Source organism: Mustela lutreola, chromosome 2 (assembly GCF_030435805.1).
Source record: "Mustela lutreola isolate mMusLut2 chromosome 2, mMusLut2.pri, whole genome shotgun sequence".
Classification (NCBI taxonomy): domain Eukaryota; kingdom Metazoa; phylum Chordata; class Mammalia; order Carnivora; family Mustelidae; genus Mustela; species Mustela lutreola.
The window spans coordinates 4,337,070-4,447,386 of NC_081291.1; the positions used below are offsets into that span (position 1 = coordinate 4,337,070).

At 53.9% G+C, this 110,317-nt stretch overlaps 3 protein-coding genes across 4 annotated transcripts; all 3 read right to left on the bottom strand.

The window, feature by feature from the left end:
* Positions 1 to 2,126: 2,126 nt before the first annotated feature.
* Positions 2,127 to 4,173, bottom strand: LOC131823072 (uncharacterized; the record flags this gene model as incomplete). Its single annotated transcript, XM_059159061.1, is given in 3 exon segments — positions 2,127 to 2,706; positions 2,795 to 3,658; positions 3,661 to 4,173. Coding segments are annotated over 2 exon segments (1,086 nt in total), but the record flags the coding sequence as incomplete, so codon positions are not given.
* MLLT1 (MLLT1 super elongation complex subunit) lies at positions 4,164 to 66,715 on the bottom strand. 2 transcript variants are annotated; one of them, XM_059159652.1, is made up of 12 exons: positions 66,504 to 66,715; positions 57,006 to 57,186; positions 49,926 to 50,008; positions 22,260 to 22,403; positions 18,518 to 18,643; positions 13,988 to 14,542; positions 9,829 to 9,916; positions 7,852 to 7,960; positions 5,665 to 5,764; positions 5,293 to 5,364; positions 5,017 to 5,088; positions 4,164 to 4,826 (listed from the first exon to the last, which is right to left on the bottom strand). In XM_059159652.1, exons 1-12 carry the CDS (start codon positions 66,513 to 66,515, stop codon positions 4,698 to 4,700), a joined length of 1,671 nt encoding a protein of 556 aa, XP_059015635.1. In that variant the 5' UTR covers positions 66,516 to 66,715; the 3' UTR covers positions 4,164 to 4,697. The 2 variants fall into 2 exon arrangements, with proteins under 2 accessions (XP_059015635.1, XP_059015636.1); XM_059159653.1 differs by lacking the exon at positions 18,518 to 18,643.
* An 8,242-nt stretch (positions 66,716 to 74,957) lies between these two features.
* On the bottom strand, positions 74,958 to 92,645 carry ACER1 (alkaline ceramidase 1). The gene is made up of 6 exons (XM_059165119.1): positions 92,553 to 92,645; positions 80,506 to 80,620; positions 80,280 to 80,421; positions 79,350 to 79,487; positions 76,585 to 76,722; positions 74,958 to 76,306 (listed from the first exon to the last, which is right to left on the bottom strand). Exons 1-6 carry the CDS (start codon positions 92,643 to 92,645, stop codon positions 76,141 to 76,143), a joined length of 792 nt encoding a protein of 263 aa, XP_059021102.1. The 3' UTR covers positions 74,958 to 76,140.
* Positions 92,646 to 110,317: the final 17,672 nt, after the last annotated feature.

Genomic DNA, 110,317 nt, shown 5'->3' on the forward strand with positions numbered 1-110,317 from the left:
CCTCGTGTAGCTACTGCGGAGAAAGAGCTGGGGCCCTGCCTCCTGGCTGATGCTCTCCAGATGGAGCAAACGGAGCGGTGAGAGCGAAGGCAAGGGAGGGAAGAAAAGGAAGGAGCAAGCATTGAATTGGTGGAAGGAGCCTGGAGAGCACTCGTAAACCTTGTCTCATGCTTGACCGGGAATAAGCACCCGGCGGTGCAGGGAGAAGCGGGACCAGGACGTCAGGATTCCGCGTGTTGAGGGCCGCGGGCCGCGCACAGGACGGAAAGGCAAGTGGGGAACTCTGGGCCGCGCAAGAGCCACATCTCCTGTTGAGAAGAACACGCGCCGGGGCACAAGCAGGCTGCCTGCCGCCCACGAGCCCCCTAGGAAGAGGGGCGGGTGAGGCCCGCGCTGGTGTCCCCCTACCTCTACCCGCCACCCCCCGAGACCCAGTCGCGCCCCTGCCCACATGCATCTGTGCGCAGCCACGGAAGAGGAGCAGGGGGAAACCCGTCCGGAGCCCGCCCGCAGGGCTAGTGGTGCGGGTTAAGGTGCACCGGCACCGTGTAAGGACGGAGCTCGCAGATGCGTTCAGGAAGAGGTGTGCCGCGGCCGCTGTGTGGGAGGGAGCGCCGTCCTGGCCGGGAGCGGACCGCGGCTCCCGAGGGACGCACGAGAAAGTGGATGCGGAAAAGCAGCAGGAATGAAGGTCACGTGCCTGTGGAATCGGCAGACTCGTCTGGAGTCATCAAAATAGACATTTACGACGTAAGATTTGGAAATATTCAAGGCAAAAGCATTGAAAGGGGACAGAGACAGCCTATGGATGAAAGAAACAAATCACCAAAACGTTGTGCTACTGTTTCCAACTGAAAGACGAAAAGGAAACTTTAAAGGCACCAGAGACCAAAGCCTCAAAGGGGCGAGAGGCTGGAGGACTGACTTCGCAGCCGATCCGGCGGGAGGCAGACGGCCCCAGAGCAGCCGCAGAGCCACGGCAGAGTGCGGGAGAAGAGCGCGCGGCCGCCCACCTAAGAGCTCCGCACCCCGTGGAGACACCTTTACGCACCAAGGATGACACAGACTTTTTTCTTTTTTTAAGGAACGGAATTCCCTGCCGCTAATGAGAATTCCTCAGGGCGCCCCCACCCCGCCCCAGGGCCAACACGTGTGTGCAGCGGCGGGAGCACGTGCCTGGGCTCAAGACTCAGAATGGGCCTACGTGCGGCGCCGCAGGCTGGCGGCTCTCCCGGACCGCTCCGTCCGCCCCGCGGGGACTCCGGCGGCAGCTCCCGCGCCACCAAAGCTCGGGAAGAGGCCGTGTGACGGTTCTCCGCCCTGCTGCATTCTTGGCCCCGGGCAGTCATCCCTTCAGTGTGTGGTGGGGCTCCCCGTACCCTGGGAACCCCTGGGACCCTCTCTCGCTCTCTGCCTCCTGCAGGAGCTCCGAGCAGAAACTGCTCCAGGGGACTTGCACAATCTTTCTGTCGTGGTAAAGACAGGGCGGGGGAGCCCTGATGTTGGAAGCAGAGTTCTGGCCAGACCGAGAAGGCAGGTTCCCGGGGACCCCGCGGGGGCCCGCCACCTCCCTCGCAGCTGCCGTGGGCAGAGTGGCCGGGTGCCAGCCTGCCGCGCGGGGCACTCAGGGACGGAGCTCTCGCAGGGCGGACGGGGCTGCGTACGTGGGGCCTGTGAGAACTCGGGCTGCCGCGGAGTCCAGAGCAAAGGCCGCCACCGACAGACCAGCAGGCAGGCCCCCCAGCTCGCAGCAAAGGAAGCTTCTCCACCCTTTTCCCGCCTCTCTTGCCCTTTGTGGTCCTCCCACCCCAACCCATCCCCCCCCACCCCCCTACACACCCATTCTCCCATATTGTGAAGTCGGGCTTGGTTTTCAATCCCAACCTTGCTGCCGGCTTCCAAGGAAAGAACACACCACCCAAAACAGGACCCAGGACCAAATTCTCCACCACCATCCCTCTCCTGGACTTCTAGCGGCGCCGGCTGCATTCCTCCAGGAGGCCAACCATGCGCAGCGCACACTCCCCCATCCCCGCGCCCCCTGCCCTGGCTTGACGCCCACCCTCTCCCCCTCCTGGCTGTTCCAGGTGGAACCACACGGACGCACGAGGCTCTCCATACAGATCTGCTTTCCCATCTGACTTTATTTCACTTTTTTTTTCTATAAAACTCCTCCATAATTTCACAATTTAACAAAAAGTTTAAAATCCAGGACAGAAACAATCCTGTAACTTATTACAAACACGATTCTCCTTTATTCCTTTTATCCGGGAGTTGGTCTCGGGCTGATGAGTGTCCTAGTTCCTAGTGAGACACATTCTTTGTAAAAACCCTTATGGGTAAAAAAGGTATTCGATACCTTTTGCTTTCAGGTGTCGGTTTACATTTTGTTCAGGAGATAGCAAAACACAGGGATTTGCACTGGGGGCAGGGGGCTGAACACTAAACCCGAGGCAATCACGAAGTGCCAGCCCCTTCCTATGGAAGCGTCCCCAGACCCTTGTAGGCCCAGCTGCCGGGCAGCTGGGGGGGGGGGGGGAGCAGCTGGGAATGCTGCGGTCAGGGTCAGGGCCCTGGGTGCCTGGCACGTCCATCGGTGGTCATGGGGCCAGCACTGGGGCCTTCTGGCCAGAGGAGGTAACTGAGAAGTGGGTTGGTGCTTCTGAAAGCCCCAGAAACAGCAGGAGGGGCCAGACACTGCTGCTCCTGAGGGCAGGTCGAATCCTGGCCTTCCTCCAGCGGCTTCCTGGGCACGGCCCGGCTCCAGAGCTGAGCGCCGCCCAAGCTGCCACACGGAGCTCGGGAGGGCCTATGGCCCTTCCCAGCAGATGCTCCCAAAGGGGAAAGACCAGCTCAGGCTCCTGGCTGTGGCCCCCAGCAGCCTCCGCACACAGAGGGCTGGGCAGCGGCTGCCTTCCGTGTAGCCCACGTCAGGCCGGTTCCTTCAGTCCAATGTCTTAGAGTTTCCAGAGAAGAAAGGTGCCCCACTTTGGAGTATTGTCGGCCTGCCTGGGGAAGGGGGCGGTGACGGCACAGGGCCCGCCACACAGGCCTGCCCTCTTCCTAATACCTCAAGGCAGTGGGGTCAGGAGAGAATCAGAGCAGACGGCGAGGAGTCATGGCGGTTTCCTCTGCAAAGCTCCCGGGCCTTCCCAGCGAGTTCTGGGGACTTCACCAGGGAGGCTGAAGTCTGGGGGAGTCTTGGAGGCAGGGCTCCCCCAGGAGTGCTTAGGGTCTGCCTCACAGACGAAGCCACAGGGAAGGGGAGGCTGGCACTCCCCGCATCGGAGCTCAGAACTCGGGGGAGGGGGGAGCCCACCTCTGGGCCCCACCCCAGTCCCTTGCCCCTGGTCTCCTTCACGGCAAAAGTCGGGGGCGGGGGGTCGGGGGAGCCTTGAGTCGCAGTCTGGGGGAATAGAGGCTGAGCACACAGGGCCCCTGCCCCGAGGAGCTCCATCCTGGGGGCGGGGGGGGCTGACGCCGCAAGGGCATCCTGGCTGGGAGCGAGGGGCCGACGCGGCCCTTGGAGAGTCTCAGGCATGCGAGGAGCTGGGTCTCTGGACCGGCGTGACTCGCGGGGAGTGGGAGGGCCGAGCTCAAGCCAGAGCCGTGTGTGCCCAGAAGGGCCTGCCACTGGCTGGGCCCGGCCACGAGGGGCTGGCTCTGAGTCCTGACACTCCTCAAAAAACTCCACAAACTATCCCGTCTTATTTGGCAAAAGCTCATTTTTTCAAAGTTCGAAGACTCCGACAGCAGAAGGAAAAGGGTCCTATGGAAGGAGGAAGAGTACGAGCCGTGGGGGAGGGGGCGGCCGGGCAGGGCCTGCGGCCGGCGGAGCCCAGGTCGGCGCCTGGAGGCGGCGGCCGGTCTGACCAGGCACCAAGTGCGCCCAGGCCCCTGGGTGCCCGCGGACCTGCTGGCTCGTCGTAGTGTTCGCTGGCCCCGCGCAGGGCCCTCCGCGCCCCGGGAGGACGACTCATCCCCTCGCCTGGAGAGGGCCCGTGCTGCTCCAGCTCGGCCTCCGGCCCAACGACCAGACCAGTGGAAACGTCTTAACCTAAAAGTCCCGCCGAACTCACCCCCCACCCCCCACGTGCAGCGCTGCCACGGACACGCACACCCGGAAGCCGCTCTGGTACCTACAGTGCAGACACACACGCACACTAGAGAGAACTATACAGAGAGTCCCAGCACAGTGAGAGCCCGCGGGGGGCTGCGGCCCTCTGCGCTCCTGGGGCGCGGGGGGGGGGGGGGGGCACTGGGGGGGGTGTGAACCGTTCGGGGAGGCTGGAGGCAGTGCCCTGGCTGCTCAGAGAGGCCCGGGAAGTGAGACCAGGCCACGCGCCCCTCCTTGGAGCGAGGGCCCCACCACCGGCCACCTTTCCTCCCCTTCTGAAGCGAGGCCGGTGCTGCCTTCAACACCCGCTGCTTTCCGAGTGGGGCGCAGGGGACGGCCCCTGCGTGTTGGGGAGCAGCGGCGCTGGCCGGCCCCCGCTCAGCCTCAGGGCTCCCGCTAAGGTGGTGGGGACGGTGGGCCGGGAGCCGACGAGGAAAGTGCAGCTGGCCGTGTGGGCCGAGGACAGGGCGGTCACTAAGGCAGTGCTGCGGGTGGGGGAGTCGAGAGCGGAGGAGGAAGGCGGGGCCCAGATGCAGCCGCCCAGGGCCCCAGCCAACAGGGCCCGGCACCCGGCCCGGGGTCATGTGGCCACGGCCTCCAGGTAGCTCTGCAGCTTACGCACGGTGGTCTCATCCAGGGAGAAGAGATCGAAGTCGAAGGTGGTGTTGGTGACGTTGAAGTGGCCGGTCTCCTCAATCAGGTTGACGATCTAGAAGGTGGTGGCAGGGTGGCGTCAGGAACAGGGGGCGGGTGTGGGGTGCCCCCCCCCCCAGGCTCTGAGAGGGGAGAGGAGTGGGGGAGGAGGAGGGCTCCCTGGGGAGGCACGCTTGGGCAACCCCCCCCCCCCCCCCCCCCCGCCCCTAGGCCTCCCAACCCGTGGTGGGGGCGGGGCACCGAACCTGCTGCAGCACGTTGCGCTCCCGCAGGGCCATCAGCCTCCGGTGTAGCTCCACCAGCTCGTCCGTGTAGGCCTGGGGGGGTGGCGGAGGGGCGCTCAGCCCGCAGCCGCGCCAGCCCCTGCCGACAGCTCAGCCCATCCTGCCCATGAGCCCACCCATCTTGGCGCAGGGCCCAGGGGAAGAGGAAGGCCAGACAGGGTACCCGGTGGGAGAAGCGCATCAAGCTCTGGGGTCCTGGGGTTCCCCCCCCACACCTGCCCAGTCCCAGCCCGCCACCTTGTCATAGGTGCCCCTCTTGAGGATCTTCTCGGGCTTGCTGCAGGACTCCGGGCTCCTCCGGCCTGATGCCTGCGGGACAAACCCGCGTCTGCTCAGAGCTCCCGCCTTCCTCCCCTCCTTCCTCCCTCCCTTCGGTCCAGGGCCAGCCCATCCTGGCCAGCAGAAATCTCTCTGGGGTCTGGGGGGCAGGGGTGGGGAATCAAGCCTCAGCCTCCAAGTCTTGGAGAACCACAGCCCAGGAGCAGGCCACAGGCCGTCCCTCGGCCCTACATCCAGGGTGTGCGGGCTGAAGCAGAGACCTGATCACCCAAGAGACCCCCTTCTCCTCCTCCTGACTGGGCCACCCGGGGCTGCCCCCCACCCTCTTACCTTGTTGTTGGGTGGGGGTGGTTTCTTGGAGGGAGGGGGCTCTCGGCTGGGCAGGCAGGAGTCGGCGCTGTTGTCACTCTCACTGTCACTGAAGCTCAACCTGAACACAGGACATGGCTCCGTGTCAGGCCTCTGCCACCCACTGTTCCGGGACCTGGGCTGCCGCCCCGCGGGCCTGGCGTCCACCCCATATTCTCGTTTCCGCGCTCCCCTAAATCGACTTCACTCAGTTCTAGGCAGCTACTGCCAATAGGAAGCAGCTCTGCTTTCCAAGCACAGAGCCCCAAGAGCAGCGGGCCGGCACCCTGAGAGGCTCGGCGGGGGGCGGGGGGGCGCAGGGCTCCTGGGTCGGAACCCAACCCGAGGGTGCTCTGCTGATCTCGCTCCTGGGCTGGGTTCTGCTGCTGGTGGCCGAGCACGTGGAGCTGCGGCGCTCTGGACAGCAGGCCTCCCCTGTCAGGGGCACGGGGCAGCCTGTCCTGGGGATGAGCGGTCAGGCTGTCTCAGAGAGGAGGGCGTGATGACTCAGGGCTCAGAATCCCCCACACGCACGAGACTAGAGCTACGTCTTTCTCACTCCGTGTCTGCACTAAACGTGCCGGCCGCTGTCTTTAGCATTCCCCAATCTCCGGAAGCCCAGGACGCACTCCTCTACCGCACCGCTGGTCCGCAGCTGCTTACTCCCGCTGCCTGACACAGGCCTCCCCAGGGAGCAGTGCGAGAAGCAGCGGGACCCACAGAGGCCAGAACCTCAGCCCCGGGGGCTCTGTTCTCACTGCCCTGGGGTCAGGGCTGTCCCGTCCTTGGGAGGGTGGCTGGGCTCCTCCCACAAGCAGCACCCAGCCCCCGGCCCCCAGGGCCCTGCTCTCTTCAGGGCCCAGAGGCTGCTCTCTCCCCAACTCCCGCAGCTGCGGGTCCTCAGGAGCGAGGCAGGCGGGCGGGCCTTTTTGTTGCCCGGGCAGCACACAGCGTCAGCCAGGCCCAGGCACAGCCCCGGTGCCCCATGCACCCTTCAGTTCCCCTGCATCTGTGGGCTCCCCCCACAGCAACTCCCCACAAGGCAGACAGGACAAGGTGGGGTTCTGTCAGCTCATCCCAAGCAGCCACAGGGCCAATGTGGCCCCTTTCCCAGCGCTCCAGAAGGCCCGACCTTCCACGTTCGCCCCTAGAAAAGGTACTTATGCATATCTGGTCCCTGTGCGGCTCGGGGACCTTCTCAGGAACAGGGCCACGTGTGTGAGCGCTCACCGCCCCCCCCCCAGTGCCCCCCACACCCTGCACCACACCGGGCAGGGCAGGAAACACTGCATTCGGTTCCTTCTGGCCTGGATGGTCCTGACCCACCCTGGCCCAGCCCCATCAGCCCCATCCACCCTGCCCCGAGCCTGCCCACCAGAGCACAAGCCCCTTTCCAGCCTCCCTCGGCCGCAGCTCTCAGGACGGCAAGGTAGCCACTGCGACCGGCACAGCACCACTCGCGCCCCCCGTCAGGCTTCCCTGACCCTCGGGGGTGCAGACTCAACGCCCAGCCTCTCCGAGACACGGGCTGCTGACTCCCGGGTCCAGCCGATCTGCTGGCCCGGCGCCGAGGCCGACACCTGCCCTGGGCTGGAGACTGACAGCACACAGCCATCCTGGAAGCGGGCTCGCTCCAGGGGTCTGCGGGTACCCAGTGGAGGAGCCTGGCTCACCCTGCTCCGAAGAAAGGACAGACGTCACCTTCCCCAGACCAGCGGGCAGCCACAGCATCTCCCCGTGCTGGGGTGTCCGCAGCTCCCAGGAGAGTTTTCAGTCTGTCCTCACCCTGTGCCACCCATGTGGGTGGGGTGGGGGGGAGGTGCCCTCCTGGCCCCAAAGCAGAGGAACAAGCCCCCCTCCCCCCGAACCAATGTGTAGCCTGGACCAGGACTGGCCCCGGGCTGCCGGGCACTGCCTCACTCCCTTCTCTGGTGGTGCCTGCGCGTCGTGCCCTCAGCACCCCTGCCCTTCCGGCCAGCCGGCCGTCTAGAGAGCCTCAGCCTCATGGAACCGAGCACGCAGCCCCCAGGCAGGCTGCGGGGGGGGGCTCCACGGACACTGCCCTCTTGGCCCTACCTCCCCAAAGCCCCCCAACTGCAGCAGAGGCAGGTCGAGCCACCCCGGGTCGCCCTCACGCCCACCCGGCTCGCTCCCCGCTGGCCCGGGCACCTGGAATCCCTCCCTGCGTTCGTCTTGCCAGAGGCCTCCTCGCCTGACGAAGAGTCGTCCTCGTCGGACTCCTCGGATTGCAGGTCCTCCACCATGGAGCGCAGGGGGCCTGGGGAGCGCGGCGAGGGAGAGAGAGGAGGGCGCAGAAGGAAGATCAGGGCTCTGCCCGGACCCTGCAGGCTCCCCTGCACACTCAAAGGCCACATGGAGCTTCCTGAAACCATGACCCCAAAGCACAGCCATGCAAGCCTGCCTGGGAGGTCCCTCCCGCCAGAGTGAGGTCTGCCACCCACCCTTAAGAAAGGCCCCCGTGGCCACCCTCTTCCTGAAGGACCCCGTGGCTCCTCTGCCCCCTACCTTCCTGGCCCTGCTCGCAGGACTCCAGCCCCTGGCCCTGAGCACAGGCCTCTGGCCCCTGGCTTTGCTCGCAGGCCTCTGGCCCCTGGTCCTGCGCACAGGTCTCCGGCCCCTGGCCTGCAGCAGGATTGCAGGGCCCCTCCATCACCCAGGCCGATGGGGCAGCCCTCCTCTGCTCTGGGTGCAGGGAGCACAGCCTCTGCCTAGAGCCCCAGCAAGCCAGCCCCGGCCAGGGAGGGCGAGGCAGCCAGACCTGGGGGCTACAGCACCCTCCCGGGCTGCCTGCGCCCCTATTTGGGCCTGCCCAGCCCTTCGGCAACCCCCTCCGCTGCTCTGGGCCAACCGTCCTCTCCTCTCTCCAGAGGCTCACAGTTCCAGTCCCCTACAGACGGCATCTTGGTTTATATTCCTGTTACCAAGGCAACAGAGGGACACAAAGCCCTCAATTACCTTGGTCACATGATCCTGCCTGGGCAGGTTCCCCCTCCCTTCCCCGTAGATAAGAACCCTTGGAGAGAGTGTGGGCTTTGAGCATCCCAACCCCCACTCCCCTCAGCGACTGCCGTCTGAATTCCAGCCCAGACCCTCCCCCCACCCCAACCCCCCCAACCCCCTGCACATGCTCCAGTCCCCAGCTCTCCCCAACCCTTGAAAAAAGATTCGAGACTGTGGGGGCAGGAAAACCTTGGCCCCATCCGCCAGAAGTAATGTTTCCGGTTTGAGGGTGAGCCCCTGGCTGCCTTCTCACCTCAGCACCCTGCAGGCCAGGGGCCCCCAGGCCCACTCTGCACCCGAGGGCAGCCAAGTGGGACTTTGGGCTTCTCCCCCTCCAGCCTTCCCAAAAGGGACGCAGGGAAAAGGCAGAAACGCAGACTGCTGGGGTCTGAGCCTGACTGTCTCCCCCCCTGCCACAAGAGAGCCATGCTAAGGTGGCCGTAGGGATGGGTGTGGGGGCCGGAGGGGAAGGGGGTGGGGGAGGGGTGAGCACGGGGTGGGTGAAGATGGGGCAGGGGTGAGGTGCGGACGGGGTGGGGGGTGGGCAGAGGAAACGCAGCCTCTATCTGCTGGGGGCAGGGGCACTGGCTAGGAGGGGTGTCTGCTCAGGGGTGGGGCCCAAACGAGGAACGGGCCCCTCTCCAGAGACCCAAGGCCGTAGGCAGGCAAAGCTGAGGCCCCCCTTGGAGACAAACACCAAGGAGCCGGGAAGAGCCCCACTTCTCACGCCCGGCCCCCGGTCGGGGGGCGGGGGGCTGCTTCTGTGTCGCTCTTTAATCTGGACACCCTGAGCCTCCACAAACCTACGGACACGCGTCTGGGGGCCTGGTCTGGGAACATCCAGGGCCGGGCTCCCCCACTCTTCCTGTCACCCGGGGCCTTCCCTATCACCCGCCCCACGTGCGCGCCCGCGAGCGATTCTGGCGTTCAGACTCGGGGTGCGCGGACGCTCAGGTGGGGAGCGAACCCCCATGCAAGTCAACGGTGCGGAGAAGACAGTCGTGACGTCCTCTGGAGCCCAGTCCCCTGAGCCTCACTGGCTCCAGGCGGCCAGGGCCTGCCCGTGCACAAGAATACTCCGCGGGCGCCGAGACCCGTCCCCCGCCCGCCCTCCACACCACGCACCTTGACTGTGGTTCTGGGAAGGCTCGAAGTCCGAGTCCGAGCTCGAGTCGGAGCTGGAGCTGGAGTTGGATGGGCTCGACTGCACAGACTTCAGCCCGGGGCAGTGGGGATGGGCAGGGCAGAGGGAGAGAAAACAAGAAAATCTTTCAGTCCCGAGGGAACGATTGGGCAGCACATGCCCTCTGGATGCCGGAGCGCCTGGCCAGTCTCCACCCAGACCCTGAGGCAAAGGGTCACCAAGGCGCCAGAGCCCAGCACCCTTGGCCTAAGGCTCACACAAGCTCTGGGTCCCCCTTCGTCCCAGGACACCAGTTTGCATTCAAAATACAACGAAGGGACTTGAAATTCCTAGCAGTTCCAGGACAAGCTGCAGGCCACACGTCCAGTCTGTCCATCCCCCGGGGCAGGAGGACAGAGAACTAGTTAAGCTCTTAATGCTGTGCAAGGGTTGGCGGTGGGGGGCGGGGGGGTCGGGAGCGACAGCGCGTCTGTGGTGGCTCATCTCTTTGTGGGCCCTGCCCTCCTCCGGCGGCGGCCGCGCTGGCTGGTGTGGGCCATGGTCCTGCGGGGATCAGCGGAAGGGAAAGGTGGGTACAAAACCCATCTTCTCTCTCTCCCCCGGTTTCCTCACAACCCGTCCCAAGGCTGAGGCATGACCCAAAGCGGTCTTCCCGCCACGTGCTACCACCCACCGTGTGCCTGAGCGCGCGATGAGGCTGTGTGCACGTGACAGGCGGGTGAGGCCGCGGTGGACCTGAGCTGGACCCATCATGCTACAGGCGGTCACAGCCCCTCCTTTCTCTTCCCGGGGCCAGTTGCCCCCAAGCCCAGCCACCAGGGGGCAGTAAACGCCAAAGTAGGACACCAGACCTTAGGATTGGTTGGTGGGGGGGCGTTGGTTAAGATACTTGTAAGCTGCACCTGCCCTGGGGAACACAAGCAGGGGACAGGAGCCTCTGGCAGAACGGAGGCTGCATTTGTTCCCGGGCCCTTGGTTTCTGCCAACAAGCTACTCCAAAGGGGCAGCCCAGGAGGCCGTGGGCCAGGGGCACGGGTTCCAAAGGGCAGAAGAGCAGAGCCTGCAGCTCAGGAGGTCAGCCTTGGCCCAGAGCACCCCAGCGTGCAGGGGCCCCAGCAGGTCTGTCCTTGGGACAGGGCCTGTCCAGCCCTCTCTAGCCTCTGGGGACCCTCTGAAGGGAGACAGCTTCAGCACCAGGGACCAGGCGCCCCCCCCCCACCCCCCAACACACACACCATCACAAGGAGGGAAGAGGGGGCCGGGAGACAGGTGTAGGCAGCCCGCAGTGCCTGTTCAGTCCCAGCTGGCGCCGCATGAGAGCCCCTGGCCTGCTGCAGAACAGGACAGCCCCTCAAGATGACCCGTGGAGTCAGGGCAGCCCCCAGCCCGAGGAAGGGGCCCTGGGAGGGCCCAACTCCTCCCTCACCCCACAGACCCACAGAGTGATGCTGGCTGCCCAGGCATAGGACACTTCTCACCTGACGAGTTAAAGAAGTTTTTTTCTCTACAGGTTAGCACAGCCCACCGGAAGCCACTCTAGGCCTTCGCGATGTGTGTAGCCCTGCGTACCCCTCCTCACCCCCCTTCCCACCAACCAGTGATGTTCCCTGGGGAGCCCTCGCTGAGAAATCCAGCCTAGACAGCCATCAAACACAGACCAGTGAAGACGTGCGACACACACCAGCATGACCCCCAAACCCCAACAGGCCTAGAGCCAAGTGGCCCCACAGGCACGCAGACCCTGGAGCTCTTACCCTGGTGCAGGCGTGCCGGGTTCAGACCCTAGCTTTCTCATCAGCACCTCTGCTTTTCAGCCTCAGTTTACCTATCTATGAAAGAGCGACTTTGCTGGTCTTTGCTAAAATGTGTGTCTGTACTAGATGTTAGCACACCGAGCTCGAGGTCAACTGTGCCACTGACCTCTGAGGACACAGGATTTGGACAGGACTGGGCCAGGGGCGTGGGCAGGAAGGGCCGAGCACTAGACCGGGGTTTGGCAGTGCCTGGTTGGGTGACTCAGGTCAGCAGACTCTGAATGTGGGGAGCCCCCAGGAACCGGCCTGGGCCCCGTGTCAGATAGGCGAGCACTGGTGTTGTCCCTGCCAAGCAGCGAGACGCCGTTCTCAGGAGAACTTGTCCCTCTTCCTTCCACGCCAACCCCAAGAGCAGGGGAAGGGAACCGAGAAACGGTTTCAGCGGAAAGAACCTAAAGAAGATGCAGGTCAGAAAGCGCACGGCAGCTCACTGTGAGCACTGCCCAAGTGTCCCGGCCCTCAGGCCACGTGGAGTGTCCAGAAGGAGGGTGGAGGGCCTTCTAGGGCATGACTGGATGGGGGTCACTGGCTCAGGAACCCCGGGGGCCAAAGTGACTAGAGAAAAGCCACCGGAGCGACGGGGGAGCTGGGCCCAGGGCCACCGACAAGGAGCTACCCGGCCACCTCTGAGGGCTATGGGGAACGGCAACTCGGGGTCCTCACACGGTCAGAACTTTTGGGTGCTGGTGCCTCACACAGCCCCCAGGGTCAAGGGCTGGGGAGGCCTGTGTCTGGAAGGCTAGCCCGCCTCCTCTATCAGACACCTGCACCTCACTGCGGTCCCAGGGTTGGCAAAAGCTCGCGAGTCACACCGTCTGGCGTCCTGTGGGTGGTTTGAATCTCACACATGCAGGGACCTCTAGCAGCAGAGCCTTGTCATTCAGAGGTCTCTTGGGACATGGGAAGCTCTTCTTTAGCCAGGATAACCCCCAGGCTTCCTCAAGCAACTCTTGGGACACAGTGCCCAAGGCCACAGACCCCGGATGTCCAGCCAGCCCATACAGGGCAGCCACCCCCAGGGGCAAGAAGTGCCCCACATAGCCTGCCCACATGACCACACCGGGAAGGCGGCCTGAGCACCAGCAGCAGGTCGCCGTGTGCCGATCAGGGGCGGGGGCCCCACCTCTCCCCCACCGTGCAGGTGCGCCAGCCGTGCGCCCGGAAAGGCCTGGCCTGAAAGCAGCTGAGGTGAGGAGGGAAGGGCACCGGCCCCCAGCTGCAGGTGCCGGGCAGACGGAGGAGGTGGCAGCCGGAACAGCTGCTACCAGCAGCCAAGGAAGCTCCAGCCGCCAAGTGACCTCCCGCTGTGGCCCGGGACTGCTGGGGGCTTCCAGAGAACAGGCCCCGTCCCGGGGGGCTCCAAGGTCACTGGCAGATGGAGGAATATGGGGCACACGTCACTGACAGCTCTGTGTGTACCCCTAAGCCAGCGGGGCGCATGGTTACCCACAGGCCAAACCGTCGCCCCAAGCCCACACCATCGTCTCCAACAGTCTGCCCCCGGGAGCCACTCTCCAAGTCCCAGCAGAGCTCTGAGCGGCAACACCAGAGGCAAGGCTTCTGCCTCCCAGACTGAGTGAGGATTTGGAAACACAAAAAGGCAGTGGGGGCAGGGACGGGTGACACGAGTTGGGGGTCACTCAGTCACTCCTCTAGCCAAGCACCTGTCCTCTGACCCCCAGATGCCACACAGCAGCGGGGAGAGGGGGGCCGCCCCGGAGGCCCCTGGGAGGTCTGGCTCCCCAGGCAGCCATCTGGCTACTGGCTGCCCCACGGCTCAGCCGTCTCTAACGGCAACCTTCAGCACTGCCTAGAAAAGCTGCTGCGGCAGGAGCTGCAAACTGCGCGCACGAGAGCAGGTGGTCAGAGGGGAGGGCAGGCGGGGAGGCCCAGCGGCCAGCTGCAGTTCGCAGACCAGAAGAGCAGAGGAAGACGCTCAGGGATGCCCCAGGAGCAGGGGGAGCGAGTCTCCAGACGGAATGACCCTGCGGTGGCCAGGGAATTCACCGCGGTGACCCATGATCGGTCCCCGAGACCCTGGCCCGTGCAGGGAGCTGTCCACAGAAGAGGGCTCTGAACCAAGCACCAAAACCCTTCTTCCCTAAGCACTGTCTCTAGCTTGCCTGACCGGAGGGGAAACTGAGGCTTGGAGAGGTGTGGAGGTTTGCCCAAAGCTACAAAGAGCAAGTGGGGACCCTGGCCCCCAGCCTCCTCATGTGACCTTCGGGCCAACAGGCTTCAAGCAGCTCAGGTTGAGGAGAGAGAGGGCGGGGTGGGGGGGCGGTGGGGGGGGGAGGAGGGGAGGGCGGGGAAGGCGCCACCTCACCTCTGTCTTGAAGGAGGCTTCGTCCTCCGAGTTGGACTCCTCCACCTCTGGGGGCTTTTTGATCTCCCTGGGCTCGCTCTCGGTCTTGACCTTCTCCCCTTTGGCGCTGCCTTTGTCCTTGGCTGGCTTTTTGTCCGAGAAGGAGGAAGATGAGGTGCGGGGCGAGGTGCTGGGGGCGCTCCTGGACCCCTTGGAGCTGCTCTTCTTCTGCTTTTTGGCGCTGGGCTTGGGGGAGTCGGTGGCGGCTGGCCGCTTGCTGGAAGACTTCGGGGGGGGCGGGGGCGGGGGCCCGCCCTTGGGGGACATGCTCTCCAGTTTGGTCTCCTTCAGGGCCATCTTGGGCTCCTTGAATGCGGCCTTGGCCGGTGGGGCCTTCTCTTCCTTGGGCGGCCGGCCTTCGCCCAGCTTCCGCGCGGCGTCCTTGGCGCTCCTGGCCTGCTCGCGCTCCGGCTCCTTGCACGGGGCCTTGCCCTCGGAGTCCTTGCGCGGCCGCTCCCGGTGCTCCTTGGCGGTCTTGTGGGTCTTGCAGGCCTTGCTGCTCTCCCTGCTGGCGTCCTGAAATGCCGGGCAGGAGGGGAAAGACACGGTCAGATGGCATCTCGGGGCCGCCCTGCTCCGCCTCCCCCGACCCCTACAAAGTATAATCCACCTGATTCAGACTCAGCTAGAGAAAATCTTCCATAAAGCGAAAAAGTAAGGCAGCAGGTGAGAGTTTTAAATGGAGCTGTCCCTTTAAACTACTAGGAAGTGTCAGCAGGTCCCGGGCGACTGCAGGCTAAGATTCCCCTCTGAATTGAACTGACATTCCCTGAGGGATTCAAGAAGAGCACACGGTGAGTCAGATATGAGACAGGCAAGCCACATCGACCCGCTCCCACGCCGGCACTTCGCAGCTTCCCCGTGGCCCAGGCGAGTGGAGACTGCGCGTGGTGTTGGGGAGGGGCTGGGGGGGCACCAGCAGGCAGGCACCCCCTCTTCTGTCCCCACACAGAGCCTGCGCGCCTCCTGCCCGGTCACCCCCACCCCAGCCCCTATGCAGACCCAGCACAGCTGTTCTTTGACCCCCATGGCCAGCATTTACTGAGCACCTGCTGGATTCCCAGGCCCTGTGCGGAACAGCTCCTAAACCTCTCGGAATCAAAGCCACCTGGGCAGTGTCTCTAAAACACGTCCGACTCTTGAGTGTCCACCTTGAAAATTCAGAGGGTTGAGGGTGGAGCCCAGACTCTAGCATTGGTCCACCAGGTCACGGAGCTCCCTCTGGGGATGGACGCAGAGAGGGGCCCTGAGCCGGGCTGCTGAGAAGGCTGGGCTGGGGTCTCCAACCCTGCACACCTAGGCTTCCTCTGAACGAGGGCAGGTCCACCTACCTCACTGGGCAATGGCGCAGGGCCCAGCAGGCAGCAAGCACTCAACCGAGAGGGGGCTGTGGTCACTGCCACCAACCCCCCGCCGCCCTGAGCAGCTGGCGCAGTCTGCAGGCAGGAGCCCCATGGGACACCTTGTTCGGGCTTCCTTCCTATCAAAACCCCCCCATCACTCTCTATATCTGGGTATGCCAGACAGGAGCCCCCTGTGGTCAGCTGCTAAGGGCTCCGGCCCACTCAGGCAGCCAGGTGCATAGCGGAGCCCCAAGGCTGCAGAACGAAGGACACCAGGAAACCAATAGAGCCAGACCAGAGGGTGACGTGCACCACACAGGCAGCCACATTTCACCGGTTCACCCCCAGTGCCAAGGGGACAGCCTGGAGCACGCAGGAGAGGGCAGGAAAATCCCCAGCAGTGAGGCCCCTGCTGCTCCCACAGGCTGCCACGGGACCCTCCCAGCAGAGAGCCACAGGGACAGAAGGCGCAGCCTTGATCACCTCTGATCCACTCGGGTCGCCGTCTTCTTGCAAATCGGTTACCCACATCAGTGCCAGAGGGTTCGGGGACAGCCCCACATGGCCGTGAGTCGCTGTCACCTCCCTGGAGAAACACTGCCCAGGGGGCTGTGGCCCCAGCTCTTATGTCACCAGGGCCGGGGGAAGGAATGCTCACAGCACGAGCCCCCGCAGCCCGTCTAATGGGGCAGCCCCCCTGGGCCTGGCTTGCATAACGGGGCTCCCCACCCCACAAGGTGGTCCCCCAAGGAGGGAGGCAGGAAGCAAACTCCACACGCCACTCCAGCCTCTTCCTGCAGGGCCCATGTGCCTGCTGGGGCTGCACGAACCCATCCGAGTGCCAAGAGGCGGGGCAAAGCAGAGCCAACAGGCACGTTGGCCAACACCTCCAATGTAGTTTCCGTCATGCCACCTCCCAGCTCCCCAGCCCCGAGCCCTGGGGTCCACCCCACCTCCACAGCCACCCTTTGCAGCAGCAGCTCTTCACCCAGGGCGGGGAGGCTGCACATGGACCCCCAGATCACGGGCTCTGTGAAATCACACACTAACTCAAGCATAATGTAGATATTCCCAGGCGTAAGCACTCATCACAGTCCTATTCTCAAAGCTGTTAGTGACCCCCAAAATGACTAAGAACCAAGCTTTAGAGAGAGGTCAGTTGGGCCAAGTGGCTGCCATCAGACCAAGGGGCAGGTGCCCATGAAGCCCCACGTGTGTGGTCCAGGGGAGCTGCCGGGCGGGGGCCGGAGGGCACCACCCCTATGGGAGTGTGAGCCTCCCAGGGTCCCATCCCGCTCCCAGGAGGCTCCGATCCCTGCCTGGCAGGGCGCCCTCTACGGACAGAACCGCCAGGGAACGATCTGCAGAGGGCTGCGACAGCCCGACTCTCCAGCAGTCCCCAGGCCAGTGGCCAAGGTTGTACAAGGACCCAAACCTTCCCCCCAAGCCCCCTCTGCCCAGAGTATGTGGCCTGGCCGATCGGACCTTTTGGCTCCAGGCTGCAGAGAAGCAATCTGGGGGAGAACAGCCAGTGCCCAAAGGAAGGTCCTCAGCCGGACAGAGGCTAGCGCAAAGGCTGTGCCGTCCGGGGAGGGGAGAGGGAGATGGCCGGCTCAGAAGCAGAAGGCTGCAGAGCCACCAGCAGAGAAGAACCTGCCTTTGGCTGCCTAAGAAACCCCCATGCAGGTGCCTCCTCAGTCACAGTGCCTGAGGGGAGAAAGAGCCTGAGGCAGGGATGGGGGGGGGGGCGGGTTGCGCAGTGAACACTGCCCCCCGCCCCAGACACGCACTTCTGGCCTGGGGGCTCCTGGGGATCTCAAAGACCCTGGCGAGAGAGGCTGCGAGCAGCCCTCGCCGATGCAGCCCTGTCAGCCCCAGCGGTGTCCTGGCCACTCAGGAGGGCATTCCCTCGTGGTGTCCGGGTGGCTTGCAAGTGACACATACAGAAGAAATGTCAGTTCCTACTACTCCTATTCCCCAGAGCCCCAAATAACTGTGGATGGCTGAGAGAGAAGCCACCAGATCTTCTGCAAGAGTTTCTCTTCCTTTTCCCCTCCACACGCGTCAGGGAAGGACAGGCCCGGGGGGCCAGCAGGGGAGAAAACCCCCGAGCTGCAGCCGTGCCTGGACTCCAGCCACACACGTCTGGACCGCGTAAGTCAGACAAATCCAGGATGTCAGAAACCCACTGGCCTTGTGGAAAGTGCCAGAAAGACCCCGCCTGGGGGATGCAGCTCTCCTCCCGGGCTGCTGACAAGGAGAGCTGTAAGACAGGCCGAGAGCTCCGCCCAGGCCACCTGGGGCGCCCCAAGCCCACAGCACCCAACAAGTGAGTGAAGCAAGAGAAACACAAAGACGCAAAGTGGATAAACCCGTGCGGTCGGTGTGGGAGGACAGGCAGGTGCCGCGAGCGCCCGAGGAGCTTGACCTCTGGGACACAGAGCCCCGTAGGCAGCTACAGGAGAACAGGACGCACTCCTGAGCTTGTATACACATCGGGACCCTATCCGAAGGGCTCCAGTGACCACTCCTTAACAGTTCAGAGAGAGGTCTTGGGGAGGCACAGTGCCGCCTGCCCAACAGGACTGAGACAAGAGACAAAAATGCTTCTTCTTGGGGGAAATGAGCCTCCTTACCACACTGTCCCACCTGGCCCTTCCCCTAAATAAGCAGTCTGCACCGAGAGCTGCTCCCAAAGAAAGAGGCCAAGCCTGGAACAGTCCGGGGAGGAGGTACCCAGCCCCGGCAGATGGGGCATTCTGGCCACGCTCAGGAGGCCTGGGAGCTGGACGGCCGTCGCGCACACGCTCTGTCCGTGGCCCCCAACCACGTGAGACTCTCGGGGTCCTGGCTGAGGGGTCCTAAGGCCCACGGACACAGTGGGAGCAGCGAGGACGGGGCGGGCTCTCTGGCCTTAAGAGGAAGAGGGCGAAGAGCCTGCAGTCCCGCAGCTATCCGTGCTCCCGCAGGCGCTGACCCTCCGCAACGGCAGGCAGCTGCCCGGTGGAGCCGAGCGCTCCAAGAGGAAGAAGCCAAGGGAGCGAGTCTGGGAACGGAAGGTCCAGCTCTGCAGAGGGGGCGCCCTGAGCCCAGGACCCACCACTGGGCCCCAGCGCTCCCACGTGACTGGGCCTTCCGCCTCACTAACCTTGGAGCCGTGGGACGGTTTGGTCTTCTTGGGGTCAGAGAAGGCAGAGAGTGGAATTGTGGGTAACATGGGGTAGTCGGGGCTGGGCCTGGACACCGTTTCTGCTCCTTCGGGCATTACCATCACCTAGTGATAAAGAAGAGACAGACGTTATCAGTGAGCAAGGAGGCAGGCTGGATTTCTGACCGGCAAGAGGAAGTCAGCCTTCAGGAGCCTGGCCGGAGGCTGTGGGAGCGCCTTCTGGCGGACGAGCAAGGGAGGGCCGGAGGCCACTTTTCCCAAAGAATCAGAGCCTTGTCCTCCACGAGGGGCTGGGGGGCTGAGTGCTTGGAGCGAAGCGGGCTCGAGGCGTAGAGCGAAGAGAAGCCAGGGTCCCAGGATGGCTGGGCCCTGGTGTGGCCGCATGGCCTCTAGAAGGAGAGCCCGGAGCACGGCAGACAGGAGGGCCAGGCCACGAAGACTGGCGGAGAGTGCCGAGAAGCACGAGAAGGCAGCTGTGGCCCAAGCTGACCTGCACGCTGCGGTTTAGAAGGACCAGAAGCACGGCTTGGAAAGGCAAGAGGCCAGCCAGACACCCACACTGGGCAGCCGTGCGGCAGAGCGAGCAACTGTGGATGGCCGGGTCCCCCATCTCCGGGGGCTGGGGGGGTTGCGCCCTCCTCCGTGGTCCAGCAGGCGGAGGTGACCGAACCGGCAGCATGGGAGGCAGAGGCAGGAGGGAACTGCACAGGGGTGGGAGCAGCTCTCTGCAAAAGCCGCAGCACGAGCCTGCGGGGGAGAGCGGCGGGCGCCCGGCTCGGTCAGCCGACTGTTGCCAGGAGGAAGGGCCTGGGATCCTGCCGGGAGGTGCTCCCAGGAAACACTGGCCGAGTCCAGTGCGGCTCCCAGGCTCCTGCCGCACCTGCTGAAGGAGAGAAGGCTTGGGGCAGGTCATCCGAATACTGACACTACACGTTAACATGACCAGCGGCCAGCCACTCAGAGGGAACCTTCCAGCGAGCGACGAGACAGAACAGAAGAATAGAGCGCACAGTGAAAAAAAAAAAAAAAAAAAAAAAGGAAAAAGGGGGGAAAAGCATTTAAACTCCATAGAAAAAGCATCATTAATAAACTTGAGCACCTGGGGTTCCTTGACCAGCCAAACCCTTCCTCTGAGGAGGCTGGCGTCAGGGGCCACGGGGTTGAAAGCAGCACAGCGAAGCCCCTCGTGCCCCTGCCCCGTGGCCCCCGGCTCCCCGGTGGCTCCCCACAGCCTGTCCGAGCACAACACTCTGGCCATGGCACCCGGAGCCCAGCAGAGCAGCCTGGGCCGCGGGCAGAGCCCCACGTTCTCAGGCTTGCAAGGACTCGCTGGACACAGAGAAGCAACTACAACCCGACCCAGGGGCACAGACAGGTCCCAACGCTCCTGCACTCGCATTTCCCGCCACGCTCACCTTCAGGCCTCTTCTTCCCCTTCTAATGACTGTCCCGGCCGGACGCGGCTCCCGGACAATGTAGCGATCACCTCTCCTGTCCCTCTCCCCCATGACAGCCACCTCTGAGAGAGGTCAAGTGAGCCAAGAGTACGCCTTCCACCTCCGCCGCCGCACCTTGTGAGGACCCGCCGCACCCGACGGAAATACAGACCCTCGGTCGCAGAAGGAGCTTCTATTCCGTGCGGCTCAGCTGCCGATGGGGCAAGCTGAGGGGTCGGACCTCTGACCACCCAGCAAGGAGCACAGCTCGTCTGGCCACGGCTGAGCAGGTGCCCGCAGCTTGGGCGAGGGTCACGGGGCTCCGGGAGATCGCCGGCAGAGGGGCGACCAGCAAGGCAGAGCTCACCAACCTATGGGTCGGCTCGCGACTTTGGTTTTCTCGGCACCGACATCAGCTCAGGCAGGTCTGAGGTCACCTGCCACAGGACGGCAAATGCCAGCCCCAAAGGGGATGCTCTGCTCAGAACAGCACAGGAGGACCACGACTCATGTGCCGGGAGCTACTATCCTATCCATGGTTCCAGCTGCCCTAAGACCGGAGAGCCCTGCTTTGCTATCAGCCCAGGGCAAGCCCCAGAGGCCTACAGCCCCGAAGGGTGAGAAAGTTCCTGACCAACCATTCAGTTCTCCAGGTGGCCCTCCCTGGAGTGAGGAGCACCGGGCAGAGACCACCGCGCCAGGCTCTGCCTCCTCCTTCCACGACTGGCCCTTCCCAACGGCTCGCCAGACCTGCACTCCCAACTTCTCCCCGTCGCCGCCTCCGCCCTCCAGTTTTATATGTTTTGATGATGCACATCGAGCCTTCATCTCTTCTTAGCAAAGAAAACCTCCTTACGCAGGGGGCAGCGGGGGACAGTCACTCCGGGGTCCCAGAGCTCTGGGAGGCCAGGAATGCTAAGCACCGTGTGCCTCCCAAAGCCAGGCTGACTACGCAGCCTCTGGGAGACATGCTCTGGGAGCGTCCGGCTACAGAAAGTAGGTGGTGAAGCCAAGCTGGGGAGCAGCCCGGACCCCGGCAGCCCCACCCACTTCCTCGGCTCTTCCGGGACGCCCAGGCAAACTTCAGGACACACGCCTCTGTGAACGGGTTCCAGCACCTCCCTGTTTGTTCCCGTCAGCCATCACGTGCTCGATGATAATCACACACTCATTTTTTATAAGGAACCCGGCAGCACATAATCAAATTCTCTACAATGAATAAGTGAGTTCCTTTATTAAAAAAGAAAAACAGGGGCGCCTGGGTGGCTCAGTGGGTTAAGCCTCTGCCTTCGGCTCAGGTCATGATCTCAGGGTCCTGGGATCGCGACCCGCATCAGGCTCTCTGCTCAGCAGGGAGCCTGCTTCCCCCTCTCTCTTTGCCTGTCTGACTACTTGTGATCTCTGTCAAATAAATAAAGTCTTCAAAAAAAAAAAAAAGAAAAAGAAAAAGTGTAAAAGCCCCAGCTGAGTCGGAAAGAACTGTTCTGGAGGCCTACAGAAGCCCAACCAGACTCCTGTGCTCGGGGGGGCGCAGCCGGGCCCACCATGCGCACCCGCGCCCTCCTGGCTGGCGGCTGGGCAAATGCCCAGCGATGCTGGGGTGCCAACGGGGGCTCTGGGATGCCCCTCGTCCTCAGCCTGGCCCTCCCTCGGCACACATGGTCCAGCCTCTCCCAAGGCACCCCTCCTCCTCCATACCCAAGCATCCCATCCACGCCCAGCGCCCCTCCTCCAGTTCTCAACCGTGCTCCCAGCACGGGGCCACCACACACGGAAGCCCAGCCTAGAGGCCTGGGCTCTGAGAGCTGACGCCTCTGTTGGCCTCCCTCGGACAAAGCCGCCAGGCGACGCGCATCACCAGGGAACCCCACAGGGAGCCTCCGCTGTTTCCCCAGATGACGCAGTCCCAGCCCGGCCTTGCCGATCTGGTTCAAAGCCGCCTCCTGCGCCTCGCCACGCTCACAGCCTGGCCCCACGCCCGTTCCTCCCACCCCTCCTTCCCATGGAGAAAGATGCTAATTAACCACAGTCAACCAGGAAACTCTGTGGGTAACTAGTCACTAGTCGTTCACAGTGGACAACGCCCCGGCACCGACTCGGGACACCCGGATCCGACGCAGGGCGGCCGCCCCTCCAGGTCTCGGGCACCCAACAACGCGGAAGAGACGGGCCTGGGAGACCCACAAGCACCCCAGCACCGAGCCTGCTGCACACCAGCAGCCGCGCCGCAGCCACGCTGGAGCGGCCGGCGCCCCCGGCGCCCATCTGAGCAGGGGCTCACTCACCCCGCCAGCCATCAGCAGCTTGTACCGGAACTCGATGGTGGGGTTGTTGAAGGTGAGCTTCTCACAGCGCAGGTGGTTCACGGGCGGGTTGCCCTCCAGGTTCAGGAACAGGTCATAGGTGAAGCAAACCTTCCGGGGCTCCTCCTTCAACAAAGAAGACAAGGAAGTCACCTCAGAGGGGCGGGCAGGAGGCCAGGGGGACAGCCACAGGACACACGCCCCGCCGGTGGCCTCTACCCACTCCTGTGCCAGGGCTCCCCGTCTCTCCCCCTCAAGCCCTTATCTGCTTCTCTCGTGCGCCTCCTTCTCTATTCCGTTATCCAAAATAACTTAACTTACTATGTGCACTGCACCCAGCAAACCAGGCTCCACGAGAGAAACACAGACCATGAAGAATGATGTTCTCAGACAGTTACAGGAAACACTCCTGCTGGTGGAGAAGCCCCTCTCCTTCGACCCTCATGGCACCCATCAACAAACGGAGAGACCGAGGCTCCGAGACTCGGCTGATGAGTGGCAGTACAGGGTCCTGAGTCCAGGCTCCGAGGCCTGCGATTCCAGTCTCCACCCCGTGCTCCCTTCCTGGTGGAGTGGGGGGCAGCTCCAAAGACGTCCAAATGGCCGACAGGTGCACGAGAAGATGCTCGGCGTCACTGATGATCGGGGACAGGCCTATCCGAACCCCGAGATCACACCTCCCAGCCCCCAGCACGGGCCACTCTACGAAGTGGGAAATCTCAAGTGGTGGTGAGGACGTGGGGCACGGGCGCCCCATACATGCCACTGGAGCACGCCGTCCCTGCCCCGTGCCCACGGCCGTCACTCCCAAGGGCTGTCGGGGGGCCCCTCCCCACGTTTGCTTCAGAGTAACCGCCCCATACGCCTCTCCTGATACACAGCCAAGAGAAATGAAAACACGTTCACACAAACACTAGTACGTCCGTGTCCACAGCACAGCCAGATTCACCACAGTCCAAAGTGGATGCAACCCCAGTGTCACGACGGATGAAAGTAACATGTCCCTCCACACACGGGTGTGTCTCTCAGCCACGAACAGGAGATGCCAACAGGCGCTGCCCGGGGGGACAGACCCGGAGCCCACGACGCTCAGACGCAGAAGGCCACACAGGGTGTAAGTCCGCGTGTGTGACACGTCTAGAACAGGCCCCTCCATAGACGGGAGGGGAACTTGTAGTTGTCAGGAACCGGGGCCCTAGGGATGAGGAGTGACTGCTGGTGGGGATGAGGCTGTTTTCTGGGGTGATGGAATGTTCTAGAATATACTACAAAACCATGGACTTTGGACACTTTAAAAGGGAATTTTCTGATACGTGAATTGTAGGCAATTTTTAAAAATGCTCTCCAGCAAGAGAGAAAACCTAGGAGCCGGGGTGCTGGTGAAGGGGCTCCCACTTCAGGATGGGGCAAGCAGGGCTAAGGTAGAGAAGCATGGAGCCCCCCACACAGGCATGCCCACGCTCTTTTTCCCACCCTTCCCTCTACCCGGACCGGCAGGGTCACAGTCCTGGGGGGAAAAGGGAGCAGAGGCCGGGCCGAGTCTCATTCCTGCCACTCTGCCTGCAGCCAGGGGCTCGGGCCGCCTCACACCCTCCCCCTCCTCCTTGGTCTCCGTGGCCAGCGGTCGCACAGTTTATGTGAGCCATGCTGGGATTTTTGAGCTCTGATGGGTGGGCGACACCTGGGCGTGGGAAGCCGGCCTGCCCTGTGCCCGTGTCTGAATAAAGGGGACAGAAGTGGGGTCCTGCAGTTGTGTGTGGACAACTCACCCCCCCCCCCCCCATTTAGGCCACAAGGAGAAGGTGCACCTGTTGAATGAAAGAGACACAGACTCTGCCTTCTGGGACCTCAAGCCTGTCCAGAGAAGACGCGTAAAGAGGCCTTCCCAAGGCAGTGCCAACCAGAGAGGTAACTCAGGCCTTGTCGTCCCCCCAGCAGCCCTCAGGGTCAGCAGGAATGGTTTCCACCGCCCGCCCATCTAAAGCAGACTTGGAAACTGTTCCCCGGGCCTGGGGTGGACATGTGGCCTGGTCTAAGAGATGAGGGGTGAGGAGGCCGGCCTAGGGAGCGCTGGCCTTCCCAAGTCAAACACTCAGTGTAGAGAGGAGGCTCGGCATCATTCTTCCTCCTGCCTACGTGCAGGGTTGGCAATCCCGGGAAGAGTGTGCAGGTGAGCCATGGGGATCTCTGCTCCAGGGCCACTGGCCAGCAGCTTTCCAACTGCTCGCTACGGAAGAGAAAGAAGCCCCCATATCAAACTCTACCGGACCCCTGAATGCAGCTCACACCCCCCTCCCCATGCCTGCACGGTTCCTGCCGACCTCGCGGAGGTGCTCGTCGCAGCGGGGTGGTGTCCCCACCAACCTGGGAACCCCTTGGAGGCAGGGGTGTGGGGACCCATTCTGCACTCAGGACATTTTTGTCCAAGGAATGAGGCGTTAAGATAGGCAAGAGCAGAGCACGACCCAACAGTGGGGGTGGACAGGGGGCCACCTTGAAGGGTTAGGGTTAGGGTTAGAGAGGGGCCATGAGTCAGTCAAGAAGGGGTTGAGGGAAGCTGCACAGACCTTCCTAGAGCCCCAACAGTCCAGATGGCTACAGCTGGAGAGGGAGGGATGACTGCACTGGCAACAGGTGACCTGGCGAGATGGGCCGTGGCCACATCCTGGGGGCAAAGGTGTCTACAGGGGGATCTGGACTCAGAAGGAACAAGCCCAGGGACGCCTGGGTAGCTTGGTTGTTTGGGCGTCTGCCTTTGGCTCGGGTCATGATCTCAGGGTTCTGGGATTGAGCCCCACGTTGGGCTCTCTGCTCAGCGGGAGCCTGTTTCTCCCTCTCCCTGCCAATCCCCCTGCTTGTACACTCTCTCTTTCAAAAAAATAAAATCTTTAAAAAAACAACAGCAACCCTTAAAAAAAAGAAGAAAGAAAGAAAGAAAGAAAGAACAAGGCCAGATCTGTGTCCCAGGAAGCCAACACCCTCTGGCTTGTCGGATGCCGCTACAGGGGGCAGGGTCCGGACCTGGCAAATAAAGGGAGGAAAAAAAACCAAACACACACACACACACACACACACACACACCACATCAAGCATTTGTCCTGCCTTTCCACGAGGTAAAAACACAGAAGATCCGAGAGGCAGCCTGCACAGGGTCTCCGGCTACTGCGTGCGGCAGGAACTTGAGCACCGCCGTTCTGTCCTCCTAATGGGTCAGGGATTGGGGGCGCTGTGCACCCGCTGCGGCCAACAGCATGAACACCGGCCACAGACAAGGCCATCGTACCGCCTCCCAGGGAGGATTCAGCTCCACATTCAAGTTCACGTTGACTGGGAACACACGAATCAGAGGACGGTGCTGGATGACAGACAGCGCGCGCACAGAAGCAACAGAGAGCCGGTGACACCGAACTACCCAGGATACATGGGCCAGTTTCTTCACATGTAAACTGCCAAGAGAAGCAGTGGTAGAGGGAGACCCTTCCCTTCTTTTACACCTTCTCACGGGGCCTACTCACGAATCACAGCACGTTGGTCTTACCTGTAGATCCTGATTCAAACAGGAAAAAAACCTTTCCACACTGCGTATTAAGGAATTGCTCATTTGTAGGTGTGATACCGGTATTACTATTTTATTATTGAAAAGCAGTCGTTGTCTCTTAGAGACATGTTCTGAGACAGGGATAGGTGAAATCACGACGTCTGGGGCTTGCTCCAAAATGACACGGGCTGGAGAGACTGCCCACCGAGCGCAGCCACGTGCCGTAAGTGCAGGAGCCAGGGGATGGCGGGGCGGAGGGTGGGGGAGGCTTGCTAATGCCCTCCTCCTCCTCCACAGATGTTTCACTATTTCCCTGGAAATTCCATGAGGGGACTCAGTGCAAAGGCAGCTAATGGCCTCAGCTTGGTGCCGTGGAGCACCAAGAAAGAGCTTTTACCAGAAAGAGCTCTAGGCTGTAGGAGGTCACCTGGGAGACCCTCCAGGCGGACAGTGACTGAAGCCACAGGATCTGCCAGCAGGAAAACAGGAGCTCACGGGGCCACCGAAGGGCTTCTCTGTGGCTCTAGCTGCCGCACACAGGGGTGGAGCAGAAGGCCTGGGGCCGAGCCCGCCGTGCCCGGCATCTGCCGGCATCTACCACGGCCAGGCACTTTTCTAAGCACTTAACACATGCGACTGCTTCACAGTCCAGAAGACAGATGCTCTCAGTGGCCCCGTTTCGCAGGTGAAGAAACTGCACAGGTGGATGAGCTGCCTGGAGCCCCACGGGCAGCCCACGCTTGCTGGAAGCCCTGGCCCCCGGAGCCAAGCAGGAGGGGCACTTTAGGGCTCTCCAGAGCTGGGCACACAGCACGTGGGCCGGGTGGAGGCCTTCCCCAAGTGCCCACCGTGTGTCCGGCTGCTGGCAGCCGAGGTGTGCATCACAGCACACTGAGAAGGGCTGACCAGAGCTCCCTCTGGGTGGAGACCTCTACCCGGCCTGTGACACCCCCGACCCGGGAAACCAGCCGGCTTCTCGGGAGACGCAGGCAGCACGGCAACACCTCCAAGAGCAGCACCCAGAGCTTCAGGGTGTGCTGGGCCCAGAGTCCCGAAAGCAACATCCTTGTCCGTTCAGCCAGACCCTACGGGTGCCCCACTCTCAGCAAAGGCAGCCGAAGCTGGCCTCCAACGTTCTTGGCGCGGGCCGCAGGCAGCCACCCACTGTCCAGGATGCTGGCCCCGGGCCAGCGTGTCTCTCCAGACCCAGCAGACTAGGACGCAGAGGAACCAGACAAACTGGTGCCAGCGCCCAAGCTGACGGCGCGTGGACTCATCCACCACGTTCGGGCAGTCTAGGCCACGGGAGCCCCGGCCATGGCCCACGGTCCACCGCCCGCCGCCGTGGGGTGGCTGACCACACCTAGGGTTTCAGCTGCTGCCTCTCCACCACCTCGGGCCATCCTCTTCTGCAGCAAGGTGGGCTGGCCCTGGAGGACCCCCAGGCTGTCTGCCCCACCCCGTGTGCCCCTCAGAACACACCAGCTCGGGGCAAAGTCCGGGCCATCTGGGCCCTGCCCGTACTTCTGTCTGCCATCCCTGTTAGAAGGCCTCAGGGTTCAAAAAAATAGTTAACCGTGAACCTGATCGTGGCCCGGTATCTACCTGCCAGCTTACAGGGCTGTAGTCAGTAACCGCCCCACGGGACAACCATACAGCTTCTTAAAGGCTTTGCAAGGGGGAATGAGAGAGCTGCAGAGACAAGCGAGATTTACAGAAGCTTCAGAAATGCAGCAGCCAGCAACCAGGCGTCGACCTTCTCTGAATCCTGATCTGAACAAATTATTAAAATATATATATACATGAAAATAAAATAAAACTGACATCGGACATTTGATATTAGGAACTGTTAATCTGCTCATTCCCAGCTACGATGACGCTATAATTAAATACTTTAAAAGAGTCTTACTGTTTACAGACACAGACTGAAACATTTACAGATTACAAGACAGGCTGTCCTGCACTTGCTTCAGAATAATGCGGGACCAGCGGTGAGCAGCGCCCTGTGGCCCCGTGTGCAGCTGCCGGGCCGCGCCGCGGTCTGCTCTGCCCCTCTCTCCACTTCCGTAGGGATCTTTAAGTTTTCTACATTAAAAGGCTCTCAAGGCACAGGCTTTGCTCCAGCCAGCCCTGCTCACAGCTCTGCCCTGGGCATCTGTGGACCAGATAGATGGACTCTCTCCTGGTTCTGGGAACCAGGGCGCAGACAGGGCCCTTCCAGGAGCCCAGAGGAGCCCAACAAAACCCTCCAGCCCTGGGTCCACTTAGTGGACACTTCGCCCTCTGCTTCAAGCGGCCATGCTGCCACCAGCCCCATTCAGGGAGCCGTCCCTGGGGCCAGGTGTCACGCCACGGGCTTCACGCAGCCCCTCACTTCCCGCTCACAAATGCTCTGGGACTTAGTCACTGCTCTCACCACATGTCACGAGAGGAAACTGAGGTTTGGTGGCATTTAATCATTTGTCAAGGCCACATTGAACCAACAAAGGTCAGGCACTCGAGTCCACGGGCCACGGCCTCTGGCGTCTTCCTGTGGACACAGCCCTGCCACGCCGGGGCCCCCGGCTCCCACGGTGTGCCCGCAGGGGACAGCAGGGGCGCCCGGGAAAGAGCAAGGGCAGCTCCATGCACAGCCGCCGCCACCAAACCTGAAATTCCACTTCTAGGACTCCGAGGTTCGAGGAGGGTCACTGAGGCACGCCCGAAGTGAGAGGCCTCGAGGTGCCCAGTGTCCCTCCACAGGAGCCGTCAGGGACACTCAGCCCATCGAAGCTGGAGGGAGCGCTGCGCAGCCGTCGTGAACAATGGGGCAGAGCTTGAGGCGCCGATGTGGGGGGTCCACAGAGACTTGCTTTAAAATGCATCTCCCTCCCTCTCTGTCTGTCTGTCTGTCTGTCTCTCACATACACAAGCCCCACAGAAAAATCTGTTTCTGGAAGGAGGTCACTAACTGCTTCCAGCGGTGACTTCAAGGAGGCAGGCTGGAGAGAGGACCAGTTCTCGCTGCCCACACACATCGCCTCTGTCGCTGCGGGCAGAAAACAACTTTAAAAGGCTTAAGGAAAACAGAGCAATGTGGGCTGAAAACCGTGGGCTCTGGGATCCAAGACCTTCTGGATGCCAGAGCAGCCTTGCCACCAACTGACTGAGACCCTGGACAAGCCACGCCACCGCTCTGAGCCTCAGCGAGGGGAGGAAACAAAACCACAGGCTTCAGGGCGCACAAGGCGGGAGCGAGAAGAGACCGCGCCTCTGGCCGGGAAGGGCGCCCGTCAGGCCCGCCTCTGCCCGCCACACAGCCGCTCGGCCCTGATCAACAGTCAGACCGAGGCCGCGGGAGCCCAGAGCTGGGCCCTGAGTGAGCCCGGGGTGGCCCAATGTTGACAGTCCGGCCTGCCCGACCCCTCCCTCACTCTGGGGGGTGACCGTGCAAATGACTCAGTTACGTGATTCCCACCTTCACAGGAAGTGCGGTAAGCAGTCAGGAAAGACTTGGGGAAGCGGACTCCAGGCCGACTCTTCATCCCCTTCTCAAGGAGCCCAGGAGAAGGCACTGGTTAGAGAGCCGAGCCGGAGGGTGGACTGTCCCTCCCCGCGTGCCGGGGTCAGGCTAAGCCTCTGCTCACGCACATGTGCTCTTACGAGGTGCTTCTCTGCACCGCTCCAGACACTGCCCTCTAGGAAACAGAGGTGCTTTTGCGGTCCCCCCACAGAGGAACGGCAGGACGCTGCGGGGAAAGGCCATCGGAGCCACACAGCGGGCTGGCACTTACGTGGCCTGTCACAACTCGGCAGCCCCCCCGACCTTTCCCTGGGTCTCCGGCACAAAGTCCCTGCTGTCCCGGCTCCTCAGCGCTCCCCCCAGTGAGGCTGGGCCCCCCGGGCTGCCAGAACCAGCCAACAGTCCCTGTGCAGAGGGCTGCCTGCCTCCGGAGTTCCGCGGAGCCCCCAAAAGCTGACGCCCATGTGGGCACAGGGCCGAGCTAGTGGTGACCCCAGAAGTGTGGGCAGGGTGGGAGGGAGAACGTGAGCTCTCCACCCAATCCTTCAAGACCGGCTCTCACATACCTAGTCTCAATTTAAGTGGAAGGCCCGTGGGAAAAGCCCTGCCCGGCCCAAAAGAGAGGGTCTTTGCAGGCTGATGCGGGGGACGGACGTAGGGGGATGGAAAAGTGCAGGATTCGGTGGCCCTGGGACCCCCGCCAGCTCGTCGCCAACCCTACCACATGGTTCACGTGGCTATTTCCCCAGATCATAAGTCAGCCAGGATGCGCCCAAGCCTCTGAGAGCTCATGGCTCAGAAGCCGGCAAGTGCTGTTTTAATTCACTTTAAAACAAAACCAAAAACCCTTTCAAATAAAACTATGCAAACTTCCCAATAAAATGTACCAAAATGCCCTTCCTGTGCCCTCAGATGCCCCTGAGAGTTAGTGACGGTTGGGGCTCAGTGTCCAGTAATAACTCATTACAGGGGTGGGGGCGGAGGGCAGGAGGAGAGCTAATCTTAGCAGCTTATAACCAAAATGAACTTGTTTACACTTGACCACTTCTGAAAACGGGGGCTATCTCTCCAAGTCCGCGTGCACACCTGATAGGAGTCCCCTCCCAGAGTGTGTCATTACACTGATGGTGCATCTCACCACGGAACAGCTGGCCAAAGTGAGCCCAGGCCAGCGCCCGCTCCCTGACAAACACCTGTAGGTGCAGGAGGGGCCGCGGGCTGAGCAGGGATGGGGAGGTGCGGGGGTAGGAGAGGTGGGCGGTGCAGCAGGGGAATTAAGAACAGTCGCCCCGAGTGTAAAAAACCTCTCCTTCCCATTTCACAACTGATTTCCGATCTCCTCTCGGTGTTGCCAACCATTCCGAGCCAGAAACTCGGGACTAAGAGGAACCCGCTTGACTCTGAAAAAGAGAAAATCAGATCTAAGAGGATTCCCAAGGAAAATGAAATCACATCAAATGATGCCTTAGATCTAGAATGGCCGAGTCCTGCCACCGGCCTCAGCTAATGACTCAAAACCAAACCAAAACAGCAACTCCAAGCCAAGGTCACTGGGCCATGAACACGAGCAGGTAAATCACGGGGTCACCAACTGGGGGGGGTGAAGGTAAGGCACAGGTCACGTCCTCAGGGCCCACACACTCAGGGAGGGGCAGCGGCCCTCCAGCTCCGTCCCCCACACCCGCGCACCATGCCCTAGACCAAACCCTGGCGCCTCCCTCCCATGTGGACACCAAAGCGCCCCAGCTCCCCAGCCCCACCCACCCACCCCCTTCTGCGACACACAAGTACTTCCTGTTTGGCAGCCACTGAATTAGTTCCCGGAAACGTGGACGCAGGTATGCTCTATACTGTGACCGTGGCACCACAGCACAATCTGGGACGGACATGAGACGGGCACTTTGCTGGGCATTCTGGAGCCCTGACCAGAGGCAGACGAACCCAGAAGCAGCGGAGGGACGGTCTAACAGCACATCCCCTGCCCACACACGGGCCCGAGAGGCTCTTTACACAGCAAGTGGCGCCCCCCACGCCCAGCCAGCGCACTCCAGTGGCTTGCCAGTGCGCCTGCGGTGGGGTGCCCTGCCGAACCCCCAGCCTCCCTTCGGAATCCAAGGGCCCCTGAGTCTCTGCGTCCACAGCGCTGCTGCTGTTGATGCCGGATGGCTGGAAGGTGGGCAGCCAGGGACAAGGGCCACCCTCCCAGGAGAAAGCCACCCTGAGTAGGATGCCTACACCACCATGGAAGGAGTCCCCTACCTGTTCCCATACCGTAGATGGGTGACAAAAATCCGACTGGGTGACAGGGGCAAGGAGCGTTCATCAGATTAAACCAGCGCGCTGACAAGCCCACCTAAACCCCTAGACTCAGAAACTCCAGAGGCTACCCCTTCGGGTCCCCTCCCTCGTTGGGAGCTTTGTACTGTCACTTTGCTGTGGCTCAATGACTTTTGCTTTACGGCCCTCCGCTTTGTCTGGTTTGCCTCTTCACTCTTTGACGTGGCGTGACGGAGAACCGCGGGCGCCGACGAGAAAAGTCCTGGGAGGGCGTCTCCTGGTCCTCTCCGCCCGCCGACCCCCGCGCGCCGCGGGCCTCAGAGCAAGCCTCTCGCTCCACGTCTCCCGGCTCCCGCTGAAGGCGGGCAGCAATACCCTCGCAGTAGTAAGATACCTGTACCCGAAGCATATTCACAACCCTTAAAACCCAACAATAAGGAAACTTATTGTTTCCAACTAACAACAACAAAACAACCTAAGTTCTAAACCCTTCACCAAAGGAAACACACGAACGGCGAACGAACCCACGGGAAGACGCGGTCTGTCGTCAGCCGGCAGGTCCCTCTACGGATTCAGGCTGCGGGATTTCGGCTTGGGTTTGCGGGTACGAGTCCGCATCCACTAGGACGCCTAGAATCAGACAGACAGGAAGCGCGGGCGAGGACGTGGAGAGGCGTGGAGAGACGGGGCGCCAGCATGGCTGCGGGGACAGTAAACGCGGTGGCTACGGAGGACAGTACGGCACTGCTCACGAAAGTGAAACGTGGACGACCGTACGAGCCGGCAGCTTCGCTCCCGCCGGCGTGCCCCCGAGAAGCGGCAGCATCTCTGCACACCGCATTGCTGGCGGTGGCAACCACGCACAACTGACAGACAACACGGGGTCCGTCCACGGGCGGGGGTGTCTGCAGCCACGAAAGGAGTGCGGTGCCGATGCACGCTACGATGTGGACGAGCTCCGAAGACGCTGCCCTAACCAGAAGCTGCAAGTCCGAAGGGGCCGCACGCCACACGGTTCTGTTTATACGAAGGGTTCAGAACAGGCCAATGCACCTCTAGAAGCAGCTTCGTGGCCGTGAGGGGCTGGAGGGAGGGAGGGAGGATGAGGAGCGACGGCTAATGGGGGCAGTTTCCTGGTGGGCGAGGGAACGTTCTGGAATCTGGGGTGATGGTTGCCCAACTCTGAACGTACTAAACACCAGTGGAATGTGCACGTTCAGTGCATGAATGCTACGGTAGCTGCACTGTATCTTCCACAGACCTACTTTTCAAGAAGAGAGCTATGATGGCACACCCCGGAGACAGCGGCCGCCCGAGCGCAGGCCGGAGCGAGCGCGGAGCATCACCGCAGCACGCAGCGGGCCTGTCCCGTAAAGCCGGACACACCCGCTCCCTGCGACCAGCGGCCCTGCACCCGCTGGGATCACTACACACAGGAACCAAAAACTCACATTCTCACAAAAACCCATACGGGCATGTTTAGGGCAACTGTGTTCACAATCGCCCGGAACCGGAAACCACCGCAATGTCCTTGATGCCACGCAGGGAAACGGCCCACAGCAGCGCAGCCACACGACGAGGAGGAGCGAGCTACGCGTTCAGACGACACGGGCGACTCTTCAGCGCATTCTGCACCGACAGAGGGCTGCAGGCCGTGTGGCCCCAGTTCTGGGACAATCTGGAAGAGGCCAAACTCCAGGGATGGGCAACAGAGGAGTGCTTACAAGGGACCGACGGGGGCAGGGGCCTGACTGCAAAGGGACAGTGTGCGGGGATCTGGGTGTTGGAATTGCTCTGCACGACACTATTGTGGCAGATGCATGACCACGTGACAGAATCCAGAGTGAATTTCACTAGAAACAAATGAAAACAATAATGATAATAACCAGACAGGCAGGAGGAGGGTCCAAGATGGCATGTGGACTGTGATGGTTGAATCTGACCACATTACACATGTAGACAATGACCATGGCGCCAAAAGGGAGGGCAGAGCTGCCATAAATGACCTTGGTGGGGGGGGCTAAGTGGCTTAGCTGGTTAAGCATCTGCCTTCAGTTCAGGTCATAATCCCAGGGTCCTGGGATCGAGCCCTGCATCGGGCTCCTGGCTCCGCAGGAGGCCTGCTTCTCCCTCTCCCTCTCCCACTCCCCCTGCTTGTGTTCCCTCTTTTGCTGTGTCTCTGTCAAAAAAATAATAAGTAAAATCTTTAAAAAATGAAATAAAATAAATGACCCAGTGAAGAAGCCGTGTTTTAGCCAGACATCAGAAGGCCCAAGACCAAAAAAACTACACACAGACACTGTACTCCAGCAAGTAAATTTACTTCTCCTAGGAGTACTGGTCAGCAATTTGGAAACTACTTTCCCAATCCACTGGACTTCAACAATAAGCAAACACGTTGTAGATAATGAGGGTCAGGTATCTCCCCTCAGAGAAAGTTAAATGAAGCAACGGAAGAATGCTAAAAAAGGCTTGTTGGTGCAGGACCAGAGATGAAGCTGTCGGTATGAGCTGATGGTTACTGTGATCTACATGCCAACAGACGACACAGATAGAACACGCAGGCGGGGGTGGGGAGCAGAGGTGACCCTTGACCAACTTAGGGGTTAGGGCCGCCGATCTCCCCCCTCCAAAAGCAGTCAAAAATCTCCATATAAACTTCTGACCCCCCCAAAACTTAACAACTAACAGCCTACTGTTGACCCACGTTGTATTATCATATACCCTATTCTTTAACAATAAAGGAAGCTAGAGAAAAGCACACATTACTTTAAAAATCATGAGGAAGAAAAAATACGCTCGTAGTCCTGAACAGTATTTATACAAGTAAGCCCCCACACCAATGTGGACCCACCCAGCTCACACTTGTGCCACTCACGGGTCAGCGGGGTGCACGCACATACTCCCCAGCTCTGACCCAGGAGAGGCTCAGACGCGGGGAGGCCCCCGGAGCAAAAGCACACTTCACTCCCAGATCGTGGATTTTATGTCCCACTCTTGTAACAGGGAGTGGGGCCCCTGCAGACACGGCTGACTCTAGGGCTAGAGAAGGGAGACCTAGGAAAAGCCCGAGCGCCCTGTGGTGCCTGAACAAACAGAGACAGAGCCCCCCGGGGGGGGTCCCACCAGCCAGAGTGAGAACCGTTCGAAAATAGGAATAGATTAAAATACATAATTATATTATATACTAACATATACACATATATATTATAACCCGGAGGGAAAAAACCAAATATCCATGAGTCCACACCGATATAGATAAATGAGTGAGTAAGTACATAGAGCGGGAAGAACGGACACTTCCTTACAGAGAAAATTCCAGTGAACAATGAAAGAAATGAAGGAAATAGTGCGTCACAGAACACCACTGACGGCTAAACTAGGAGAAACTTGAACAAGAAAGAGGTCAATTGCGAACTTTCAGTGTGTCTCCTCCAAAGAGAAACTAGTTACCAGGGTGGTTTGAACGATGCCCACCAGGATGTGGAGCTTAATTTCTCTCTCCCCGAGCATGGGCTGGACTTGACTCGCTTCTGACAACTAGCAGAATATGGCAAGAGAGTGATGACAGCAGGGGAGCCCGGCAGACCGCACCTTCACAAAGGGCTGGAGGTTAGTGTCCCCAGTAGTAAGTCAAGTTAGCGTTAGCTCCTCCCTAGGATAATACGATGGGGGCGGGGAGGGCTCTTCTCCTCTGTCGTCTTCTCCCAAAATCTGCAACCCCTTGTAATCATGGAAATACACCAGGCAAGCCCAAGTTGGTGGGCATTCTTCAAAATGCGTGGCCAGAGTATTTTTAAAACATCAAGGCCAGAAAAGATGAAGAAAAGCAGATAAACCGTCACAGATTGAAGGAGGCAAAAGAGACCTGATGTTACATGCCATGTAGGCTCCTGCAGCAGATCCCAGAACAGAAAAAGAACACTAGAAAACGGGGAAACCCAAAGTCTATTAGTAACGTCTACCAATCCCAATGAACAGCAGTGTCATGGTCACGGGGAACATAGACATGAGGGAAGCGGGGCGTGCAGAACACAAGGACTCTGCACGTCTCTGCAACTCTTCTGTGTTTCTACAATTAATTCAGGATTAAAGGTCACAAAAAACCAGTATCACGGGCTATGAGATCGTCCATACCGGGCTGTTAGTGAAAACCCTTACGGACGGCGGCGGCAACTGGAATTTTTGAACCTCCATCTTTCTCCCAAATGTAAATCTTGTGGAGTCTAAATACAGATCAAGTCTTTCTGATAAAATGTCATGTCCAAACTGGCATGATTCAGTATGTGTAGTACGCACACCAAACTTCTACGACCTAGTATGAAAAAAGAATGCAAAGTATCTCAGGAATTCAAAAATATTGATGACATGTTGAGATGATAATGTTTTAGATAGAGCGGGCTGACTTACATTATTAAAATTAATTTCACCAGTTTCTTTTTTGACCTTTTCAAATACGGCTACAAAAAACAATTACGTAGGGGGCTTAACTATTTCTACTAAGCGGCCACTGTACGAAATGTAATTCACACACTGAAACAAGGACTTCAAATGCAACCTGCCACTTCCAAGACAACATTAAGGGAGCGTTTCAGCAAAACGCCACTCCCTTGATTGGTCCTAGGACAGCTAGGACCAATTACCTGTCCTGAACACGCTCCCTGTCCTGGGGCAGCCTGAGCCTTGCTCTCCCAGGCCACAACCGATGCTCTAGTTCACTTTCCACAGGAATAAATCAGCCACAGCTCATACAGGCTTCTGGGTCAACATGGGATCAGAGGGCAACCGTCTGGATCCCCCTAGATAACCTTGAGCTCCCAACTTGGGGACATTCACTTCTATTCATTCTGCCCCATACTGTGCTTCGCCGTCGGCGTTGAAAAACAGGGACCTATCCAGAATTCATACAGAACTCTTACACAGCTCAACAACAAAAAGACACACTACCCAGTTAAAAAATGGGCAAAACACTTGAATACATGTTTCTTCAAAGAAGATCTGCAACAGGCCAACCATCACACAGAAAGACCCTTGGCCTCATCGGTCACTTTGGAAATGCAATTCAAAACCATAATGAGATCCCGCTTCCCACCCAGTAGGACGGCCATGACTGAGACCGCTTCCCACCCAGTAGGACGGCCATGACTGAGAAACCCAGTGAGCAAAGGACGGCGGGAAGCCCTGACAAGGATACAGAGGAGGCTGGGACCCGTGCACGCTGCTGGTGGGGACGGAACATGCAGCGGCTGCAGAGAACAGTTTGGTGGTCCCTTCAAAAGTTAAACATTGGAGCACCTGGCTGGCTCGGCTGGAAGAGCATGTGGCTCATCTCAGGGTCATGAGTTTGAGCCCCATGATGGGTGAGGAAGCTACTTTAAAAAAAGAGAGAGAGAGAAAGAAGTTAAACAGAAATCCCGTATGACCCAGCGAGTCCATTAGGTATCTGCCCAAAGGAACGGAACCCTGGTGTTCAAACCAGCACACGCACGTATGTGTTTATGGCAGCAGATGTGTGATGACAGACACAAATGGGGAGATGGCCATGCTGTTGGGTGCTACTCAGCCGTGAAAAAGAACGAGGTTCTGATACAGGTTACCATGTGGACGAGCTCCTACAGTGCCACCAAGTCGAAGGAGCCAGACACCAAGGGTCACACTGGAGACAGGCTTTACTTTGGGGCAGAAGGACATACTTTGGGACCAGGTACAGGCAGTGATTGCATGACATGGTGAAGGCACCAGACGGCCACGGAATCATTCACTGAAGCTGGTGAATTTCCTGTTCTAGGACTCTCTCCTGTTCTTAAAAAGCTGGGGGTTGCTGACCATGTCCCAAGGCTTCTGGGAGTACACGGCTGCCCCTCCAGAATCCATCTGTCCATGCAGTCACTCGTTCCACAGATATCTACCCAGTGCCATCTCCGCGCTGGAGGCCAGCACACAGTGGAGCGCACGACTGCTGGGCCACCACCCTCTGGAGCTGATGTTCTAGTGGGAGAGCCAGACGGCAGACAAACACACATACACACATTTAAGGACCATGGAAAAGCAAAAGAAGAGTGTGCCAGGAGAAAGGCTATAAGGGAAGGCCAAGCTCAGAGAGGTTGTGGGGACCACGGGGGCTACACGGCCCCTGGCCTGGGTTATCATTAAATACTTTTTTCCTAAGTATAAAATTATTGGAAGTGTAACAATACGGGAAGAAAAAAAAAAACAACACAAAAACCACATGGTCATCTCAATAATGCAGAAAGAACACTGGACACAATTCACCACCCTCCTGTGATTAAAAAAAAAAAAAAAAAACAATCAGCAAACTATAAACAGAAGGAAACCACCTCAATGTAATACAAGCCACATATGGAAAACCCATAGCTAACATCACACTCAATGGTGAAAGGCTGAACCCCCTTCCTCTAAGCTCAGCAACAAGGCTGGGACACCTGTTACCACTTCCAGCTGACAGAGCGCTGGAAGTCGCAGTCAGAGCACTAGACAAGAAAAAGAAAAGAAAAAGAAAAAGGCATCTAAATTGAGAAGGAGAAAGTAAAATTATCTGTTAAGCAGATGATAACCTCTTATCTGTCGAAAACCTAGGACACCTCACATACACACACAGAACTAATAAATAAATTAGCAAAGTTACGGGATACAAAATCAACACAAAAAATCAACTGCATTTCTATACACTAACAATGACCAAAGTAAAAACAAATTAGGAAAACCAGTCTGCTTACAATAGCCTCAAAAAGGATAAAATACTTAGGAATTAACCAAGGAGGTAAAAGAACTGTACAATAAAAGCCACCAAGCCACCAAACCCTGCTGAAAGAAATTAAAGAGCACATAAATGGACTGGAAGACTTCATGTTCTTAAAACTTCAGTACTGATGAGGGACAGGAGCAGGAAAACGTTCACCTTTAGTCCGGAAGGCTGACCTACAGCAGTTCTGATAGGGACCTGATACGAGCTGGTTGCCACATTCTTAGAGGGTCTCATGACTGCCTACACATCTCACCGACAGTTACTGTCCAACCGAGCGATAAGCACCGGAGAAATCTTACGAAAGTGGTTCTACGAGTAGAAGCTTGAAGAAAAGATTTATGACCTAATACTCCTCGCACGTGCCTTCCCCCTTGGAGCACTGAGCACACAACCACCAGCTTCATACAGAAGTGCAGCTCCCTCTGCCCACGGCTCCTGTCCCCGCGCCATTTATATAAACTTGGGAAGCTGCAACACACAATGTCTGGAGAATTCTTTCGCGGCCACTGCCTTCGACGCCGTCGTGAGAGCACAGCTGTGGAGGAAAACAGCACGGTGGTTCCTCAAAATATTAAAAATAGATTTACCATATATTCCAGTAACTGCACTTCTGGACATATACCCAACAGAAGCGAAAGCAGGACCTCAAAGGGATATTTCTGCACTCACGTTCCCAACAGCAGTGTTCCCGGTAGCTAAAACATGGCAGCAAGCCAAGGGTCTATAGATAGACGTGGGGAAAAGCCAAATGTGGTGGGTACACCGCACCACAGAATACTATTCAGCTTTAAAAAGACACAAGGCCCTGTCACACACGACAACAGGGCGAGCCCTGAGAACACGATGTGCAGGAAGGGCCACCAACGAAGGACCCGTATCGTACGCTTGCACGCGTGTGAGCTACCTACAGCAAGTTCACAGACAAAGAAAGTAGAACAGTGGTTACCAAGGGCAGGGGGAGAAGCGGTTATCATTCCACTGGTTTGGTTTTACCTGGGATGACCGAAAAGCTCTGGAAGCTCCAAAAGGAGTGATGGCTGCACGGTATTGTACACGTACACGAACGGCCCAGGTAAAAATGGCTAAAACAGCACACATTGTGTCACAGACACACACAAACACCCACACGCCCCAAACCAGAAAAACCAAAATCAATAAAATGGACTGCATCAAAATCAAGAACTTCAGTGCTTTGCAAGACTGCTGAGAGCCGGAGAGCAGCCATCCAATGACAGTGACCGCAAAGGACGGGCACCCAGAAATATAAAGGAACCTCACAAATTCAGTATGAGAACAAACAGCTCAACTTTTAGAAAATGGCAGGCATTTTGAACAGACTCCTCACTAGACAGAAGGACACATAAGCATATGAAAACATGCTCAAAGCCTTCAGTCATCAGGGAAAAAGACCAGAATTAACACCAATTCTGCTCAAACTCTTCCGAAAACAGAAGAGGAGGGAATACTTCCTAACGTGTTCTATGAAGCGAGCATTACTTTAACACCAAAGACAAAGACAGCACAAGAAAACAACAGACCAACAGCCCCTGTGAATAAAATATCCTTAAAGATATTTATATCCACAAAGCATCCAATATCACACACTTAAAAGATTATACACCTGAAACTAATGATGTGCTTTAAGTCAGTTAACTGAATTTAAACTAAAAAAAGATTATACATATAACTGCTATCTATCCCAGGAATGCAAGGGTGGTTCAAACGTAGGAAAACCAATCAAAACAATCAAAACGTAGTATGTCACATTAATAAAACAACGGGAAAAAACCCACATGATTATCTCAACAAATAGTGTTTGGGGAAAAAGGGCCCATTCAGGATGAAAACAGAAAGCTAGGAATAGAAGAGGCTTCTTTAACCTGGAAAGGGCATTTGTGAAAAACCCACCGTGAACACCACTCAATGGCGAAACACTAAAGACTCAGCCTTAAGCTTTAAAACTTACCATCAGGAACAAGATAAGGATGGGCCACTTTGACTATTGCTCTTCGGCACTGTAATGAACTCCCAGCCAGAGCAACGTAGCGAGAGGAAGGGGGAAAGGGAGGTGGGCGCCCAAACTGGAAAGGAACAAGTAATATTATCTCCACCTGCTCATGGCATCTTACATGTAGAAAATCCCGAAGAAGCCAGATTTGGTACAGCTGCAGGGTATAGGATCAGCATACAAAATCAGTTGTGTCTCTATACACTATCAATGAACAATCCCAAAAGAAAATTGGGAAATTAATTCTACTTATAACAGCATGCAAAAGAATAAAATACCTAGGAATAAATTTAAACAAGAACGTGAAACACTTGTACGCTGAAAAGTACAAGAGATTGCTGAAAGAAATTGATTCAAGAAAACCTAATTAGATGGAAAGACTTCCCATGTTCCTGGACTGGAAGACTTAATACTGTTTCCCAGGCGATCTGCAGATTCAGTGCAATCCCTAAATTCTAGTGGTCTCTTTTGCAAAAATGGAAAGCCAAACAGCAAACTCGTATGAAATCGCAGAAGGAGGCCCCAAAGAACCAAAACTACATTAAAAAAGAAACAAAACCCCCACAAAATCGGAGGGCTGACAATTCCTAATTTCAAAACTTCCTATAAAATTACAACAGTCAGAGCGGTGCCTGGATGGCTCAGTCGGGTGAGCATCTCCCTTTGGCTCAGGTCTTCATCCTGGGGCTCTTGGATCAAGCCCCGTGTCGGGCTTTCTGCTCGGCAGGAAGCCTGCTTCTCCTTCTCCCTCTGCCTGCCTCTCCCCCTGCTTGGGGACTCTCTTTCTCTCTCTCTCTCCAATAAACAAATAAAATCTTAAAAAAAAAAAAAATTTACAGCAATCAGGGCATCTGGGTGGCTCAGTTGGTTAAGCATCTGCCTTTGGCTCTGGTTGTGATCCTGGGGTCCACAGATGGAGCCCACGTCAGGCTCCCGGTTCGGCAGGGAGCCTGCTTCTCCCTCTTCCTCTGACCCACCCAGATTGCATGTGCCTGCACACTCTCCCTGTCCCCCAAATAAGTAAATCTTTTAAAAAATTTACAACAATCAAAATTAGTAATAGAATAGAACTCAGAGACCAGAAATAAACCCAAACACCCGTGGCCATCCGACTTTCAACAAGGTCGCTGAAATAACTCGACGGGGAAAGCTCCGTCTCTCAAGGAAATGGTGCCGGGACAAATGGATACTCACAAGCGAAAGAATGAACAAGACCCTACCTCGTGGCATATATCGAAATTAACTCCCAATGGAGCAACCATCCAAATATAAGATGTAAAACCATGAAAGTAAACACAGGGATAAACCTTCACAACCTCACACCTGGCAAAGAAGTCTGAGATTTTACACTCAAAGCGTGAACAAACAAAAATACAGAAACTGAACTTCATAAAAATCAAAACCTTTTACACATTAAAGGATGTCATCAGAACACGATAAAACAACCTACAGGATAGGAGAAAATATTTTGTGAAGTCACACATCTGGTAAAGGTCTACTATCCGGGACACAGGAAGAACTCTTGTAACTCAACAACAAAGACGACAAACGACCGAATTAAAAAACGGACAAGAATGGGGGCACCTGGGTGGCTCAGTGGGTTAAAGCCTCTGCCTTCGGCTCAGGTCATGATCTCAGGGTCCTGGGATCGAGCCCCGCATCGGGCTCTCTGCTCCGCAGGGAGTCTGCTTCCCCCTCTCTCTCTGCCTACCTCTCTGCCTACTTGTGATCTGTCTGTCAAATAAATAAAATCTTAAAAAAAAAAAAAAAAAACAGACAAGGAGGTATATAGCCATCTCTCTAAACAGGACATACAAATGGCCAATAAGCACGTGAGATGTTAAATATCATCGATCTTTAAGGAAATGCAAATCAAAACCTCAATTCAATAACCATTTCATACCCACTAGAAAAGCTACAATTTAAAAAAATTGTTTTTTAATGGAAAATGACCAGCACTGAGCACATGACAAGCACACTGCTGCTGGGAATACAAAATGGCGCAGTCAGTGGGGCAGAGGGTGTGGCAGGTCCTCATGATGGTCGACGACGGAATTTCCACATGACCCAGAACTCCACTCCTACGTGCACACCCGGAAGAAGTCGGAGCCGGAACTCCAACATGAACACGGACCAGGATGTCCACGGCAGCACCACGCGTGGCCGCAAGTAAGCGGAAACGGCCCACACGTCCAGCAGGAGAGGGATGAGGAAACAAACCATAGCCCAGCTGACCTTCACCGCTCACGCCCCCGTATCTGTGAACGTGGCCACACGCTGAAATTTATTTGTAAACCAACAATCAACACCTGCGGCTTTCACATTCATTCACAGACACGCACGCAGGGGTGAAAACTCAGAGCCTCCCAGCGCTCTTCCCAGCGGACTCAGAACGGGGTGAAACTCGGCCTTCCTGTCCCAGCCCTCGGGGTAAACAAGTGTCCTTCTCGTGGTATACCCGGGGCCATGGTTTTCACATTTTTGTGCTCTTTGCTGGTGATCTTACATTCTGAAAAGACCCCAAGCAAGATGCTGATGGGCTTTCGAGGGCCTAAACCCAGGCCGGCTGTGAGGTGCCTTACAGAGAAAATGTTTGTCAGACAAGCCGGGCTCAGGCAGTTGGCTGTGAGCTCAGGGCTGGTGAAGCCACAGCGTACATTAAATAAGGCGTCAGTGGACGGAAACACCCAGAACACATGACTACAGACCCTCCAGTCGGTGAACATGTGACCAGCGGCTCCCAGGAGCCCAAGCCTGGGCTCCCCTCCTCGGCAACAGTGGCTCAGGCTTCACGGATTCGGGGCAGGAGGGGATGTCACGGAACTCCTGAGGATGAAGGGAACATTACTCGGCCATAAAAAGACACGGAGCACCGACACGGCTGCCAACATGGAGGAACCTTTGCAACCACGACACTGAGCAGAAGAAGCCAGACGCAGGGGGACACATGTCACCCCACTCCCTTCACATGACATGTCCGGAACAGGCAAACCTGCAGGACACAAAGCAGATTGGAGGCTACCCGAAGGCGGGGCTGGCGACGATGGGCACACGGAAAGGCCGAACTTCAAAATGGTTCACTGCATGTGAATTTCACCTCACTCAAAAAAGATTTTTTCTTTTTTTTTGACAACTGTGGTACCAGAGAAAGACACTTGGGCTTTGTTCCTGGTTCCTGGCACAGAAGTCCAAAACCCTTGGAATGGCCTGAGGGGCAGGGGCGTCTTTGGTTCTCACGAGACAACCCCTGGCGGGGTCGAAGACAGGGGTGGTTGGGGATGCTGGTTGCCAGAAAAGACCACGTCCCGATGAGCGGCTTGGATCTTCCCGCCCCACCTCCCAACCTCCAGAGACGGGTGAGGGGCTGACGGCTGAGTCCATTACCAACCGCCAATGATTTTAACCAATCATGCTGATGCGTATTAAATCTCCATAAAAACCCTAAACAATGGAGTCTGGAGAACCAGGCTGGTGAACACAGGAGGTGCTAGGAGGGCAGCGTGCCCCGGGAGGGCCTGGGAGCTCCAGACTACCCCCCCCCCCGCCTCCCCCACACACCTCTTCCAGCTGGCTGGTCCTGAATCGTATCCCTCATCATAAACTGGCAACTGTAAGGAAAATGTTGATCAGAGTTTTCTGAGCTGTTCTAGCAAATTATGTAACCTGAGGAGGGGGTCGTGGGAACTCGGGCATTTGGAGGCCGGGCTTGCAACTGGCGCTGGAAGCGGGGGCTGTCCCTCTGGGGCCGAGTCCTTAATCCGTGGGGCCTGGACTAGTTCGGAGCAGACGGTGTCAGGACTGACTCGCCTACAGGACCCCCAGCCAGAGCTACGGAGTCAGAGCTAGACAAGTGTTCTCAGAAAGGACACCTCTCGTTAGCGGCCAGAAGTGGTCTCAGTAAGAATGCTCAACAGTGCACACGCACAGCTCCTGAAGTAGGACGAAGCCCCCCCCACCCCGCGTTTGTTCCCCTGGGGGAAAGGAGAGCTTTATCTGTCCAACAGAATGCGGCCTCACGTGTGCACCACTGCCAAACAACACGGAAGCAGAATTCCTTCATTTCACAGACGCCGCCGTCTGCATTTGGGGTCAAGAGTGACTGAAAATCCCTCAGGCTGACCCAAGAAAACCTCCTTTGCTTGAGAAAGCGCTTATTTTTGCTGTGGGCATAGATCCTCCCCGCTCAGCAGAAAGGCCGAATGGCATCTCCCTCCATCTCTGGAATGCTGCCCTCTCCAGCCCCGCGGAGGCCGCTTTCTCGGCTCACCTTCCTGACGCAGAGGAACCAGCAGGGGAGGCCGCCATCTCAACGGCCCCAGTAACCACATGCTCTCCCCAAAACACCCGGTCCGGGCTGTGCTTGTCCCCTCTCTGACTCTTCTGACCAGCCCTGGAAGGCAGGCACCACTAGGAGCCCCACGGAGCGGACAGAGAAACTGAGGCCCAGGGCAGGAAGGCGCCCACTCCCTTCCTATCTCAAAGATCAACTTAGCCCAGCTACAGCTGCAGAGTAACCAAAGGCGACCCTGTCTTCGCCAGGGCAGAAAAGCTGCCAGCAGACCCACTCACAGCGGCCCTGCTCCGAACAGTACCCCAAGCCTGTAGGAGCTCCTCTGGCGGTAAACTGGTGTTACTCCCCACAACTGTCTGATCTCTACACACCTTCGGAAGCAGGGACCCACATGAGACAGCTGCAGAGCATGATGCCTACGACTGTCCCTGTCACCCAGATGTAAGCAAACGCCAGGATCTGTGAGCAGCGGACGCCCTGGGTGTTCAGGGAACAGGTGGGCGCCTGCACTCAGGGGCTCTGCTGGCTCTAATCCCAGCTCTGCCCATGGCCGAGTGGCCTTCACTAAGTGCCTGGGTGGCCAGGAGCTCCTTCATCCAACTGGGGGGATCACCTTCCTCCAGGCCTCGTCCGCAGAGCACCGGCCCAGTGCACAGCCCCCACAGGACCTGCGACTGGACTTGCAGCCCGGGCCCTTCCCACGGTGGGCCTTGCTTCCCAGGTTTTCCCAGTTTAGGGGCATCCTTGAGAGCTCTGGGGGCAAAACCACCTCCAGGAACAGAGGCGGCCAGTTTTCGGTCCGAAGCAAGAACGTGCTGCAGTTCTGAGAACCAGCTCACAGCGGCACTCCTGCCCCAGGCACACGGGCCTCGGCAGGAATTGGTGAGACAAGTCTACACCTGGGAACAGGACCTTTTTTTTCCTTTAGCAGAAAAAAACCAGCTTCATACCAACAGATTTCAAATGAAAGCATGAGTCAAAATTTTAAAAGCCTATGATACCTAAAATGAAAGGATCATAGTGTAAGTAAACTGCACCTCGAGAAACCAGACTCGAAAAAAACTCTTTTAACTTGAACTACAAGCCATGGGGGTTGGCCGGCTGGACACACCAGGGCAGTAAGCTGCACACGTGCGCCCCCTAAAGGGTCACCTGGGGAAGTGGCGCCACACAGGGTCTGGCAGAGGAACTGGGAACAGAGAGGCTCCAGGAGCCCAGGGGTCCCGCCGCACTCTTGCAAGACACATGCACACCGGCTCACTCCCAGTACGAAAGCCCAAGGATCCCGGAAGAGCACACCGGGACTGAGGACACCCTCTGCTTCCTGGATGCCCCAGTGTAGGTGAGGGCGCTGTGCGCAGGAAGGACGCATCCTGTGGCCAAAGGGTCACCCAGAATTCCCTCTGTTCCCCACAAGGGGGAGAACAGAGGGGTAGAACCTTGGAAGCTTAGTACAGGAAGTCCCAATGCAAGGTTCAGGGGGAGCATTACAAGACGCAGCCGGTCTCCACCGTGGTTCACCATGGTTCACGGTGGAGACCTTTCCTGAGGATCCTAGGGGGCTGGGCAAGTTGCACCTGCTCTATCCAGGTTTTGTAACACCTGGGACTTCCGCATATGATGGGCCTCCATCTCCCCCACCACACAAGGCTGGGGGGCAGCGCTGAGCAAACAGCACAACCACGCCCTGCCCAACATCCTCCAACATACAGCTGGTTCCACAAAGCCACCTGCCAAGCCAGGGGAGAGCAAAGGGCAGGTGCTTGACTCTCCCTCCAAGGGCTGCCCTCAGATACGTGGCCTGAGAGTCTGTAAACACAGGGTAACAACTCAGCCGGAGGGACACTCCAGCGGGCAGTTCTTCCACGGACCAAAACATAAAAGGGGAGAGGAGCAGATCGTCTCCAGGACAAGTGTTCCTAATCACTGAAATGATTTGCCGCCGTTCGGAAGTGAACTTCACCACTCACAATCCCAAGCAGCAGACGTGCCAGGCGGGAGACAACACTGGGCTGTGTCGGCTTGCTGCCAACCCGCCGTGCAAGCTGGAGGAGGAGACACCCTCTCCGGGCCTCAGAGTCCCCAGTGCCTCGAGGGGCTTGGAGACATGGGGGCCTGGCACCAGCTTCAAAACCAGAAAAAAATGCCTCTGCAGTGAGCCCCTGATGGGTCCGTTGGTGGATAAATGGATCAAGAAAATGTGGCCAGTGTGTGGACGTGTGTCTGCACACACAGTGGAATATTCTATGAGCTTGGGAAATCCCAACCGACTGGGATTCCGAAGAAGAAAATCCTTCGTAGATGAACCTAGGAGAGATTACGCTATATGAAATAAAGCCAGACAGAGACAGATACACCACGTAGCATCACTTGTGGTTGGAACCTAAAACAATAAGAAAATCCTAGAAACAGAGAGAAGAGAGTAGTTATCGGGCTGGGGGGCGGGAGAGGTGGGGAGGCTTGGTAAGAGGGTGCAAACAATCAGTCGTAAGATGGAGTAAGGCCTGAGGATCTGATGTGCAACACGGGACTAAGCTGATGACACGACCACTAACTGAAATCTGCTGAGAGAACTTAAATGTTCTCCAAAAGGAAAAAAAAAAGGGGGGGGGGTGAGGTGATGGATGTGTCAGTTCTAAGTCGATGGGAAAATCCTCTTACAAACAGGCACGTCGGCCAAACCACCACGTGGTGCATCTTCAATGGCCTATCATTTTGTCAGTTACACCTCAGTGAAGCTGAAAAAAGGAAGAAAGAAAAAAAAATGCTTCTGTGTCGCGCTGTAATTGGCGACCCCGATCCAGCAGTCCTTACGGGGGCGCCCATGGGCTCCTGCAGCTCCCAGGGAAAACCGAGAGCGGCCCTCGAGCTGGGGTGGGGCTTCCAGCAGCGAGCTCCAGGGACCAGGAGGGGTGAGGCAGTGAGGGCCGGAGCCGCTGCTGCCTCCCTGCTCAACACTGAGCACCACCCCTCCTCCAGAGGGGTAGTCGCCCGAAGGCTCCATTTGGCTCACGGCCAAGAAGCTGGAACAGGGTCTGGACGGTCCCTGAGACCCCTCCCAGCGGCCAGAGCACTGTGCCTTCTCTGGGGTACATGATATGGAGCACCCCCTCCCAGTGGGAGAGGCCCGGGCAGAAAGAACCACGAGCAGAGGCTGCAGAAGCCGCCACAGGAACGGGGCCAGCTAAGGCATAAGCACCAAACACTCCCGCTTCTTGCCAGTGTTTCGAGAGAAAACCTGGAGAGCAGCAAAGGTCCTGGGGCAGGAGCAAGAGCTCCAAGAACCAGTGGCACCGACGCAGCAAAGCGCAGCCTCTGTGCAGGACCCCCTCCCCAGGCAAAGCCCTAGCCTCCCTGCAGGCCCTTGGGGGAACACCGGGAAGCAGGGCAGGCACCAGCACTGCCCAGGGGGCAGCAAACGCAGCTCCCACCAGTGTCAGGGACCAGAGAGCAGAAAGATCTCAGAAAACACAAAAGCCTTGCTGGCCTGGGGGACCCCAAACTGCTTCTGAATCTCAAAGGAATCAATCTAGTTCACCCAGAGACGAGCTCAGGTGACCAGAGGACTCCCACACCAGCCGCCCCTCAGAACACTGGTGCACACGAATACCAAAGGCTTTCTGCGGATGGACTCAGTCTCCCCAGCCGTCAGCAGGCTTTTAGCACGCTCCCCACCCCAGGCTGCCCCCAGGGAACGGAAAGGCCAGGGAGCCCTGCCCAGAGACTCACCCAGCATCCGGCCCACCTCCACAGTCCCCGCCCCCTCTCCATGCTCCTGGACCCTGGTAGGGTCCAGGAAAACTGCCCCGCCGCCTGCTACAGGCCCAGCCCCAGCAGGGCAGCCTCTCCCCTGCATCTCCCCCACTCAGCCCTTGCCAAAGAGACAGGGAGCCCCGGCCCACGCACACACGGGCTGGCCTCTTCTCTCGAGAGCAGCTACCCCAAGGCCTGGCGGGTCTTGATCCCCGAAAGCCTTGGGATGACCCAGGCTTCTGTGACCTGGGCCCAGGGGGGCCCACCGCCAAATCCCACCAAGTCCTAGCCGCTGAAGTGGCACTCGGCTCCCAGCGGGTTGGCACAGCTGAGCACCATTCCCCAAGGCCCTCGGTGCCTGGTGGCGTGCGGAAGAGAGGACTAACCAAGGGACTCATAAGGCAAGCAGTGGCACCTGCCAGCCTCCCAGGGAGAGCTCCTTCCTGAGAAGGAGCCAAGGTCAGCGCGGCTTGGGGGAAAGCACACCTCTGAGCCAGGAAAGCTCACCACGGCCTCAAGGTGGCGCCTGTGAGAAGCAGGAAGGCTTTTCTAATCTTAATCGCTGGGCTTTAAAAAGAAAAAAAAAATGCTAGGGTCCAAATGTGTCCCCCCCCAAATTCCTCTGTGAAGTCCTAACCCCCGAGGGGTTGGGCAGAGGAGGTGGGATCTCAGAAGGTGATTAAGTCCTGGGGCTGGAGCCCTCACAAATGGGATGCATGTTCTTGTAAGAGACCCCACGCATGGCCGCCTCTCCCTTCATGTGAGGACACAGCAAGGAGTCTGTGACCGGGAGAGGGCCCTCCCTGACCCAGTGGTCACCCTGATCATGGACTCTCTTGTTCGTAAGCCACCCAGTCTGTGGAATCTAGGTACAGCAGTCCGGACGGAACAGAACAATATACGCAAATATATACAGTCACGGTGTTTAAAAAACACACATGGAAGAAAATTAAACAAAAAATCCCTTATAACCCTACCCCCAGCTTACCCTTTTAACATGTCTGATGAACCTCTTTTTCTCTATGGATAATATACCTAAGCTTGCTTTTTTGCAACCAGAATTAACACCCCCACCGCACTGGGTCATCGAAGACTCTGTACAGACGCACTGTAAACACATCCAGCCGCTCGCCTACTGTGGACGTCTACGCAACTTCCGCATTTGGCCACACGACCGGTGACTAAACCCCTAAGACCACCCATGGAATCTGGCCCTGACATGGCACGTCACTGCTGACGCAGGGCCCACACACACCTGCAGGGCAACCGAACGGGGATGTGGCCCGGCTGCTCCCCGAGCAGGCCGCGTCCATGTGCAACCCCACCCACCACCCCATGGGCCAGTTCCCCAGTCCCCAGCTTCCACATGAGACGGATGCCCCGCTTTGTGCGCCGGCGCCCTAACTGGGATGTCTGCTCCGACGGACCCCAACACTCCACCCACGTGCAGCCCCGGCTCCACCTCCTCCTCTGGGAACGGCGTGTCCTTCTCGCGGCTGCCCCGGGATCCTACCTTGTTTTTGAAGTACACCTCGATGGGCATGATGAAGCCCGCGTAACCCGACTCCTCCACTTTGTAAGGGGGCTCCTTGCACACTAAAAAGAAAGGGAAAATGCATCATCAGCTTGCCGCACACTCAAAGGCCCAAGCCGCCAGCAACAGCAAGCCCGCAGCTGACCTGGAGGAACTGCAGCTTTTCTGGAGGCCAGCTCCCCCGGGAGTGTCGAATCCCACGGAATTCAAAGCATCACAAGGCATAGGAGTGAGCAGGAGGGCGGCAGAGGGATGCAGGAAGGACGTGAGACGAGCTAGGTCAGAGCGGCCACGGCCAGCCACGGCCTGCACGAGCTCACCTGAATTGGGGCAGTGAGGTGAGGTGCCAGACCCCGCGGGGCCCCAGTGTCCCCGGCAGGGAGGGCCGTACCCGCCGCCTGCTGCTGCTCACTCTAACACGCTAACGGAGGCCCAGCAGGGCGCCAGTGTCACAGACGCAGGGAGAGACGGGAGATGGTGACGGCGGGTCTTCGCTGGGAGGACCCTGGGTTCCATTTTAGCGCCTCCCAAAGGCATTCCCAAGTGACCGAATAGAGACTCGTTAACCCCAGAGTTGGGGGGAAGAAAAGGTGAAACCAAAAAGAACAGCGAAGTACAAGTAAAATGACCTCCAGCAACCACACTCTCCAGAATGAACCTCAATGTTTTGACATGTATGCTGCCATGAGAAGACCGTCTTCCTGCTTTTACGAAAAATTAGAACAGTACAGGTCAGCTCCCCTGGGTCCCCACCCCTCCCTCTCCAGAGGCAAACTCTAGTGGGAGACTGGAAAACACCCTGCCGATTGTGAAAAACCATTATGCACACGTCTGCACCAGTCAGGTGATTCTTAAGTGAGCCAGAAACTGCTGGAAAACAGTGCATGGAACATAATGAAAAGGGTTTGTTTTTTTTTTTCCATTAAAATGGTATAAGTTTTTTTCTTTTAACAAAAATCTTCAGCTCTCAAACATCTCCAATATCATTATGTCAAATATGTCATGACTCTCATTTACCCCAGTAAAACTGGCCAACAGGGTAGGTCTGGAAGAACTAGGGACCCCCAGAGGCAGGGCTAGCCGGAAGGCCTTGCATGGGACCCCAGTCTGCAAACCCCTGGGGAGCAGGAGACGGGCTTGCGGCTCAGGCTTCAGGAGCTCCTCGGACCTCACAGACCAGAGCGGGTATGAGCTGCAGGGGAGCTGGCCTTGGCTCCAGGAGCCACGACCTAGAATCCCCCATGCCATTCCCCCCTGCCCTGCCGAAGAGCCTGTTCCCTTCGAAGTCCACCTCCCCAGCAGTGTGCTCGCTGGGCACTCTAGGAGCCAGGCCCTGTGGCCGGCCCCAGGGACACTTCCAGGGTGCAGGACCTTGCCCACTGCTGGTGAATGCGGCTTACTCAACTGGACTGACCCCCCACCAGGTGTCGGGGAGGGGGCTCCCAAACAGCTCCACGACAGGCCACAGCACAGAGCACAGCCCCCTGGAGGCCAGCAGTGGCCCCTGAGGCCTCTGTTGAGCTCCCCAAACACTGTCACCTGACAGCAGACTCTCTCTGCGTGACCATCACTGCCAAGTGCGGCGGCGACTACGTCCATCCATTCGCTCTGCCACTGTCTGCGGCTGGCAGAGTCAGGCGCTGGAGTGACGGTGGAGGCCAGGAGGGCGCCTCTGTCTGGCCTGGCTTACAGGGCTGTGTGCCCCCTCGGTCTGTCGGTCAGCCCACCCAGGAGTAAGGAGCAACCCTGCCTCCAGGACAACAGGCTGGGCCACCAGGTAGTAAGCCCAGGTAGCCCAGGTGAGGTAAGCAGCAAACCTCTGCGCCAGGCAGTCTCCTTCTGCTTCTCCGACACCTGCCCGAGGGGGCCGGGTAGGAAATGCAAGTGTTTCCTTACCCCCCTTCCCCAGCACCCCACAGCTCAGGACTCAGGCTGCCCACCTCCCACCCAAGGACCCAAGGTCACCCCAATCCTCCGTCTCCCAAGCTCACCCATCACCAAGCACTACCACATCTGCCTCCAAAACACTCTGGAATGCACCACTGCCCCGGCACCCTGCCGCTCGCATGGGGTGCCACCCAGCATGTCGCTGGCCCTTCTGTCTCGGGCTCACTCCTGGGAATCTTCTGCACGGGCAGTTATGATGACATTCTGAACTGTGAACCAGACCGCGGCCCTGGTGGCTCCCCACTGCCCTCAGGACCAACTTCAAGCCCCTTGAGGGTGTTGTAAGGTACTCTGTTGTGACTGGCCTCCCCCCGGCCAGCCTGGCCTCAGTTCCCAGATCCAGCCACGGTGACCCCCCTTCCACCACAGGGGGTCATTTCCTCATCTTGCAGTTGGGGGCTCCACTCCCCAATCAGAAGCCTGCAGGTCAACAAAGTCCACTCTGCCTTACAGAGCACTCTCAGTGAGAGTTCCCACCCAGAGGAAAGAACCCAGAGAAACTGGAATAATTCAGGGACGCCTGGGGGGCTCCGTGGGTTAAGCATCTGCCTTTGGCTCAGGTCGTGATGCCAGAGTCCTGGGATCGAGCCCCACGTGGGGCTCTCTGCCCAGCGACGAGCCTGTTCTCCCTCCTTCCCTCCCCCTGCTTGTGTTCTCTCTTGCTCTCTCTCTCTCTCTCAACTAAATAAACTCTTAAAAAAAAAAAAAGAAAAAGAAAGTAAGAAAGAAACAGGAATCATTTGGAGACCACATGAGAACTTGGGGAGAACAACAAACTAGAGCCAATGTCCTCAGATCCAAGATCTGCCCAACAAATAGAAACAAAATACTTTAAAAAGGACCGCTGGAGAGTAGGAAAGGGCTTTCAGATGTTACAAATAGAGCACTTAAATTTTATATCTCAATGCGAAGACTAGAAATTAGAGTGGAGGAAACGTGCCAAGACGCAGGGGAAAAAGACACATTTTTAAGAGTGAGATATAAAGAAACACTTCAGATCAAACAGTAACAGCACCTAATATTTATACGGAACCTACTGCGTGCCAGGCACTGTTCCTAACACTTGATACATATTAACGCGCTTAATCCTCAGGACAACCTTGTGAGACGGATACAATTGTTTCTGTTCTACACGTGAAAAGACGATACAGGAGTAAAGCAGCATCCCGGGTGGGGGGGGGGGGGGAATAGAAATTGTCAAAGAAGTTAAAAATGAAAGACACCAGGGGCGCCTGGGTGGCGCAGTGGGCTGGGGGCCTCTGCCTTTGGCTCGGGTCATGGTGTCGGGGTCCTAGGATTGAGCCCCACATCGAGATCTCTGCTCAGCAGGGAGCCTGCTTCTCCCTCTCTCCCTGTCTGCCTCTCTGCCTACTTGTGATCTCTGTATAATAAATAAATAAAATCTTAAAAAAAAAAAGACACCAAATACCCCACATTAACAACAAAAAGAACAACAGAAAGACCCCAGAAACAACACTATAGAAGGCACCTAAGTGCTCCTAGAGGAAAGCAGAGAAACGTGCAAGGCAGCCTCCCCAGCAGCATCAGAACGAGCACCGGAGTCCCTGAAGACGATGAAGCAGTATTAAAGGGGCTCCGAGACTGCGGTCTCCCACGGAAGTATTATACCCAACCAGACTATCAGTCAAGTGTGACACAGGGTAAGTGGCGCTTTCCAGTGCACAGAAGTCAGAGCTTACGTCCCACGTGCCTCTCTTCAGAAACTGCTTCAGGAATTAGTCTCTTGGGACATTACTTTGGAAAGGACTCCAGTAAAACAACAAGCCAAAACACAGGGTAATAAATAGATCCCCCACAGGAGAGCAATAAAGGCCCAGGGTAACGGCTAGGAGGTGGCCTTGACAGCTGCCAGTCCTAATTAGAGAAGGAAGATACGGAGAACCAGAATGAAATATCGGGGGTCGTGGTGGGCGGGGAGACTCCACCAAATAAAGGAAATGATCAAGAGGATGTGAAAAAAGCAAAGCACTTTGGATGTTGAAGAACAACACAAGGGGGAAAAGAGGGTATAAGCAAATTATTCAAAGTTATGTCCAAACAGGAAGCAAAGTAAACAGGGTGAAATTTTAACCAAGAATGATAAAAAGGACCCATCTGACCTTGACACAACCTTGAGCATTGTCCTTTGGGTGGCCGGGAGCTCAGAGGATAAATGAAATCCTGGCAATGACCAGTGCCCAACAAGGTACAGAATCAACAGAACAGTTGGTTTCCAACTTCTAGAATTATCCCCTAATATGGGAGCAGAAGGGCAGCCTCCAAGAAGGTTCAAGGAAAGACGGGCGTTCTCAGGTCTTTCTCTTCCCAGGTGGAAAGTCAGAAAGCACAGACGAAGGTTGACAGGGCTGTCCCTATTCATTTACTCAATAAATATTTAGTAAGCCCCTACTGTATCCTTTCAGCGTTAGGGTTACAGCAGCAAACTGCATACGGCAAGACAAAAATCTCTCCCCCCATGGGCGGGGGAGGAAGGAAGAACAAGGTAAGTAACACTTATAATTTGTTAAAGGGGCCTAAGGAGGGAAAGAAATGAAAACAAAAGCAAAAACACAGAAAAAGTCTATGAAGCATGCAGCATGTGGGTGGCTGGGCACCGAAACCTTGAGTTAGACCCGGTAGCGAGAGGTCTGCCTCCAAGGATGCGGAGGACCCAGAAGGCCAGCAGCTTGGCCTCCTTGTTCAAAGTCACAAAGACAACCACTGAAAACGAATCACTTACCTACAAAACGTTAGAGGAGATGCTGGAGAAGGGCCGGAGTTTAGGATAGAGCTGGTAAGTTAAAAACACCGTTTTAATTTGGAAAATCGAGACGTAGCAAATTTGCTTCGACTGCTTTATGATGTTCGGGAAGGAGAAATCCACAAAGGGCTCGAGTGCCCTGGGGCAGCACGGCCAGTGTGAGACACAAAGGGAGACCTCCTGCCCCACACGCTTCTGTTGGGACTGTTAGGAGTATGCATTTGATTGAAAAAACACTTTTTAAGTATACCAAGTGTAATCTCAGAGTGCCCTGTGTGAAGCTCACTCTCTCTAACCTGATCCATGGCTCGCTGACAGCCGGCACAATGAGTTTGGTCAACACCACCGTGGTCACGACGGGCCACTTTCCGGGCAGCGGCTCCCCGGGCTCGGGCGTCCGTGCTCACAGACAGACCTCACCCCCGGCACGCCGCAGCCACGGATCCCACCTCTGCCCCCGAGCTGACGCGTTCAGAGAGCGCGCCCCACTCATCACCCCGTTTCCTAGGTACCTGGAACGTAGCAGGTGCCACCTCCACGTGACCGCCGCGGGCTACAGGGCCTCTCTGAACCCCAGTGAGCACATCTGCCTGCAGGGATTCTGGGGGGCCCCACGCAGCAAGGCTGCCACAAGCACAGCACAGAGCAAGCGCATGGGAACCGGAGACTGCCGTTTGTGTCACTTCGGGTGCCCAGGGCAGGGGGTGCGGGGGGACACAAAGATGAAATGAACAGCTTAAAGGTGGATGGAAGCATCCCGCCGGGGCCAGCCCAGACAGGAGGGGAGCAGACGGGGGAGGGTGACGGCAAAGCACTGGAGAGGAAACTGCCTAAGGAGACGCAGAGGGCCCAGTCCCAGAGGGCAGCGCAGACAGAGCAGGCCCACGGGGATCAAGGGGCGTGCGGGAGCCGGGAACAAGCAGGGGCGCTCCCCCAGCCCCAGGCCAGTGCGCAGACCCTGCTTTAAAGCACAGGCCGCTCCCGGGGCCCTCCTGAGGCTGTCTCGCATGGGTCAGGACACTGCGGGGAGACTGCACAGGGACCCCGCCCGCGGAAGAGCTGAGCAGGGAGTTGCCGGGAAGCACTGCGGCTCTAACTCCTGACGGTGCTGCCAGACACCTGCTGGCGTAGTAAGCAGAGCTGTTCTCCTCCGGACGCTCAGGAAGCAAAGGTGGAAAAGGAGACGGGTGAGGACCCAGGAGAGGAGAAACGAGGGAAAGGAATGGCTGACGGCCCATGAAGGAAACCAGAACAGAACGGCTACCACGGCGCTAGGAATCTCTAGTTGCCTTCCCTTGTGAACCAGAACTTTCTGCATGAGCAAGAGATGTCACTTCCCCACTAGACCACAAGTCGCTGGCTGGCACAGGCCCCAGCCCCCAGGGATTTCCACACCGTGCTCCTGCTCCTGCTCCTGCTCCTGCCTGAGGCCATCCTCGCTTGCGCCCGCGCAGCCCCCTCTCCCCAGCACTGGGGGTGGAGGGCTCAGCAGCGGCTCTCCCTGCCCTGAAGTCCTTCTCCAGCAAAAAAGTCCTTCTCTCCTTTATCAACACCCCCGTTCAAGAAGTTAATTACTGGACCCGTGACGTGTTGCGCTTCACCCGGGGGACTCCATGGCGAGGAAAACAGACGTGGCACCGGCCCCCACAGAGCTAAGGAGACAGTCACCAACTTCATCCCAAATTCCCCAGGGAGTGCTCTCTGACCCCCCGTAAGCTGGGTGAGCTCCCACCTCTCTGCCCCGTCAGACCGCTGGGCCACAGGCCATTGGGACCTGCGCCGAGTACACGCATGAGGCCCCTCCTTCTGCCCAGCAGCAGTCTGAGGGGGGAGCAGGGAGGGAGAGCACACTGAACAGGACTGCGGGGAAATGAGAATCCTTTATGCTTTTTGCCCCAAATATCACGAATTCTTAAAATGGCATCTCTCATCCTCAAAAGTAGGCCCAATAAGCAATTTCCTGATTACTCACCAGGTGGGAGGAAGTCAGCCTCCCCACCCCCTGGCCACGGGCTACGTGCTCTGGATGCTTCTGGGAGCCCAAGTCTAAACAGTGACACCAGACACAGTCCCCACCTCCTTTGGGTTTTCCCTACAGCGAACTCATCAAGGGAAGGAGAAGTGGAGCAGAGGGAGGAAAACCACTGTATCTGAGGGTCTGCGAAGGGCCGCATCCCGGCTGGGTACCTTCCCTCCAGCACGGACACGGGTGCAAGTCAGCAGCTCAGCATGCGGGCCCCGCTGCTCCCGGGGAGAGGGAGGAAACAAGACTTTCAAGGAGGAAGACACACGGGTTACGTCCCACCACTCGGTCCCCGCGGGGCTGCCCCGCCGAGGCCGGAGGCACTCACCGCGCTTGGGCTTGGGGAAGCTGTCGTGCAGCCGGAAGACCACTTTCTCCACGAAGTGCTGGATTTCACATTGCTCGGGGCCACGGACAAACACCATCCAATCGTGGGTGAACCCCTCCGTGGTGGGCTTCTTGCGCAGTTGGGCACGGTGTCCCAGCTCTAACTTGACCTGGACAGTGCACTGGAGGGAGAGAGAGGCCAGCATGGGTCAGTGAAAAGCCCAAAGCAGGGAACTGCAAGCCATCACACCCCGTCGCCCTCGGCGCTGGCCACAGGAAGAGACAAGACTCTCGAGCCACGGGAGTCTCAACCCACAAGAGCGCAAAGAGCCTCCCTGTACTTACAGTGGACCGGACACGGTGTGAGCGGCTGGTCAGGCCCTCTCTCCCCAGCCTGCCCACTGGAGGCCCTCTGTTTCCTCCTGTCCTCACCCTCATCCTCCGCCCAGCCGGACGACCGGCCCGGGTGCCTCCAGCAAGCCCTGCTCACTCCTATCTCGGGACCTCGGCACCCTCTGCCTCAGGTGCTCTTTCCCTAGGCTCTTCCACGGCTGGCTCATTTCTGTCACTGAAGTCTCGGCTTGAGTGTCACCTCCTCTGGGAAGACCCCCCCCCACCCCCCAGCCACCCGATCTGAAAGCACCCACCACCACCCCCGTCACGCTGTGTCACATCCTATGTTCTCAGCATCTGTCACTGCTGGAGCTCATCGGCTCACAATCTGTTGGCTCTGCTCTGACGTCTGACTCTCGGGGGCGGCTCCCTGTCCAGAGCTGGAACCCTCACCACGAGCTCTCAGAATACATCTCCCAGTGTGACCCACAGCGCAGTTCCTTCATTCTACAGATGAGGAAACAGGAAACAGTCCCTGTCCTCGGCGAGGGAGCAGGGCTCGGATTCAAGCACAGGTATGTCCCCCAAGGGCCTGCTCCCTGAACCCCTCTGCCATCTGCCCTCGCTAGTCAGTCAGGTCACCCAAGCTCCTTGATGAAAGCGTTCCCTCTCCTCCATCCCATGGGAGGCCTGTGGGGAAAGAGACCCTTGGGGTCACCTGAGTCCACACAGACACACGCTTTCTGTTTTAAGGGCAGAATGGTGGTACACAGCGAGAAGGGAGGGCCCAGGATGAAGCCAGCGGGGGGACGGGTCCCAGGCGGACCCGCAGCCCCAGCAGCCAGGCTCCCTTCCTCACGCACGTGTGTGACACTGCGCCCGAAGTGTGACGTAGCTCATGTCAGTTCCACCCCACTGAACACCAAGCCACAAGGCGTTCACGCCTGGGCAGGCCAAAAACACCTACAGGGAGCCCACAGTAAACACCCACTCTGCTCGGAAGGTCCTCCCTGGGCTCCTCATGGATACAGCCCGACACCTAGTATCCAATGCAAGAATGTTACAAAGAAAGCAGAGGCCAAGTGGACACGTGTTCCCAAGCGCTGAGACAGCCAAGAGCTCGGTGCTGGGTGCCGTGCAACTCACACTTCAAAGCAACGCCCCCTCCAGGGAACCACGGTCCCCGCTGCTGCCCACCACCCACCAGAGACCTCCTGCTCTGTACTCTGGACCCCCTTTCTCCCCAGCTGACCTTATGCAATTCCCGCCCCCTTCCCCGCACCAGAGAGAAGATCCCCACAATCGGGTCCTCCCTCTGTCCCTGTGCTCTGGGTCACTGCCAGGAAAGCAGGACACACACAGCCCATCGCTCCACCGGTTCAGCTTTCCATGGCTCCCCACTCCCTTAGAATAAAGTCCGAACGCCTCAGCACACCTCCCGTCTCCCGCCTGTGTGTCTCCTCAAGTCCAAGATGCTCATCGTTTCTCACTTTTTAAGCTTTTTGAAGTCAGAGTGTGTCTTGCCATCCACATGTAGGTTTTCTGGGTTGAGCGGGCACGCGTGCACGCACACACACCCAAGCACGTGAGCCGTCCCCAAGCTGGTGGCTTGCCTTGGAGGCTCTGCGGCAGTCTGAGTACAACCCCCCCATGGCATGCACTCATGCCCACCCCCCACCCCCCTGCTCCGTGGCCGCTCACTGCTGCCTCCTCAGGAACCACATCTAGCTTGTCCTTTTACTTCCAGCTTCGAACCACTATACACGAGGCATCAGTTAATACGAGGGAAAATGTAAACTGGAGAGCCTTCCTAGGGCAGCAAATTCTAAGTGGTGCTTTCCAAGAGGGAAGAACCAATAAGGACACTGATAAGGACCGGGTGGGTCCCAGCGCCTGGAAAGGCTAGTGGGAGGCTCCGCGCACTTAGCGAGCCAACGGTAAACCACAGAGTAGAAGGACCCCAGCCCGGGATCAATCACTGTGGGGCTCCACAGGGGAGAAAGCAGGGGCTCTCTAGGTCCCGGGGCCACTGGAGGGACAGGTGGGGATCGGAATGGAGCATTCAGATTCCCCACAGCGGAAATGAAAGCCAACTATAAGCAAATGATGGATGCAAGGAAACACTATCTGAGTCAAAATTCCCCGGCAATTGTGTACAGTTTAGGCTGAAGGCAGAAAAGGACAGACCGACAAACAACAAGCCTGCTAGGAGGCAACCAGAGGGAGTGGCTAGAAAAGATTTAGACGAGTCTGAAATGGGAGAACTGGCAGGACTCACGAGTGGACAGATTGTGCCTGAGTGGCTCAGTCGGGAGAGCGCGAGGCTCTTGATGCAGGAGCTGTGAGTTCGAGTCCCCCACTTGGGGGACGGATGATATAAATAATAAATAAATACATAAACATTAAAAAACAAGAAAGAGTGGAAGGAGGCGAGACGGGAAGTTCAGCCCCAAGACCCAGGGCAGGGGGACAGTGCTGATGCCAAGAGGCGACAGGGGTGCGGGGGAGGACAGGCGACAGGGGACACTCCAGGGGGAAACACCACACCAAAAGCTACAGACGAGGGAGCAAACGTCTGGATAAACAAGTAATGCTCAAATCCACCACAGGCATCCACCTACAGAGCACCGCACACAGGCCACGTTCCACGGAAACGAGCCCGAACGGTATTTATGTTACCCCGAGTGGGCGGCAACCCCCGACGCCCTCACACACAGGACAGAAACTCTGCCTTTCTCCTCCTGAGAAATCGGGAGACATTCCCTGGCCTGCTGGGGGGTTACAGGTGGACTAAAAACACAGGATTGTGACCATACGCCCGCAAATGACTCTGACTTTCAGTTTTTCGGAGTTAAGCTCCTCCGGATGGAGAGGTCTCCCCAGAGTCTGCCCGGCTGCCTTCTCAGCAGCTCTGATCGGCTGGGACTCCTACCCAGGGCACACCAGGGGCAGGGCAGTTATTGTGAAAGAATGGAAGACCACAGTTCCATCAGAGACGGAGAATGAAGCGCCAAAACACCCGCTCCACAGGCCAAAGTAAACAGGAAGGTTGAGAAGCGGCGCTGGGCGATCGCTGCGCTGGCACACCATGCCCAGCGCTCTGCCCGGGCAGCATCTATGCCCCCGGGGCTGGCGCCAACCCAGCCTGGACACCCCCCACCCTCCAGGGGCCGACGACAGCGGCCGCTGGTGCGCTAAGGAGGGGACTGCTCCCACCACCACCCCCGAATGCTGGACTCTTCCAAGAAATAAAGATGGTAGCGTCACTCAGATTCTGAGCCACTGTCTTAGAAAAGAAGTCGCCGACTGCGGAAGACATTCAAGCTCCCTGAACTGGAGAGAGGCGAGAAACTGAGCCTGCCCCAGTCATCCTGGCTTGTCAAGTCATGATATCTTCTTAGTGCAACTCAGCCAATTCCACCTTCAAGGGTTCTGCCCAGCAACCCCGCCCCCCCAACCTGGACTCCTTCCCCCTGCAGCAGAGCCAAAGAACTGAAGTGAATCAGTTAGCTCGTTCCCCAGGAAGGGCGCCGAGCTTCATAAAGAGGTCACCTGCCAGTCAGGTTAAGCTCTCAGGCGTCTTGGAAGGAATGCCTCCCGCCTGTCCCGCCCGCTGCTCACAGACACCCCGTGCAACCTCCAAGTGGGCGGCCGGAAGGAGCCTGAGGGACCCGGCCTCGGTGCCTGCCATGTCCCAGAACCCTGGGAACCTCTTTGGCACCCACTCCCCGCTCCAAAAGCTGGGAACAAAGGGGAAACATTCTGGGCCTGCCTGGGAAGAGTTTACTGTGCCACTTCTATGCCCTCAGATGGAGATGGAGCAACTGTGGGGCACGGAGGGCGATGGGGTGTGAGATTTGGGCTGAAGGCCTTGGCCAGGCACTGCTCTCTTCAGATCCACTAGAATCCAAGGGTGGTAATCCTACGCTCTGCAGGCCAGGCAAACAGACCCCGGAGGGCGCTTGCTCACTGGACAGTACAGATCCCCCCCAAACGTGGACTCACATGGCCAGCGGCAGAGTAGGCCAGCCTCCCTCCAACAGCTCCGCTGCTTCAGAGGCCTTTCCTCACTGGATTCTTCCTGCGTCCGATGGACCCTGCCCTCAGCCTGGGCCCCCAAAGGCAGGTCTTTAATAAGTTTAACTGTAAGATTTCCCCTGATTTCCTTGTGGGAGTTCTCTTCAACAGACGCCCTTTCCTCTGGGATTGCATACTTTACTGAGTGGTATAATTATGCCTGGAGTTTGGCGACCGGATCCAATTCCCTCAGATGCAACAATTCCCTCCCCTCCCAGGAGGAGAGAACACCGAAGAGCCTTCTCCCCTCATTGGCCTAGACTGACCGTGCCAAGTCCAGCTGGGGCTGGCACGGCTGCTGGCACGGCTGCTGCAGGTCCACAGCTACGGAGGCGTGAGAAGGTGCTGGCCCCACAGTGCGACAGCAGCACCAGACCGGAGAAAACACTCTTGGCAGAAACTTCTCCCCCCAGACCCAGCTGGGGGGGCTCTTAAGAGCAGCCACCAGGATCAGAACACAAGGAAGATGGGAACATGATGGGGATCCCTCAGTGACAATCCTCTCAAGCTGAAGACTGCCCTCCCAGAGGTGGGGAAAGAGCCAAAGGAGCTCTCACAACCCCTGCATGAGGCTCTGGTCTTCTAACCCGTGACACACGGCGGGGACTGGGAGGGGCGAGGGTGGCTAGTACCTGGGCTCTTCATCTGGCCTCATCCCTTTGGCCCAGGGCATAAGGCTAATGACAAAGGGACAAGAAGGGGCTCGGTGAATATCTCCTTGGAAACTAAGGATAAGTGTGCAGACCATGGGGAGATGCAATGACATCCAGTCCTTAGTCTGCAAATTCCCAGGAGGACTGAGCGTTGCCAGCCGGCCAGGAAGGCTGGGACAGGGTTTATGCTACACACGTGTCCCAACTCTCACGCCCGCAGCCGCTGGGATGGTGCACCGGCTGGCCACAAAGTTCTCCAGAAAGCAGCGTGCTCTGAAGGAGTACAACCCTGATCAAGGCTTCTGACCGCACACCAGGTGGGCCTGGATACAAAGTGACCGATTCCTAGTTACTTTTATTCAACCAACAGTTGGCAAAGCAAAGTGCAAAACTTTGAGTTAGAAACTGTGACGGATATGGGGATGTGGGTTCAGCATCCAGCTCTTGTTCTCGGCTCAGCTCATGATCTCAGAGTCGTGGGATCAAGCCCTGCATCAGGCTCCGCTGTGCGGGGAGTCTGCTTGAGGTTTTCTCTCCCTCTGCCCCTCCCGACCAGCTCGCTCACTCTCATGCTCTCGCTCTCTAACATAAATCAATCTTAAGGGCGGAAAAAGGGAAAGAAAGGAATTATGATGGTTATAAAGGTAAAGACGATTCTGGTTCCTACCTCAAAAACTATATAACGTACTAACTTTAGGACAGACCATTCAGCAGGTCAACTGCCCAGTGACAGTCTGAGAGCTGGGTCAGGGAGAATCCTGTCACCCTGAAGACAGTGCTCTGTGCAAATCTGAGTGTTTCTCTCCAAGGTCTGGGAAAAGGGACAGTCACCTAGGAATCCCACCTGGTCCTGACTCCTCGTGGGACCCTCCTGAGCCTCCATTTCCATCTCTATAAACTGGGCCATCACTGTCAGAAACAAACCTCTCTGGAACAGAGGATTGTCAACAGTAGTGTATCTCACATGTGAACTTGGGAGAATCAGCAAGCGTCATTTCAACTGTGTGATTCAGTGGGCTGGCTGCCCCCCTCAGGTGACAGGCTCAGTGCTTCTGTGAAGGGAGGGCTCCCTGGTCCTACAGAGAACAGGACCGCTCAGGTGCTGACATCACCCCTAGCAGCCTAGGCCACCTCTGTGCCTAGAGACGCAGTCTCCAGCCTCCTTTCTCCATGTTCTCGCCATCTGCTCCGCCTTCACCCGTGCCCACCCTTCCACACCCTCCATGTCTCCCAGACGTGACCCCCCAAAACACAAACACCACAGACAATGGACCTGTAGGTCTGGACTGAGGGTTAAGGAAATCAAGCAGATGAGTTAAAGTCAGGGAAAAGGGAAACAGAAAAGACATTTTCTGGCCACGGGGAAAGGATTTCAATGTTGAGAAGTTGGGAGCCCAGAGTAAAATGCAGAATCCCCCTTCTTAGCGGAGTCTGAAAAGTTCTAGAGAATATGGCAGGGAAGTAGAGAGAATGAAACCTTCCCAAAGCAAGTGGGGCAAGGGGCCCTTAGGGGAAAGTCCTGTTGTTTCCCATCAGGCTGAGGCATTTACAGGTCTGGGGCATCTCAAGGGAGAAAGCGAAAGCCAAGATTCTGGTGAATTCAAAGCATTTTCCATGCACTCGAGTCATTCTGGAACAGTCAGTGCCAACTTGCCCACTTGGGTAAAGGACACCACTCCCTCCTGTCTTCCCAGGGAGTGCCACCTCTGTCAGGAAGGGACAGAGCTCCCAGGCCTCTCACAGAGTGGCAGAAATGCAGCCAGGAATAGAGAATCAGACTACAAAGTGCCACTTACTTTCCTTTGGGATCAGTTTCACTTGCAAATACTTCTGTAAGGATCTAGACAAGCACTGGCCCGTGGAACTTTCTGCCATGATGGAACTATTGTGTCTCTGAGCTGCCTATGAAGGCAGCCAACAGCTCAGGAGTGGTGGTTAATGGGCACTTAAATGTGGCTGGTGCCACTGAGAAACTGACTTTTTCATTCTCATGCACATGAATGTCAACGGCCACGGGTGCTAGCGGCTGCCCACTGGGCAGCGGCGATCTCTCTCCTAGCCCAAGTGTGATCACCAGTCCACTCAAGCAGGACTGTTCTCTCCCTCTGTCACGGCCAAGAATGGCACTTATCCCCACCATTCCACTTACATAAATGACAGCAACCCAGACAGCCAGGGCCTGGCAAATCATGGGGGAATGGACACATCTGGGCCGAAGATATCTCCCGGGGGACTAGCAAGTGGGGCGACAGGAGGGAGTCACATTCTATGCCTGCGTGGTACCCAACAAGACTTTCCCACGGGGGGGTAGGGGGGGGAGGCCTTCATTGAAAGTGGACACGGAAGGTATATTCTGTTTTGTTTTCTAACTTAGCACAGGCCGGAAGCAACAAACTCAGTACCTTTAAGAGAAGTGAACTCACACCACGCTACAGAAATCCACCATTCAACAGCTCTAAACTCTACCCCACCTCTCAAGAGAAAGGCCACAGTGATCCTGCACCACCACAGGTGACCGGGACGGGCCCCTGAAACTTCACCGCCACACAGCACCTTACCAGACAGAGCCGCCTCAGTGGCGCCAGCAGCCAGGGACGCCCCAACCTGCCCTCACCAACTGCAAATTTCAGCGGCCGCCCCCAGAGCCCCACACCACCGCCCTTCCTGGCCTCGTGCCCCTGGAAGCCCAGGGGCGGTGGGCAAGGATGAAGAAATAAAGGACCCCATGTTGGGGGCCACACCGGTCCTGGGCTTGAGAGGGGAGGGGGCGTGGGTACTGGGAAGAAGACGTGCAGAGCTGGTGAAGGCAGGACCAGGGCCTGAAAGGCCTCAGGTTTACTTAAACTGACAGAGTTGACTCCGGGTTTCCAGACGGAGGGAAAGGGGCCATGGGGAGAGTTTATGGAGGTTGGGGAACCACTCTGAGTTTGGAGCAAGGCTCTAAGATGCTGGGGAAGGAAGGGATATGGGGTGTGCTGTGGGGAGAGGAGAGTGGCTGAAAGACAAAACATCAGGCTTGGGGATGTTGGGAGGAAGTGGGAGACCCTGAATGCAAGGAGAGACGTACAGGGGGGCTGGGGAACTGGGGTCCGCAAAGGGAAGCCAGCTGAGGGTGAAAAAGGCAGACTGAGATCTGGACTGGGGGGAAGTGTGGGGAAGTGTCAATCAGGGTTGCAGAGGCACAGAGGACCCACGCTGAGGGGGGCGAGCCATCTGGGGTCTGACAGGCTAGGGGGCTCCAGGTCAGAGCAGAAAATGCTCCTGGGCCTGGTCCAAGAGAAAGGTCTGAAGGTGAAAGAGAGCCCGTCAGGCTCTAGGGACCGAGGGACTGACGGGGCCTGAGACCAGAGGGAGCTGAGGAATCAAGGGTTGGGGGGTTGGGGGTGTCAAAGCCTCTGAGGAAGCAAGCCCAAGTCCAAAGTGATCGGGCTGAGGGGGTGAGCTCAACGCAGGCCTGGGTCATTGTGGGAAACACCCAGGCCCCAGCCAGAGTTCAAGGGAAAACGGTCACCTAGGCTAAGGCAGTGGCCAGATCAAGGGGGAGAGAAAGCTCGGTCCTGGAGAGAATGAGGGCTAAGGAGGCTTCAGGTGGGCCTAGGTTTGAGGAAGCAGGAGGCCGCACCAAGGTCCCGGGGAATCCGGGAGGTGTGGGGGGATTCAAACCCCAGCACTCGGTATAAGGAAGAAGCAGCAGTAGGCTGCGGGCTCAGGGAGTTTGAAGGGACTCAGGGCCGAGGGTCCGGAGAAAAAAGGAGTCAGGCCCCGGACCCACAGAAGGGTGGTACGGCCCAGATCTGACAATCTGAAGGGTCCCGGGCCAGCTGTGGGACTCTCTGGCCGGGGCTGGAGTCCCCAGGGGTGCCTGCGGGGACTCTGGAGTGGGCTGGGATCCAAGCGGCTCTGGGCCGCACTGGGGTCCCAAAGGGCATCTCAGGGGCTTCTGGGCCACCTGTGGGGGCTCTGGGCTGGTTCCGGGGCCCGAGGAGCGTCCCACAGGGTGCTGGGCTGGGCTGAAGTCTCAGGGGGAGTCCCGGGGGAGTCTGAGCCGCCAGCGGAGGCTGTGGCCCCGGGGCCGGGGTACCGAGGAGCGTCCCAGAGGCTCTGGGCTGGACTGGGATCACCGGGGGGCATCCCGGGGGGTCTGGGCCGGGCTGCGGTTTGGGGGGGCGTCTCAGGGGGCTCTGCGCTGGGCCAGGTCTGGACCCCCAGAGAAGTCCGAGGGGCTCTGGCCGGGCCGGGGTCGCGGATGGGGGAGGGGCGCCCCCGCCCCACATAAAGGCCGGGGGAGCGGCGGGCGAGCACAAAGCGGGGCGGGCGGGAGCTGAGCGTGGGCGGGGAGGCCGGGACCGAGGAGGGCCGGGCGGGCGGATCGTGGGAGGGAGGGAGGGGACCCGGCGGGCGGCGGGCTGCGCCGGGGCGGCGCGGCCGCTCCTCACCTGATTGTCCATGGCTGGCGCCCCGCCCCGCCCCCGGGCCCCGCGTCGCTCGCCGCCGCCGCCGCTCAGCGCCGCCCCGCCGCCCTCATTGTCTGTCGGGCGCCGCCGCCGCCGCCGCCGCTCCCGGCTGCCCGCCCGCCCGCCAGCCCCGCGGAACCGGAAACCACCGCCAGTCCGGGTCGCGCACCGACCGCGGGCCCCCGCCGCCGACTCTGGCCTGCCGCCCCGACTGACAGCCGCCTGGGCTAATCTGCAGCGCGGACGGCCGCTCCTGGGGCGGGACTTCCTGCCTGGCGGGGGCCTGCCGGGCTGCGGTCGGAGGGACGAAGCCCCCAGCCAATGGGAAGCCCGAACCGGAGGGGCGGTGGGAGGGAGGGAGGGAGGCGCGAGGCGAGCCCGGCGGAGGGGAGCGCGAGGTGTGCGCCGCACGTGGAGGGGGGCGGGGGCGGGACGGGCGTGCCGCGCCTGCGCACTGCGGCCCGCAGGGGGCGCTGCCTCGTGGCCGCAGCTTCCCCGGGGCCTGAGCCTAACCTGGTCCAGCTGAGGCGTAGGTTCGAGGCCCGGGGAGGGTGCTCTAGGAACACTTTTGTTTCCTGGCCACGGTTGCTACTGTGTCCTGGGATGGGCTCTGGGCTCTGGAGCGAGAAATTAATTTTCCAATGCTGGATCTGCATCAGGGAAAGCCTGGTCGACTAGCCTCTCTGTCTGAGTCTCAGTTTGCACATCTGTGAAATGGGGACGCTCAGTACCTTGTAGTCTTAGTTCACACTGACTTCGATGATACACATTTGAAATCTTCTGCATTAAAATGATCAAGAAAGCCTCATTTCATCCATGAAATTGATCATTCCCCTAACCCCTCTAAAACCTTTTAATTAACCCGTGATCATATAATTTCACAATTTGTAAACTGTGTTTGGATGAGACAGAGACATACCGCTCCATCTTTTTTAGGATCTTGCAAGCCACTTGTCTCTCAGACAATGGGACTTCTGCCTGCAACTTGGGGACTCGTATGCTTAATTTTATTCTTTAGAGATTTTATTTATTTATTTGAGAGAGGCTGAGATAGTGACTGAGAGCACAAGCAGGGAGGAGAGGGAGAAGCAGGCCCCCCGCTGAGCAGGGAGACTGACTCAGGGCTCCATCCAGGATCATGATTTGAGATGAAGGCAGACACTTAACCAACTGAGCCACCCAGGCGCCTTTGTGCAGTTATTTTAGATTTCTTCTTATATTAAACTAGGGCTTTTGGTTTGCTTGGAGGTTTTCTTGCCCCCTCCTACCCCGCCTTCACTTTTAAGTGTCGGCCAAGTATTCTTTAGGTAATCAGGGTGCTATTTTGTACTGAAGAACATCAGGAAATCAGTAACTTTGGAATGAACATAATTCCACGTAAGACTCTGAAAAAGGCCAGACGCTGTCATAGTAATACCCTACCTTTTGATCTAGGGCTGGGCGTGCTGGGGGGAAGAAATGAAGGACCTGCTGAGAAAATAAGGAGCAACTTTGATGTGAGTACAACTTCTTTTTTTTTTAATCCTATAACCGGATGTAAGTGGATCAGTAGTTCTAAGTGGTCCTTGAGCCAGCAGGTTCGGCATCTCCTGGGAACTTTATTCAAAATGCAAATTCTAATCTCCCTTGATTTACGGAATCAGAAACTCTGGGTGCACAACCTGCACCCAGAGGGATGGCCATACTAGCCCTGCGGACAATAGTGAAACTTAATCAAATTTCAGAACCACTGTCCCCAGTAAAGGGACAAAAATTGGCGGGTTAGCCTTTTGTCTCTAAAGGAAGCTTGCAGTGAAAAACCTTCCAGCTACAGTTGTTGCAAGGAAAAGCTTCAGGAACTCAACCACCGCCCCCTTACTCATCTGGGAAATTCTCTTTAAGTTAAATTTTGAACTGTTGGGGGTTTTCAAAACTATATTCCAGGGCTCCCACTAAATCAAGCACAACCCTTTAAGAATTGGGAAGAATAACGGGGAAACAACCCAGATGTCAATCAGCAGTTGAATGGACAAGCAAAATGGGATCCATCCATGCAATGAAATATGATTTAGTCTTAAAACACGGAGGACATTATGCTCAGTGAAATAAGCCAGACACAGAAGGACAAATCTCACCTGATTCCCCTCACAGAAGGTCCCTAGAGGAGTCCTCTCCACAGAGAGAGAGAGAGAGAGGACATGGTGGGAGCCAGAGGTGGGGCAGGGGGTGTGGAGTTAGTGTTTCCTGGGTCAGAGTTTCAGTTCAGGAGAGATGGAAAGTTCTAGAGACGGATGATGAGCATGGCTGGACCACAGTGTAAGTGTGTGTCACACCACTGAGCTGTGCACTTAAAATGGTTGCAATCATAAACTTTGTTATGTATATTTTTACCACATTAAAAAAATTAATGGATTTCTTGACACCATGAACATATAAATATCCACGATTCCATAATAATATCAGAACAACACCGTAGCTCATTCATTACTTTCAAAAGTGACAACCACATCAAGGCCTTGCTTACCATGCCTTTGCAGCATGAAAGCAGCCCAGTTGATGAGGGAAAGCCCTTTGCACAGAAAAACACCTGCTGATAATGCTAAAAGGATGATAGAAAAAAAAAATCACTATTTTGAAACCACTCATGAAAAAACCATTGTGGGCAAGAGTTATCCATGGAGGCTGAAACCATTCCCTGAAAGGTTACAGGGGACTGGAAAGTCTCATGTTCACCAAAGATCTGCCCTCAGATCACTTGCTAAATACAAAGAGGAAACAAGTAGCTTTACCATGGAAGACATCACGCTGTCACCACCTTGGTTCGGTGACCACCCTTAGCAGCAAAGCAGTGGGACAAGCAGAATGACGGGCTCCTGCTAGGGGTGATGAGAAGTCCACGGCACCAAAAAGAAAGTTCTCGCCCAAAAAGTTTAACCTGAATCTGGTCTCACCCCTAATGGCCTAACTGCCAGTTCACAGGAGAAACCCAGGAATGTAGGGGAAGCGTGAAAGATGAGATCATGAGAAGATGGGCAGACAAATCTAGAAAATAAGATCTCAACAGCCCTGGCTTCCTTGCGTCAATGGGAGGGAATGAGAGGAAAGGTGACTGCCCAGAGGCATAGGAGGTAGCCTCACAATGAACTGCGATGTGGGCGTCTGTCCCTGGACCTTGGGTTTTGAACAAATAAGCTGTGTCCACTGGGGAGGAATGACTATGGATGGTAACAGCTGATACTTGAAAATGCATTTGGTTAGTTGCAATAATAAGATTATGGTAGTGTTGGAAAATGTCTTTTTTTTTTTTTTTTAAAGAGAGGCATAGGATTGGTTTAGAAGGATATTGCCTTCAAAATACCTTAATGAGGGGCCCCTGGGTGGCTCATTGGGTTCAGCATCTGCCTTCGGCTCACATCATGATCCTAGGGTCCTGGATCCCTGCTTTGCGGGGAGCCTGCCTTTCTCTCTCCCTGCCACTGCCCCTGCTCGTGCACTCCCCCTCTCTGTGTGTGTCAAATAAATAAATAAATAGAGAAACAGAAATCTTTTAAAAAATTAAATGTATTAATTTAAAATTAGATGCAAAATAGAAAAATAGCAAATGTTATACATTGTTAAATCTAGGGGATGGATACATCAAACTATTTTTTATGCTTTATATCTGTATGTGTAAATTTCTGTAATAAAAAGCAAAAGTTTTTAAAAATACATCTTGTGCCTAAAATAGAACCACTGTATTCCTTCCTTCAGGAGGTCAACAGAGGGCTGCCCCTTTTTCTCATTAGTGGTGGCACTGTCATAGCCAACACCAGCTGTGTCCAAACTGGTATTATCTTATTTCATCATTACAATACCAGAAGGTAGGTGTTGTTGCCCCCATTTTACAGGTGAGGAAACTGAGGTGCAGAGGGGCGCGAATTACTCCAAAGTTCCATGGTGAGTATATGGCAAGAGCCAGGGACCTTCTCAATGAGGTCTACCCTGGCCATCCCATCTTATTCTGTCCCCCCAACCATAGCTCTCCAACTCTTCTGACTCTGATCTAATTTTTCCTTTATCCACAGCACTAATCACCTTGTAATATAGACATATTTACTTATTAAGTTTCTTGTCTATTTCCCCTAGATGGAATGGAAACTCCAAGAAAGCGGGGGTCTTTGTCACTGATGTATCCCAAGGACAGTGCCTGCCACAAAGTAGATGTTCAGTAAACAGTTGTTTCATGAAATGAAATCATACTGAATCACATAGAAGATTGGTTCCTTTTCATTTCTCTTCAGTCTTTCTAACTCCTTCAAGAAAAAGTCTTGGCTTGGTGCTCGTGTGTCTTCAACTCCTCCCTGTCACTCTCTAATCTATCTTAGTGACAAGAGAACAGATCTAGAGTTCAGAGCCTGGGACAGGTGATCACATCTGGTGCCTGGACTTTGAAATCTCCTGATAATCTGTAAAAAAACACACCGGTGACGGGAGCCTTTAAAAAAAAAAAAAATCCCACCTTCAGAGATTCTGGTCTTATTCGTCTGGAGTAAGAGAGCAACCTACGTCTACACACACACACACACACACACACACACATTTTGTTTACATTCAGCTGGAGATTCTAATGTGCAGACTGCATACAGAATCACTGAGCTGCGGTTAATAACACTCTCTGTTGTTACTGTATCCAGTTTTCTAGTTGTTTCTTATCTATAAGAAATGACTTCTTAAAGTGACACAATGTTTCCTATTTAAACACACCAGGGTGAGCAAAGGGAGTAGATTTAAAGAAAGACATAAAATAAATAGTAATTTGAGCCCCTGGCAAAATGCACGATACATGTTATCTCAATGTTACAAACAATAAAATTGATACACAGAGAGACTCTAAGTGGTGGCCCAAGTCCCTCCCAGAGCTAGAAAGTATCATTTTGAACCTAGGGAGTCTAGCTTGCCCCCTGGGGCTGAAGGGCTACTACATTAGGTCTCTATCGCCCCCTAGTGGTCCAGCTTAGTTGCACCCACAGGGAGGGCTTGGCTTTTACTCCCCCCTACATTTCACCAATGTAGACGGTTCAGCCCATCAGAATTTGGGGGAATCCTCTTCCTGATCTCCAGCATGTTCCCTGTACCTACAAGTTTCTTGCCAGCCACAAAGGCACACACAACCACACATAGCAATACTGAGTATGACCTCGCTGGAGCAGAGCCCAGTGGCCAGTTGGAGTCCCACCCTAGATTACCTTCAACTCACAGCAGATCTTGAATGCCACACCGAAGCCATTGACCCTTATCCCATCGGCAATAGGGAGCCATGAAAGTTTTGGGGAGCCCACGGAAAATATGTGCAACAAAGCATTACCCCCAGAGGGCAGCACACTGGGCATCTGGCTTGTCCTCTGTGAAACAATCCTTGATCCCGGTACTCCTCCCAGGGCCGGTATGAACCTGTAAGTCCACTTTGTATGAATTTTTAAATGGCAGCTCTTCCAGGAGAATGTCAACTCATGACACAAGGCTTGAGGGAGGACTTCAACTCCCAACCCCTACTTGTCCCACACCCCTCTCAGACCCCAGTTAGAGTGGCGCTCCCCTCTGCCAAGAGGAAACACACATCCAAACCTGGCTGATCAAAGGATTGCATCTCTGTGGCTACTGGAATCGGTTTAATGGCATGGGCCATGACCTAAGACCAGCTGAGAGACTCTGGGAGCTTTATTGAATTTCAATAAAAGTTTATGTTATGTGCCCGAATTCACATAACACAAAATTAACCACCAACCCTATTACAGTGTACAATTCAGTGGCATTTAGGACATTCACAATGTTCTGTAACTGCTACCTGTACCAGTTCCAGGACATAAGGAAAGGAAACTCATCCCTACTAGCTGTCACTCACCGTTCCCTCCTCTCAGCCCCTGGCATCCACAAATCCACTTTCTGTCTCCGTGGATCTGCCTGTTCTCGGTGTTTCATATAAATGAGATCACATACCATGTGATCTTTTGTGTCTGGCTCTCTTACTGACTATCGTGTGTCCGGGATTCATCCACATGGCAGCCTGAGTCCCTGCCTCACTCCTTATTATAGCAGAATAATATTCCATTTTATGGAGACACCACATTTGTTTAACAGTTCACCTGTTGATAGACATTAATATGCTTTCCACCCTTTGACTGTAATCAAATGGTGCTTCTATGAACATTTTTTGTACAAGTATTTGTTAGAATATATATCTTCAATCTTTTGGGTATATCCCTAGGAGCGGAATTGCCCGGTTGTATAGTAATTTCTGTGCTTAACTTTTGAGGGATGGCCAGACTGTTTTCAACAGTGGTTTCACCAATTTATGTTTCTATCAATGTACAAGGGATCCAATTTCTCTGCATTCTCTCCTACATTTCTTTTTCTTTTTTTTTTTTAATGACCAACTTCATAGATATGAAATGGCATCTCATGGCTTTGATTTACATTTCCCTACTGACTAATGACATTGAGCATGTGCACTTAGAGCTTTGGTGTATACTTTTCTTTAAAAAAAAATATTTTAGGGGCACCTGGGTGGCTCAGTGGGTTAAAGCCTCTGCCTTCGGCTCAGGTCATGATCCCAAGGTCTGGGATCGAGTCCCGCATCGGGCTCTCTGCTCAGCAGGGAGCTGCTTCCTCCTCTCTCTCTGCCTGCCTCTCTGCCTACTTGTGATCTCTGTCTGTCAAATAAATAAATAAAATCATTTTTAAAAAGATTTTGTTTATTTGGAGAGAGAGCATGAGCAAGGGGGTAGAGGCAGACTCCCAACTACCTCTGGGACTACCAGAGCTCCCAGGGAGCTCGATAGGGGACTCAATCCCAGGGCTCTGGGATCATGACCTGAGCCAAAGGACTGACTGAGCCACCCGGACACCCCGGTATATACTTTTCAACTTGGAAGGATCTAAAGCCTAGCACTGCTGGCAGCTGCCTCCCACCCATGAGGTAGACCAGAAATAGAGGGAGACTGCCCCTGGTGACATCACTGGAAGCCTGGATCCAGCTATATGGGCAGCTGGATCCTTAACTTCAAAAATATATATGCTTGCTGATGGTGCATTTGTCATTTCAGCCAGCTGGAGCTGAACATTTTATTCTTTGTCCCAAAGAGTCCTCCCTGATAGAGACTGGGACTTGCCAAGATCACATGGCTGGTTCCAATTAGACAAGACGTCTCCAGATCTCCTACCCACCTGTAGCCTCCATAGTCAGGAGGCTAAGAGGAGGCTGTGAGGTTGGGTCAGCAGGGGCCAGGAGACAGGCACAGGAGACAAATTATTGCTGTGTATTTAGGGACAGAAGCATGGGTGTGGTGGGGGTGGGGGACAAGAGGCAGGTGCTTCTCTATCTGTCCTTATCCCCATCAGAAGGTTTTTGAATGAAGGTTATTCACTTCCAGGGTGCCAAATGCCCCTTTAGAGAATCTCTTGGAGGTACAGCTCCTCTCCCCCACCAAAAACACCAAGACAATATTTTGCAGGCAATTTTGTAAGTTTGCAGAAACTCCCTCCCTCTCTGCCCCCCCCTTCCTAGCATGATCTGTCTTGGAGCCAGAGGTGAAGAACCTCCAGTTCTTCAAAGGGATTGGAAACAGTGGACCTGTTATTGCTGACTAACTGTGGTGCAAGGAACTTCGGGAGAAGGACAGACCCAGTTCGAATCCAGGCTGTGTGGTCCTGGGTAAGTTGCTTGCCCTCTTTGAGCCACATCTACGAAGTGACAATATTCATGTCTACCTGAAGTGTTGTGGGAGGGGAATTAGGTTCAATGATGTGTGTCATGGACATACAGCACGTGTCTCAATAAATACGAGTGGCCTTTCTCTTTCAATCTCCCCCATCTCTCCAGCAGGCCGATGGGCTAGCCTCTACTCTGTTTGGAGTGACACACTCCAGGGATCTCAGTGACATGCCCAGACAACCCTCTTTTGCAAAGAATGTCAAGTGGTCCATGGATACCTAAACCTATCCCAGGCCCCCAGATTACAAATCTCTTACTCTACACTCTCCCTCATTTACTAAGCACCAACGAGCGTGTTCTTTCTGAGCACTGACCGCTACATCGAAAACTAGTGATGTACCATACGTTGGCTAACTGAACATTGCGGGTGGGGTGGAGAGGGTTCTTTCTGTCTCACCAGTTCATCCACACCCTGGGAGTTTCACACCTGCCATTCCCTCTCCCCAGAACGCTCTTGCCCAGCCAGCTCTCAGTACGGCTGGTCTCTTGTCGTTGAGGGTTCATCTGGAAACTGCACTTCCCCACTGAGCACCAGTTGAAAGGGCTGCTTCCCCCCCATCATGGTTCTCTAATGCGTCCCTGATAGAGACTGCGACTTGCCAAGATCACATGGCTGGTTCCAATTAGACAAGACGTCTCCAGATCTCCTACCCACCTGTAGCCTCCATAGTCAGGAGGCTAAGAGGAGGCTGTGAGGTTGGGTCAGCTTTATCATTTTTACAGCTCGTATTAGTGTCTGGAAATGCCTTGTCTGTCTTTTTATTTGTGTAACACGTGTCTCCTCATTAGAGCAGGGACATTGCCTGTCTTTGTTGCCTTGTATTGCCAGCGGGTGGTCTCAGACATTCAGCAGGAACTTGATGTATATTTGTGGAAAAGACGAATGAACAAATGAGTGGGAACACAGACGAATGAAAGGATGACTAAACCATTTGGATGGATAAATGAACATGAATGGATGGCCGAATACAGATGGGAGGAATACAAGAACGAGGCGATGGATGGTTGGATGTTTTCCAGATTCCATGCTAAACACTTTTAATACATGATCTTGTTCTATCCATGCAGAAGTCCCATGAAGGAAGAAACATCGTCATATTACAGACAAAGTGTTTAGGCTTCGAAGGTAGGAAAAATCACTTCCCCCAGATTATACCACTAGGAAATGGTCGAGCAGGATTCAAGCATAGGTCTGCCTGACTCCAAGCCCTGTATTCTTACCTACCACAAAAATCATCCTCCTGGACTCCTCTCATTTTAAGCCCATATAGGCCACCCAGTTCCTCTGCTGGTACCCATGTCCCAACAACAGCCAGATGGCCCGTTCTGGGCCTCCATGTAACTCCATTGTCTACCAGTGAGATGGCCCCAGAGGTCTGCAGGAGCATGTGTGTGAGAGGGTTTGCAAGGTCTCTGCATTCACGAGCGAGTGCAGAATGAAGTGATTGGAAATCATGTCTGTTCTCTGGGATGCCCCCCAAGTACCAGGGACAGTGCATGGCCAAAGACAGGTCCAAAGGGTCTGGGGGTGATGGTCACAATTTATGAAGTTGCCCAAGCACCAAGCCACAGCCTGAAGTCATTCCCAGTGGCTTCCAGGTAACCCCAGCCCCTGGTGGGCCAGCCTCACAAAGTGAACACAGAGGAGGAAATAAAACAGAATAAGGGCAGGTTGTGGAGGGAAGCTCCCCCAGGGTCATCAGACTGCTGCGCAGAAGGCTCATGAAGTCCGTCCCCTGTCTTGGGGTGGGGCCATGCAGGACAAGGAAGACGGAGAAAGGGAGGTAGAGGAAAGAACCATGAGCATCTCTCGGACTCCTGATCCAGGCCTCCCTCTTCCAGGCACAGGTGAGTTGGCAGGTGCTTGGGTAGTCGAGAAGCTGGCCGGCATCAGCAGCTCTTGTCATCACTGACTTCCACGTAGGGGAGCCCCACAGGCCAAGTGTCCCGAGGCCAGTAGCGGACTTTGAGGGTTTGACCTGGCATCTCATACCTGGCGTCCACTAAGGCCATGGTCACCATGCCATAGGGAAAAGTGATACTGATGAGGACATGCCTGTGGGGTGCAGGGAGACGGCGGTGAGGGCACCAGATGCCGACATGCCCCTGAGCTAGCTTGATGTCCCCACCTAGGTCCTCTCCTCACTTCTCATGGATCCTGACCATCCAAAGGGACATTCTGGATCAGACCCTCAATTGCAACCAGATCCTACACTCACTCACACCCCTCCCCAGTATCAGTGCCTCTGCTTCCTGCCCCCAAGCTCCTGCTCCAAGCCCTGGCATCTAAGATTGTCTGGTTCTGGTGCCCCATACCCCAGGGCAGGTGCTTACCAGATGCTGTGCAGGTAAAAGAAATTGATCTGCTGCCAGAAGCTGCAAAGCAAGCGGTCACTGATCCAGCTGGTCAGTGCAAAAGCCCATAAAACCACGGAGACCTCCATGATATGCCGAAGCTCCTTATTGCTGGTTCTAGGGAGAAAGGGAGGGAGATTAGAGCCTGACTCAGATCGCAGAGCCTGAAGGGGCTGATGGGAAATTCCTCCATCCAAGGAGAGATGCTGAGAGGAGGAAATGACCAAGAATACCAGAAGGAGGGGGCCTCACTTGTGATGATTGCTAACATTTGCTGGGCTCCACAAGTTCTTCCGATAAAAACTAAGCCCTCACGACAATGCTGTTATTCTCATTTTGGAGAGGAGAAAGCAGGTATGTGAGATTAAGGTGTGCTCCAACCCCAGCGAAGGTTCCATGGCTAGTAAGTGGCAGAGCTGGGGCCTGAACCAGGTTTGTCAGACTGCAGACTTCTTAACCAACAAGACCTCCCCTGTTTGTGTCTGGGGCTGCAAGTGTGCGAACACCTGTGAGTCAGTGCCCGAGAATTCATGTCTGTGTGGCTACGGGCATGTCTGTGTGTGGGAGGGCAGGTTCTCTGGAGGCCATATCTTGGGACAACTCAAGATCGGAATCTGTTTCCCCGACAGCAGAGCTGACCCAGCATCCTTTAGGAAAGAACATATCAGGGATTAATGAGGTAATATCTCCCATATGTTTAAAAGCACAGGGTCTGCTCCCTACTCTAAAATGGGATGGTCTGAACATCAAAAAAGAATAATAGGTAAGGACAGATGAAATCTGAATTGAGAGTCTGGTGTCTGGTGAACAGCATTGTTCCACTGTCAATGTCCTCCTTTTGAGGTTGTACTGTGGTTACATTGGATGCTCCTTCGGGAGAGGCTGGGGGGAGCTGGATGAAGCATTTCCAAGACTCTCCACTATTTTGGTAACTTGCCACGAGTCTGTAACTACTTAATAAAAACTTAAAAATATAGCCCAGTGACTGCACTGGATTGAAACACTTCTGAGATATAAACATCCATGCGTTCATAATGATACTTTTTTTTTTTTTAATTTCATTGGTCTCTATTCAAGATGGCTAAGGCCCCAACTCATTACTCTGGAAATAGGTCAATTAAGGGAAAGAATCAACTATCCATCCTGTCCTTCCTGTGCAAACTGTATTTCCAGGTGGATGAATGGAAGTCCCTCTTGACAGAAGAACACCGGATAATCATTGCAGAAGGAATAATAGGTTCTGCAAACCACCCTCCTGCCACCACTAATGAAACCATGGATGGAAATGCAAGCCTGAATGGCTGCTAAAATCCTTGGGTGCAAAGTCAGTGGAAAACTTTACAATAAAGTGAGAAGATGACACCATCTGAATCCATTGATCCTTAAAAGCACTAAACATGGAACAACCACTCATTATGGGGTCCTAATGGCATGGAACAAGAAACACCCAGCACCACACATGAAATATTCTGGCCTCAAAATATGTAAACCTAAATCTAGATCTAACTATTATTTTGCAAGAAATACAAAAAAGAAGGGAAGGCAGGCAGGCAGACAATGAAAGACACCACAGGAAGCAGATGGCCAAATCCAGAATGTTCTACAGGACAAACGATAGAGTTTCTGTTATCAAATCAGAGGCACGAAGATAGGGGAGGGAGGGAGAGACTGCTATAACATGAAGAAAACCTAAGAGACTATGTTCACATCCCAATTTCAACAAGACTCGTTGGAAGACGACATCTTGAGAAACTGAGACAACAGTGGTGTGATCTGGGTATGGTCTACTTCATTAGCACTGAGTGTTCCCTATCTTCCATCTGTCCCTCTATATCCTTCTCTACCTCTCTTCATTCTGCCCTGTGCACTGGGGAGGCAGGGTGCTGACCTGTGTGGACTGAAGCTGGAGACTCCTTTGTTCTTGGGCTTCCAGTTAGATTAGCCAATTGTTTCCAGTTGGTTAAGCCAATGGCTTCCAATTGGGTTGGCCAATGATTTCCAGATGGGTTGGCCAATGAAGCATCCCAGTAAGAAACCAAAGGGTATGAGGAGTGTATGGTTAGAATATTTATTCTCCTGGCCTCCTCCATGTGGGGTTGGCTCAAGCTAGTTGCCACCAGCAACTGGAGGTGACAGTTCTTGTTAAGGAGACCCTCTTCACAGGGCTCTCTTCTTCCATACTCTTGTATTCACTCCCTCCCATTGCTTCCTCCATCAGGTCTCCTGATGAGCATAGGATCCAACTCTTATCAGCACAATGGTTCTAAATGATCCCTAGTGATTTTCCTACACCTGCTCTCTCCTTTGTAAATAACCCTTTTATTCAGGTCTCTTCAAATGACCCCATTTTCTGCCAAGTCCTAGTATGGGTTAAAAATAATAATAATTCTTTATTGGGAGAGTTAAGTCCTGAAAAGTTAATGGGTGCCATATATGGAATCTGAGGGAGAATGTATAATGCAAGTTGGCAAAATGCTGATGGTTGTTGGGAGCAGCAGTTGGTACACGGAGGTTTATGGTACAACAATCTCTGCTTGTTTGTACGTTTTGGGTTTCAGCCTTAGGTACCAACCCTAAACCTGTCCCTTGTTAGTGGATGATCTTGGGGAAGGGACATCTCTCCCTTGAGCCTGGAGTCAATGAGAACTCCATCCCTGGGACTTGGTGAGAATGTGGGGTGAGGGAAGTATTTGGAGGGGGATGGGAGCCACCTCCCCAGGGAGGCACCTGCAACCACCACCCACTTCTTGTATTCCTGGAACACGATGTAGAGGATATGCACAGCAATGCTGTTGAGGGCATACGCGTTGATCACGGGCCTCAGGAAGGACAGGAAGGTGCTGACCACGGTGGTGATGACGACCAGGCAGATGAACTGGGGCCTGGGGGAAGAAGGATGCAGCTGTCAGATGGCAGCTGGGAGTGTCCTGGGTGGTTTAGGCAGGGTCAGGAGATCTGGTGGCAGAGGTAGATGAGCGAAGGGAAGGGGTTCCAGGGAGCCCAACTGGACTAGAGAAAAGTCTTGAGGGTCCCAGGTGGGCTCAGCAAAGGGCTCCAAGAAGGGTCTGATGAAACAAGGTGAGCTCAGGCAGGGTCTGAAGGGGGGCCCAAGGGTAGGGTGGGTAGGATGATGAGAGGGTCTCGGGGGGCTCCAAGGGGCTTAGTCAGGTCAGCAGAGAGTGTCGGGGTCCAGGTGAGGTCAGTCAAGGGATTCAGAGGAGCCAGGTAGGTTGGAGGAAGGAATTATAGAGGTCCTATCAAGAGAGGGGTCCTAGAAAGCTCGGATAGGTCATATGGGTCAGGAGAGAGATTCAGAGGGGTCTCAGGTCAAGAGAGGGGCCCAGGAAAAACCCAGGAGAGTTCCAGGGATCCCAGGGATTGGCTCAGGAGAGAGGTCCCTGCTTAAGTATGGGTTCCTGGGACCCCCTCTTGGCTTCGAACAGGTTCTGGAGAAGGTATCAGACTATCCAGGTAGGATCAGGAGAGGATTTCCGGGGGTCCCAAGTACTCTCAATGGAGGAGTCCCTGGAGGCCGGTTAAGTCAGGTAGGGTCAGGAGAAAGTCCTGGGGTGATCAAGGGAGGGATTCCAAGGACCTCAAGTGAGCTTGGGGAGTGGACCCAGGAGCCTAGATGGGCTCTGGTGGGATCAACAGAGGACCAGCCACCGCCCCACCTGTTCTCTCCTAGGAAAGTGGGAAAGTAGCAGCGGGGCATCCATATGCTGTAGCCACTGGCCAGCAGCCACAGGATAGCGATCTCATCCAGCAGCTGGCCCAGGAAGCTAAGCGTCATGTGGAAGTACATGGAGAACAGGCCTGGAGCAAGAGACAAAGGTAGGTGGTCAAGGGGGTGGTCCCCCAGCCCTACCACCCCACGGTCATAGACCCCCCCCCACCTACCTACGACCATGAAGAGGACACAGGTGATATAAACATAGCGGGAGCGTTTCTGGGCGTAGGGGTGCATCAGAAACATCATGAGAGGCCCAAAGATGAGGAAGGTGACATTGCTGAACTGGAAAAGAGGAAGACATGGGGAGGGGGTTATCAGAATCACAGGCAGAGGAGGGCTGCCCCTATGTCCAACCCTAAGTTGGCCCATTGGTCACCTAAACCCTTTCAGGCAATTAATCAACCCAGAGTTTGTCACTCTTGTCAACCGTCATCAGTAGATTAATTACTCCATCTCCTATTCTATCAGTTCACTCATTCATTCACTCATTCATTCATTCAGTGAGTGTGGCAGACTATCTACTAACCTTCTGCACCCATCTGCCCCCTTTTACTTGTAGAAATAGGATCCCCCCAAGTTTTAGACACAGCTACACAACTAAAGACTACACTTCCCAGCCTTCCTTGCCACTCACTGTGCTCTTGTGACCTGGTCTGAGCAATGGGATAGAAATGCAAATGAATAATTACTTTTTTTTAAAAATGTGAGCTACATTTATCCAGATTGACTGTATTACTGAGAAATTTTAGAAATCCAGGACTACACAAGGACATGTTCCCTTGGTCATCTGAGGGATGACGTCATCACTCATCACAAAACCACTAGAAGATTCCATTGTATCCTGGTGAGACAATTAGAGCGAGAAAGGCAGACAAAATCTTTGTATTATTATGAAAATAATTTTCACCTCAAGGAACCTCTGAAAGGCTTCAAAGAGCCCACAGTATCCACAGACAGCATTTCAAGAATCACTGCTCCATGAACTGCAGAGCTGTAGCGTGGTAATGTTGAGCTGCTGAGTTAACTTTCCAGAACCTCTAGCTCTAGACTTCTACCTCTACCTCTACCTCTACTTCTACCTCTACCATCTACCTCTAGACTTACATTTCAAAAGATGAGAAGATATGATCTTGTCTTTTTAAGCTGTTTTTAGTGGGCCGTTTCATTTGAAACCAAAGCATCCTAGTTACTGGACTTCTGGATCCGAGTGACATGGGATTGGATCCATGCTCCCCCATCACGGATGGTGACGAGTTAATTCAATGCTCTAACCTACCATATCTGCATTTGTGACATATGTGTAATGCCACTTGCCTCTTCATGTTCTTGACCCAAAGACCCCCAGACCTCAGCAGTCCATGAGTATGATTAAGGTGACAAGAACATGTGTACCAGAATTTCAAGGGTTCAGAGTCCCTGACTGCTGCTATAGGACTTCAGTGCCCCCTCAAAGCTCCCCCCACCCCCAGAGATGTCCGGACCATAGTAAGTCTCTCACAAAAGCTCAGAAACTAGTGTTCTCCCAGTCAGCTTGAGGTCAGCTGCTTGCTCACTCAATTACAACCTTCTTTCCCCCAATAAACTCTTCCCCTTGTAAATGTCTCCTCCATCACCTTCATCCAATCTTAGAAAGTGAAGAAATAGCACCCTGTTCGCCAGGGTGCTCCGTTATTCTCAGAAACCGAGTCTGAAGGGGTGCCGACTCAAAAACAGAGAGCTCAAGGAAATGCAAGTCAAAACCACAGGGAGCGATCACCTCACACCAGTCAGAATGGCTATTATTGAAGAAAAAAAAAAAAAAAGAAGACGACAAAATAACAAGTGTTGGGTAAGACTGAGGAGAAGGGGAAACCCTCGTGCGCTGTCGGTGGGAATGCAAGTTGGTGTAGCCATGGTAGAGGTTCCTAAACGATTAAAAATAGAAATGCCATAGGATCCAGTGATTCTGCTGCTGGGCACGGACTCCCCACCCCCCCAAAAAAAACAAAAACACTAATCTGTAAGGATATATGCACCCCTATTACAGCTTTATTTATACTAGCCAAGATATGGAAGCAACCGGGGGTCCCTGATACATGAATGACTAAAGAAGACATGGTGTAGGGGCGCCTGGGTGGCTCAGCCCTTAAGCATCTACCTTTGGCTCAGGTCATGGTCCCAGGGTTGTGGGATCGAGCCCTGCATCGGGCTCCCTGTGTGTGGGAGGCCCGCTATTCCCTTTCGCACTCCCCCTGCTTGTGTTCCCTCTCTCCCTGTGTCTCTCTCTGTCAAATAAATCAATAAAATCTTTTTGAAGAAGAAGTAGAAGGAGGAGGAGGAGGAGACGTGGTGTATAGTGGAACAGTACTCAGCCACAAAAGGCAGAAATCTTGCCATTTATGACAATATGAAGGGACCTAGAGGGTGTTACGCCAACTGAAGTAGGTCAGAGAGAGACAAACACCATATGATTTCACTTATACGTGGAGTCTAAAAGACAAAACCAGTGAACAAACAAACAAAAACCAGAACAGACTCATAAATAGGGGAAGGTGTGGGGGATGGGCAAAATGGGTGAAGAGGTGTAACTTCCGGTTATGAAATCAATAAGTCATGGGGGTGAAAAGCACAACATAGGGAGTGTAGTCAATAACATTATAACATTTCATTGTGACAGGTGGTAACTACACTTACCGTGGTGAGCGCTGTGTAATGTATGTGATTGTCAAATCACCATGGCGCACCCCGAAACTAGTGTAATATTCCATGTCAACTACACTTCAGTAAAAAAGGAGAACACAGAGCACAGAGGCGAGTGTGGGGAAACCATTTACCTAATACAAGGTCACCATCTAGGACCCTAGGTCTTGGGCACCAAGACAAGGTCCCAAGGCAGGAGCCCTTCTGATTCTAGGGAAGCCCGTGGCTTTCCTTGGGTGATGGTGAACCAGCTCAAGGGCTGGTCCCACAATTTGAGGACCCTTGGCAAGCTGGTTTTGCAGCCCACGATCCCACCGATGTCCTTGCTTTCCACACCAATGTGTCTGATGCCCACCAATGGGCGATGTCAAACACATCTACCTGTTCCCAATGGCTACCTGAGAACATGCACGCTGTGTCTGCATCCTAACACCCAACCCCACTGGAGCAGACACCTATCCCAAACTGTGCCAATCAGATTTTCCTGGGAATTTGAAACCTGGAACAGATACAGAGCCTGGGAGTCACCAGAATTGAGTTGCACCATTGTCAACTCTCTAATGTCTTAAGATATTGTCCTGATGTTTAAGACATGGCAACCATTTTGTCACCACAAACAGACAAGGCTGAGAATACAAGCAGATACCCAAGGGTTGTATCTGTCTTGTGCTAAATCCTCCAGACCTGCCGTGGACCCCAGCCCTCCCAAGCAACTCATCTCTCCATTTTCTAAGATTCCCCAGTACCTATCTAATGCATTCTTCCTGTTTGGTTTGGGGTTTTTTTTTTGTTTGTTTGTTTTTGTCTTGTTTTGTTTTTGCTTAAGCTAGCTTTCTAATGCTTGAATCCAGCAAAATCATCACCATTGGTGTATGAGTTAGGGTTCTTGGGTAGCAGGCAACAGAAAACAAACTTATACCATAAATATAAAAATGTGTACGTAATTACTTATTTAACTTGTTTGTCAATTCAGTCATTTATTGTGGGGAGCTCATTAATCCAAAGAATTGCAGAAAACAAGGAAAGCCAGAAACCAGAACAGCTCTGAGGCTTGAGTGGACAGTCTCTTCAGGGAGCAACTTTGGGCATGAATGGGGGAAAAATTATGTTCAGTTGTTATATCCAGGCCCAAGATACATCTCAAATGGAGGATATGCTGCCTGGGCCACAGCCCACCCTCGGCCAGAGGTTGGGGTGGGCACCTTGATTGACCATCCTACTGAGAAAATAACCAGAAGGAAAGGGGCATTTGGTTTTCATAGGGAAGACGGTGCCATGGATACCAAATGGGCAAAATCCCAAATCAGATGTTCCCTCTGCCTTCAAACAAACGCCAGTCCTTGGGCGTATCAAGTATGGCAGAAGATACTGAGCCAACCAGTTCCCCAAACTCTAAACCCTCCATTTAAAACACGTCTGTGACTCCCATAAATAAAATGCAAACTCTTAAACCTGGCTTGTGAACTCCCTCCATAACCACCTCTCTCCACCTTCAACTTTATCATCCAGGTGGAAGGGACAGCTCAGTTCCCCCAAATGAGCCATACTTGCTCTCACCCCTTAACCTCCAGAAGTTGGCAGAGGCTGTTCCCACTGCCTGGAACAGTCTTTGTCCCCACTTAACCCTCTTTGCCAGGTCAACTACTACTCGGTCTTTCCCCTGGGCATCGCCTTTTGATAAAGCCTTCCCAATCCCACAAGGCAGGGTTGGGTGATCGTTTGGGCCCTGGCCCTCTATCCTAACACTTCCCCAGCTGTTCTGAAATTGCCTCACTCTCGCACTAAAGCCGGCTTTGGGAACAGGCACTGTGTCTTCCCTGTTCTCCACTGTAATCTCAGGAACTGGGTAACTGGGTATAGTAGGTGCTCAATAAATGTTTCCTGCTGACTGGACCTCCAAGCAGGTTTCTGTGGTTCACCAGCCACTCACATGAAAACACTTGGCAGAAGGGGTTGTACCTGGAAAGTTCTGGATGGAAGGTGTTACGACTGTCACTTCCTTATCTTTGGACCACATGATTTTATAGACATTGCTTTCAATCCTCGTGCACATCTCCCCCCACGAGGTCTAACTTTCTAGTTCTTATTTGACAACGGATCTCAGAGAGGCAGAGTGACTTCTCTGAGGTTGCACAGCCCTGGGGAACACCAAAGTTTGCTTTTACCCTCTGCCTTAAAAGACAGAGAGGAGTAGACAGGTAACAATGGTTAAAAGAAGGCTTTCCTGCTCCCTGGCCATGTGGCCTGGTGTCTCTGGGTCTCCATTTCCTGCACCAGCAAAATGGCAGAGAACAATGATGGGTAGCATAGAGGCTGTCGAGGGCCATGCACGAGGCCAGGCATCGAAAGACTCCCTTGCCAGGGATGTGTTTACAGTTCAACAAATAGCAAGGGTTACTGCCGGTGGTGGTGGTGTGGGAGATAAGGGTCACAGGCTTATCCTTGGTTTAGTTGCTCCAAGCTCAGGGGCCAGCAGAACGAAGACAGAAGTTTTTGCTAACGCCCCTGAGTGTGCAGAATGAGGGCAGAGCCTCTGACTAACGAGCTCCAGCTGGCTCCAAAGATAGCATCAGACACCGCCCCCTACCGGGGCCTCCCTCCCTGCCTCTGGGGCTGGGCCCCCACCTTTCCCAACCAGCGGCTCCACCTAGACTCTTCCAGGACAGAGAGGTGCTGGCCCAGGATCATGAGCCGGACTCTCTAGGTCCCAGCCCCAGCAGGTACCTTCACCTCCATCCGTCTGTCCGTCCATCCATTTGCTTACTAACCATTCCTTCAGTATCTACCATGCTGCTCAAAGACCTAGCAGCACCCCAAAACAAAGACTGCCTTCCCAGGTCTATGCAGTCAGGGTTTGGGGGGCATTCTGTGCCGCATTTTCCTCCTCTAATGCCAAGCATCACCATAAGGATGAGAGAACCAAGTGCTACGGGGCCGGAGAGTTTCGCTCACCGCTGTGAAACTCCAGTGTCTAGAGCCAAGTCTGGCACACAGTAGGTGCTCAGTGAATTTTGGTAGGGAACAAGGCACGCGGAGAATACATGTTCGCAATGCACCCGTGTGTGTCTGCCGCAGCTGCTCTACCGACTGTGAAAACCAGGGCTGCTGCTGTTCTGGAATAATTTGCTTTTTTGATCACCAGTACCCAGCAGCGTGTCTGGTGAATGGATGTGGCTGGGTGGCTGGGTACCTGAGGTCTGGAAGAAGAAAAGGATTGAGAGAGAGAGAGAAGGTTAGGCGGCAAGGGAGGGAGGAAGGAACAGAGAAGAGAAAGGAGGGAGGCAGACTGACTGAATCGACGGCCCATTTCAGCTTTGGGGAAAGGCAGAGAGGGAGCCGCTTTCTCATCTCCCCTGGCCCGGAGCTGCCCCCATGCCCGCCCACTCCGTCGCTTGCGCATTCCATGGGTTCATTCTTGACTCCTTTGTTGTCCCTGTCCTGCTCACTGGGCGGTGACCTCCGTGAGGACGATACACACCTATTTTGTCCCTGGCTGTGTCCCCAGTACCCACCTCGCTGGGCAGGCATTGGGCGCTCAAGAAAAATCTGTCAAGTCAATCAAATCAAGGGAACATCACCAAACGCCCCCGAGTGCTTTCTCCCCACCGCCGAAGCTCGAACTGCCACCACGCACACCCAGCTCTGTCACCTGTCGAGGACCCCCTCACGTCCCCCCCGACACGTGCGCAAGAACGCTGGTGCAGGGCCCGGAGCGTGGGGCTGGAGCACCAGCCGAAGACCCTCCCCAAGCAGGACTTGCTTGCATGAATTAAAACACACATAATTAATTGTTAATCACCCAGTAACTGAATGGCCTCACAATGCTGTGGTTAATTAAGTGAGAGGCTCTGGGACCAGGGGGCCCAGGCTTTAACTCCGGCACTTCCGTCATACACAGCCTCTGTGCACTTGTGATCTACATGCTGTGCAACCCGGGGGAGGAAGCACAAACTCTCTGAGCCTTTATTCCCCATTTGTAAAAATGGGGAGAATAAGAGTGCCTACTTCCTAAAATTGCTAGGAGGGTTACAAGAAGCGCTATTTGTTAAAAAAAAAAAAAATTTATACATAAACACTTTCGCATCTCTGTGCTACATTTGCTTCCAATAGTAGTAGTTTTGTTTATTTTGTGCTTGGGATACATCAAGAACATGAAGGTGCTTTTTTTAATTTGTTTTTTAAATTGATAAATAAATCACATACAGTCAAATTCACTCTTTCAAAGTGTGCAAGTGAATGGGTTTCAATCGACTCCTCACGCCGTTGTACAACCATCACTGCTATTTAATTCCAGAACATTCTCATCACCCCCAAAATGAAACCCTGTTCCCATAAGCAGTCACTCCCCACCCCCACTCCCCCCAGCTCTGGGCAACCACGCATCTGCTTCTTATCTCTACAGATTTGACTCTTCTGGGCGTTTCTTATGGATGGAATCACACAGCGTGTGGCCGTCTATGACTGGTACCGTGTTGCCAAGGTTCGTCTAGGATGTAGCGTGTAGCGCTCCCCTCCTGTTTACGGCTGAGTAGTAGTCTGCTGTGTGGATGAAGGACAGCGTGCCTACCCATTCCTCCATGATGGACGTTTGGGATGCCCAGGAGCTGTTTCATCCTCCCTACGGTCTGTGGGTTGGTCATGTTAGCACCTCACAGTTGTTCCCTTTCTGAGTGAGTACTCAGTCAATATTTGCTGAGTAAATAAATGAATGGACGTAAGAACGAATGAGTCTTTCTTCCCTGTCCCACCAGCATGCTGTACTTCTGACTTCTGTTTTTTGTCTGTCTCCTCCATCGCCCAGGACACCGGCACCGGCAGAGGTTTTCGTTTGCTTGGGTCACCAGAGCCCAAGACAGTCCCTGACTCAGTCAATTCTTGTTGAGTCATAAGCAAAATGAAGGGGTCCTTATCTCTCCAAATTGGACCCCTCTGTCATCCCCAGCAGGCTTTTTCTGAAGGAGGAAAGAGGTCCAGAGGGACCTATGGGGTCTGGGCCAGGAAGTGTCATAGGCACGGTCTCTGGGGTGTGAAATTATTCAATGAATAGGGTCTTCCCTCCTCATTTTCAGGGGCTGGGGGGGCCGGAACAATTGCTTTTGCCGTGAATTTGATGAGAAGGAAGGCTGAAGAGAGAGGTATGGTTTTAGAACTCATGGGACCTGCTACTCACAGCCAGGGGCTCAGAGAGGGGAGGTTCTCCCCCTGCATCACACAGCAGTCAAGGTAGAGAGGGACAGCAACCCCCCCACCGCAGAGGCCAGCAACGGGAATGCTCAGCGGCGGAAGGACGTGGGGAGGCTGTGGGAAGTACGGGCGTTGCAAACTACACCCCCTTGCACGACCTCCCCACTCTGACCTCTCTGCCCCTTCTATCATACCCCTTCTGCAGACTACGCCCACCGCTGCACCTGTGCCCATGCCATTTCCCGCTCCCGACACGTCACCCCTTGGTTCTGTATCCAAGCATCCAAGAGGGAGCTTTCTGGAGAGGATGAGACCCAGAGCTTCTGAAGTTTTGGCAAGACCCCAGGAAAGAAATTCAGCAGCACAGCTCAGCTGTCTCTCAGAAGCAGGGGGCCTTGACACGTCTTCCTCCACTGCTGGAAACCCTCCTGAGCTGTCAGCAGCCCAGAAGGAGGCCACACCTGGAGGCCAGCAGGCCAACGCCAGCAGAAGCAAAAACTGGAGCAGCCCACACCTTGACCTCTCCTCCACCCCGCCTGACCCAGGCCCTCGCACGTCCTTGACCTCTGTTCCTGTTGGATGTGCCCTCCTGGCTCTCCAGGGCCATCTATGAAAGCAACCAGGCGCCTCGGCTGCAGCCCACGTTATTGACTCTTTGCTGTCCAAAAGTCACTCGTGGCTCCCCGGTGCCCTCACCACGGATCTCACGTTCCTCTGCCAGGCATTCTCCACGTGGCCCCTGGAAACCTCCTCCACCTGTCTCTCTGCTCTCACTTCCTCCTTTGTGGGCAACCAGGGCTCTGGCTTCGAGCCACCAACGGTTCCTTGGTCTGCTCTTCTCTTTCACCCCAAGATCTTGGCTTATGCTGGTCCATTGGCTCCATATCCCTGAGAGAACATTGACTCATGCTTTAAGCATTGAGTTTCCCACCCCATTCAGCGAGCGGAGGCTCCCTAGGTCGTCCCCGTGGCTCCCCACGGCCCATTCTGGTCCCTTTGCCCTCCCTCTGCCACAAGCTAACCACGGGCCTGGTCAGATCTATTTCTGAACCCTTCCTTATCTGGGGAGCACGGAGCCTCTCCAGGACCCCAGGATCAATCAGCTCAGGTTGGTTCATAACAGTGAGGTTGAATGAATGAATGAGCCCAATGAGTCCATCAGGAAATACAGGATATATTTGGAACACTCCCACTCAGCACTCCAAACTCGTTCAGCTATATCTCTCCTCATCACTCTAGCCACAGGAACATGCTTCCCTTTCCCAAACTGTGCAGGCTCTTTTCCTTCCAAGACTCATTTTTCTCTTTATCCCTTTTCCTCGACTCTTATGCTACCAGGCAAGCTCCTGTTCGTCTTTCAAAACCCAACTCCTCAAGTTGCCCTCCTCGATGAAATTGGTCAACACCTGGGCGGAGTCCTCGAGGGCTGCCTTCTAAACCCTGATGGGGCGGTGCTGGGCTCTGCCTCCCCCCACCCCAGAAGGCAAATCTTGCAAGCAGGGCATTGTGAAAGTGAAAGTCTCTGCAGAGTGAGCTGACTCCTAGGTGGGTCATGAGGAGATCAACATGAACCGATTTTTTAAAGAAAATTCTTGCTACGGGGGCGCCTGGGTGGCTCAGTGGGTTAAGCCACTGCCTTCAGCTCGGGTCATGATCTCAGGGTCCTGGGATCGAGCCCCATGTCGGGCTCTTCGCTCAGCGGGGAGCCTGCTCCTCTCTCTCTGCCTGCTTATGATCTCTGTCAAATAAATAAATTTAAAAAAAAAGAAAATTCTTGCTACATATTTTGTCTTCATTTACATACCTGGATCCAAAACGTGCCTTTAAAAAAGCTGCACAGTATTTGCCCAGAATGTGTTCAGCCCTACACAGGCTGGTGGAAATGTTATGGCTTCCTTTTTATGTATTCCACTACTGATGGCCATTAAAGATGACTCAGACGGCACTTTATATATAAATTTTGTTTTCTATTGGGATTGTCTCTCTGATGCGAGTTCCTGGAGGTACAGTGATGGAGTGGAAGGGGAGGGGGCGCTGTTCGTGAATCCAGAACGCCCCGCAACTTGGCAGACTGCCCGCAGGAAGCCGCAAAATACGAGTGCCCAGTCGTAGTGCCCATTCACTACAGAATGAATCCATTTTTAATTACTGATTTGAGGAGGCCAAAAGGGAAAGATCTCATTGTTTTCTGTGGGGCTGATTATTATAAATACAATATCAGAAGCTGGCAAACTCTGGCCCTGTGCCAGATCCTCCCACTGTCCTGCTCTGTATGGCTTATGAGCCAACAGCGACATTTACCATTTTAAATGGTTGAAAATTTGAAAGAAGAATGATATCTTGTGACGTGTGAAAGTTACACAAAATGCGGGCTTCGGTGTCCATAAATAAAGTTTTATTGGCACATGGCCACCCTCATTTGCTTATTACATACTATCTGTGGCTGCTTTCCAGGTATAAGGGTAGAGCTGAGTCATTTCCATACAGACTGTACAGCCCCAAAAGCCAAAAATCGTTAATATCTGGCCTTTGCAGCAAACGTTTGCCAACTCCTCAACGCTATTTATTAGCTCGGATGATCGGTTGGGATACTCAGAAGTGTCTGGAAAGAGAAAATCTTGGGGACACCCTTTATAACATACCTTGGATCCAATTCCTTGTGCCCTGGTCTGTTTTGCAAGTGCCTTTTCAATAGGAGAGGATATGTCCAAGTGTGTTCACACCAGGGAAAGATAACTACTATTTTGCGAAACTTCTGTTTCTCTTTGATAAGTATCTGGAAATGCAGGTACAGGGAGATGATGGGGTTGAAGCCTTGCATGTGTCACGACCATGTCTCCTGTAGCCTCAGAGGGTGTCTGCTAGTCTGCCAGACCCTCCATTTGCTGCATTTGGAGACAGGCTAAAGGAAGCCTGAACAGAGGAGCGCTTTCCATTGTCAAGCATAGCGAGACTCGAGGCTCAGCCCAGCCCCAGGTCAGCCCTCTCTCGGTGCCTTTTGTGGGGACTCCTGCCTCGGGGTGGGCTTCCAGGGGATCCAGAAAGAAGACTCCTAGAACCTCCAACCTCTTCTCCGCCTGGGAGTTCAGCACCGTCAGCCCCCCTCCCATGGGTCAGGTGAGGGTACGTAGGACCAGAGGCCGTATTTCTGCCCAGGAGAAACAAGGTTCGAGAAACGATGGGGAACCCCTGAATCTTAAACTCCCACCTCCTGGCTCTGGGCCAAACAAGGCAAAAGCAACCAGGACATCCCAGGACTGATTTCCCTCTCCCCTTCCCCCAAAAAGAATCTCCTGGAACCACCAGGTTCAAATCCTAGCTCTGAGTGCCAGCATGACCCTTGGTATAAATCTTTCAGCCTCCCTGAAGACCATTTCCTCACCCGGACAATAGGATTAACTTTATGTAATATACACTGTGCCTAATTCCCAAAGTCACTGTGAAGATTAAACTGCGATTTTTCCTCTGGAATATTTAGCACAACGCCTGCCCCGCAGAAGCACTCAATAGAGGGGTGCTGGCCTCACTCACTGTGGACTAAGCACCCTCACTATGTGCAAGGTACGGAGCAAAGCCCACAGCCCGCATCACCCCCCATGCCAGTGGCTCCAGGAAGGTGGGCAACCCGCCTTACCCATGGCAATCTCCCCAGCACCACACACGGGGGTAGTAACACAGCCCACATGCAGCTTTGGCTGCTTTGCGTCTTCTAAGCTTTGCTGAAATGCCTCTGCCATTTAGGCATTTTGAGCCCTTCCAACAAGGCCTCATGGCAAGGGCTAGGGGAATGATGACCCACGGTGCCGGTATGCCCAGAACTGAGGGGTCCCCAGGACACGGGACTTTCAACTCTAAAACCAGGACAGTGCCCAGCAAACTGGAAGGAGTTGGTCAACCTAGGCTGGGAGTACAGCTGAAAACAAACTCGACACAGTCACCTCCTCCTGGAAGCCCTTCGTGATCCACCCCCCCAGTGGGCTCTCACATCACACCTCTACCCTCCCCGTTCCCCAAGGCTGCCCGTGCAACTCCCATTACAGCACCATCCTCCTGGGTTGTGAATGTCTGGAGTCACATCTGTGTCTTCTGCTCCGGCGGGGCGGGGGGGCGGGGGAGGTGGGGGGGAGACTGGCTGTTTTCCTGGTCACGGTTGCCTTTCCAAAACCTTTCACAGAGCCTGATGCCAAACGCAGACGAATGAATGAAAGCTAGCACCCCTCACCTAGCCGATGCGCCAAGGCGCAGAGGGGTGAGTCCTCCAGCAGGATTCCCCAGCGGCGATGCGGAGGCGCCAGGTCGGAGCCCCGGTCTGTCACGATTGTCACCCCCTGCCCTCCCACCCGGACCTCACCGTGTTGTAGAACTCGGCCACCAGCTCCGAGTGCTGAAAGTTACTCTCACACCAGTCCACCTCGGAGCTCTGGTAGGCGAAGATGCTGGGCATCCTGACGCAGCGCCCGCTGCCCACTGGCTCAGTCTGGCAGAGAGGAGCATGAGAGCCTAGAACAGCCCAGCCCAGGTGAGACAGGCAGAGGACAGCTGGTTGCCCCACGGCAGGCAGGCAGACTGAGAGGAAAAACCTGCCGAACCACTCCCCCGTCGCACCAGGGTAGCCTCGCTGTGCGGTGGCGGCCGCCCTGGGCATAAGTGGAGGGGCTGGCACCATCCAGGGAGGGCGGAGGGGGGAGGGGGCGTGGGCAAGACGTGTGCCTCCCATCCCTACCCACTAGGAGTGGGGGCTAGGGGGGCTGGTATTAGAACAGTAATTTAAAGTAATAGCGAGCCCGTTGGGAGGAGCAGCCTGGCTCTCCCCACTTTACAGAAGAGCACACTGAGAAAGAAAGAACCAGATCACTTGCTGAAGGCGTCCACGGCGACAGTAAAGCCACGGTGTGAAAACAGGCAGCTGAGTCCAGGCTCGGGGCTCTTAACCAGTAGGTCCAACCACCTCCACACCGGAAAAGCTCCGCACGGCTACTTCCCATACCAGGGGCAACAGTAGTGGGCTTGGCTCAGCTACCTTGGAGTCCTTGGCAATGTAAGGTTGCCCTGTCATTTCATCTTTGGGGGCCTAGGTATTTCTGCTTGTGTTATGGGGGGCTGGGCTGGACCGATGCCACTTCTCTTGGGTGGTCAAAACCTCAGATGCCTAGAGTAGCCCAGCTTCTACCGGGGGCCACCTTCAAAGCCCCCGTGAAAGGAGGAATCTGTAGAGCTCCTGGCCTGGGGCCCCTAGTCCTGGGTTCCAGGGGCTGTGGAAAGTTCTGGTTTTAGAATCACCAAGGCCTGAGTTTGAATTTGGAGTTCCTCCCCTTCCTAAGTTGTATGACCCTAAGCAGGTGAATCCACCTCTCTGGGCCTCGATCTGCTCATCTGTAACATGGGGAGGAGGGAGCTAGACTCAACTGTTCTAAAACACACAGAAATATACAAGTCAAGAGCTTAGCTCACTGCCTGGCCCAAAGCGGGCCCAAGATCAAGGTAACGGGTTTTCTTATTGTAGCTGACCTTGAACTTGAAGGCAACCTGTGAGTATAATAATAATAACAATAACAATAATAGCACATTTTACTGATGACTTGCTGGTTCCAGGCTCTTTTCTAAGAGCTCAGAGTTCAGTATTATCTCACTTAATGTTCTTGGCAGCTCTATGAGAGGCCCTCACTACCTCTAGGTCACTAGCAAGGAAACCGATGTCCAGAGAAGCCAAGCAATTTTTACCCAAGGTCACACAGCTACAGAGTGAGGGAGTAGGGCAAGGCACTTTGCCCCTCTAAGCCACAGGTTCCTCTTCTATAAGATGGGGATAATAGGAGTACCTGTCTCTTAGGGCTGCTGTGCCCATCTAATGAGCTGATACAGTGTTTCCCTAGAAAGACTGGGTGATGGACAAACCTGCTTCCGAGACTCAGTGAGCTGTGTGGCAAGTAACCCACTCCCTTTTCAATTCTTAATAGTTCAAGGAGTGGGACTTAATTGGTGTTAATAAATGTTTATGCCCCTTAACACTTAATCCCTTTGTTTGATAAGAAGTCCTTCAGCAGGCAACAGTATCCAACCGGAATGCAGTGACACTGTTTGCATTGTATTTGTTTCTAAATAAGCTTGCCTTACTGGGGTGATATCCACTTTTCACTCAAGGCAGGGTTACAAAATTTCTTTATTTAAAAAAAATTTTTTTAAGATTTTATTTATTTATTTGACAGAGATCACAAGTAGGCAAAGAGGCAGGCAGAGAGAGAGGAGGCAGGCTCCCTCCTGAGCAGGAAGCCCAACGAGGGGCTCAGTCCCAGGATCCTGGGATCATGACCCAAGCTGAAGGCAGCCGCCCAACTGACTGAGCCACCCAGGCGCCCCTGATTTAAGCTTTCTAATTCTGGGGGAAGTTACCGGAATCTATATATGTGAAGAAATTGCATAGGCACATACACACATATGAACATAAGAGCTGTTGAAATCTGCATGAGATCTGTAGGTTACATCCAGGTAAATGTCCTGTTTTGGGAACTGTATAACTATATAAGATGCACCATTGGGGAAAAAACTGAGTTAAATGTACAGGGGACCTGTGGAATTCCTGCAATTTCTTGTGAGTGTATAATTATCCCAGATAAAAGTGTTGTGTTTCTTTTTGAGTAATTGATTTAGGCTTTTCACCGGTGGATGAATGGATTGACAGAATGTGGTATAGCAATACAATGCAATATGATTCAGCCTCACAAGGGAAGGAATCCTGCTACAATGTGGAGGGACCTTGAGGACACTGGGCTCAGTGAGAGAAGCCAGACCTAGAAGGACACATCCTGCAGGACCCCACTCCCAAGAGGTCCCCAGAGGAGTCCCATCCACATAGACAGAGAGGAGCTGGTGGGAGCCGGGGCTGGGGCAGGGGATGGGGATTCCATGTTTCATGGGGACAGTCTCTGTTTGGGGACATGGAAAGTTCTGGAGACGGACGGTGGGGGTGGTGGCAGGATTATGTGAAAGTGCTTCAGGCCACAGCTGTACATTCAAAAATGGTTAAGATGATCAGTTTTATGTTACGTATAATTTTCCACAGTTTTTTAAAAGTAATTGATTTAGGGTTTTTAAAAGGGTTTTATTTAACAAAATATAAATAGAGCTTAGGCAGAAGGTGGATAATATGAAAATCTTGAAGGTGGTCTGTGAAGGTCAAATATTTGTGCTTCGTCCAGACACAAATATCATCGTTGCTACTATTATTATGGTTATTATTACCCACAAGGTGTCAAAACTTCCATGCTCATTCCCCGCCAGGTGCCCCGGAGCTACCTTTGAGATCCTTTGGGGAGATGGGAAAGATGCCAGGTATGGGGATGAGAAGTTCCCAGAGCCCGAATTAAAGGCTCTGCCCAAATGGGTCTCGACTTCCCCAGAGCAGCTGAAACCCCACCATTTAGCCATGGCCTAGGCCTCCCAATCCCCTCCTCAGCTGGGCCAGGTCAGCAAACAGAAGCCCGCCCAGCCTCTGTCAGCCCAGCTGAAAGCAGGGAGCCTGAGTCCGTGAGGGGGTGGAGCACACGGTCTCTGACCTCCTGCCATGCTCAAATCCAGGGCAGGGCACAACTGTTGGGATCTGGCTCTCCGGGACCTAAGTGAAAGGTTGAGTTAGCATCAGGAAGCACGGTGGTGACGGGTGTCCACACCCAGCCCAGCCTGAAGAGTTTGGGACATCAGCATGCACAGAGCTGACTAGGGAAACAGGACAACCGGGCAAGTGTGTGGCTTCTCCCTCGGCTAGGAGGAGAGAAGGAGGCGAGGGAGGGTGTGCAAAGAGCCAGAGCCTGGGGGACAGGGTGGGAGAGCTCCCGGGGCTGCTTATGAATTAAGACAAATAGTAGCTTAAAACAACACACATACATTACCCTACAGTTCCAGAGATCAGGAGTTCAAAATGAGTCTTCTGAGGCAACAATCCAAGTATCCATAGGGCTAGTTCCTCTTGGAGGCTCTAGGGGGAGAATCCATTCCTTTTCCAGCTTCTAGAAGCTTCCTGCATTCCCTGGTTTGAGCCCCTTCCTCCATTTCCATGCACGTTGCTCCCCTTTGAATTCCATCATCATATTTCCTTCTCTCTGATAGTGACCCTGTCCTAAAGACCCTGAGATGACACTGGGCCCCACCAGAACAATCCAGGATCACTCCCCCTTCTCCAGATCCTTAAGTCAATCACAACTGCGAAGCCTCATTGCAGGGAACATACTCCCAAGATTCAGTAACAAAGATGTGGATATTTGGGGGGAATCATTACTCTACTTAGCACCACGGGGGGTGGGGAGGAGGGTCTGGGGGTAGCGAAGTTGGAGACTGGAAGTGGAGAGGGAGCTGAAGTAAAGAGGGGGTTGGGAAGGGGCTGGAGACTGGGCGAGGATTGGGAATGAGGTTAGGAGTGGGACTGAAGATGGGTCTTATGGCAGAATGGAGTTGGAGGAGCTAGGGACTGGGAGTAGGGATAGGGACAGTGTGGAGATGGTGAGGCTGGAACTCTGTCTCTGGTGGACATGAGCGTCCCACCTTGGGTCAATACCAAGAAGGAGCTCCCATGGGCTTGTAGGGACAGGCAGACGCCCCTGGGGGTGGCCAGGAGGCTGCCAGTGTGCTCTGACTACTCCACTTCTCCAGACAAAGGTCTCATGTCCTCTTCTAACTTAGGCGCTCTTTCTTATTCTTCTTCTCTCTCCCCTCAACACCCTCTCCAGGTTTGAAGCTGGGGTCTGTCCACTGACCAGCGACCACCTGGTCCACGTAACCAGTCACGAAGACCATTAGACATCCCCGCCCCTCCATGATACTCAGCTGCGGAGCCACTACTGAATCTACTCAGCTCTGTTCTCTCCTCTTGCCCCCGCCATGAGCCTCAGTAGGAAAGAGGCTGATTTTTGTCCTTATCTGTATTATCATGAACATCAAATAACACACGTGCATCGTAGAAAACTCACTAATAATCTTAACCACCCAGACATAACTGTTGTTAATAGTGACATATTTTCAGCTTAAAAAATCATGTATAGGGGCACCTGGGGGGTTCTGTTGGTTAAGTACCTGCCTTTGGTTCAGGTCATGATCTCAGGGTCCTGGGATCCAGCCCTGTGCTGGGCCCTTTGCTCAGGGGGGAGTCTGCCTCTCCCTCTCCCTCTGTGCTCTCTCTCAAGTAAATAAATAAAATCTTTAAAAAAATCATTTATGGGGGCACCTGGGTGGCTCAGTGGGATAAAGCCTCTGCTTTCAGCTCAGGTCATGATCTCGGGGTCATGGGATCGAGCCCCGCGTCAGGCTCTCTGCTCAGCGGGGACCCTGCTTCCCTCTCTCTCTCTGCCTGCCTCTCTGCCTACTAGTGATCTCTGTCTGTCAAATAAATAAACAAAATCTTTTTAAAAAAATTAAAAACCATTTATATTATTTTTTTACAAAGATTTGGGTGTACTGTTTGTTGCCTATTTTTCCCCTTAGAATGTCATTAATATCCTTCCATATTTCAAAGCACTCTTCACTATAATTCTTTTAAATTTTATTTTTTATTCTTAACTATAGTAAAGCACATATAACGTAAAACTTACCATCTTAGCCACGTGTAAGTGTACAGTTGAGTGGCCTAAGCACACTCACACTAGGTGCAACCATCCCCACCATCCATCTCTAGAGCTTTTCCATCTCCCATCTGTCTCCCATTAAACACTAACTCCCCATCCCCTCCCCACAGACCCTGGCTCCCACCGTCTACTATCTGTCCTTCTGGATGATTCTAGGGAGCACAGTTTTCAAGGTCCATCCATGTTGTAGCAGGTGTCAGACATCCTTCCTTTTTTTTTTTTTTTTTTTTTAATTTGACAGAGAGAGCTCACAAGTAGGCAGAGAGGCAGGCAGAGAGAGAGAGAGAGGAGGAAGCAGGCTCCCCGCTGAGCAGAGAGCCCGATGCAGGACTCAATCCCAGGACCCTGAGATCATGACCTGAGCCGAAGGCAGAGGCTTTACCCACTGAGCCACCCAGGAGCCCCGACATCCTTCCTTTTTAAGGCTGAATAATATTCTATTGTATGAATAGACCATATCTTGTTTACAATGAACATTGGGGCTGTTTTTACCTTTTGGCTATTATGAATAGGGCTACTATGAACACGGGTGTATTAATCAGGAAGAACCCTGATTGATCTATCTATCGTCTATCACCAGATTTATTATAGGAATTGGCCCACCTGATTATGGAGGCCAAGAAGCCCCATGATCTACCATCTACAAGCTACAAAACCAGAAAAAATAATATAACCCAGTGATATAATTCAGCACAAGTCAGAGGCCTGAGAAGCAGGACCTGATGGTGGAAGTTTGAGTCTCAGTCTGAAGATGGGAGAACCAGGAGCGCCAATATCCAAGGGGGGCAGAAAGGAGCTCTCTCCAACACAGAGAAAATTCTCCCTTACTCTATCCACCTTTTTGTTCTATTTGGGTCCACAGTGGCCTGGATGAAACCATCTGCGTTGGAACAATCTTCTTTAGTCAGTCCACTGATTCAAATGCTAATCTCTTCCAGAAACACTCTTGCAGACACACGAGAAAAATGTTTTACCAGGTACCTGAGCATCAGTTAAATCAACACGTAAAATGAGCCATCACAACGGGTGTTACAGTACCATTTTAATGGCTGTAGAATATCCCATGGCATGAACGGATGCATTGTCATACCTGAGATAGTCTCCTATGTTGGAAAGTTGTATTCTTTTCTTTTTCTTTTATAAATAATGCTACGGTAAGGAGCACACCTGGGAGGCTCAGTTAGTTGAGCGTCCAACTCTTGGTTTTGGCTCAGGTTGTGATCTCAGGATCATGGGATCAAACCCCGCATCAGGCTCTGTGCTCAGTAGGGAGTCAGAGCCTGCTTGGAATTCTTTCCTTCTCCTTTTGCCCCTCCCCTTGCTTGTGTGTGCGGTCTCTCTTTCTCTAAAATGGATAAATAAATCTTTTAAAAATAATAATAGTGTTATTTAAAAAAAAATAATAGTGCTATGGTGAGTGGGTCTGAAGGTTTAATCTTCAGGCAACAAATACTAATCAAGTCTAATGCTTCTCTATCCAATATGGTAGCCTCTGACCACATGGTGGCTACTAAGCACTTGAAATGGGGCCAGTGCCATCTGTTGAAACAACAGGATTTTGGATATGGGGTTAAATACAGGATATTATTAGAATTCATGTCAGTAGATCCTGTTTACTTCCAAAATGTGGCTACTAGAGAAAGTTATGTTACATACGTAGCTCTCACAAGATTTCCACTGGATGGTACTGGGCTAATAATAATTATGTTTATTGGCAGCACCAAGCACTGTGTGAATGCAATCTCATTTCACCATCCCAGATACCGCAGGAGCTCCATGGTGTGGAGCTAAAGCTGCCTCTTTGGTGTGGTGCCCTTAATCACCAAGATACCCCCTACCCCCAACCTTACCTCACAGGGTCATCTTCCAGAGGAGAAAACAGAGGCTCACAGAGGTTCAAGTGACCTGCCCCAGAGTCACACACAAGGAGGAGACACTGTTTCCCAAAGGGTGGGAACCTTTTTATGGTGTTAAATAACATTGGATCCCATTGTGAGAAAGTCAAAGTCTCTTGATTTCTCTTTCTGGCGGTTTTGGTCAATGAGAAAGGCTCCACTGGATGCTACGGTGACTTCAGAGCCTGTATCTGCTCCTGGTCCCCCCTTCTGGGCTAGAATTTCACCTTTTGGCTTGTCTGCATTGCTTTTTAAGACAGCTTTATTGAGGTGTAGTTGACATACAATAAACTACATGTGTTTAAAATGTATAACTCAGGGGCTTCTGGATGGCTCAGTGGGTTAAAACCTCTGCCTTCAGCTCGGGTCATGATCTCACGGTCCAGGGATCGAGCCCCACATCGGGCTCTCTGCTCAGTGGGGAGCCTGCTTCCTCCTCTCTCTCTTTCTGCCTGTCTCTCTGCTTACTTGTGATCTCTATCAAATAAAAAAATTTAAAATATATAATTCAATACATCTTGACACACGCATACACCTTCAAAACCACCACCACAATCCAGAGAGGGGACAGACCCATCTTAGCATAAGTTTCTATAATTGCTGTTTATCTACTTTCCTAGCTTGCCATTTGGGGGGAGCACTGTAAAACTGTCCTTTTGAAATAAATGTGTGGATTCACATTTTTGAAAAGTGAGTTTATTTGAAAACAATGTTTAGGTAAATCATGGTGACGGATTCAGTTGGACAAAGTTTGAAATCTGAAAATGCCCCAGGCTGTGTAGGACATGATTGAGCCACAGCTGAAATGTGAATATGAACGTATATTATAAGAGCGTTCTACCAGAATAAGATTTCTGGAACTGATAAATGACATGGAGTTATGCAAGAGAACGTCCCAGTTGTTGGGAGATACATCCTTAGATATTTAGGAATGAGGGGACATGTTGTTCACAACTTGCCTCGAAATAGTTCTGTGGAAACTGGGGTTGGGGGTTGGTGAGGGAAGGAGGGGAGAGAAAAATATGGCAAAATGGAAGTGATTGGTGTATTTGGGTGAAAGGTCTATGGCAGTTCATTATATTCTTGTGGCTTTTCTGTTGGCATTGACATATTTTAAAAAAAAAAAGTTGGCTAATTAAAAGTATTGCTGAGGATGGGGAGCAAGGAAACTCTCATCCCTGACTGGTGGAAAGGTGGGATGGTCAATCACCCTGAAAACAATTTGACATTGTCTCGTGTAGTACTGAGCAGGATAGGTCAATTACTAGACTAAGAAAATGCCTTAAAAGTTTATTTCTCACATAAGCAAAATTCACTGCGAGTGTGTATCTATCCTGGAAGGTTGTCCGTCGGGTGGCCCAGGCTCCTCCCATCTTGTGAGGCTTCCATTTTCAACATGGGATCTCCACCCCCAACCGAACTTTTCAGAGCGACCCCAGTAGGAAATGCATGGAAGACACACTGGATTCTTCACCCCCTCAGTCCAGGAGGGCTTGCCTTACTTCAGCAGACTTTCTATTGGTCAAAATGAGTCCACATGATCACAGTGCAAGGGGAGCTGGGAAATGTAGTCTTTTGCAGTTGCTCCTCTGTTACAGTTCTACCCTATGGAGGGGCGCCTGAGTGGCTCAGTTGATTGAGGGTATGACTTTGGATTGGGTCATGATCCCAGGGTCCTTGGATTGGGCCCTGCGTGGGGCGCCCTGCTCAGCAGGGATTCTGTTTCTCCCTCTCCTTTTGCTCTTCCCCTGGCTTGCTCTTTCTCTTTCTCTCGCAAATAAATAAAAATCTTAAAACAAAAACAAAAACGAAAATTCTACTCAATGGAAAGGGAGCCTGAATCTTTGTGACAGAGCAGGCTGCCTCCGCCACGTTCACCAAAATCACAAATGAACATGTCCTGCGATTGGGAATTTCCTTCCTGGGTTTATGTCCTCCTGGAAAACCATCACACATAGACTCAGGAGTCAGGCACAACTATTCAGAGTAGCCTTGCTAGTCCTAGCAAAACCCTGGAATTACCCTGAGTACTCACGAATTGCAGATTCGATAAGTAAATGACGGTATTTTCATTCAATGGAAAACACACAAATAAACCAACAGGGACATGCATTGACACGAACGACTCTCAACAAGATGATACTGGACCAAAAAAAAAAAAAAAAAAAAAGAAAGAAAGAAAAAAAAAAAGAAAAGAAAAAAAGAAAAAGAAAAAGTCACAAAACAGTACATCTATTTATAAAATGACAAAAGTTCAGGCTACATGAAACAAATAATATTTAGGATGGGGCTGCTCATCGAACATATATGAGTGTATCATAAAATATGGCAATATTGGCTGGTACCTAGCTGCTGCTCCAAGCCCCCCTCACTCCAGTGCACTCCCCGACCACCATGATTTTGTCCCCATGACCCTATAGACATCTTCACAACCCAGAAGCTAAAGGGTTAAGATCCAGTAAATATTTTTAATCTTGCTTTAGGTTTAGGGAGACGTGCATATGTGATTAACAAAAAAAAATGTTTAAAAAAAAAAAAAAAAGCAAAGGAATGGTGAACACCAACTCCAGAATAGAGTCATTTCAGTGGGAGGATTGGGGGAAAGGTTGCATCTAGAGAGTTGCACAAAGGTTTTTACTGGGGTCAGTGTGCTTCCTTCCTGGTTTCCTCCCAATACTCCAGGACAACAAAGGAAAGATATCATTAAGCCCCATTAGGAGCCATTCCCAGAGCCCTGTCTGTGAACTGTTTCTGCTTCAGCCACATCCCCAAGTGCCTTCAAGAAATCTATCAGAATGGCTTTCTAATGTGACTTAACTCTTTTAATTATGTGCAGAAACATTTACAGGTAAAATACAGGACACCCAATTAAATTTGAATTTCAGATAAGATAAACAATGAATAATTTTTAGCATAAGTGTGTCTTAAATATTGCATGGGATTGATTGAACCACTGAAAAAGTATTCCTTGTACATGTAAAATTCAAATTTAAATGGGCATCCTGTATTTTTATTTTTTCAATCTGACAATCCCACTTTGGAAGTTTTCCCTTAACCAAACCCCTACTCCATCCATCCCTCCAAGAATAGAGTTTCACAAAATGTATCTTTCATTGTCTCCACTTCTGAGATCCAATAACCCCCAATGGTTATTCCAAGGCTAACCTTTTGCTGTATTCCTATTATTCACCTGTAGGAGAACAGTGACAGTTTGGGAAACATTGCCAAGATTTTAAGGTTCAAAGGATTTCAGCTTGTAAATCTAGCCCTGAAATTTAAAATTTCTCTCCAACATCACAGCCAAGATCCCTGTGGTCGAAGGGAGGGAGGAAAGCCCCATCGCTAAAGCCTAAGTTATGAATCGAATTATGTTCCCCTCCCCACGCCCCAAAAAAGGTATATGAAAGTAGTAACTTCCTAGGACCTCAGAATGTGACCTTATTTGGAGACAAGGTCTTTACAGAGGTGATTAACTTAAAATGAAGTCATTAGGATGGGCTGTTATCCATTGGACTGGTATCCTTAGAAAAGAGGAAACTTGGACAAAAACACAGAGGGAAGACAGTGTGAAGGGGCACAGGGAGCATGCCATGTGTAGACACAGGATGAAAGGGATGGGCTACAAGCCAAGCAACACCAAAGATGGCCAGAAAACCACCGGAAGCTGGGACAAGCAAGGAAGAATTCTCCCCTACAGGTCCCAGAGGGAGCAGGGCCCTGCCAACACTTTGATCTCAGACTTCCAGCCTCCAGAACTGGGAAACCATAAAGTTCTGTTGCTTAAGCCCCCAGGTCTGTGGTACTTTGGCAGCTCTAGGAAACTTTTGTGGATTTTGTTTCTCCATCTTGAAACGGACTCGGTGGAGTGAGAGATAGCACTGCCCAGAGCACGGAGCAGGGCAAAATGCTCCCAGTAGGGTGAATAACTCACCCCCTTCTGCTCAGGGCTTTCCCAGTTTGGGTTGAGCAAGGAGCCCGATGTGGGACTTGATCCGAGGACCCTGAGATCATGACCCAAGCTGAAGGCAGACACTTAACCAACTGAGACACCCAGGCGCCCCAATTGTTGAATTCTTCTGACTATGCTCTGGAGAAAGGCTCAGTTTTTCAGAGACATGTCTTTAACACCTCACTGACACTTGCTAATTTTCCTTTTAAGGAAGATGAGGTTCAAAGACTGGGACAGAAGAGGTGCCTGGGTGGCTTAGTTGGTTATATTTTACTGTAATTTTAAAAAAGATGGAGTGATAAATTGTGTCAAAAACTGCTAACAGGACTAACAACACAATGAACTGATGATTGACCATTGAATTTGTTGTAACTTTTGGTCCCTGATTTGAGATCTTTCTTCTTTTTTATTATAGACTTTTCTAGCTATAAATTTCCCTCAAAGCACTGCTTTAATTGCATTTCATATGTTTTGATGTTATGTCTTTTTTTTTTTTTTCTTCTCAAAGTATTTTCTAATTTCCCTTGTGTGACCTCTGATTTGGCTATTGAAATTGGTCATTGAAAGTGGCCATCTGGAAACCTTGACAGCTGGTGTCTCAGTGGAGTCGTGAGGGAGGAGCCCAATTAGAGTGGGTCCAAGAGATAATGAAAAGTGAAGGAGTGGAAACCAAGAAAAGATTCAACTCTTAGAAGGATTTTTTTTTTTTCTGTAAAGGAGAGTAGAGAAATGAGTAATAACTGGAGGATACTGTGGGATCACAGGTCTGTATTTTTTTTTAAGATGGGAATAATCAAGGAGAGAGGGAACATCTGATGTAGTAATAGAAAGCAGAGACTTATTTAGAGCGATGACCTTGAGTGGAATGGAATCCAGGATGTAGGTAGAGAGTTGGCCTTGGCTAGGAGCCTGGACAGCTCCGTCATCGTAAAAAGAAAGAAGGCAATGTTGACGACCTAAGTCCTATGGAAGTGAACCTTCTGTGGCTTTGTTTGTGCAGAAGATAGGAGGCAAGGTCAAGAACTGAGAGGAGGAAGGGGAAGGTTGGAGGGGAGAAAGCAAGATGAGACATTACCATATGGAAGAGTGGATGAGTGAATGGACCGGGGCACAGAGCAGGGTCACTGGGCAGCAGATCGTTGGTCAAAAATCTCAAGGGAGGCCATTCAATATGGCTGCATATGAGGCTTCCCAGGTATGGGTGAGGAGTAGATGGGGGCCTGGCTTTAATCTGGCTGTCTGACCACCTAAATGTGATGAGGGAAGAGGCAGATGAGGGAGTTGAGGACATACGTCAAGGAGTGATTGTAATGACAGCCCATGTCAATCGAGTGAGGGCACAAGGGAAAGGGGGAGGGTGGGGCTCATGGATTATAAATCCTGGCAGAGCCAAAGGATTGTTTGGATTGGAATACCAAATGGAATGAGCTAGAAAGAAAAGAAGTGTGGGTTGATGAGTAGGGTGCTTGAGAACGTGGGAAATGGTGCCATTTTTGGAAATGACAAAGTCTAAAATAAGACCATGAGAGGTGGGGGCCGAGGTAGAGTGGAGGACAAGTTGGCAGGGAAAGAAGAGTGGAAGGAACTGGAAGGACCATCAAGCTCAGTGGTTCTCAAACAAGGGCAATTCTGCCTCCAATCGACACTTGGCCATCTCTGGAGACATTTTTGGTTGTCCCAACTTGGTGGTGGTATTGGGGAGTGGATGGAGACCAGAGATACTGCTCAGTATCCTACAGTGCACAGGAAGACCCCATGACCGAGAATGGTCTGACCCGAGAGTGTCAACAGTACTGAGGCTGGGAAACCCTGATCTATGTGGATACTGAAATCACCAAGAATTATACCCAGTGAAGTATTTGAGAAAGGAAAATTAAACCAGGACACACAACTGAAAAGAGATGAGAGGACGTCACCAGAGGCTAATAGATAAACAAACAAGATAAACAAGCTGTGGGTATTGTTTGGTGACCAAGACTGAAAGGTGCAGAATGTCAGAGAAGAGGTAGAAACCACGATGGAGGAAGGGTGCCTACCTCACCCCAAGAGGCACATGGGTGTGAGGAGCTGGGAGAGAAAACAAATACAGTCCTTGGGGGAGAGCCAAGCTTCTGTTGGGGGAGAAGGTAAAGAGCGTGTTTTGTCAAGGGGTTGAGAGTACAGGGAACTTTCCTTAGGAATAATTGTGATTTCCCGTGGGCACAATTGAAACATTTCAAGATTTGAGGAGGAATACTAAAATTAACTGGAAGAAGATATTTGGAATACTTAATCTTACAAAGGGCTTATTGCCAAAATACACAAAGAGCTCTTGCAACTCAATAATAAGACAAATGACAAAGGGCTCACAACACACACTTCACAAAAGAAGACACAGAGTTGGCCAAAAGGCAGAGGAGAAGATGCCTAAAATCATTAGTCATCCGGGGAAGTGAGCATTAAAACCACAAGAATATGCCATTACACACCCATTGGATGAACTAAGATTTTAAAACAACAACCTATCTCTGGAAGGTGATGTAGAGAATGTAGAGTAACTGGAACTCTCATACATCTCTGGTGGGTGTGTAAAATGGTGGAACCACTTTGAAAAATGTTTGGCAGTTTTCCTAAAAGTTAAACCCTTCTACATGATGCAGCCATTCCACTTGATACTTACCCAAGAGAAGCAAAAATATATGCTTGCACAAAGTCTTGTACACAAATGTTCAGAGCAACTTTAATTACAATAACCCAAGCTGGAAACAACCCAAATGTTCATCATCTGGTGAATGGACAAATTCTAGTACATCTAGCACATCCATACAATGAAAAATAATGAATCGACGCATATACACAATAGCACGGTGAATTTCAAAACATTATGGGGAATGAAAGAAGCCAGTCACCAAAGACAATATACTATTCCATTTTATGAAATTCTACTTCAGGGAAATCTAATCTAGAGTGACAGAAAATTGGACCAATAATTGGAGATGAGATGGGAGGGGAAGTTGATTGCAAAGGGACCCAATGGACATTTGGCTGGGGGGGGCGTCATGGAAACGTTTTCTATCTTTTGTTTTTCTTTAAGATTTTATTTATTTGAAAGAGAGCGATCACAGGACCCTGAGATCGACCTGAGCCGAAGGCAGAGGCTTAACCCACTGAGCCACCCAGGCAAGGGAAACATTTTCTATTGTGACTGTTGCAGTTGTTACAGGGTTTTGTCAAAACTCATCAAACTGTACACTGAAAATGACATATTTTATTATACAAACATTATACTTCAATAGAGTGGGCTTTAAAACAAGATGGACAGGGAAGGACAAGAGAGAAAAACAGGGTGCTCAGAGTTGTGGTCTTTCAATTATGAGGTCTACATTACCTAATTATCTGCTTGTTTTCCCCCTTAGATATTACATCAAGGGAATAAAAATGGTGGTATCTTGGAGTATCCAGGCTATACCTACTGAGAAGGGGCATGAAGGAACTTTCTGGTTCTTGAACAGGGTGGTGGTTACGTGGGTGTACATCCATATTAAAAAAATAATTGTGCTCTACAGTTAAGATGCATGAACTTCACTGAGTGTAAGATACATGAACTTCACTGAGTGTACTCTAATAATTTTTCTAAAATTATACCACAGAACTCTTTTCATGTCAATAAAAATGAATTACAACATTATTTTTATTGCTGACACCCCATTTAAATGACTCCCCTCTCCACTAACATGGCTCGCCAAAGCATTTGACACTTCTGAAACTGATGGCAGATCTCAACAGCCTGTTGCCCCTGCCAGCCTTGCTCTTCTGCTAGATCCATTGTCTCCCATGGACCTGTGTCTGCCCCCCTCCCCACTCCTCTCCTACTTCTCTGACAGGTAGGCCCTCCTTGGTCTCCTCTCACTTCACCCCTTTCCTGGGGTAGGGGTGGGCAGGGAAGATCTCAGCTCCTCCTTGCTCCCTGGGTGCCAGAATTACAGAATCATCAGCTTCCTGGAAATCTCCACTTGGATATGGATAGGCTGCCCAAACTTATCAGATCATAATCCACAGGGGCTCAAATGGGGACACCGGGCAATGTCTAGAGACATTCTTAGCTGACATGATTGGGGGACACTACTGGCATCTAATGGATAGAAGTCAGGGATGCTACTGAACTACTGTGCTACCATACCCAGGGTGACTCCAGACAACATAGAACTTTCCAACCCCAAATGTCAGTAGTGCCAAAGTAGAGAAACCTTGTCCTAAACTGGGTCACTATCTTCTCCCAAACCTAAGTCTCCATCTTAGTAAAAGGCATCTTTATGCACCCAATGGCTCCAGCCAGAAGCTATGATCCTTATTCAACAATAAAATTGAATTCAGTCATTCACAGGCAACCATTCCTGAATTAGTTAGGTAATACTAGTTGCAGCAATGTATAAATCTTAAAATGTTTAATGACTCAAATATGATGCAAGTTTGTTGTTCACTCATCCAAACCCAAAGGGAGTGTTCTTAGCCAGCAGGTAGTTCCCTTCCTAGGCTCCTTCTATGGTCCCACCACCCTAATCAGGCCACTGCATTCAGCTGCAAGGGCCGGTGGAAGCAGGATGAGAGTGAAGTCACACCTGTTTCTTAAGCTCCTTGGCTTAGAAGTGTCCTATATCATCTTCTTGCAGAATCAATTAATGAAAACTCACCATATGGCTCCTCAGATGCAACGAATGCTGGGAAATGTAGTCCCTGAGTAGAAGGGTGCGATGACCACCCTCCAATGATGCTCACCTCTTGGTATCATGCCCCTGCAGAGTCCCCTGCCCCGCACTGAATCATGTGTGACCATTAGAATAATGTGGAAGTGACAATGTGTGACTGCCAAAGCTGGACTGTATAAGCTATTATAGCTTCCACTTTGCTCTCGGGTCATTTGCTCAGGAAGGAAGCCAGCTGCCATACTGTTAGGACACTCCGTTAATCAAGAGGTCCACATGGGGAAGAACTGAAGCTTCCTGACAACTGCTGGACACCCAGCTTGTCCAGGACCCAACTTGCTGGCCGTGTGAACAATCTCGGAAGCAGATCTTTCAACTCTAGTGAAGTCTTTGGATAGGACGACAACTCTGGCTGACGTTTGACTCCATCTTTATGAAAGACCCCAAGTCACAACACCTAGCTCAGCTCCCCTAGGTTCCTGGCCCACAGAAACGGCATATGGATAACGTTTAACGCTATTGTTATTGTTTTATGCCCCTAAATTATGAGGTAGTTTGTTATGTGGGTAACTGCTACAAAGGAGAAGCATGACTTTTAGAAAACAATCTATTCTGCCATCTGCAAGCTATGTCTCCTCTACCTCCTACTCACTTCACAAGTCCATCTCCTCTACACTCTGTCTCCCACAAGCTGCCACCACATTTCTCTTCTGAATGACTACATTTACCCTATCACTGGTCTCCTTTTTTGGAAGACACGTGCCATATCTTTTTATCTCATTGGTTTGTTTGCTTGTTTGTTTTACTTTCCAACATGTAATCATTTCTTTGGGAGTGGGAAGTTCATTGCCTGTAGCTGTGTCCACCATGGTGGCAGAGCTGTTCAGAGGCAGCTGTGACCTTCAAGAAAAAGGGTCCCTAATCCTCAGTCTCTGGAACCGTCTGTCTATTTTTTTCCAAGTGGATATTCCAGACTGCCACCCATGCTGGAAATTTCTTGTATCTATAAGATTTTCTCTCTGCTTAAGATAGTTTCTATTGCTTTCAACCAACAACCCTGACTGGCTCATTTGCCTGCATCATTGCCTCATACAACCTATTCTCTACCCATGCGACATTCATTCAGACAATTGGACATTAATTCAATAAATGTTTACCAGGAACCTACTACGTGCCAAACACTGTTCAAACTTACAATCCTGAGATCAAGAATTTCATGCTCTACCAGCGGAGCCAGCCAGGCACCCCTAAGAGTCTGCATTTTTAATAAGATCCAGGTGATGCTGCTGCTGCTTCTGCTGGTCCACGAAGCATACTCTGAGTAGGGAAGGGCTATGCTAATAAATTACGTATCAAGAAAAAGGAAGCAGAGAAAAGGGATAAGGTGCGCTGGGAGATGAGGGTGAGCTTCAGTTCTAAATAGGGGTATCAGAAGATGACAATAAGCATGGACTTCATGGAGATGAGGAGGGGGCCATCGGGATATGTGAGAGAAGAGCATTTCAGTGCAAAGGCCCTGAGGCTAGTATGTGTCTGATGAGTTAAAGGGAGAGTGAGGAGGGGCACTTGGGTGGCTTAGTGGGTTAAGGCTTCTGCCCTCGGCTCAGGTCATGATCCCAGGGTCCTAGGATCGAGCCCCACATAGGGCTCTCTGCTCAGTGGGGAGCTTGCTTCCCCCCGCCTCTCTCTGCCTGCCCCGCCTACTTGTGATCTCTGTCAAATAAATAAATTTTTAAAATCTAAAAAAAAAAAGGGAAGGAAGAGTGAGGAGACTGGTGTGGCTACAGTGGAGGGAGCAAGGTGGACAGAAGGAGGAGGTGAAGCCAGACAGGCATGGAGCAGGAGAGGGCATCTATCATTCTGTGGACTATTATTAGGACTTTGAGCTGAGTGTGCCAGGGAGACACAGGAGGGTTCTAAGAAGGATGACCTGAGCTCATGTAAGTTTTAAAAGGATTCCTCTAGCCACTACAGGGAGA

Excerpts from the sequence above, each read along its gene's own strand:
- MLLT1 (XM_059159652.1), bottom strand. Across the intron at positions 50,009-57,005 it reads CTTCCCCAAGCCCAAGCGCG|TGTGCAAGGAGCCCCCTTAC; the intron begins GTGAGTGCCTCC and ends CTTTCTTTTTAG. Across the intron at positions 7,961-9,828 it reads TTCCCAGAACCACAGTCAAG|GCCCCCTGCGCTCCATGGTG; the intron begins GTGCGTGGTGTG and ends CGCGCTCCCCAG.
- ACER1 (XM_059165119.1), bottom strand. The coding sequence starts at position 92,645 with ATGCCCAGCATCTTCGCCTACCAGAGCTCCGAGGTGGACTGGTGTGAG. Across the intron at positions 80,621-92,552 it reads TGGCCGAGTTCTACAACACG|TTCAGCAATGTCACCTTCCT; the intron begins GTGAGGTCCGGG and ends CCTCTTTTCCAG. Across the intron at positions 76,723-79,349 it reads GTGTTCCAGGAATACAAGAA|AACCAGCAATAAGGAGCTTC; the intron begins GTGGGTGGTGGT and ends CTTTCTCCCTAG.